Genomic DNA, 140,637 nt, shown 5'->3' on the forward strand with positions numbered 1-140,637 from the left:
AGATCTTCCATAAAGTAAAAAAAAAGTTGTTGATAGATAAGAGTTTCTTTTGGGATAAATGGATCAAGTCTGATAGTCATATTCTTGAAGATGTGATGGAAGACGCTGCATTCAGATCCTTTGACGATATTAAAACTAAATGTAATCTTTGAAATTCAGAATTCTGGACATTTTTAAAAATCAGACATTACATTCTCTCAAATAAAGAACATTCAGCACAGTATAACTGAAATTCAGGAAATCCGTCATGAAGTAGAAGATAAAAATAGAGGAGCAACAAAATTTTGGGAATTCATTAAAAGTGCCAAAACTGGATGTCTAATAGTGTGTTGGGACGGGGATCTGGATCAGGAGATTCCAGAAAAATAACCGAACAAAGCTACACACTTCATGGTACTGTTACTCATGTGAAAAACAAATAATTTATTACAAGATAGGAAATAGATCCTACTGGATACATTGTAAATTGACAAGACTGAAAATCAAAAACAGTGATAAATGTCACGACAATCTGGCTGCAGACCTCCACTCTCAGGACCCTCCCTTGCAGACAGCTCACCTCCACTCTCAGGACCGGAAGTTGATACGAAGCATTAAAAAAATGGAAAAGAGAACACCGGAAGCACGTATTTCTCATTGTGTGGAGACGGAAAGGTGAGTAAATATCAAGCGACACCTTTTCGTTATACAAAAACAAAAATTGCCTTTATTCAGTAGAACGTGACGTTGCACACTGTACATTGCCCCGTGAACTTATAGAGTTTCCACTTTACCGTGATTTGTAGCGTAATGGTAGTTAGGCTAACGGTGGCTAGCGCTGACCACGGTAATTTTATTAGCCTCTGAAAGCACAAAAGCACTGTGTATATTATTTATATTTGTCTATGTGATTATCTTTACATCAGAAGGCTTTCACTGCCGTTTGCAAATAGCATTTGGATAGAAATTATTCTGTCCGGGGCATATTAATAACATGTCGAAGTTGTCTTGTGTACGTGGTAGTGCTCACTTAATCATACAGTTTTCCTGCTAGAAAGCCAAGAAAACTGAGTCACCATATATTTTTATTAAATTTTGTTTTACTGATCACGACATAATTTCTCTTACAGATGCATATTTCAGTTATCAGAGTGGACTCAGAAATCGAACGCTGCAGGACATGCTGCAAGCAGTTTCACTCTCCACTGTGCCTAAAGTTCAAACCTGAAAGTGTTCAAGTTGCAGAACCACATAGAATCACATAAAAAAGGTGGCATTTCATTTAAAGGTAAGCATACTATATTTTTCAGTGTGTTTACACACTGTTCACCTGCTTATTCAGAAAAGTAATCTAATTGATTGTTTGATTTATATGGAATAATATGTCTGAATTTTTTTGTAGGCAAACAAGCGAACCCTGTGAAAATGGTGGTGTGTCATGCTCATGGAACACTTTGATCTTGGAAGGTAGGATGTCATAATATGATTGAACTGATATGATTGATGATTTGCACATTGAAATGTCGTCATCTGTCCTGCTGTCTTCCCATTCTCTTACTTATTGCCAGAATTGACTAATTTCAGGGCAGCACGTGTAATTTTAATTGTTTTACCTACTGTTATAGCCATGGCAAGATGTTTGCTCATTTTCCATTCAAGTCGAAATCCCTTCTGGCAGGTGAGGTGCCACCAGTTTTTCGCCTGAAGGGAAAATTGGATGACATTGCAGAGGTTAGTCTGCATTCCTTTTGTCTCAATATTTATTTGTTGCTTTTAGTCAATGTTATGTCAGGTTTCCCATCCCTGGACATGATTCATTAACTGATTTTGTGAGCTATGCTTTTATTTAATGCAGTACAGCCTTTTAAGGCTGAAGAGAGGAAGAAAAGTTGTCAACAAACAGCTGCTCCAGTTGTGCAGGGGACGGAGACAACTGAAGAAGAGGTGGGCCTGACCTCCACTTCCATGTTGTTACATTTTGTGAGTTGACCTTTCATGTCTTGACAAAAACTTGACGCTTCTAATTTTCTTTAGACCAGTGTGGTGGCCCGAGTTGTGGAGCACTGCAAGAAAGCAGCAGAATGGGTGGAGATGAACCCACAGCTGTCAGCAGCCAGGGTGGAGGTGCCTGACGGTTTGAGCATGGACGACACATCATGCACTGAGGAGGCTGTGCAACAGCTGGAAAACCTCTTTCACGCCACCCTGGATTTTGGTGAAGAGGAAAGAGAAGTGATTCTGGAGCTTTTTAAGTTTTTGTTATACAACATTGGAGATATGTGTGTCTTTTGTGAAAAGATCATGGACAAAGGAGGGTACATAGCATACTGCGAGCGCAAAGAAAAATAAAACAACTTGGAAGTTTGTTTTGTGTCTGTTTTCTCCTGAACAGGGATTATAGGCAATCTAGATCATGCAACTAGATATTCAGTAATCCATTGAATTGAATACACAACTTAATCAGGCCTCACATCCTCCAGTGGCAAATCCATGTGGTCCAACAACACAAGGTAAAAACAGCACAAACAATATGGAGGACTTATTAGATGAATTATGAGGTATAAGAATTGTAAACGCTATACAAAATATATATACGTATAAACATATGCCTATATGAAATTAGTTGAATTAAAACAATGTTAAAAGCTGCAACACTGCAGGAATCTGTACATTTACAATAATGCTATTGAAGCAAAGACAACTCAAACAGGTTTCAGTGTAGAAGAGTTTTTTTTCATTTACACAGATGTATTGTTTCAAAAAGTATGTAATGCAGTCTAACAGCTGTCCATATAGTCAATTACATCAAAATACTAAATGCAGTAAACTAATGCAGCAAAGAACAATACTGTTTTAAGGGGATCATGACAGTACTCATGATCATAGTCATGCCTTTTCATATTTCTATTAACTTTCGGTCCTGAGAGTGGAGGTGAGATGTTTGCAGGGAAGGGTCCTGAGAATGGAGGTCTGCAACCAGACTGTTTTGGCATATTCTTTTTTAAAATCATACTTACATTACATACATAAAATTAAAGCCACCAAAAATAAACCGTAATCTCATGGGGAATGAAAAACACGCGATTCCGATATTCTCGCTTTTTTTCTTTTTTTTTGAAAGATTTTCTATCAACTTCCGGTCCTAAGAGTGGAGGTGAGCTGTCTGCGGAGAAGGGTCCTGAGAGTGGAGGTCTGCAACCAAACTGTTAGTTTACTTGCTTTTAAATCATATTTACATTACAAACATAAAAATAAAATCACAAGAAATAAACAGTATTTTCATGGGGAAGTACGAATACACGATTCCGATATTCTCGCTTTTATTTTGAAAGGCTTCGCATCAACTTCCGGTCCTGAGAGTGGAGGTGAGCTGTCTGCAGGGAAGGGTCCTGAGAGTGGAGCTCCGGGTCCTGAGAGTGGAGGTCTGCAGCTGGACCCCTCTCATAAATCAATCAATCAATCAATCAATTTATTTTTGTATAGCCCAGTATCACAACAACAGTTGCCTCAGAGGGCTTCAAGATGTTACATTTGTCAGTAAAAGTAAAAACAGTGAATAAGCATAATGGTAATATGTCAATATTTACAGTAACGAGACAGAACGAAGCAACCACCGCCTTTAAATGTTGGAGTAGAAATAGAAAGGTGGGAACCCTGGTCCACATGTTAGTGGAACAAAACAATCAACATGCGGAAGACAGTATTTCTGTTCTTATGAAATGAAAAATAAAATGTTGTGCACATACTTGATCAATGTCAAAGCACAGAAAACTATGGCGTCATTTAGCTCAAAGGAGAGCAACGAGTGGACCATCTACAGAGAGGGAGGAAGGGAAGATATATTTGATGAAGTATGGAGCCAATTCCTAGCTCAGTATTTGAATATGAAAAAGTGGAGGATCCACTTCAATGAAAGATAGGTACACCTGTCAAAAGGTAATGAAGGTGTCCTAAAGTGAGCTCAGGGAGGACAGAAACCTCCCGTAGAGCAGAAGGGCAAAAGCTTGCTTGATCTTGGTTTTCAGTACGAGTACAGACTGTGAAAGTGGGGCCTCACGATGCTTCTGACTTTTTGGGTTTTAACCAGGAGGTGTCAGAAAAGTTACCACACGGATAAGTGGCCTTTGGCGGCCAAACGTTCATAGCGACGTCGCTTTTTGATCCTTCGATGTCGGCTCTTCCCATCATTGTGAAGCAGAATTCACCAAGCGTTGGATTGTTCACCCACTAATAGGGAAGGTGAGCTGGGATTACACTGTCGTGACACAGGTTAGTTTTACCCTACTGATGATGTGTTGTTTGCAGCCTTTGAAATATACTGTAACATCTGTGCCGTTATGTTACTGTTGTTTAATGTTTATGATGTTCTGTTGTTTCCTACCCGTTATGGTGACCTGTTGGCACCTTTACAGGGAGAGAGGAGGTGATTGGCTGAGAGGGAGCAGAGGGCGGGAACAGGAAGTGAGGAGTCGACGTTGGAGAAATGAAGGAGCAGATCCGTTGATACACAGACACATCACATGACGTGCTGGGATCCGCCATTGGTTCATAAAAAACAAAAGCTAAAGTCATTCCATTTAACATTTTAGTTTCTTTTAGTTGGTTTAATAAAAAAACTTTTTTTTAATAAAGCCAAGTTTTTTTTAGTTAACTAAAATGTTTTATTTTTAGTTTGTTTTTATTCCATTAGTTTTAGTCACTTATCTTTCATTGCAAAGTATTCTACAAATCAAATCAAATCAGATTTTATTTATATAGCACTTTTCATATTAATAAAAACAACGCAAAGTGCTGAACATTAAAAACAGTCATAAAAACAAAAAGAATAAAAACCGCGCCATCAAACAGTATGCACCACACACACACTCACCCAACTAAAACAACTACATTATGTTCATTTTCTCATCAATAGAATATAAAATCAGCCTGCCATGTACTTTTATTATTCATTTGAGATCATGCATTTCAAGCATATAATTAGCATTTAATTGCTTGAAATAAATACATTTTGTTGTCATTAAGCAGTCATTCATTATCCACTGAAGTATGATACATTACTGCACTCAACTGGAGCTCCACTGTCGCCCACCTTCAATAAAGGTGTATCAGCAGCAGAATTAACTCAAGTCAACAACAAAGAAGTACATCATCATTTGTCCACCCCCCCCCCCCCCCCGCCCCCCCCCATAAACACCATAAATATCCATCTGGTATGCTGAAAAGTATTAAGCTTTGCTCACACCAAGTGAAAAAATGTATATATACGATATGACTGTGGTCTGACCTGCACTCTGTCAGAGATTTGCACAAGGGCACAAAGCATTCATTTGCCAAAATAGGTTTTCTCCTTCGATATACTGAGAACCTTCTGCTTCAGGTACTTTTGCTTATACATTTTTAGAAAAATAAAGTTAAGAGCCAAAAAGAATCAGAGCAAATCTATATGCCCTAAAACAATAAGTGTGCAATTATGCTTTATTATTTTTTTCAGCTGGTCCCAAAAAAACTACAAATACAAAATGCAAAAAAAATGCAATTAAATAACAGTTTTAGGCTAACTTTAAAACTTCTAGCAAGAACTTCCACAAGAGTACACTTCAACCTGTGTAAGTTTTGAATTACAGATCACAAATCAAAATACCTTGACAAGGTTTTATAAGTTAAATCAGTTTCAACTCAAATCGGAAGTAGGCTGTCTACACTTCTCACTAATAATTATTGATAACAGGCACTGTAATTAGTGAACATTTTCTGGTTTGAATTGTAATGTTAAAGTGAATGTCCAAACAAAAAATCTCTCTCTCTCTCTCTCAAAACAATATGTAAAGCCTGTGTTTTCACGACTCACCTCCGCAAAGCCTCAGTGTGAACAATAGGTGCGCACAGCATCTATCTACACACTATGAACTGCAGGCCCAAGGAACGAGCTTGCTGTGTGCCATGTGCACACACACACTCCAACATGCTATTAAGAGTGTTTCAGTCAGGCTTTCATCATGTGTAGCACGTGGCTTCACTGGTTTCTGAACACCAGAACTCTGCAGTATTTAGCATGTATCACAGTTCTGAGCTACTGGATCCATGGAGCAGTTAAACATCGGGCTAACTCTGCTAGTCTAAGCATCAGCGGTGATTAAGTTGCTGGCCTTGTGCCTCCTCTTAGTATTTTGGAAGAACATAAATTAGAACCCATCTTACTTTTGTCATTCTCATTTTTATAAAAGAATCTCCAAACCATTGACATTACTCGTGCTTTCTTCTGTATGATACACATAACAATCACCGGGTTGTATCGAGGATATTTTTAGAAGTACTCCATGTAGTATCAAACCCAATGTTGGTATCGGTGCATCACTAATTGAGGGAGGGTGGGCAGAATGATAGATGCACAAATATATTTAGGCATCTTTATAATGTTTTTTCCCCCAGTATTGTAGACATAATAGATCTGCTGAAATGAAGCCAAAAGCTGAAGTACTGACAATATAATGGAAGCTCAGCTGTGAAGTAGATCCATATCAGAATTTTTCATGGTTCTCTGAGAGGAGGCAAAAAAATAAAGAATCATAATAAAAATGAAATCATTAATACAAGAAGCCATTCAGTCAGGTGGGTTTTTCTGAGAAAAGGAACACTAATGATGAAAGTATTATGCCAATATTTGGAACAACTACATAGGGCCCTGAGGAGGAAGAATTTGTGCAGATAGCATATGGTGGATGATTCAAAGTCTTGACAATGAAAAAACAAATGAGACAGGGACGGCATCTGTCAAGACATAACTATGCATCATAGCCTTCTCACTGCCTCGATGGGCTTTCACAGCTTATCAGAGTCCCTCTCTATGGCAAATGCAGCGCAGTCACAAAGTGAATTGCTGATTCTCTGTAAACTTTTGACAAGGCCTATTACACAGATGGATAGCTGTTTTCAGTGAGAAAAGAGAGGCCAGCCACACTGAGCCGTGTTTCCTGTCAAGTGTCCCCCCCGCCAGCAAGCCCCTGGTAAAGACACTTCACAACTGGCATCTGATGAGGTTCTGATTGTCAACAGGCATCGCCACGTCAGAGTGCCGTTACCTAATTACAGCAGTAATGACCTATAATGTATAACAATAAGCGGTATCACTGTCATCATCTCACTGCAGATAGAAAGCTAAGATCAAACACTAACAGCTTTTCACAGCTGCTGATATGTTCAATAATCAGCATAACTGTGACCTAAAACATCAGTAAATTGCCCTCCAGCGCATGAAATGGTAATAAATCTTTGCTTGAAATGAGAACATTAGAATACATCAAGGTTAAAACTGGAGTGTTTTTCCCCATTTCACTCTATGACGAACAGGTGTTTGTACTTCAGATGTCTTTCAGACACGAATTTTCAATAGTCTAATCTATTCCCCGACATAGAATTTTCCTCACAATACTGCGACACAAGCCCTGCTGACACTCTGCCAGACTGGTGAGCTCCAAGCTGCTGTGTAAGACGACCGTCCGCAGATGAACAGCTGACACGCCAAAAAAGTGAAGACAGAAGCAGAAACATATCCAGATACATCCAAGACTCAACTCAAACAACCAATCCATATCTGAGTCCGCCGGCTCAGACGGAGAGAAATCTGGAGGCAGGAAATACTGTGGCATCATCAGGCAGCGGCCTAATCAAAGATTGATATCTTCCTATACACGTCTAAGTTCATCTTCACTGCGGGGTGGGTGAAGGCAAGGTGGGGGAGATTAAGTGAATCCTCTTCATAAATCACTGAAGTGTGAGGAAACAATCAGTCCAGTACTGAACGGAGTGACTGAGCATAAGTACATGGGTACATTATCAGGAGGGATAAATTTAGCATTATCTTCAGGCAAACTCCTTAAGCTATTAAAAATTAATCGTACCTCATTATATAGTGCAAAGTTGGTATCTGGAGCAATAGAACTGTGCTGTTATATCCTTGGTAATATAATAATCATCAGCTTAGTTAATGGACTTGTGCCAATGTGCAATAAATGCGGCAAAACCGTGGAGTGGAAAATGACACAAATCATAAGCTGAATTACGATTTCCCATTCAATCCTGCTTTCTAAATACAATTACCACTCTTTCCAATACTGTAATGGTTTTACTGCTCCAAATCTCTGCTGATGACATTGCACTCACACACAAAAACTAAATCCTCAAGCCTATGCTAAATCTGATTACAGTTAGCTTTGGTGAAAAAGAGAGAGCAAGGGGAGAGAGGCTTCTGAATCACTCACTTTTTTTCCTCCTCTGGCCCACTGCCAGGAAGTAGGATCCACAGTATAACGTCACAGACAGGACCCGGCCAGGGAGGTGAGGCCCCGTGGCTGCTGAGTGATCGAGAGGAGGGAAGGAGAGGGCTGATGTGATCTGGGAAAAAAAAAAAAAAAAAACGAAAACCAAATCAGAAGACACGCTTCATTCATCACACACGGTACCATTTTCATAACAAGGCTGCCGTGTTGAGTTCCCAAAATTTAAGCAATAGTCCACAAATAACTCAACTTCAGCCTCTTTCTAAGCTTCAAATAGAATCAAACGCCCACTGATAAACAATCCCTATCCCTTTGTTTATGGTGCTAAACCACTCGTGTGCTTTTTTTTTTATTGCACCTATCCACCTCTCTAAATTGAACCTTAAAGCTTTGAGAAGGTAAGTGTCAAGAGGATATTGCTGGATGGCTGGCTTAAGAGTTGGACAAGGAGGAGAAATTGATTTTGTCTGGACAGAAAGAAAACCGGAATAGTGTACCTGGAAACAGCGAGCGCTGACGCTGTGTAGGGGGCTGCTTTAGATTCAGTCCTGCATGGGCTCACCCTTAATGTGATTAGAGGTCTGAAACAGAGAGCAACGAGGAAAAGCTGGAGAGGTGGTGAGACAAAAGGAAAGCCGACAGATAGACGGCGTGCAGACGAGATGAGAAGTTGAGTGGGCAGGCTGAGGGTTAAGAGAATGACAGTCCGGCTGGCAGGACGGCGAGATGAGATAGTGCGACAGATGTGGCAAACAGGACTCGGGACGGCTCGACACGGCCTGCCAGGAAATACTGTAATGAGATGCATTTGATTGGAAGTAAATCCAAGAATGAAGATGCTTATTCATAGAGACAGGTGAGGTTCATGAAGTTCAAGCAGCTGTCGAACAGAAATATTGACAGCATTTAAAGTGGAACCAACATAAAGGCCACCTGAAACATTCATCCAAGAGGCACAGCATGCACACACATCATGAATTCACATGCTGATATTGAGTGTTCAATCATAGCAAAACTACAACACTTAAGGTTGAGTCATCATGCATATCAACTTCAATGAAATGCTTATGCCACATTTAACAAAGGCATCGCTACCTGTACCAGAGATTTGAAACTTGTTTGAGTTTAAAAACCACAAAGATGTTAAGTGGAACAGAACAGTAACACCATTCCGGTCTATGTTCAGCAATTCATTGCAATTCGCATTACAGGCAACCAGGATTCAAACCAGTGTCCGGTTACACATCAGTACTGCTGAAAGCCACTGAAAAAAGCAGCTTTAGGTGAAACCTTTCTGAAAAGCTGTGACTGTGCATGCACACCACAGCCACAGTAAATAGTTCTGCACATGTGCAGTAAATCTACAATTAAGTGCTGTGTTAATGTTTATAGCATTTTGTTGATTGTGTGTAGCACCCATTAGGGGTCAATTGGGATAGTTACAGAATTTTTAGGTTTTTTCCATACTGAAAACGTGCAAAAAATCATTTTCTGAAACAAAAACAATGCATTTTCACTTGAAATGTAAACTTCTGCTTTCAAACAAACGAGGTTTTAACCCATGCACTCACATTTGTCCTTTGCTATGGTGAAGAGAGATAAAAAGCACATTTAAAAACAATTATTCATTAACTATGTACACCATTATTCCTTCATATTTTCCCGTTTTTTTTTTTTTTTTTGTTGTTGTTGGCTAAGTAATATGCTACTAATATTAGGCCTACTGGACTTTTTCTCTGAAAATCTGACAAATTCAACTTCAGTATTTATTTCCTGGTTAAAGTTTGTATTTATGATGTGGAGGCCTGTGGCTTTTACACTTTCAGCTTTATACTTTTGTTGTCATTTCACAGTTTTCAGTGGCATTCTGTAAGCTAAGTCACACCCACCAGACGGCCAGTTCTAAGCCCCCGGGCCACATATTTGACACCCCAAGTTTAAAAACTACCACACCACAACAGCTGAGACGACACCTGTGCTAATATTCAGAACAACACGACCTCCAGGATGATATTGCTTTCCTACAAGAGTTACACGGGCGACATTTACCGGCTGACAGGCGGCGGCATAAATAACGCCATCATCACTTCCCTCGTGCATACAAACAGGGCAGCCGCAACGCCACAAGTTAAACACGGCAATGCATAAATAACTGTGCTAATATATTACCTTCATCTCCGCTCCTCTGAATAATGTTCATCTATTGTTGCATTTATCCTTCTTGTGCGGATTAAGAAGAAAAAAAAAAAGCAACGAAGCGTTCAGCTGAGGTTGATTGGATAATTAGCGTCACCTGCGCAGCAGCGGAGGGATACCGACTGTGGAACTCACCTGTGAGGCGGAGGAATACATACATCAGAGTTCTGCTATGTGCAGTTGGTAGTTTATCTCAGTTTTTTTTTTTTTTTATTGCAGACTTCTCATTGTCATTAGTTCGTTAATTCTTATTTTTTTCCCCCAAACAACATTATTTTGTTGATATAAAAAATCCACGTGACTAAAAACAGCCCAAATAAGAGGAAAAAAATAGAAGTAATGCAACTTACTTTTTCAAGCGATAAGTTGCTTTGTATTTGACAACTGAAGTAACTAATCACATAGGGATATTTACAAAACTAAGTAGAAAAAAGGTTTATAATTAAAATGAACCAATGAAAATATCACATTACTGTGAATTCATTGGCAGAATTGACACTTCCATCATTTATGGAAGTGTCAATTCTGCCAAAGTAAACCTGGCACACAATAAGCAAATGGAGCTGTTTGAAAAATGGCTCACTTTAGTTGTTTGATTGCACTGAATGCAGCCAAAGTCCCAGAAAGGAACCAAAGACAGAGTGTGACATGCATTCGAGCTGTTTTCTCTCTGCATCAGATGTTCTTCACCTTGTTTTGACTCAATCATATAGCTTTCAAGATCTTGGAGAGTACTCAGCCGGCGAAAATATCAACAAAATCATCTCCTGTGTGTTTTTAATCATTCAGTGCTGTGGTGAAAACTGTCAGGACATGCATCCAGCATACCTGTAGTTTTCTCTGATCGTTCATGGTTAAAATTGCCATAAAAAACAAAACTTCCTCCCACAATGTAGGTACATGCTTGTTAGATGATTTGATGTCTCTCGATGTCCTGTAGCTGTGTATGTGTGTGTGAGAGGCTGTCTGCGATGGCACTATGATGGAATGCTGATTTGTCCGGGTTGTACCCTGCCCTTCTTTATGTATTAACTCAGTGACCTGAAGTTGCATAAAGTCAGCACGGAATATAGATGTTAGATTGTCTCTCACAGGGAAGCAAACTAAATATACAGTCTTGAAGATCATTACCCATGTAGGTTCCATTATTTCTTGTACCCTGCAGAAGACACATACGCAGCCTCCTCTACCCCGTCAATTAATCCTGCTGCCAGCTCAGAAATGGCTACTAGGTCAAACATGCCTCTTGAGGAATGTTAGTTTTCAATACTTGTGCTGTGTTCCCCATTAATATGACACGCATCTGCATAATTTACCCAAGTTATAGTGCTGACTTTTCACTCATACTAATGGTGTTAATTAACCACACATGTTGTTTAGACTGTGTTGACAAGAGTACAGCGGAAACATCTCATTAAGCTCCCCTCCTTTTACAGCATGTTCATGCTGATCTTCTCCACGGCTTGTCCCCATCTACATGTATCCCTCTGTAAGCAGGCCCATCACGCAGCGCTTTAAGCCACCTGAGAGAAAGTTCCCGTCGGTCCAGGCAGAGGTCCAAGAGGACAAGCTTGACCCAATAAGGCTCACCGGCTTCCCACTGCCCAGAAACAGCCTCTCAGCTCCCCTCATAATTATTCTGCTGGCCCCGTTAAGACGCCGAGAGACTCTCTCCCTGCCCCATTACTCACACAGTGCCAAGGATACTGCATCCAGGCTCCCCAGGCTGCCGCAGGTTCCACGCAGCTACGGCAGTGTAGAGGTAGAGGCGTACATGTAAACAAACAGAGCTGACTGGAGTTGTATTCTAGCGTCAGACGATCCCTCCTTATGGCACCCAGAGTGATTAAAGATGCCTTTTCTCACAAATGAGCAGCTTGACACTTTAAAGTGAATAAAAGGACAAAGTGCTTGATGCAATTTCAGATGAATCACATCTGCATCTGTTTAACAGGAACTAAATACAAAAGCTGCCACGGCTTTAATGGCACATCATTTCTTCAAGATCCACTTATTAATGCTGACAAGAAGGGCGGCTTCATTATGAGTTTGCATTTGTGAATGATAATTCAGTCGTCTAATATCTTTTATGAAGTTGTGACTCCACACAAAGAGGAAAGAGAGAAGAAATGACAGAAAGACAATTGTTTCTTTAAGATTAATTGCGGACTTGTTGGATTTCTTGTAAAATGTTAGAGATGGATAGAGTGGGGTATCGTCAGGTCCTTGTGAATGAGTCTAAGGTGAAAAGGCAGGATGACGACATTTTCAGTAATAAAGCTCTCACACATTAGGAATGCAAAAGGCAGCCCCTCACATGAAATCCCCATTTCAAACAGAACAACAGTCCAAAGCTGTCAAACAGTGTGTGTTATCCTGTCATTCTATCAGACACATCTCGACAGGACATGGGCAACCTCGAAATTCCACTTGGGCAAAGCTCGAAGCCACTTTACCACAAAAAGTTTACAATCTGTCACGTCGGACAGCATCAAATGTAAAATCATCCTGGTCTGAGCATGACATTTGCTTTATTTGGGATAATTGCACAGTCATTAAATGTTAAATACAACCAGTGTGATGAAGGACAGATGCATCGGAGATAGAGTGTATCACACAAATTGTAAGCCTTCAGATTTATGGGATTAGATGTGACTATGAAGCCAATTAGTCCATATGCTGGATTTCAATAAACCGGGGCCCTGTGTTCCATCCATAAATCTGTGATGATTAGCCAACAGAGGGAGTTATAAGTCAGTCCTGCTACAAATCTCATTAAGTAGCAACAGAAAATAAACACACATCATCAGTATCAAAGATAAAATGGGACTGATGTTGCGGAAAATATGAGAACACAGGCGTCAGTTCTGCAGGAAGGAGTTTCTTATCTTCAACATTTACTTTATCATTCCTTAAGTTATGGTCACGACTGTGTTGTTGACTTAGTGAACTGCTTTGATTATAAAAATCTGCTGTACACGTCTCAACAAAGAGAATGATATGTGAAATCCACTCAGGAATATCTGATGATCTCTGGACGCTACAATGAGAACAAATGCTTCAAAGGCTTTAAACTCCCTTTTATTTCTATGAAAGACTGCAGCACATAGTTTGCAGGCAGATCTTAATTTTTTTTTTTTTTCATGGAAAAAAAAATCTTAAAACATAAGGGCTATGAGGTTTAGTTAGTAAACATAAAAATTATAGTAATTACTTGAACGAAAACAAAGCCTTTGTGCAGACCTCTGGAATAAGCCCAAGGGTGAACTGGCCCATTAGGTGCTGTATATTAGGAAAACAACAGAGCAATTTCTCACTGAATTCCACAAATGAACATCTTAGCTTGAAAACGAATTACAAACTTATGGATTTCAGGCTCCTAACAAGCCCGTGCAGCACCCTGGGATGCAGCGCCTCGGCCCCTGAAGTTGGTGGTAAAGAAATGGCAAATGTGTAATTTTGGCTGCCAAAGCACTGCAGAGTCTGAAATAGGAGGATGAGAGGAACAGAGGCTGCATGGAGGGGGTGTGGAGTCGGTCCTTCAAACAACACCTCCATCTGCTGGTCAGCTCAAGCATAATTTAAACCAAGAGCTCAACTTTCAACAGGATTTCTGCAAATATTGTGACATTTTTTTGCTCTGGGTACTGGATTTCAAATGAAACGATGAAGATGTGCTTTAAGTGCAGACTATCAGCTTTAATTTGGGGACATTTCCATCCAATTTAGGTGAACGACATGGAAATTACAAAGCCAAGTGCCCTCTACACCTTTCTAGAGAATCAAAAGCAATTGGACGGGTATAATCATAAATCAAGTTGTCACCTTTAATAGTTAGGTGCAATTCTTTTTTTTTTTTTTTCCCAGTCAATGACAGCCTGACGTCTTGAACCCATAGACAGTCACCCATCGCTGCGTTTTGCCTGGTGATGCTCTACCAGGCTGTCTTCACACAGCACATCATGATTGGTCCATATCAGATCCATGAATTTGTAAAAAAAAAAAAAAAACTTCAATACTTCGGGACTTTTTTCCCCAGAATGTGAATGATTACTGATCTGGTCCAAATACTTCTCACCGAGCAATTGATTGGACACAAAACCTCCAACAACACCTTATTTTTTGACTTCAGGAGTCACAGTAAAAGACCACAACAGTTGCATAAGAGGCTGGATTTTATTTAGTCCACTTTTAAAATTTACATTTTCTGTTGTGATTCATTAAAAAAGATAAAGCATCATCAGATTTGCAGTCCGTATCACAAAGAAACTGCCACGAGAAAAGAAGAATGAAGATGACTTAGTAGGCACATCCTTTCAAAAGATACATGTTAATGTAATCGATGGCGACGTATGTACAGCGATGATTTTACCTGGCGGGAGCACATGCTTTGGGATTCCTGAAGGAGAGCTGACAGGTTAGAGAAGCAGATCTATTCAACCATGTTTTGTTTGTCTAGAAAATATGCATCAAGTTGACTACATGGGGGCAGTCAATTTCCCAAAACTGTATGCCAGTTCAATTTAAAATAAATTACCCCTAAGAGGAGAGAGAGAAATGGGGAAGAGAGGGGGGAGAAATGAACTCACGAAACTAATTGACCAGCGCTTGTCAAACTAAGCATTTTAACAGACTCGTAGCCAATGTTCCTCCATATGAATCAAGAATACTGAGCTAAAAATGGACTTGACATCCACCTGATGAAATAAATTGTGAAATAAATTAGAAATGGAAAGTTGTATTAGTATAAAGAGTACCTGATTTTCTCTCTCTAGCCTAAGTGTTGATACCTTTGCATAACTTATAGAAAAGCTGTCACGTTCTTTTAAAAACTCACAGTAATTCATTCATTAATCACAAATCCTGATACCATCTAAGACAGGTACGGGATTCTACCCTGCAGAATCCATATACCTTCGAGTCAAACACACTGGATATTCCATACAAATAAAGGACACTTTTCCTGTTTATATACATAACACTTTTGTACAGTCTTTGCACTTCCATTATAACAGATTGAAGCATCTTCACTTACAAATGGAAATCAGCTCATGTTCAGTGGATTAAATCTATGGTGAGTTCAAGGTTTGATTTTTTAGCACTTGGATATATTTCAAACGAACGAGTTCAACTGCCTATGGTATCATCAGAAGTAAAGTGGAAATCTGGAGGAAACTAATTCGTACTGGGTTTTCGGAATGAAGCTTCCCAGCTGACACAGATTCGGCTTCGATAAACACCTGTGAAACTGTCCACTGAAACTTCACCTCGGAAAAGAAACAGAAGAAAATGGAAAGAACAACACCGTCGGCCTGTTGTGCTAACCACTAGTGTTGTCGACAAAGTTCTGTGATCATGTTATCAAGTAAATTTCACCGACACTCCAACAGTAAAACATCAAAGAGCATTACGATTTAAGGAAATGTTAACTCTGGGTCAGCCAATGGGCAACTGAAAGGTGAGCAAAAAAAAAAAAAAAAAAATCTCATCGACATGGGAGGCAGTGAACGTTCAAAGTTTGCAAGTCTGTTTAAGTCAAACGAGACTAGTCCTATCATTCCACCTGCTTCCATAGTGTATACAGCTTATTCCTGGCCCACACCCCTTTCTACATCTGTACACACAGTGCACTCCTTGGCCCGACAGCAGTGTAAACTAAAGACCATCGAGCGACTGTGACGCCCTGCTGCGGTGGACACACAGTCGGACCATCTCGTAGCACAACCCAGAGCCCACACTAGTGCTAAAGGCTCGGCGGTCCGGGGGTGGGGGTGGGGGTTCAGAGGGTGGTTTGGCGGTGGCGTAGACAGGGTCACTTGGGTCCTTTGGAAGGAGTATCTGTCTCTGTGGACTGGCGGCCGTCGCTCCAGGCCTCCCGGGTGCTCTTGAGGGCCTGCGTCCTTTGCTGGTCCACAACCACGTAGTCGACTCGCTCGTCCGATGCGGTGATACCAGTCCCGTTGCTTTTCATCTGCACGGAGGCAAAAATGCCCTCAGTTTTTCTTCAGAGAGAAAGTAAAGTGGTGCAAAGTGAAGCCGAGTGGTCGAAGTCCTACCTTTCTAGGTGGGGTAGACTTGCCGGATTCGAGATCCAAATCCAAGTACTCGACCTGCTTGTCTCCCTTTGGCTTCACCATCGGGCTACTCCCACCATCCGCAGTCATGGGTGCAGCGAGCTTCATGATCTGAGCGAGCCGAAAAGGAATATAATTTTATCTGAATGCAGAGCGATGATGAAAAACAGGCAAGATTTTGTTACAGAAATATGTTGTCACAATAACCAAAAATTATTTGAGGAAAAATATTTGACATTTATACAAAGTCATCTGAGACTGTTTTATAGATGAATATCAATTTTAGTGGCAGGAAGACACCAATACTTTCAGATCTCACAATAAAATGTTGATGTTTTTTGCATAATTAAATTTGATTTGAACTAAATTAAGCAGTAGCTAAAAAGAAAAAGCTGTCATTTCCCTTAATTTGATCATGAGGTTTGAATATGAAATCTCGACACGGATTAAACACTTTTAGATATCGTGACAACACACACAGAGGCCCTGCACGTCTTGTTAATAGTAAACTACAAGTGAGGTGAGGTTATTTTGTCTAGGATGGTGACACAGCTAGGTAAACCCTAAGGGAGGTGATGGTAAATCACATGTAAAAAAAAAAAAAAAAATCACAGCATCCTGTGTATCCAAGCTTCTAGATGATACTTCATATCAGCACAGCAAAAGTGCTCCACATCCTCTCTGCAACCACCTGACTTGACAGGCCATGCAAGTCTAAGCTGGCTCCCCCTGCTCACCTCCTCTATGGTGTCAAGTTCCTCCACCTCCCTCTTTACAGGGGTGATGGGGACTGTGCAGTAGAAAGACTCCTCTCTACACAGAGCAAGAAGGGAGTGGTTTCAAAAGGACAAAAAAAAAAAAAAAAAAGAGAGAGAGAGAACAGCAGATAAGAACAAAATGCAGGAAAAAAGGAACAAGGTGAAGCCAAAGAAATGAGAAACAAGGAGGAACAGAATTGATGTGAGCAATGGGGGAAAAAAAAGGAGGAAGTCAGCAGACAATATCAAAGCAAATGTTGAGGAGAAATAACTGTTAACAGCAAGAAAATAAGAAAATGGTGAAATCAGAAGCCATACTGCAAGAGAAAGCACCCCTGCTGGTGGAGACGCCGTCCTTCACTTTCTGGCTGATTTATCAAGCATGAAGATATGCTGTGGCTGTTTCAGGAATCTTTTCTAAAGAGACTCTTTTTGGACAATACTGAAATAAAGGAAGACCATGCCTGGAAAAGCAAAATGAACAAAGACAGACAATATTGAAAGCAGAGCAGCGGGAAGAGAGGAAACTGCAAAGAAAGGAAGTGAAGAGGCGAGGAGTCCATCTGCAGCAACCAATAACCTGTCCACACTAATGTGCGGCGTAGGAAGGGGAGCAAGGCTGGAAATGGGATTTCTTAATAGTTTCTGGGAGATAAAAATTCGAAGTGGCATATAATGTTGGATCCTCATTACTTTATGTACCTCATCCTAAATCATCTCTCATATTTATTGTGCATTTGTTGAGTGAAACGGCCTCTGTAGACTTCATGTAAATGAAAGAGGAACAACATAAATCACAAAAACAAAATTCAACATTTATCTGTTTGTTTGTTTTTTTCATGGCTTTGATTATATGCATTTTGAAGAGTTAAAGAAAAAAAAGGTAATCATGCGACTTCTTAAATCAGAGGATAGTTGTGTGTTACATACTGGTTCATCTGTGGACATATTAGAGACCATGGCTACATAATTCTCAGCAGAGTCCTCGGAGTCAGTGCTGGAGGCCGTGCTATGCACTGACGGGGATCTCGTTGGCATTGGAAACCTAGAGAGACTGAGCAGCATTCACAATGTTTACACACCGACTTCCAAGCAATTACAGTCTCTGGTGAGCACAAAATATAATACAGACATAACAGCAGCAGCTATGAAGCACTGCAGCAAGAACAGTCCCTGCAGCATTAAGCTGAGAAATAGACCTCATCTCGAGTAAGCCTTGAGCATAATGCCGCTCTCAGGCAGATCCCACACCTGTGTGTACGAGCAGCTTCGGTCACAATGTGAATACAGTAATGCATGAGGTGTTAGTGCCTACTTCTCCAGTTAATTATATCCACTATGAAAGGGCATGCTCACACACGTGCTCACGCACGCACACACCTGAGACCTATTCCTAAACTTAAACAGTATTTTATGGCCGTAACACAAAGAGCAAGGCAGAATAATGCACCTCGTTTTCACTGTGCTTAAGCTGGCACACTTTAGTGGATTGAACTTCCTAAATTTTGCTTTTCTTGATAAAAACTGAGACACAAAGCATCACGTGAAATAGTAACTCTTCAGTCTGAATGGGATTTTAAGAAAAGGCTCAGACAGAGCAGAGCAGTGTGAGCATGCCCTCAGCTGTTTATATAATGTAAAACTACAACAAATAAGCCAATAGATAAAATCGAGAACAACTTTTGGGATACTTACTCCCGAGCGAACGACCGCGTAACAGGCGAGCGGACGGGTGTGCAGGGCTCCTCCCATTCGGGCAGTGGTTTGATCTCCAGTGGAGCAGGTTTTCCTAAAGCACAGTACACACACCCGTCAGTCACTGCTAAATACCAGCTTATCAGCTGGGACCAAAGCCAAGGCTTGAAATATGACTTAAAAAAAAACATGTGGGAATGAAAGACTTTAAAAATGTCAAAAAAAAAAAAAAAAAAAAAAAAAAAACAATTAGTTGAGAGGGAAGAAGTTTCCTCCTGTATGAGTTGAAATTTTTGTAATTAATGCAGACAGGGGATGCATTTTCCAACCTATGACCCTGGTAAGATAATTTAAGAGTTTTTTTTTTTTTTAATGACATTGCGGCAGCAAACAAAATAGAGCCACTTAAAAAAACTGAATCCTGTAGTGATTTGCTGTAAAAACAAACATTAGGTAATCATTAACACAGTGTTTCTCAGTTATTGTTGCAAATCGCATCCTTTCTTCATACTGCGATACCATCTGGTGCAATTCAAATGACACTGCATGCCTGATGACTTCTGCTCCATCAGACTGTTGCTGGATTTGTGTTCGGGACTGCCATGGAAACATTTTACCTGAATGATAAATTAATATTCTGTGGCCCATTCACCTTCTCGGTTTCTTTTATACTTTCTAAACTGAATTTTGTTTACATGCACCTTACTGAAGTGAGTTATTTCAACATACAGAGGCTGCAGAATCCATGGAATGGGAAGCCATTCTGCCTCTTTTAGAGAAAAAAATAAAACGCCAAAGAAATAATTAAATTTTTATGTGTAGCGACAGAGGCCTGTGACTGAAACTTTCTCCAGATGTTTGGTAGTTTGGTTTGATAGATTACTAACAGTTGTCGCTCAGGAAGCTGGATGACAAGCTTTTAGCAGAAATATATACATATATGCACAAACACAAGGAGTGTGGGTCTGGTTATGTAATGTTTTGTATAATACTATTCTATTTACTCCAAAAGAGCCATCTGCCAATCTCCAAAGACATAACATTGTTTCAGCTACAATGGCTGTTGCTTAGCCGTGTGTGTTTCAGAAACACAATATGTTGAACTGTAAATCAAACAATAGAAAGACGTGCTCAGGAAAAGAAAAGTTAGTGTGTTATCGTTTGACTGCTCTGATTGAATCACATTAAAGTGAGGGGAAATGTAAGTAGTGAGGGAGTGACAGTTTATTTTTGAAAGGCGCGTTTATGAGATTTAAAACTGTAACAAATGCGACCCACCGTGCACACTCATTCGTCTCCCGGTGGGAATTAGAACGGTAAGACTGGATTATTGTAGCAGCTGTGAGATCCAGTTCATATTTTTAGAAGTCACAGCTTTGGAAAACCGATAGGAGTCCTACAGTATTTTACTCACAGCATGCAAAGAGTCGAGCAGAGTGTGGAGAGGTGGTGCAGCAGAAAAGTTTTCAGATACACAGGAGCATTCAGTGCGGTGTACCTACCCTTGCGTCGTCCTCTCGGGAATTCACCTACGGTTTGAGAGTCGGTTCGCTCTAAACCGACACCTTTTGCCCTTATTATTTTAGGACTCTGACCTGATTGGTGAAAGAAGACTTTGCTTATTATATATAGTAAAAAAAAAATAAAAAATTGGGGTGATCACAACAGTTCAGCCCTACTGTGATGTCGGCTCTGCCATGCAAAGCGAAAGACGAGACTTGACTTTAACAGATGAACTACACCCTCACATACATCCAATCACCTTTTTTGTGCAGCACACTCGGAGAGGATGATTGTCATGACAACGGCGGACCCATACTGCCCAACATGCACCTCGCTCCATGCACCGCGGCTTCCCACACAAAGACTGACATCACAGCTGTGCATGCACCATGAGCTGTGTATAAGCGCCGACGAGTACACGGAGAAATCAAGTGGTGTGGAGACGAGCACATACCAGAAGAGCAGAAAGGAGATGAGACACAAAGCTCCCTTTACAATCGCTCACTGATCGCAGCTACACTCTGAAGCGGAAACTTTCATGTGCCACAATTTCAAGTTGAAAAGTTTTATTTCAAAGAAATCACAGTAGGCGTTAAAAGAAATGCCGCTTGTCGACGACGCACGTCAGAGGGTTCACCACAAACGGCCGAGACGACCAAAGTGAAGAGAAAAGCACACAGAGGAGGATTAAAGCTCATAGAGATTCAGATTGTTTGTGAGAAAAGAAGAAATTTGCATGGCTCATGGTGAATAAAGGAGTGAATTACATCCTGGGACCATCCTCTATCATGCTCAACCACCTTCCAGACTGCTGCCCCACTTGATATACATGATTATACTTCACATGCTGCAACATTAACCTGAATATTGTCTGACAATAGTGTTGAAATGACAGCACAGGATGGTGCATCGTTTCGTATAACATGCCGACACCACTGTCAGAAATAGCACAAATAACACTGAAGTGCCACAGTAGTGATTCCAGATACACTTTCGATCGCGGAGTTAATCCATAATCTCGCTTTAAAAGGCAATTTTCAAAAGACAAGAGCTAAATAACCTGCTCGCCACTGATGAGAACACTTCTCTGAAAATAACACTTCAATTAACCAGGGACGTGTACCAAAATTACTTCTGTCCACACTCTGAGCCTACTCGGCTTTCTGCTCGTCACTGCATCATTATTTTTAATCCCAGATGGAAGCTTCAGTCCATGACCCAAGTGGAGGAAAACGTCTTCCAGCCACAAGTAGAAAGTGTAGCATCTACACTCTGATTATATCTAAACGGTGCGTCGCTTTACAGAAAATCTCAATAACAACCCGCCGTAATACATGATGCTCTTATTATTTGCTCCAAAAGATGAGAGAGCTTGAACAAGGAGGAGGAGCAAATGTCGAAAGACACTTATATAAGACGCTGTGATGAATGGTTTCACTTGTATATTTTCAAGGTAATAGAAAATGGGTAACAGTGAATTATTATGTGCATAATTATCTCAAAGTAACAGAAAACAGGCTTTATTTATGTTCAAATATGTAATTGTTGAAGAATAGGAAGCATACGTTTAAAAGACATCGTGCCACATGTTTTACTAATAACTTTGTTTATTACAGTTTGGGTTATTAGAAATTACTTGGACTGCGCACACCAACTGAGTTTCCAGTTTTAACCGTTATCTTCCCAGAAAACCCACAAACTACAAGTCTAATGTGCCAAATTATTCAAGAGACAAATTGAATTTCTCCCAGAGAAAATATTGTGAGGTCCCAAAAGATGCCGGTCTGCAACACAGCAGCCAAATGCTTTGAAGTAATAAAAGCATTTTGTTTAACTTTTTGACATGGTAAGGCCACGACTGAATGACAGGAAAACTCTACGTGACCCATTTTCTACAGCGGTAATAGCAGCCCATCCTTTCTGGTTTGTTTACATGATGATTCGCTTCCCTTCTTCTCCTCTCTTTCACTCTCTCTGCCCATTACTTAGTCTTTCAATCTGTCCAGATTGCAAATCCTCTTGCAATTAGGTCTTTTAATCAAAGGCTTCCATTCAGATGATGGAACAAAGGGGATGGAGGTGACCACTCCGGGCTTCGGTCACTCCATGGCACAGCGAGCGGCCCCCTCCAAAACAGTCAACAGAGGCTCACAGGAGCTTGAGGCGAACGAGCTTTTGACAAGGGACTGACTGTGCTGGCCGTAAGAGGATGTAGCAGGCAGTAAACTAATTCATCAGGAGGTGAAATAAGCAGGTCAAGGACAAGGTGGTGATTAATACACCACACAAACCGAGGAAGACAAACCGAGAGGAGCATTTTTCCACGATAATAGTGAAGTGAAGTGCAATGAAACGTGGCACTAGACGTCTTTCTGACCATGAGGCAGCACTGTGGGAATAGCAGCTGAATGTGAGACGAAAGCACGGTGAGTTGTTGCATTAGTGAATGCGGAGCATACTGAACAATGTTAGGAGCAACCGTTTAGTCCAGCACACCGACCACGAAGCAAGACTTCCACAAACATATTTGTTACTTGTGGACCAGCAGTCGCACATGCATTTGTACCGGTCGTCCTCTCACCTTTGCGGTCAGGTTTTAGATTCCGGTCCACGGGCGGGGGCTGACAGTCGCTGATCATCGGCCTGCGAGGAGGGGTCTTCGGGCTCGACCGGAACCCCATGTGGGCGGGCGGGGGAACTTGTTTACCTAGTGAAGAGAACTCCATTGTGCTTGGGGTCATGGGCACGTAATTGGGTTCGTGCATTGGCTCTGATAAACTGCCCGAATGGTGATGCGATGGAGAATTAGCACTCATGGGCACGTAGTTCTGATCGACCTCTTCCGTCGACTGGCTGCCCACTGGCATCATTCCTTTGTTCTTCTGTGGGGGGGAAAGCAGAAAGTCAGGTAACTTAAGTCACAGTGTAACATAATATTTAAGCTCATGCTTAAAAAATGGTCAGTGGCTTCTACGCCATTAACAGAATAACTAGAAAACACTCCACAGTACACAGCATGCTGTATGAGGGTTTAAGGCTCGAGCAACATACAAAGGAAATTCCCAAACTATACAGTGACACCTCATTCCTTGAAGCAATATTTTTCTATCTGTGAATATTAGTTGAAATATGCTTCTCAAGTCTCACAAATATGCTTTACAAATCTGATAAATGTCAATTATTTTGATGTACGTAGCTGTTAGCAAGTTCACCTCACAGCAAAATTAACCCCAGTTTAGGTCTGGTTTGAGAACTTTCTCCAGGGAGTTTGTTTTATAGGTGCTCTTGTCTCTCCCACTGTTCAAAAACATGAGTTTGAGGTTAATGGGTTACTCTGGAATGCCTGGAGATGTGAATGTGTGTTACGGTGTGTCTGTCGTTGCACCCTGCCTTCACCAAAAGTCAGATGGGTTTCGCTCAAGCCCCCAATGAAAATGAACTGAATAACACTGTATATACTAGACTATGGACACACTCCTGTTTATACAGGAAGTTTCAGGTCCATGTGGACACGACTGACCCAGCTGAGGTTACAGTCGCTTGTATTGCAGCTCTGAGCGGGAGTATCTTCCCCTGCTGTACGTGCAGCATGCACGGTGTCATCCATGCAGGATTAAACGTTTGACGGAACATCATTGTTCATACCGGCTGATGTACATTCAATGAATTAGAAAGTAGATTATTGAGGACTTTAGAGAACAGTTCAGCATATATAAAAGGACTTTGGCTTTCTGTTGAGACTGTAGTGGGTGTTTTTTTTCGAAAACCAATTGAGATTCTGAGGTCCTTCCTGATCCTTTGTGAAAGTGTAAAGCAAACAGAGCTTAGAGGAATAATCGTGTTTTTTGAAGTTTCAAAGTTTGTCTGGCAGTGAGGCTGCAGCACCAGCTCTTTTCTCAAAAGGATGTGCTCAAGTTTTTTTAGGTATTTATTTTCAGGGAATGAAGTGCTGATTCAGGACAAAAAAAAAAGTCAAAATGAATAATTTCCCAGTATGGTCAGAAACATGCATAAACAAAATTCAAATACAACAGTTATATAAAGACAATATTGTCAGCTACTGTCAGATTTTTTCCTTATGCAAACCCCATACCCTGAATTAAATCACAAAAACAAATTGTCGTTGATACTTCTGAGAGAACACTGGAATATTGAGGTAAATCTCAGTCTCCTAGTCTGGGCGTCCCTGGAAAGCCACGTCTCCAACACTGGTTGTACAAACACCAGCAGCATATCACCGCTGTTCGCCCCTCTGCTCCAAGCCAACCCAGCTTGTTGTACATATTATAGCCCTGTGATTTCTGAAATAACACTTACAAAGTAGCTGTTGAGACTTTCATTGAAGTCGAAGGAGCAGCTTTTGTCGGAGGGGAATGATCTGGGAATGTCGTAGCAGTCCTGGGATCCAAAGTCTGCAAGAAACAAGCACAAAGCCGCAGCACATGTTTACTGTACCTGTGTAGACTTGTGTGTTTGACTCGAGGTACTTTCATTTTCTCACTAGACTGTGTCCACTGCACACAGCCTTCACCTTTGCTTACTATCGCATACTGTATTTCAAGCCCATCATCACCGTAGCACAATAGAGGCCTAATTAAAACATGTTTTCATGACTGTGCAGATTTAGTTGTTGAACACGGTGCAGCTCAGCAACTCTGTGCAGGACCTCCGCTGTGTCCCATATAATCACTGTTATTGTACTGTCATTAGATGCTGATGTTGCTAATGCGTTTCACTTACGACCACAAGAACCACAACAGAGCTAGGACAAGCCTGGAAGACAAATGAGAGTGTGAGGAGGGGAAAACTAAGTGGAGGCAATATTTACAATAAACACTGTCATAGCTGTAATACTGCAACTACAGCACAAATAAAAAAATATAATTATATCTGAGCGGGGTCAGACAAGCAGTATTTTCTTGATTACTGCACATTTTAGTTCACTTGAGATTTTGTTCCTCGGTTCTTTGTAGGTACGTTTTCTTTATGTTTTCCTTTTCATCTTTAGATGGAATAGCCTCATGATGAGACAAATATTCACAACATTTGTTTCTGGTTTCAACCTGGGCAAACACACATGCTTGTTCACGAGCAAAAAAAAAAAAAAAAATGTGGCACTCACTTTTTTGCAATGACGTCTGTCACCACAAGAGGGAGGAGTAAGTGGAGGAATTACTGAGTTCATCCCCAAAACAACTTCTTGCCCCATTTTAAATCTTAATTTAAAAAAAATAAAAATCCATGAATTGAAAGACTCGAGTAAAATAAAAACAAAAAACATCTTGTCTTTGAGTGGGAGCTGGACTGATTATATGCAAACAGGAAACTCAAAGATTAGAAATTAATGTTATTGAATTGAAATGTCTCTTTCATTATTTCCACCTGAAAATGCATTTAGTTTTACACTATTTAAGGAATTATTGATTATTGTGTTTGTTAATGGGTTTAAATGCAGTAGTAGCTGTAGGCAGATTCAGGGTTGCAGGCTGCCAGTTACCATGTGTGTTCTTCATTTTTGATGAGCTGAGTCTCATGAGCTCAGACAGCTTGAAATGTTTAAGATAAAGTTGTAATAAAAGAATGAAAACTGAAAATGAAGCTTGAAAGTGGAATAAAGCAGTCATTAAAATAAAACTCAGAATATGCAAAAGACTTGATAAAAACTGTGTCTCAGACCAACCTTTGCGGAGGCGTGAACTGTCAACAGTGCCAATAGTGTTGCTGCGTAAAGCTTTACTCCCAGCACTTGTAGGCACACAGTAGTTTCCATCCGTCTCCGAGGCCGAGCGAGGCACGCAGTAGGTGTCCGTAGGTGAGCGCTCAGCAGGGGGTGGAGGGAGTCCTGAGGTGGAGCTGAGCAAAGGCTTGGGTGGTCTAGGTGGAGGCACTACATCCCCCCCGCCCTCCGAACCTCCCACCACCGTCGATGACGACAGCGTGCGGGGCACTTGGTAGGTGCAGTTTGCACCCGGTGTGGGCGGGATGTCGTAACTGATAGAAAAGTTGCGCAGTTGCGTCTCCATCGAGGGCTTCCGCGACGGCGTGTTAAAAACGTAAAGGTCAGAGGCGTCCCCGCTGTCTGGAGGAGCCGGAGGGGAGGAGGCCGACTTGGGAAGCAGCACAGTGTCCTGGGAGTAGCTGCGAGGGAGGTGATAAAGGCCGCCGTCAGTGGAGAGCGAGGCACCGCGTGATGGAGGCGAGTCGTAGATGGAAGGAGCAGAGGCAGGCGTCTGGTGCTGCGGGAAGAAGCCGTTGTGCGATGTGTGCTTCGCTGAAGAAGTTGAGGATGTAGGCGTGCGGTGAGACGGGAGGTTGTCATTCAGGTCTGTCTCTGAAGAGGTAGACTTGGAACACTCAGCATGTGTTCTGGAAATGGAACACAGATGCATCCAAAAATGAGTAGCCATAATAAAACATGATGCTTTGAAGGAGTGTTTAAAAAAAAACAAAAAAAAAACAATGCACATGGTCACAAACTTCACACCACTGTCTGCAAGATGCAGTTAGTACCATCAGAATTCTCTAGCATTGCCTGCTATACTGGCATTTACGCACAGATCAAGGAGAAAACTGTCAAGCATGGCCGACGTTGGGTCGTCTGTAAACATGCGGGTGCTAACAACCGTAGATCAAAGCTGTGTTAATATGAAGACGAGGGGTGCATCAAGTGTTTGTCTTTTGGGCTGTCGATGGCACACATGTTGCACTCCACACAAGCGGGCAGTCCTGGCTGGACAGCCGGACACTCACACACTAGTCTGTGGAGGGAAATTCTTGCTCTCACACTCCTCCAGGAGCAAATACTCCTGGTCCCCCTCCTTTGGAGAGTGATGTTCCACTGAGCTACAGGCAGCACACAGCAGAGACAAGAGCAAGAGTGGCAGCGCAGATGAGATGCACAGAAGGAATCATATGGCCTGTAAACTGTACGGACAGAAGCTGGCTTCACAGTGAGGAGAACGTGGAACCAGAGCGAGCACACATGAACACTAACAAGCGCACCTGTTTGGTTCGGGCTTTTTGCTCTCGCAGTTGGCCAGCCACAGGTAATCCTGCGGCTCCTCTGAACTGGACTGAGAGTCGAGGTGTCGCACGCTGACCGGCTGGTACGGAGGAGGCACGCTGGGAAGCACTGTTGGTGTCGGGCCAACGATATTAACCAGACCTGGATGGGGGTCCACCACCAGCTCTTCGGCGGCAGACTGGTGAGCAGCTTTGGCAGCTTCTGGAGGAGGAACAGGAGAACACTGAATAACTATGGTTTGTCCTAATTGGTGTGTGAAATTTGATTTTTGCAGAGCCAAGCTGCATTAATATATAAGACAAAGACAAAGCTTTAATGTCTGAGTGAAAAAATACACAGGGTGATGGGAAAACATCATGACAGTGATGAAAATGATCAAAATCGCAGCAAAAACAAAAATGCTATAACTGTACGGTCATTTTATGAGGATAAATAAAAGATTCAAAGATCATTTAACAATTTTGATGTTTTAGCTCTACTTCACATACAGTCTACGCCTTTCTATTATATTAGTTCAGTAAAGTTCATTTCAAAGTGTTTTTCTAATTTGGGATGGCATAAAAAAAATTGACTTTCACTAATATCAAGGCTGTTACAGGCTTGTGACCTGCTTATAGGTACCGTACAACAGTACCTACGTTTTGCGATTTCATTGACTTCAGAGTTACTACAACAACTTCAGTATGCAAAATAATAATGTTATCGTCTGTGTCATTGTCATACAGTGCCGGCGGCTTCAAAGAGAATAAATTAGGAACCAAGAATCTTAAAGTTGTTCTTGGATGAGCAATGTTTGGTGAAGACACAGAAGCGAAACACAATCATCATGTCATTTATCAGAAGCTCTTAGTCGGTCTTTGGCTGATAACTTCTCGGTGTTTTGCAATCTTTACTTCACTTTCTGACTCTTCACACTCATTTCAATACAGTTTTATTTTTTGGTTTAAATTAAAAAGTGGACGAAGCCTTAATGTTTTCACTTTGTGAGTTTTTTCTAAGCCTGCTTTGAATGTCTGATTGTGCTTTCATGTTATTCTTCTGTTTGTTCTTCTCGCTCTCTTTATCCTAATCCTGTAGTTGTCATTACGCTCGCACTTGTTGCGAATAAGCACATTAAGTTGCAGGCGCGTCCAGGTGACGTTGGTGACTGATGATATTCGGCACAAAGTAAAACAATAAGCGGCGTCTGTTAACGTCAACTCCAACAGAGTACACTTGGACGCGAGCTGTTTCCTAGCAACACACCTCCAATGTTACACTCCAATGTGTTCTGAGGCAGAATTTTGATCGACATCACATCAACTATACATCTCAATAAGGTCTGAACAGACACGGCTGATGAGTGAGGGTTCGCTCTGATGGAGGACACGCGCTAAACTCCACCACAGATGGAAGGTGTTGCTTGGAGTTGAAACACCCTTCTTTAGGGATCCAACAAGCCACAGCCTCACTATTTTCCCCAGGAAAGGTCCTGTGGGCAAACATTTTCTTTTTTAAACAGAGTTTACTGCGGTGAGGAACTCCAGCGCAAACAGCTGTTATCAAACTAAAGTGTGCCGCAGCCACTGCTGAAAATTCATTATAGAAAAGAGTGACCATTATGATTCTCTCGTCTATGTTCAACACGTATCTGAAAATGAACTGAGAGCTGCTTTTGTCCATGAGCCGAGAGAAGACAGACCTTCTTTTTACACATCTTATTAGATATAACATATTCAAGGTCTCCGCTTTGTCACGTTGCAAATAAGCAAATATCCAAGTCCTTTTCAGCTCCTTCTGTTGAGCGGATTGTTGTGTGCTGCTGAGAGCCAAGATGGCTGATACTGGGTAAAATATATATGTTTTTCATTCCACACTGCTCTACTTTTTTCCATCCTTCTTCACAGCTTTCCTCCCACTCCCTTCTATAACTGATTTGGTGTTATCTCATGCAAGGTCCTCGAGTTCTCTTCTTTTAAAAGTCAGCGTCTCTCTCTCTCTCTCTAAATTGAATCATTTGCCCCGTCTTCTCCTCTGCAGGCTCCTTCTTGTTTTGCCATTTGTTTGTCAAAGCTGTAAGTGCTGATTCGTACAGGAAAGGGAAAATCCCCCCTTTGTGTACTAATCTATACCTCCTTTCACTGTCTCACATTCATCCCCCCAGTCCCCCCACCAATGTTCCTCCATCTAATATCTGTCCTGCTATGAAACACTCCAGCCACACACGACAGAGGAGTGGGAGATATGTGAGCAAGCGTAATACATAGAGCCAAGGATACTCTTTTCTAATGAGAACTGCTCAGAAGGCTGTCCGTCTTTATGTCTCACCTCCCCTTGAACAGTCTGTTGGTTTGTACAACAGGGTTTGAAAAGCAAGTTCCAATAATTCTGTTCAAGTGCTGCCATGAATGTTGTTATCAGGGTTACCCTGCAACACTAACAAGAGCTAGAGACAGTCACAATACTGTGGCGAGGATGACCTTGGAGAAGCATAACCCGTGAGTCAGTTCCCAGGTTTGAAGTGTTCCTTCTTCCACTGAAAGATTCTCTGTGGTGTGGCACGCCAAACAGCAGCGGTACCAAGTTCTCATCACAGAAACACACTCACGGAATAAGTTAATGAGGGTCCGAAACTATTGAGGATTGACTATAAAGTAGCAAAAGTCTTAATTAGTCTCAAAGACCGAATGGGAAATAGGAGTATGCAAACGAGAGGGAATGAAAACCAGATAAGAGGGGAAGAATGAGAGAAGGGCAGTGAGGCCAACAGGCACACAATGCTGCGATTATCCAGTACTGGGAACAAGGGTAATGTGAACTTCAATCCAACACATGGATCAACACATGGATCATTAGACCTTGGCTGGGAACTATGCTGAATAGAAGCATTCTGGATAATTCATCTGGTTTTCTGAACTCCTTCAAAGAGACGGATGAACACATTTGAAAGACTCAACAGACTGAAGTGAGATAAAAGACAAAGCAAAGTGGAACAAGCCTATCGGCTAAATCACAGTGCTAAATTCTGCCAACATCTTTTGTTAGGTGGAGTTATTAATAGTCTTTGAAATAGAAATTAAGCAGCATTCAGTTCATACAGTTGATGCATGCACCTTCTGCCCTTTAATACAAAGTATTTAAATATTTTTAGGCCAGCTTACAAACCATGTGCAGGAAAGAAATGTTGAATCAAACATGATTTGAACCTTTATGAACCATTCTGAACAGATATTCGCAAAAAAATTGTGATTGAATGTTACATTTTGTGGTTGAACGAACGGTCTGATAAAATTCATGAGCTGCAAACCAAGCATGGCTGGCTGTGAACTTTAACTTGTGTATGGGGAGACTATGGGACTGGAAAGTCCTCTATGTACATGTTAAATGCAGTTAATTATGAATTTTCAATGATAGTTTTTGAGTTATGGTTAAAAGGAAAGTTAAAATGATATTGCTGGTTGCAACTGTGTTGCAGTCCCTACACTGCAGTCCACTCATATGTTCTTTAGATAAATTTCATTTTCTGTTTTCAAGAGAATCAGATGAGACGATGATGACACAGCATATTCAGGTGTAAAAATACTATCATTGTCACGTCCACTTTGTTTTTGTGTGCAATTGTTCTTGGTGAAGTCACATGTTTATGTTCACTGTCAACACCGCTGTGCGCTCTCACCTTCATCTGTTGGGTTGAAACCACAAATGTCGCAGATGTGGCGAACCCACTTGTTCATCTCGTCTTCGGTGTCAGCCACCAGATAGAAGACGCGGTCGATGGTCTTGATGTCAAATATGAAGCTGTGCTCCAAGTCTTTTTTGCTGAATGTGAGCCCAGCATCCACCTGACAGGAGCAATAAAAAAAAAATAAGGCTCAAGCTTAATAACACATCAGGCAGAGCACTACAAAGTCTTTACAGTCGGTCAAGCACAAAATTAGCAATTTCATGCATTGAAAATAGAGTGCAATAATAATTTGTTAAGAAGTTCTTGAATGAATTAACCCCAATAGTGCTCATTTGTTCATTATTATAATCATGGTGAACAAAATGCAATTTTATCTTAATGTTAGGTATTAGTGAGGGCTCTCGAAATGCTTGGACTTAAGTGTCAGAATAATCTGCTAAAATGTACTGGGTTTTTTTCCCCTCATAGTATTTGTTTTTAGTTGATGTGAAAACAAATAAATGCAAAGGCCACAGATCTGTTAGATAACGGGTGAAACACAAACATTTTCCCTTCAAAACAGTACGTACATTGAAACTAGTCATGCTTGACAAATGATTTCTATTTATTGTGACGATCTGAGTGGCTGTAAATCAGTCTGAAATATCATATGTGAAACCAAGCACTGCAAATGCAAGAATGAATGTGACATGTGGGACAGACAGTGTGGTTATTTAAAACTGGACTTTGGAATATTTGGACAAACACATGAACTTGAGACTTTAATGAGCGGGATGTGTGTGAGGGGAAACCTTACCTGCTCGCACAGGTTGAGATCAATCACACGGATGGGCTTCTTTGTATGGTCATTCTTGTAGTACTCCAACACGTCTGGGTCGCCTGTCAGACGGCCACTGCGCAGAACAAACCACCGCTTCTTCCATGCCTGCAGGGCGAGCACAGAAACGAGGCCAAAGGTTTTAGTGTGTGTTCTTACAATGACTGCTCCAATCCCAGATGACCACAGGCTGGCCAAATGCTTCAGTTTCCCAGTTTAGCCGATGTGTCCTAGCATAGCTTGTGTCTGTGTGTGCACTCTCCGCCAGCTGCACCGGCCTCGCTGAAGAATGGTGAGGGCCACAGGGAAGAGGCCCGCGACCAGAAATATGTGTCTGGGATAACCAGAACAAAAGCCACATAGTTTGGTCTAGCACCCCGACTGGAGTGACGAACCGATTCTATAAAGAGAAACAGGCAATTAGCTCTTTTCTTTCAAATACAATTTGTTGTCTGTGTGGAAAAGGCAGACAACGAAGCTCAAACTCACACACACGCACAACAGATGTGAAGGGGGGGGGGGGGGGTTAAGAGCTGATAAAATCCGACTTTAGCCTGAGCACATAACAGTTTATGAAAACAATCCTTATAATCAAATGCATTCAGAAGTGTGATAATAGACAATAACAGACCACTTGTGCCTCTTGTTATCCAGCATAATTAAATGTATTAGCAATTGATGATTATTGGGGTCATGCTGACATCAACATGATCAAACCCCCCCGGTGCCACTTTAATTAGATCATTATTATTCATCATCATCATTCAAACACACTGCTCCAGAACTCGTTTACATATCAAAGGTGCGTAACACAAAGGAGGGATCAGAGCTGGTTTTGGCACTGCAACGACTCCTGTTTATATTTTCTTTTTGAAAACATATCCAGCAGGAATCACTTGAACGTAGACACAAAGGGGCCGTGAACTCTAGATTCTGCTGAGTCATGGCAGTTGGACTGAAGACTTCTGTTGTTGTCGTGCTCAAAATAAGATCGCCACAATATACAAGCATGAGCTGTCTGCCAGGGAAGAGAGAAGTGTGTCATAAGATTTAGGGGATTTAACTGTTTCACTTCCTTCTAGCTGCTGATACCAGGACATGTATTTACAGAAACAAGAATCATTAAATGGGAGGTTTTGTGAGACGGGGATCACTACGACACGATGGGCGGTAGAAAACCAGATTATCACAGAGTGTTGTTTGAAACGAGAGACAACCACCACCGAGATCAGAAAGATCAGGAAGCACAGCGGCAATGTGTGAGGAATGCAAACTGAAGATGTATTGTTGTTGTTTTGGGGTGAGATTCTGACCGTATTAACAATGCTCTGGGCTTGGCTTTTTTCATCCTTCAGCTGTTTTTTCATCCACAGGGTGTCCTTTGTTTGCGGGCCAAGCCTCACCCTGAGACAGCATGAAGACCACCAAACCTTTTCCTTCACAAACAGGATGAAGAAAGAGTAAACTTGCTAAGCTCCTGGATTTCAGGCTGCAAGCACTGCACAGTGCAGCACACTCCTTGTTGGAACCGCATAGACAAAAACACAACAAACACTTAAAGAATCAGGCAAAGCTTCATATCTCGCCCTGACAAAATCCAACTGTGAATACTGCACAGTTTAACACACTGACAAAGGTCTAGCTTACTTAACCAGAAACACACTCACAACATCCATTCAAAGCTTATAAACCTCTATAACTTCCTCATTTTGAAGACGGCCTTCTTGAAGGCTTGATTTACCAGTAAAAGCTAAAGTGAAGCAGAGCCGCTCTGATGTGAATGTGTTGTGGTGGCTGGACAAAGACAGAGGGTGTGGAGAGAGAACCTCTCTCACTCTTGCATGTGACAAAGCGATCTTGGGTCAAGTTACCCTGTGGGGAACAGAAGGACCAGGAGCTTGGGTTACAGCGAGGCCAAGCCCGCCCAGGGTGAGATTGTGGACAACTGGGCAAGTCGTGCGTGTTCAAGACAGGACTGCTCCACAAAACGGCTTAACCGTCACGTTCTGTATGCAATTACCTTTAAGACACTTGCATTTTAAATAGAACAATTTATGTCAATTCTACAGGTTCATGACAATAAAAAAAATTTTAAAGAAGAAAGAAAACAAATGTACAATAAGATTTTCAACCCAAACTACTTCAATTAAACTATACAGATTAATGTGTGTAGGTCCACCATAGGGCTGGTCAATATATCAAAATCTCCTAAAATTCAATATTGTAAAATCACAACATTGTTTATATTGATATAGCTTAGAGTCCCCATGTTTCCCGATTTGTCAACCGCCTGCAGCCTCTCTCGCTAGGAGCCAGCTTCTCCACAGACATCCTCCTCCCTGCACGCTCAACCCACTTACGTCTCAAGTTTGTGGACAGACGCAACATAGTGACGTACAAAAATGACGTAAAATTCGAAGAGGAGAACGCTGAGCAGAAAAAAAAGAAAGAACGTAAAAATATTTTGACAAGAAATCAGAGCACGACAAATTGATTCCAGGACCTCCGGAGCTGTGCAACTTGAAGTCTGTAATGTTTTCTGTCATTGTGGTCAGCGCCAACTCAGAAAAACACTTTGAATGATCAGGGAGATATATGGACACACAATGGGGGAAAAGCAAACACAGGGAGTGCTTTAATATTACATAAACATATTTTAATAGGAGCAAATTCTCACTTATAAGCTCAAACTGGCTTCTCACTGATTTTTATGACACGCAGTGCAGTAAAGTTTAATCTGACTCAGTGACCTTTAAATACAGTGAATGACTCAGGTAATGTCAGATGAGTCTAACACTGTGTTAAACATACGGTCTCTGGGCCAAAACCAGGACGCCAGGAGGTCCAGCCCAGCCAGTGAAATGACTGAAAGATGATTGAAAGAGCCATTTCATTGTATTTTGCACCAGGATGTTAAGTTTTTTTCCACTATTTTTCTGTAGAGCTCACATGTTTATTTTGTGCAGATGCTGCTTAATAAAAGTGCCTGTGTTGCAGTTTGCTCGTGGCTTTTGCCCAGAATCATATTTTTGGTAAAAACTGAGGAAAAAAATTGAGTTCATCATGTATATCGCCAGTGTTAGAAAAAATATGGAGACATGAATGGGGTCATCTTGCTCAGCCGTAGTTTATCATATTCACCAGTGACCATGCTCGAGGGTCATATCCATTTGATCAGCAATTTCAGAGAGCTACCCCGTCTATAAGGAAGTTCTTTTTCGGACTTCAGACTTATGACGTAATTCTGGCATCATGACAATGTGACAAAAAGTTACCTGCTGCTGAATCAATCCAGATGAAAGTCATGTCATTATGGAGATTTAAATTAGACTTGGATTCAACAACTCACCCAATAAATGTGGCTTCAAAAGTAACAAAATTTTAAAGTTCCACCAACTTGAACTTATCTTCAAGTTTTGCTTTATTTTAATTGAATATGTCAGAACTTCCATACATGGTTCTCTTACCTCAAAACATCAAAACACAATTACATAGAAAAACCTAAGGCGGGAGGACACTTGGACTATTGATCCAGCTCATCCAAGGTTGACTTGGAGGGTTGAAGCTTATCCCATCTAACATTAACCAGACTAGCAGTCTAGTACTAGTAGTACCCTTGGATGTACCCTTGGATGTGTCTCCAGTTTATCACTTACAAAGAGACAGCCAGCTGTACTCAAAATCACACTTATCATCGAATCAAAGTCACCAATTAACAAACAAGCACAAACAGGAAAGAAAGCCAAACTATCAGGAGAAAACCCCCACAATGACGCACAAGGTAATACAGAGGGGAAAAAAAAGATAAAATAATCAAAAAGACTGACCAAAAATTCAGTATCACAGATTTTACTAAAAATGAAAATGCAAGATCAATTGGATCTAAAGACTTTACGTGTTTGTGATGGCTGTCGTTTTCCCGTCACAATGAGGATTCAAACCTGGGTCCCTCACACCTCGCTTGAAGCGCCACAGCAGCACATGTAATTAAAAGCCTAAGTTCAATAAGCCACATTTCATATTCAATAATCCTATTTGAAGACAAGATGTTAATTATCCATAACTGAAGAGGAAAGTCTCACAGAAACTTCTGATTAAAAAAGTCAATTCTCATCCCGTCCATTTGCAAGAGGAGCTGAAGGTGAATATTTATCAGTTACAAGTTTGTATAGCTGTTTCACAAATCAAACACTGGTGCTGTAAAAGCCTGCCGTAAAGGCCATTTGCCAATATCCTTAAATATTTTTTAAAAAACAACATGCATCTCCAAATTTTGGAATTTTTGGATTTTTTTTAAATAATCTCCACCCCAGAGCTTCTGCCACCGGCTGCAACATGCCTACAGACTGTAGTGGCTCGAGGACGACAAGCTGTGTGATAGCTGGAGCGTCTCTCCTCCATCTGTGGGCTTTCACACAGATTTTGTGATGCACAATTATACATACTTGATACTTGTGCTTTTCCACCACCTATTTCACACTAGATGTGAACAAACAGCACAAACACATACAATGATGCACAGAGGAAAATATGGACTGCAAGCAGGAATCCAAAACAGGCAATGGAAGTTGTGCATTTTACCAATAAGGGTGTTAGTGTGTGTTTATACGCAGGAAGAAAAAAAGACACCAAAGGAAAGTGGAAGGAATGAGATTGAGGCAGGAAACTGGACAATCCATTTGCATGCGATACAATAACCCAGTTAACATCGAGTAGTGGTTGGTAATCTGATTTCTCTAAATTTTAATACCAATCCATGGAGATTTACATGCATTCAAGATGTAAACATCAGTCTGAAGTGCACCTTTTCTCATTGTATATTGTTGAATTTAGACTGAAAGGATTCAGACCACACAGCTTTTGAGTGAATTTATTTGAAAAATCTATCTCTTGATTGAGAAAACTGATGTACATCACAGTGACCACAGATTAATTTTGTTACAGTTGTGGCTGCACTTTTCTGTCGGTTGAAATGGCTCAACAATGCACGACTGCAAAAGCCGTCATGATCTGTATCTGAAACTGTTTTTGGAACTGTCAGAAAAAACGGTTACATGCTCTGAGACACCGGTGGTCAGAAATCAGATTTACCTCCTGCCAGTGTTTGAGGAAAATTTTTTTGTGCATTGAATAAACTCGGTCACTTGCTGACATTATCAAGCCCAGCGTCAGTGAAAATGAAAAGACTCAAAGTCAAATAAAAGCTCTACACAAAACAAAATGAGAGAATTCAAACCACTGAACAGCGCTTTGAACATAACATGACACAAATCCACAGTGGAAGATTTTTTTAGCCACACACTGAGTAGCTGTTTGCCATTACATACCTCATGTCAGTGCTCATAATTTATATGATGAGGAGACCAGTCCTGCTTTTTGTGTTGTACATTCCATAGTAGTCAGTGTTGCATTCAATCGATTCCAGAGTGGTCTGAGACAGATTTCAGTGGTCTGTGACTGCAGGACACGCACATATCTATTCTAGTCTTCCTTCATTCACCGACCGATTCCGACCTTTTCTATCACAGAGCCCACTTCAGCTTGTTGAAGTCCAGCGTTCGCAGCCCCGGGGCTGGGAATGGGACAGCATGGGACGATACTGGACTGGGATGGGGAGGGCTGCCCCAGCATGGCAGCTGTGCCTAGCAGTCCCTCTTTATCCACCACCCCCCTTTTTCTCTAGAAGTATGTCCTCTGATAGGATGAAACACAGGAAGTCACCCTCTGTTTGCCCTCCCAGATCTTATAGCCTATGAAGAGGAGGTGGCAGACAGAGGGGACATTGAGGGGCTTGATAAGATGATGACAGAGGAAGGGGAGGGTGGGATTGTGAAGATGCCAAATGAGTAGAGTCACACTGTCATCAGATGCCTCCTAACACAGCATCACTGGAGAATGAGAACGGCAACAGTGGCGGGAGAGACGCTCACAGAAACAAAGGCCCCACATAGCATCGAACGCAAGCAAAAATAAACAGATTGATCAAGTCACGAGATCCAGACTGGTGTCAAGAGAGTGAGCTATTTAGTGTCAGTTGCCATTTGCCAAAAAACAAACAAACATATTACTATCACAACACATAACAATGACAGTTACAATGCAGCCGTCTGAAAATCAGAACCTTTTAAGTATCTTTAATGTCTATAATGAAACTGAGAATAACTGTTCAGCAGCACCCACAGACCCTGCTGATGAGCTTGAAAGACTCGAAAAGGATGGAAAAATAAACTACGATTTACTAACTACAATAGCTTGATTAGATAGCTGGTGACTCAACTCACTGAATAGATGGCTAAACATACATATGATATCAAACTGAAATGTTGTTGATTTGCCAAGCAGTTTGTACTCAGCATCTACGTTTTTCCAAAAACCAAGGGGAAACCCCACACCTGACCTCCAATGTCAAACTACAGTCAGCAGCCTGCCAAGAAAAAAATCCTGCAAACAATATTTAGCTGACAGCCATTCCTATCCAACGTTGCAGAATCAATTTATTCTTCGTTTCAGCCAAGAAAAAAAAAAAAGCAAAATGCTGTGAGGACTGGCAGACTGGAATCAATTCAATGCTACAACTCTCCACTCTGAGTTTTTGACTGAGTAACATTCCAGTCTTTAAATGTTTTGCAAAGCACAAAAAGCTTGGGTACTTGCTCATTGCCCACCCAAAAAATGCCAACGTCCATAACAGCGGGAATAAAAAATGACACCGCAGTGCACTGATTAAAGACTTAACGGTACTTGAACTGACGTCTGTGTTTTACCCTGCAGCACCTAAAAGGAGGCAGTGTGGCCAAATCAGCCTCCGACTACAAGGGTTTGATCTCGTTTAGAAGTCTAAATGAGTGAATGTAGCTGCCAGTGAGCCACCCTGCCAACGCCACTCAACTTCCTCCAACTACACTTTTACTGCACTGAGAAAGCTAATTGCGTCTCACGGTTTAGAAAGCTTAAAGCAGTCTAAAAGGCTTTAAAGTGGACTAATTGCGAAGGGACCATCATTCTCAGGCTGTTAAACGACATACTTGTATTCATCTTCCACATCTCCAGTGGTAAAGCAATAGCCAGCCAGGCCGGTGTTTCCGTGTTTTTGCAGGAATGGAGTCATTACATAAGACTGCCGCTTCAAGACACAAATATGACATCTATAAACCACATCTAGAAGACACTGTGTGAAAGGCACAGTCATTGTTAACTACTGGTCATGAAGTGTAGACACAACCAGTGCCTACTTGGCACAATAAGTCCAAATGAAAAGACAATAATGAGGTAACACAACATGTGATGGTATTGATTACTTGTTATTTTGTGAGATTACTCCAAACAAAATGAGCACAATTTCACCAAATGAAACAATTTATGTGGTACATCAGCTTCAAATTGGAAAAAAGATTAAAAAAAATAAAGCACAGGGTGTAAACCAGCCTATTTCTCTTTCAGAAGCAGAGAAAGCAGCAGGACCTTGAGCCAGAAGCTACATTTAGTCTCATACATGTTTCAGTTCATGAAATTTTCTGGACCAAAAAAAAAAAAAAAGAACATGGCTTATTGAACTAGGCAATAATTTCACTACTTTTTTTTTTTTGTGAAGTTTCTATTTGACTACTTGCTCCCAACACAAAGTTATCACAAGTCATAACCACCAACTTGTTTCAATGCCCATTTCCTGTTGCAATTAGGATTCATCCCCCACATTAGAGGTCCAGACTAACGTACCACCACTGGGTACTATTATAGCATCCATGCACAATATACAGTATACATAAAGCACCTGGATGGCTTATGAACAGTGCTGTATTAGCAATATTTACTTCACTGAGCATGAAATGCATAACTGACAATTCTTACTATGGTGGCTGAGACGCTGGCCCCACATTGAGGACATACAGCAGACTCAAATAAGCCTAATCATCAGTGAAAATCTAATATACTGCAAACCAAAGCTTGAACTTCTTCGATGAGGACAAGCAGCAATCTTGTGATGCTTTTGAAATCATTGGCAAAACCACAAGCGCAGCCAAGTATATAAACAAACAAGGAAGAAAACTATCACAGGATGAAATCTTTCTAGACACCATACAAGCATTTGTGTTCAGCAACATCCCAGTATCACCATTATTATTTTGGTTTCAATATTAAAAGGGATCTATTCAAAAATATTTAATAAATAAATAAAAACACAGTCTTTACACAATCCACTGCAGCTGTATTGATGCCTTTTAAACACTAATGTTCTTTCACCTCTAGTATATGATTGACATATATCATCGTCTGTACTGTTGATTCTCGGCAATTAAGTTTGTCATGCTCAGTATACAGTGTGGGAAACTGTGATAAATGGGGTGTGATCAGAAATAATCATTTCTATCAGCTTGATCTTATTCTAAAATGTCACTGAAACAAGGCAAACAAATGCCTACTCACCAAACCTCAGTAGAAGAGGTCAAACCTCCAAGTGTTTTCATTGTTTGTAAAGCCCACTGATCTGACGTATGTTTTTCACAATTCCACCCTGAGATTACTCACTTTACCACAGTTTTTTGATCAGCTGAACTCTTTCCCCTTCAAGCGGCACGTGTTAGCATTAGCTTCGCACTGGATGCACAGTTAACACATAGCAGCATGCGAGTGGCTGAGCCATCTGTCCCATCTGAGTGGGCTGTGGGTAAATGACCTGCACCCCAGCTGCACTGACTCATCCTGACTAGGACAAGCTTGTCTGTTTGTTCCTCAGAAAAAAAAAGAAAGAAGAAAGTGCAAGAGGAAAGAGGGAGCGGAGTGACGGGGCGCAGTACGGGCGCAGGGTGAAGCTGAGGGAGAGAAGGTCAAGATTTTAGAGATTATGACTGAAAACAGTACGCGCTACTGTTTATTCCACATCAGGCTTCATATACCGGCTACACGGAAAATACGCATTTTACGGTCAGCTCCAAACACCTCGCTTGTATTGGGTCACATATTTTCCCAGCAGGAAATTAAAAATACAGCTGTAACCAGTTTGTCAGTATTGATCTCAGAACTCTTTGGAGCATTCTCATTTCAAGAAAAAAAAAGAGGGAAGATGCATAAGGTGCTGTTATCTTTGTCTGTGTTCTGTCTGAATTCATATGAAATTTACTACACACACGATATTAGCAGCCATTTATATTGTTCAATAGGTTTATATGAATCTTATTCACAATTTGAAAACGTCTGGTTGTGTACCTAGCGAGTAGTTCTCCTGATGTCAATATGCAGAAGAGATCTACAAATGTCACAAGGATTAAGGATGAGTCAGAGAAAGGTCAAACAAGAGCTATTCCAAGCAGAAATACTCCTATTTGTCTCTCTCTTTGTGCTGTCAAATGCTAAAAACTTTCATTTTTTGGGTCATGAGCGCAAAAAAAAAAAAGAGCAATTGGAAAATGAATTTCAGACGTTGTTTGTGACATTTTCAACTATGTGTGGTAAATTTCTGAATATCAAATAAGTGCTGATGAAGAAATGTAAAAAAAAAAAAATAATAATAATAAAAGATAGAAAATATTCCCATGACATCTCCAACTCAAGCACGGTAACCAAATATGCATTTTTGGAGACCGCCGTAGTTCCCTTAGCCTCCCTATCAGGTCCCTATGACTGTGCTGAACAAAGACTGTTTTAAGAGAAGGGTGTCAAGAGCGTCAGAGATTTTGGCACTCATGGCCACGGTGACGAGGTCTGTAGAAGGAGAAGGAGGGGAGGGACAAAAGCCCCTCTATCCTTAGTGTTGCAACTTGTATAAATCAGTCTTTGTTTCCCAGAGATGACTGGGATTCTTGCTAAACAGCTATTTTTACATCTTTGAACGCAAGGGAGGGCAGTTAACGAGCAAGTAAGAGTGCATGGCCTTTGGCTAAGTGCGGCTTCTGGGGCCAACGTCATCAGCTCCTCCACCTGCTGGAGAGGGAACGAACTTTCATTAAAAAATTTGCATGCCTGAAGTTCACCGTCAGTAGACTGGACAGCGTTAGTGGTCAGTCCATGGTCCCATCAGTCTCTGACTGACGTTTCTGTCAACAGCTGTGTATTATCAAGTCTTATTAAATAAATCCTGTGCATGCTCCATCTGGTGCCTCGGTGGACACTTAAGGCAGGGAGTGCAATGAACACAGTGAATAAAGTAAAGCTGTCTCGATGCTTTGTCTGTTTAGTGGCACCTGTGGCTGTGACTTTACTTTCCAGAAATCAAAACACCACGCAAGTATGTACCCACAAAGGTAAGCTGTAACTGGAACATTTTTTGTCAGCAGCAGCAGGATTCTGTTTTTACTTAGCCTTTTTGGTTGCCAAGTTATGTTAATAAAGACAAGTGTTAGAACTCTAAAGTACATATGTTCAAATCCAATATATGGGCCATATTTTAGAATTTACAGGGAGACAATTAGTAATGGAAGAACGGCCTTAGACGACTCGACTGAAAAGAAATCTTCATTTGCTCCAACTTTCTTCGTTAGAAAAGACACCGTTAACTTAGAACTACCTATCAATTTGTTATGAACATTTATTTTTGTAATCACATCACACTCAGAATATAACAATTCCAGGGGATGATTATCGATATTGCATTATGCTGCAATCTCCGATCTGTTAGTGAACTGTGAACTGTGTCCAAAATAAATCAGTTTTGTTTTGTTTTGATGCTGCTTCATTGAGGGAAGAGGTTTTAAATTTTCAGTTCAAAACAATTTCCAAACTGTAAAATGATTTCTTGCAAAGCACTTAGATGATAATGGGAATATCAATGGCTGTGCATGAGTGACTACAAAAGATTTCTTTCTCTGTACAAGTTTCACAAAGAATTGTGGAGACGTTTTAATATGTTAGTCACTTCAGATCTGACCTACAGTAAAAGATCAATACAGTCTTTCAGACTATCATTCACAAAATACTTCCATTATTGTATACAAGAGGTTGTTAAGAGATATACTAACCTGTTTTTTTTTTTGTTTTTTTTTTAAGTAGATCGATAGCACAACTACATTCATAACTTACAAAGCTCAAAATTACCTTCAATGAAAAACTTCCACAATCCTGCACAGCAGCTATATGAAAAGTGAAGGGTTAAAGATTTTTTGTCACTTTATGCAACCAGGCATGGGAAGCATTGATGACCTCGACAGTCATCAATAAAACTCAGAATACTTAAAAAGAAAAAAAATCCTCATAATATTAAGCTCACGACAACAGACCTTTATAAAGCAGAAGTGAGGAATCGCGCGCCTACCTCACAAACTGAGCATCCACAACAGCCGTTTGGACTTTGTCTCTGGGGTATTTGGGCCCTTCAAAGTGAGGAGGCAAGTGTGGTGTTGTTTTTGTTGTTGTTTTGCGCCTTCTGACTTTATCATGTGCTGCAGAGTGTAAGCGTGTGCATGTGTGGGGGTGCTGTGACCCCTCCCTCTTTTGACTTCCTGTTTTATGTAATCAGGTTGTGCCAGACCCTCTTAACCGCCAATCAGAAGGGGGTGGAACATGTGGCGTCAATGGCTTGACAAAGTTTTGAAAAGGATAGTTTATCAATGAAGGCAGGGTTATTTAGTGTGCAGAGAAGTTTATTCTTCTGTGTTTTGCAGGAATGCTGGGAAAACTTAAGTTCAAAATAAAACTATGGGTCCTAATCACATATAATTTTTTGGTAAAAAATCATGTTTTCTACAGTGCATCACAACCAATGTCAGACTTGAAAGCGAAACCTCGCATTGAGGAGGTAGTAATGTGTGCAGCACCAGTCTGCAGATTACAGTGGTGAAATATTAAATTCCTTGTCAATTGGGAATCGAACACCTATGCATGGCCCATTCTTATAGAGAAATCTCATTTCACTTTCGAGTCCAAATCAAAGGCTCCATCCTCCTCCCTGGGTCTGAGCCTTTCACAGCATCCTGTTGAGACTTTATGATTATGTTTCCCATCTGCACTCTCAATAAAAAGAGGTCAGAGCGTGGACAGCTTCCTCTGCTCGCCGCCTTGACAAAACCTCTCTCTTGGCACATTGCTGACCCCAAACACATACCAAGTCCATGATTGGACGCATTTTTGAGTCAAAAGCTAACAAAGAGAAATGAAGTGTGTTAAAGTGTAAGAAAAGCTCTCATGGTGCAGTCTGAGGAGAAATTGGCTTCCTTTTCATTTTGTATGTGGAACGGGGCAAAGCACATTGGCTGCAGGTCCTGAATTGACCCACCTCTCTTACGAGCACATTTCAGTCCGAACTCTGAAACAGAAAATTTGGCAAGGCTCTCCAATGTCCAAATGGTTGGAGACAGGAGGGTTTGGCCTTTCTTTCAGGTAATGTTGACCGTTTGTATTTGTGTTTTCTTAATGTGCTGTGAAAGCATCCAGGCTGCCAGCATGGAAGAAGCTCGCTTGGCAGCAGTGAGAGTGAGGAGAGTGGTAGAAGTTAACAACAGTACAGTGTTTGATAAAACACTTTCTAATTTACAGCTTCAAGCTGCTGTTAGTAACTCCTGGTAGTGATTTGCAACTTCACTGATTTCCAGCGTAGTATACGAATTTCACCTTTAACACAGTTTAGACTGGGAGTTTGAGGTAAAGCTGTGCTGTTCATTGTGTTATGCAGTAATAGCTTTTTGCAGCAAGTGACGTCAATGGGTTGCCCTAAAGAAACCAAGCCATGCATGAAGCACACACAAGTAAATCAAAGTACTCTTTAAAGCCTCGCCAGTGCAGTCTGACCACTTCTGAGACAGAAGCAGATGGGGAATTCAGACCTGCTTTCAATATCTTTTTCAACATAATAGGTTTATTTCTCAAATGTGATTCTTTAGTGATGTTTTGCTCCATCTGACAGGAAAATAGAAATGCAAAAAAAATAATTGGAAAAAAAAATGTCAATGAGCCATGACTGTGACAGGAAAGTTCATTCAAACTTTTTGTTTAACCTTTTGAAAGTGATAAACTGTTATCATGCAACCAAGCACAGACCGTTTGTCCATGACGCAGCAGTCACGACCAAAGTTCAAACTGGCATTTTTAAAACTGCACCTAAAGATGTAAACAAATGTCACGTCTGACAGCTGCTACGACGTGTGTTCAGTGACATAACATCCACAACAAGGCTGTGCGCTGCACTGAACGTCACGCAGTGCATTATGGATTATTTCAGCCGGATTTTCACAAAATGCAAAAACAGCTGCAGGAATTCCTGTTATGCACATCAATTACGATAAACCACGAGGGCACGCCATTTCAAAAATTCTGTCACATCTTTCATTTGGTCCTCTGACAGTTTTTTTTAGTTCAAGCTGCTTTCAGAGTTCAGTTGAATTTCAAGTGAAATGTTCCTGAGGTTTATTTGTAAATGAACCAAATCCTGCTTTTCCAACAAGCTCTGTCCTCTGGTTTAGTACCAAAGTTTGCACTGGACCATGTTTGTGAACACACAAGGGTCCAATGTGTTCAAAAATAAAAAATAAAAAACAAAACACTGATATCAATTCTCTGTGAGAAAATATAAAAAGATAAAACAAATCACCACAAAATACAAAGATAGGACCACCCAGGCAAACAAGCTGAATTAACTACAACACAAGCTCATGTGTGCCTGTGTGTGTGTGTGTGTCCTACTGAACCCTTCCTTGTCCATCTCAGTAACACCCACAACAACCATCACAACTCCCAACTGGTTGCAAGTTGTCAATTATGATCGGTGTCCACAGCACTGCTCCCATCTCAGAGCCAGCCTCTTCATTTCTCTCCTCTCCAAGAGAAAACAAGAACAAATCTTTGTTAAACTGAAACATTGCATCGTTCCTTTGTATGCAAGCGCCCCGTCTTCCCACACAGGTCACAAACGCAACAGTGAGAATCTCAAGTCTCAAATCTTCCAGAACAACCAAAGCTCAGATGAAGAATCCCTCTGAAAAAAAAAAAATACATATCTACTAATAATGGATGAAAAATGCACCTAAACCCAATGACTTTAAGTTCACAGTGTGTTCTTAATCATATGGTAGATTGTGTACTAACATAAAGCATATCATGTAACATGATATAAAACAACAAATCCCAACACATCCTGACACAAAGATTAACATAACATTCAAATTGACATGATCATCCAGTGATGTATAATGAAATAACACACATTGTGGTGTAGAAGAGGTTGGTTCGATTCTGCATCTTGCCCTGACCGTATATCAGTGTCCTCAAGCAAGACAGTAAACTCCAAAACGCTCCAAATGGTGTGCGCTTTGAGCACCCATCACCTTTGGAATGCAAGTGTCTGTATAAATGGATGAATGTGACGGATCATGTAAGATATGTGGAGATTGCACAGGTGGTAAAATCTGCTATATGAGTAACGTTCATTTACAGCACAACTCAACACATAATTTAACATAACGTGAAATAAAATAGCATAACTCAATGTAAAATCAGGCAGTGTAAAATATCTGTCAATCAAATCACTGTGTAATGAACATTATATCATATATTAAGACACACGGCCCAATGTAACACAACATCATGGAACATAAACATTATGGCAGTGCAGACCTTAAATAAAAGATGTAATGAATGAATGAATATAAGCTAAATTATTACAGCTGTCACTTTCACAGTCATTGTCACTGATGGCTTTGTGTGCTTAAACACACACACACGCACGCACGCACGCACACACAAAAGGACTTGCAGGAACAGACTGTGTGTTCTACTTGCTATTATCCATTCATCCACAGTAACTGCGGATCCTGATGTTTGTAAGCGAGTTTTTCCTCAGAAATACAGTTTTCAGAATTACTTTTGTGACAGTTCATTATGACCCAACCAAATAGCAAGTGGATGGTGTTGTGTGCAGAATTCTTCAGCACTATTCTTTCAGTTGTGCAGGCTATCAGGCCCAACAACATGGCTCTATACGACTCTCTGAGACAGTTGTTTGATGCGGCTGGGCATGCTATCGAAGTAACATTTGTGCATTCCTTCTTCGCCAGAAATAAACTGGTTCTGACATCTGCTGTGTAATGTAAAGACTGAGTGAGTGTGTGTGTGTGTGTGTGTGTGTGTGCCCAAATCTACACACTGAAGTTACTCAATGTTTCAAAGCCAGAGGGCGAACCTTTCCAAATACACAACTTAGCAGCTGTGTTTATACAAAGCGCTCCTCCTGAGAGTGGATGATGCATCACTCACAACCCATCTTCTCACACGAACCTCAACAGCATATTGATCCACGAGGAGCTTCTACTGTACCATCAAAAACAGGCCAGTTTGCCTCCATCATCAGCTGAACAATCCGTCATTCCCTCCTTCAATCTGCCATCCCAAGGTCGCTCTGCTTTCATGTGCAGCTGTGAAATTCTCACCCAGCCAGGCGCCATCTGACCCCAGCCCCAACAATCTACAGTAACTGTCCAAGGAACACACACCCGGGTCGTCACACTGCTATCTTTGCAAACAGCACTCACAAAGACCAACATGAAAAACTGTCTGGAGGACTACCAGCTGTTCTTCATTTCATAGGCTTTCACAACTTAACCCGAAACAACGGTTTGGGATATAAACTGAACTGAGAAGTGAAACCACAATCACCTTCATTAAAGCTCTAATACACCAACACACACACAAAATAAAACTGACCAAAAAAATTCATGTTTACAATGGACAACAAAGCAAAGCTTACCCAAGCAGCAAGTTATTCTATTTTCTGTAGCTTTGTGAAGGAGGTCCTCTCAACCCACTGTGTCCCCCTGGTCCTTCCAGACCAGGACCACCGCACCGCTGTTACTCCATCAGCTTGGAAAGACAACTGTAAGAAAGCTGTCGCTGTTGCACTAAATCTCTCTTGCAGGGCGGGGACAGGAACACTCAGTCAAATAATCATTCCACTTCATTTATTAAGCTGTCCACAGACAGGGAGGACGCAGCGGATCGAAAGCGGTGAAGAACTGATCAGGAGTGCAGAAGCCGCCTCAGTCTCACTGAGCAGCTCCCAGGCTGGCTCAGACTTAAACAGTACGCACAAGGTAAAGCATTAACTGCAATAGGGCAGGTTTAAACATTAACAAAGCCTCACATCATGTATGACTGAGGGAGCACAGAAGCAGTTACCTATAAATGTTGGAAAGTCTTACAGTGTCGGCGGTTTCATCAAAACTCAACCAACTACCTCTTACTGAGTCTTTTTCAGGAAGCACGGGGCTTTGTGAAACAGGGAAAAAAAAGAGAGAAAAAACACACACAAAGCAAAATAACATCCCTTAGTGGAAGTTTCCACTTTGTTAGCGCTTTTTATCTTCCTGGTCATCTGTTCCCAACACACACACTGAGCAAAAAGATTTCCTGTTTTCTCTCCTTTTGTCACTGTGGTTGTGTTTGGGGAGCTGGCCGGTGCTAACTTTAGAACTTCTACTATATTTGCATTTACCTGCACTTACCCAAGTTAACATCAACAAACCATGCAGCTAAACAATGAGGTTTGTTTCACTCTGTGGAAGTAAATGACAAGGAAAAGCCCACATCCAAAACTGGAAGTGAGGAAAGCAGAAATCTGGAGTTTATTTTTCTTTCTTCACTTCTTTCAAAGTATCTGATTCAATTCCAAGGAATCACTCTTGCTTGAAGTTTTTTTTTTTTGTTTTTTTTTTACATAACGTGCAACATTTTACTCAAAACTAACTTGTATCAAGCATCTGTAAAACGCAGGAGATTATGTCTTGCTAGCCTCGCCAGTACACTGTTGAACATGCATAAAGTCACCCAACACATGAACTGTCACCACACCAGCTGGAGTTAGCCTGATCCCATTGTCCATTTTCTTCATAGAGATGAGATCCCCCCACAAAAATGGGATCAGTTTTAGCATGGTACATTATGCCTGTGAATACATGCTTTTCACAGGGATGCACTGCAGGTACATTGTTTTGACAGGTTTGTTCATATGATTTAAAAAAAAAAATTGCAGCTTATTTACAGATAGGTAATGGAACGGTTTGGATTGTGATGACACATGAAAACTGCTCTTAAAAACCAGATCACCTCCAAGAAGGTGGCATCATTGGGTACAATAACCCATTCACAACTCATGAAACTTTGACCAGGTCCTTGACATTGACAGTTTGATATATGAAGCCACTTGCTTGGGATAACATCAATGTCTGATTTTGCTGGCTAAATAGTTAAGAGTTCCACAGTTGTCCATATTTATCTCAATGAGATCAGCATCACAGTTCTGAAAAAAAGTCCTGAATGACATGCCACCAAGTTAACAAGATGCATTCAGTGCCTCTTTACCTGATTCTGAGGAGTCCAGGCTTAGCTTGGATTAAAACTTTACAGACGAAGTGTAGTAAGCGAGCTGCTGACCAGCCACTGTTGTCGAGTGAGTCTGGCCACTTTCCTGCCGTTACTGCTGACTTCCCTCCCCTCCTCTTTACTCCATGAAGTCTGCAACACCCTGCTCCAATAACCCCTGACCCACAGGAAGTAGACACAATGGACTGAAAATAACACATCACCTCCCCTGGCAACAACTGCCCACCGCAACACCACCGCTCGCCACCCATACGCTACAGAACACCTACAATAGGCCTGCTCGACACAGGTAAGTAGAACCAAAAATAAAATACCAGCTGCTACTCAACACCTTGTGCCCACATGCCAGGACAGTGCAAGCTTTTAATTCACTGCTGCACATACTCAAGTTAGTGAGAGGAGATTCACCAAATACCACGGACATTGTGGGGTATTTTTACATTTGTTGTAGAGGCTCTGAAGTCTTCAGTGAAACAGTTTCACACTACAGCAGGCAGTGGGTTGAGCGGCAGACTCATGGTGGTCCCACTGCTTTCTTCAGGAGGACCACTGCCTGGTGAGATGGATGACTTCTACACAGTCAGGCCCAAAAAGCATCTGTGGGTGAGCGTGTGGGTGTGATGTGTATTAGTGTGAGTGAATGTTTGGACTATTTGGCTCTCTTGTGCAGTGCATCACAAGAAGGGCAAAGAAAGCACATTTATGTATCAAGGTTTTCTGTTCAATTACAAATAGATATTGGAAAAAGGGCTGGATAACAGGTACTTTGTTAATAGTGTGTTAGTTCACTGCATGTGTTCACCTCACCCAGTCCTTATCCATGCACTGAGCAGCAGCAGTCTAATCCAATCAGTCCAATGAAAATGATTCCAAATCACATTTAGTGGCCAGTGAGAGGTTTCCTCAGCCATGATCTAATTAGCTGCTCTCTTGCTAGAGTGTGTCCACTAGGAAATGGCTTGAGATTCAGCACACTGATATAAGGAAATGGACTCTGATATGTGCCTGTGTGTGGCGTTTGGGGTTGCATTTAAAAAGAGTCTGGTTACTCAGCAGAAATCAGGATGAAACAAGTCCAAGGAATCACTCAGTCTTTGTCTCTGTGCAAATATAAAAACATTTTCTCAACAGAGAACTCAAAGAGTGGAAAGTCAGTGAGTGTCGCAGTAAAATCACACATCGGTGAAAATGATATTTCAATCAGCTACATGATAGTTTAGAACTACAGCATGCTGAGTTGCTGCACTCGCCATGTTTGGTGTCGTGTTTAATGGGCTGAGCTCACGAGCATGCCCAGGCTTGTTTCTGAGCCAACTTAAAGACACACCTCCTCCTTCAGCCAGTCCCCTGAAACTGCTACACACCTCCACTCTCTGCTGTCACGTTCAGATGATACTGCTTCACTTTTCGCTGAAAGCGAATGTGTGTGGCGTGAATGCATACCTCAGAGGTCGTGCACTGCGTGTGCGTTTGCGGGTTTCCTGAATGCTGATTCGCATTTAGCAAAGAATGTGTGGAATTTCTCTTGCACATGGAAGGTGAAGGCAGCAATGCCAGATATTCCTCCAACTCAATGATTATGCAAATGTCAGTAAACATGTCACAGTTTTCAAAAGACAAAAAAAATAAATTCTGCTTCTGTGAGTGTGTGCATGCAGGCATGTAGACATGGTCAGAGTTTGCACTCATTGATATTGAGCTCATTCCAAACACCACTTGTGAACAGTTATTCCGACTCATACACAAATGCATACAACTAATGCATGTGACCTGCAAAAAGGCTCAGACGGGAGAGATGAGTTATGATTACGTCACAATTATTCCTCTGCTACCGAGATCTGTCAGCTTTAAAGTAAACCATTCTGACCTGTGTAGTCACTTTTTCACGTTTATGTATCCCTGACAAAAGACTTTATGTTTTTATATGAAAAACAAACTGTCCATGAATATTTACTCAGAGATGACCCCTCAAAACAAGTTGCAGAGCGATATTAAACTGTTCACATAATGATGATGATGATAAAATGGTCAAAAAAAGCTAACACTCAACCGAATTATTCATATTTTCTCAGTGAATAGGAAAAAAAAAAATCACAAACAGTAACAGAAGCTGTTGTCTTCAACCCATTCCAATAAATCCACATGCGACAATCGCAGAGTGATTTATTTAAATGATATGAAATAAAGCTCAACCTGATAATATAAAACGACAATGCTCAGACGAGATGTGCTGCTGAGAGATTTTGCAGAAAACAAAGAGAGACGGGGACCATTCCTGCGGTAACATTGTGAATTCTTCTGGAGGATTCTGAGAAAAACACATCTGGAGATCAAAAAGCCAAAACAGCAGTCTCATTTTAAAATCAATAAAGTGACCACACATCAGAACAAAGACAATTACCACCACTAGAAATTACACTTTGCATGTTTGGACTCCTCAAGAATCCTACATTTCTACTAAATATCTCGGTATTACATGCACATAGTACATCTTATAATGCCTCCTCTTCAAATGCAATCATTTATAGCATTAAACCCACATGAAAGAAGATCACTGCAGCATATATTAGTCCCACTTTCCTCTAATACTTAAGGATCCTTCTAGCTTTCTTATAATTCATAGCATTGCTCCTCCAGCCTTGTAAAATACACTCACATTGGTTTGTGGTGGCAAGGGCAAAATCCAGGTCACCAATCAATATCTATTACTCCACTGAGTAGGAAACTACATTAAACTTAGAACACAGGGAAATAGAGGTTATACATCCATTATGGTCCAGTGTGAGTGTGTGTATCAATTTTGTAACCACATGAATGACAGTAAAGGAGAGCTTTCTGTTCCGTAATCAGTTTTCTGATAGCTGTTTTCTTCTTACAAACTCTACAGTCAAACCAAAGACCATCAGACTGATGCCTGAAAAAGACAAAATCAGTTACAATGTTTGTAACTGCGATAAGAAGACAAATCAGTAAAAACATCTGAGTGTTGTTTTATTTGTTTGATGTTCCAAAATGCAATACTCCTTCTTTTCTACATTAGTGCCACAGTTAGGCCCATCCTTTTGTCCAAGCAGTGGGAGTCACTGCGAAAGCTGATTCCCAGACTTAATGTGCTTAATTGCCCTTGTTCATACACTGCCCCATTCAATCTGCATACTCTGAGGATGGTTTGTGAGTGCAGATGGCATTCTACCCTCAGCCATGAGAACTGAAGCTGCACCAAAGATAAAGACGAGCTCATCTGACTTCAGCATACAAGCTTTTCATTCCCACAGTAGCTCCTTGTTGAATGGTTCCTTGTTTTGTTTTTTTTATATCAATTTTCCAGATAAACCAAAGGTTAAAGTTATGCATGATCTCCTACTGCACAACCCCGACACTTTAATCTGGTGTACACTCTTTTTCCCCCCTTGTTTTCTCCCTCTCTGCTTCTGTTTTCATCCTATCTGCTTTTGCTTCTCCAAACTTAGCCAATCTCAGCTCTAGTGCAGAGTCACATGCACTTGTCAAAGCTTCGTCGTTAGCATTCAACACATTCCTTTGGCATGGCAGACTTGGTTCACATGATCACGCTGTTCCTTGACCACTGAGGAGAGGGGCTCAAACAATTCTCCTTTCAGGCTTTAGTGGCATGAGAACAAACACTACAGTCCAGCCAAATGTGTCTCATTAAATTAGCGGGGAGAAAAAAAAAAGCTTACAGTGGTTCATATATTTTGGCACATACGTACATCATTTATAAAAGCCAACAAGCACAATCATTGATTTTTAAATTTCTCAGAAACTCTAAGACTTGTTGCAGAAACATTTCTTTTCAACAAACATTCCAACCGCACCACAGAGCAGTTCAGACAACTTGCAATAATTTGTCATAATCGGCAACACAGATGCTGAGGAACCTTGAATTGTCAGGAAGAGCTGCCCTGTAAATCCCATGAGGTGTAATTGTGCCATTTACATCTAGAAAGCAGACTGCTCATCATAAAAGATACAACTCAGAAAATCCCTTTAACAACAAGCTTTAGAAATTTTGATTTTCAGCAGTTTAACATTGTTGTGATGTTCATAAATTTCACTAGTTTTCTTTATGCTTTCTGTCAAAAAATGGGCAAGGAAATTTAGATTTTATTGATATCTAAAAGAGAGAAATAGAAAATGTTACCAACCGTGAATTTTGAATACTACTGTGTTCTCCAACTTGCAATAGTTAAAAAGTCTAAGTATTCCATAGTATTCTGATAAACACGAACAAAAAGCATGAGAAAAAAATGGAGCATGCCAAACAAAATTCCGAGAAATGCCTGCAAAGAACACAGGGGGGGAGCGGGTTCTCTGGCCTCTCAGCTTCCAATCGGTCCAGAAATGAATTCTCACTGAGAGAGGGGGTCTCTGCTGCATCTATCTCTCACTTAGTGTGCACGCAACCGTGTGTGTGTGTGTGTGTGTGTGTGTGTGTGTGTGTGTGTGTGTGTGTGTGGGTACATGGGTGAGAGTTTAGCCACGTCCTTTGGCTTGAGGCCAGGCCAAAGATATCAGGCAGGACCATAGTAACTCTAATGCAATCAGGGACGGAGGCCAAAACAGGACCAGTGGTGGACAGCAAAAGTGCTTTCTATTTGTTTCGTTTTTTTAATTTTCAAGAGAAAGCTGACTATAATGCACACAGAGACAAACACACACACCTCCAACTATGTTCATTAGATGGAGATCAGATTCATTTTGTGGAAGGCCTGTCTGAGTCACAGCAACCTGGGAAATTACACAAGTCTGTAGCACTATTTCACATCTAGTGTCAAGGTTGACACCCCAACACCCCCTTGTCTAGCTTGGCCCTTTTACAGACTGGGACAAACACGCACACATATTGGTGCTCAAAGCACGACTACAGCACGGGAAGAGAGGGAAAAAAATATGACAGCAGTGGGCTATATTAAGGGGCTGCAGACACAGCGGCTAGGGTAAGATCACACAGCACCAAATACCTAAAGTGCCAGCTGTGTGTGTGTGTGTGTGTGTGTGTGTAAAATGACAGGTGAACTGTAAAATGTGAACAGATACAGTCACACATTTCTACCTTCAAAGGCGACCCTTAGACCTCATCACTCACATTGACTGGTGCTTTCACACACTCATTTTCATCCTATGATTCAAACTGATTGAATGAAATGCGCCCGACAAAAAAAAAAAAAAACACACACACATATACACACACACACACACACAAATACAACACACTGCCTATTACAACCTGAATAATCTCAGAATTATCAAATGCTTTGTTTGAGCACCAGCGTTTCATGTCAGTGTTTCATTCTTGGGTGTAGGACTTCATGCTTTTACATACCAGCAATACAGAAATTTTGGTATTAAAATAAAAAAGGTTCTGTTTGAAATTAAACCACACCTCAAAAAGAAACTTGTTTTGCTGACGGCTCCTGTCACAGGATATTTGGAAGCAACTACTATTTTCGTCATGCTTACTTAATCGCAAACGTCACTATAACAGAATTTGTTCTGTTTGTGAACCCTCCAGCAAGGACCAACAGAAAATACTGAGTAAAATTAGCACTGGAAATGTCAAGTTTCAGCATTGATTTGAAGTTACAAGAAATCAAAAAAGACAATTGATTTACTACAATCTGTCATTCCCCTCAAAAGAAGAAATTTAAAATAACACTGGTTATTTCATGACAATAAAGTAATTTAATTTAAGACAACTAAATGATTGATCAAGTAGAAGTTCAAGATGTTTTGGTCTTTGGTTTTGGCCATCGGCTCTGTTGCAAACTGCTGGTCAAACAGAAAACATGGCTCCTCGCTGGACTCCAAGAACTTGTGATCAGCATTGTAATGGAGGTGATTTTTATGGGCTATGAAATGTCATTTAACTTTCATCATCATTTCAGATAAGTTTAATTTTTCTTAATCATGCACAGAAAGAGCATATACTCTGAAAAGTTGATCCTGTTGCATCTTCCGTTGATTCTTCACAACTGTGTTTACAGCGGTTGTGTGTTTCCTGGTTCGGGTCTAAGCAGAGAAAGAAATCAATCACCTTCCACTCTGTATCAGTTCGGTTTAGTATAAAAAGCAAATATGTAACTCACTCTCGGGTTGCTTTCACACCAGCACTGTTTGACTTGGACCAGAGTCCATTTCAGGGATAGACTGGTTCGTTTGGGCAAGTGTGAAACATAGCCTTGTTTATTACCCAAAATGCACTGCGCTAACAGTGTGAATGCAAAGATGCAAACACACGGCATGAAGAAAAAGTTCGACACTGTCTCATGGTCAGACGTGTAGTAGTGAGGAAACACCGGTGTGGCGCTCATTGATGCATGGTCAGAAGACTATATATCGCTGTTGTTTGTGGCTACTCATTAGCCGCTAAAGGGGAGGGATTTCTGCTTTCTGCCAATCAATGAGCCGGGTTTCTATTTTTCCCCATGTCTTTTATCCTATCTGAGTGCCTGTTTTAGGGGATAGCGCCCCTACCAAGCAGCTGCTGGAATTGCATGACACTGTCTGGGCAGTTTGGTCTGCTTTGTGAAATCAAGCCAAACCAAAGGAGGAAAAATACATTTCCTGCTTCATTCTGTCCTTTCAGACAGTCTACTATTCATTTTTATGCATTTTTATTATGTCATGAATTATGGTAACATACGGTTGATTATGAGTGACCCAAAAAAGAAAAGACATTACATTTCAATAATGCAACGGATCTTTTGTTACTTCCATACAATGATGTGTGCTCCTGCTTCATTAGTGTGTGCAGACGTCAGTGGTGAGTGCATTCACAGTAAAAGTAGCACTTAATGCTAAAATGCAGTCTCAAAGAGGGTCTGCATCAGTAAAAGGCTTTTAAAGTATACTACTCTTCAGTGAGTCACCAATCACAAGTGAGTCACGGCGACATCTTCCATGTCTCAGAATATGTATCACTTAAGAGATACTCAAAATTGTCTGGATGCCAGCAAAAGCAGATTCACAATCATTTCATTTTCCAGTGTCCTCTATTGGAACAGTAATTCTGCACTGGAATTAAATAAGCAATGAAAAAAAAGTTTAGTAAAAACCATGCCAAAGATGCAAAAAAAACAATAAGAATATGAACTCAGGATAAAGAGAGAAAAAGAGAGAGTACAGGACCCCTCCTCCCCTCTTCTCCCGCCATCTGGTAGCCATCAGCGCCTCACACAGGAAGGGGCGGCCATGCCTTGCTGGGGCGCCAGGGAGCGGCTCCTCTTCCCTCTTGGTGCTGGAGGAACAACAATCGGCCAGTGCGTTGCATTGCAAAATAGTGCAGCACAGTGCAGCCTGGCCCATCTCATGCCGAAGTGAGCGGCCAGCAGCGGAGAGGGACCCGGCGCTCACACCCCAGCAGACCAGCAGAGAGGAGCACAGAGCAGCCTCACATTCCTGCTGTCTGAGCCTGCCAAGAAGCGCTGGGAACGGAAAGAGAGAGAGACAGAACAGAGAGCTGCACTCACTGGCTGCCTAATGGTGCTGCTTTGAGAAGCACTTCAATTTTTTTCATTCTGACTGCTCTCTCGGTGCTCTCCCTCAACAATGACAAAATTATTGATTGCCTCTCTGGTGTATCCCGGCTTAGTCTTCACTACATACATATGTACACTCCTTTAAGATTACTCCTTATGAAGTTTCCCTTGCTTTTCAAACATTCAGGGAATGCACATTATCATAAATTTGGCCCAACTATTGGTAGTTATTCCTCCCCCCACAACAATCTAATGGGAACAGGGACTCCTGCTGCCCCTTTGTCTGCTTAGTTTGCACCATGTTTGGCCATCTGCACTCTCCTGCTAGCCCTGGTCTATGTCCACATCGGACTACAACTACACCCTGGAAATAGACAGCAGCCTTATGACATGCACTATTTTTACAGCCTGGTGCCATTAGCTGACAAGTTGAAACTTGAAACAATGCAAACCCAGCATGAGAGTTCAGTTCTCAGACAACACTTTCTTTAAATTCAATTGTTGCTGCGTACTTGAGAACTATCCCGATTGCATAAACAACCTTTGAAGGTGTGTGCAATTAGCTTTGCAGCGTGCTTGTGAGGGTTCTGTCATCTGCATTTAATAATAGCTCCACTTGAAACTGGTCGACTTGGCCCAGTGACAAATAGCACAAAAGGATCGTTTTACAACTGCACTGAAACCATTTCCAAAAGGAACACACAACTCAGAGTCTGTTTTCAAGTATCAGACGGTATAAACCGAGGTTGCCTGAGAACCATGGATCTCTAGTCGCTGCTCTGTGGACTTGGCACTCACAACAGTAAACAGCTGCAGCAGGCAAAATAGAGCCTCGTCTGTTTACAAAATGCTCGGTGCTGCCCTTTACTACACAATTCAATCAACAGTGTCAAAGCTCCAGGAGGGTTGCAAATTTCATTTTAGCAAAGGGTGCAAGAGCATAACCTAAACATACACACGGGTTCTCAATTTTCAAGTATGCATAAACTATATGCTATCTCACCTGTGAGACATACTGTGTCCCAGTACATTGTAGACTGGAGTAGCCAGTTTTTTGCTCTCTAGTGTTGCATTAAAACACTATTTAACCACCTGGAAATGTTATTAACAATGTATCAGCTTCTCTCACTGTAAATCAAGCAAATTTCGCTTATACATATGTACAAAAACAGATGTGTGCGCTTTAAACGGTACAAATATCAGTTTTGTGCATCTATCTCGATGGAATGAGTTCGTCAATCCACCAGAGGGCGCTGTTCTGAATTAACATACTGGACAAATACAAAGAAGAAGAGTAAAGATTTATTTTTTTAATGAGAGAAGAACAAAGTCAACTATAGTGATGGCAGAAGACAGCAGTAATGTAGATATTAAGAAAGAGGTCCATTCGGAGGGGCAGTGTTACAGGTGGTGGCAGCATGTGACGACTCCAAATGCATCAACGCTGCAGTTCCAACACGTCTACCATTTCTTATCCACTTCTAATCTGCCCCCATGGCGACTGGTGACACTGCTACGTTTTCCAAGAAGCTGAAGGAAATATGGAAGCAATGACGACACAGTCCTGAGCAAAGGTTTTGAGCCTTTCTGTAACAAACTTCAAGCAAGAATAAGCCTCACCACAAAAACAGATTTGTTGAGGATTCATCACACAAAGATACTTTTTTTTTTTTTTTTTTTTGATGATTTCCCTGTCATAATGTTGTGAATCACCATTCAGTCGGAAAAAAACATCTAAAAATATCCCAAACTTTTGCAATATTTAAACGCCAAAGCTTCTGACAAAGAAGGAGACAAGACTGGGACGAGACAAGCATCCTGAAGTTCAGCTTCATTCTGAAACTGCGCACAGTAGTTTTCTGGCATAAACAATGATTTACAGTGCTTGGGAAAGAAGAACTATTTCTCAAGAATCAGCATGAAAGCTTTTAAATGTCAATATCCAGACCATCATCTGCGGTGAGTTAAAGCCTGTACATGAGCAAACTTTAAGACAAGTGCTTGAATTGACAGGCGGTTAAAACAAAAACGCTTTTGCTCTTGTCAAACTGTCTACACTGCTCTGATGCCGATGATAGACCTGCAACATGAAGATATTAGAATCGATAGATACTATTTCACAGACTTGCAAACACCAAGGCAGCAGCTGCAACCAAGAAACCAAGAGACAATGTCACAGGAAGCTGAAAAAAGCCCTTGATTTGTTGGAATTAAATGCAGTCTTGAAAACTTCCAGATCTAATCCCACCTGAAGCACACACTTGCAACTGCTAATGACATATACAACAACACATCCTGTGCTGTCAGATAGCTCAGGTTCAGCTGAGTGTGTTGCTTTCTTGATCGTGTTTTAGTCTGCAAGGCGTAGTCTTCAGGCTTCCTACACTCTTTAAATAGCCAGAGGATAATGGAGACGCACCACAGTCACCTCTACTCCTTTTGTTTTTCCAAAAGTAGAATGAAAAAAAAATCAGTGAAAGACTCAAAGAATCTCACTCTCTGAAAAAAGATGGAGGTCATTGTTCAAGTACCAGTTCCAGTTTAGCTGTGCAGATTGATTGAGAAAGATTAAAACAAAACACACACACACAGACTGATGTTTCTTCTAGGAAAAAGTAACTCCTGTCCCTAATTTGTCCACTCTGAGCCCAGAAGAGCAATTACAAAGTCTGTGGAGATGAGCTTGTGAAAACAATGCAGATTAAAGAGAGATTATACTGTTCTGATATAGGAGGTACTGTAAGAGGAACTGTAAACATTGTTGCATTTTGTGTAACAAATAAAAACCTTATCAGAATGTACACTCTGTTTTTGCACTACCAGTAAGGGAACATTTTTGTAGTTGTCAATATTTGTTTCATTTTATAGGTTAGGCAAAGTGATAACAGGTTGTTTGGGACTTCTGTACTAAAATGAGCTTGATGTACGTGACATACACTAAAATATCATTTAATCACACTGTAGACAGACATCTTTGTCATTGTAACAAATACATCAAAATTTAAAAGTGTCAACAGATCTGTACGTCATGTGAACTGCTGCCTCTTTTATAAACTTGGGTCTATATAGCCTAGATTTCTGAGTTACCAGTTCAGCAACAATGAAACTGATCCGTCCATGTAAAACACAAGGCCCAAAGCATGTGTCAATGAACGTGGACCAGTGAGGATAACTATTGTAGTAGCTCAAATGTTAATATTTAATGGGCTTTTTTTGTTTGTAATGGACATTAAATAATTAATGGCATATGCAATCCATTTTCAAGCTGTGGCAGATCACACAACACTGGTCTAGCTGCTCCAAATGGAGGGCTGTGCTGCTGCTGCTGCTGCTGCGGACACGGTCCAGTAATTTCTCTTTGTTAGCCTGAGATGCTAATACTGCACAAGTGCCCCTCTGTTGCATCCCGTTTGGGTTACTTGTTTGTTTGTTGTTCAAGCATGTGGGAGGGGCAGTTTGAACAGAAAGTGAGCGCTTGTTCTCTGTTCCACTTGCTAAGCAGATTTAATGAATCCTCTACTTAATCAAAGAGTTGCGCCTTTGTTTTTGTTGGACCACACTATGACAGTCGAATTGCATTTTTCTCTTCCACTGTCAGTAAACGACAACTGATCCAGTCGACCAGTGACAGCTAGCAGTAGTTTTGGAGTGCACTGTAAAAGCACCCTCTTCAATCCACGAGGCCTCAAGACCAGCATGGAGCATGTCCTCAGTCTCCCTGCACTGCCATCAGAGGAGGACCTTCATGGTTCAGTATTTTCCTTCATCCGGTCTGCCCCATAACCTTATGCTGCAGCACTGAGGCCCTTTTAAGGGCTGGACAAAGTGTACAATTAAATCTTAATCTGTTTTGCATGGCTGCATGCCAATAAACGACAAGGATTACCACAGTCCAAGGTAGCTTTGGTAGTGCAAGGAAAATGTGTGAAATTATATAGATGGAAAAAAAAAATCATTACCAAGCTATGTTCAAGTATGATTAAAACGATGAATATGAGGGAATCAATGCGACAAACTAGAGCAGGATTCTGTAACCTGAACAACCAGACATTTTTCCTTTCACCAAATAAATAGCTTGTTGTTGCAACAAAACATGTTTAACCTTAAAAACTGAAAAACAAAACACACACACACACAATCTTACATGCTCACATGAATAGTTTTGCAATACATTTTAAAATAGTTTTGCATTTTACCTGCTCAGCTCATTTAATGCTACTTTTCGTTTGATCTCCACATACAAAAGAGTCCCAGCATCAATGACAGTGAAAGCAAATGAGTCCTTCCACGTTGAATTAAACTTCATTTTCATGTGTGACATTTTATCTTACGGGTTTAAGCTGTACATGGTTAGTTTACCAACAGGCATGTTTGGAAACTCAGCTGCGGTGGAAGTAGCAGAGGCAGAGAGGGATCTGGTTTTGGTTGAGGAATAATATGAAGATAAATATCAAACGTTGTTCAGTTATGTGTCACATTTCTAACATCCAGAAGCCGCAAAAGACCAGACAAAAATGAGAAAAGAGAGACCATAGGTGACTTCCAGGATCCAGATTAGACATTAGACAGCATAAGATGCAGATAAAGCAGTCCCTGGTCTCCTGGTTGGGGTTTGGGCAGCAAATTGATTCCCTGATCCCATTAAACTTAATATCAAGATCGAAACTTCTTAAATTAGCCAATAATTTTGCACATTTGATTGTAATACAGGTTTGTTCTTAGTACTCAATAAAATAAGGACAGATGCAGACTGGTTTTTGACAGTTCTGCTACAAAAGCAACCTTGGAAACTCCTTCGGTCCTTGTGAAAACACACCACATCTCTGATGAAGCCAGCCATTGTCACACTTTTTTTTTCTTCCCCCCAACAAGTGGATGTTGATACATACGAATCTGAAGTTACGGGAAACAAAGGAGCAAAATGAGAACTAAATGGAAGATGCAAGGTCAATGAAAAAGGGAAACCACAGAGGAGTTATGACAAAAACAACTGTGGTCTGAGACATTCATGCTGTCCTTGAACGAGACATGAAATGTTGCAGTCTTTCACGAACAATTCTGAAATAGTCCAACAATGTGGATGTGCTGTAGGGTTTGCATAGTTTGGGTTTCATGATGACACGCCATGGGAAGAGCAGATAGCTGGAGTAAAAGCTGGTGGGCAGGAGATTGGTGCGAGAAAGATGCTGAGGAAACTTTGGACAGTTTGAGGCAGAATGAAACCAGGAAACACCACAGAAGATTGGCAAAGCTGCATTATGAAGACTAAACTGATCACCTCATACAGTTTTCATCTAAATGGAAAAAAAATGGATCTCTCAATCAGAAAAAAAAAAAAAAAACCAACCAATCCCACTGACATTGTCAGGAGACCGTAGAAATTAAGCTAATGAGAGACAACTGACATTTTGGCAAACCAGGAGTTGCTTAATGATGTTCCTGAAAGGACCCACATGCTTTTAACGTGTCCCAGCTCCAGCACTCCTGATTGTAATGAGTAGCTTCTAATTAGGCTCTCTGCAGAACATAATAATGACACATTTATTAGGTTCAAGTGTGTTACAGAAAGACATGACAACAGTGCTTTTGGACCAGGGTGTAACACCTCTGGGTCCTTTACTTCAGATTTATGAACTATTTATCATAATATCAAAAACAAAAATATATTTTCTAATAAAAAATCTAAAAAAAAAAAAAAAAAAAAAAAAAAAAAAAGTCAGCTCAACAAAAATATGAAACCTTCCTTTACTGAGCTCAAGAAGCCATAAGTAGCACCTTGTAGTATCTGAAAAGGTGATTGTTTTTTGTAATAGAAAATGCTCCCTTGGAAGAACAACAGCAAACATATCACGTTTGTCCTGCCAATACCCATCCAAGGGCAGGCCAAGAGGGGGTGACATGCTGACCATATAACCGGTATAATGTGACTTTATAGGTTCGGACTGCAAAGTGAAACAAAGGTCTCCTCGAGTCAGATTGTTTTTTTCTTTCAAATAAAACTTGGCCAATAGGGGGAAACTCATTTCACCATGATGCTAACATGTATTTTGTTTGATCTTGTGCAACATCCATGTAAAATCCCCTGCACTGGCCTCAAATGAGGAAAAAAGAAACCGCTGTGGATCATCACCAGATGATGCACGTAATCAAAAGAAACTCATTATCACAGATATGCATGAAACCAGACACGTCTTCAACGTCCTCACAGGGTTTTCAGCTCCAAAGCGGATGACTGGCTGGAAATTATCAAACACTTTCATAAGGTGGAACAACTTCATTTTTCTAAAGTTGAGAAATAATTTATGTATGTATGAGAGACAGAATGAAACGTAATCTGTGGCTTGATGTTGTGTAGCTCAGCATCCTTGGATCATAAAATCCTGCTTGCCATCCATTTGCTCTATATTATGTCATACATAAAGATTTCCTGTCTGTAACTCCATTAGCCCAGATATGACTCTGTAAATATGGATGTTGTGGGTGTCTATGACTGGATGTTGCTGGTTTGTATCACTGTGGAAAGACAGAAAAAAAAAATGTGCGATAATTTTCAAATATCAGTAAAAAGATGTAAAATCTGAAGATACCAGGTTGAGTACAGCTGACAAACTGAAGGGACAGGAGAAGCTGTATCGTCCAGTTGTTCATGTTCCTGTCTGCTTTATCCAACTAAGGTTTCAAGGTTCACACTCTGTACAGGAAAACCGTCCATCGCAAACAGAGAAACAATAACACACACACACACACAGAGTCACACCATCCTTCAACAGAAAAGCCTGGAACACTCCAGCCTCCGTCGGGCATTATTCACTGGTCATTCAATTTCATCGGCAGACCTCGTGATATGATCACTACCAAAAACATAGCACACACACACATATACACACACAGCTAATACATTGACTGGAAATAACAAAAAACATACTTTTGATAGGATACTCAAGTTAAACCTTTAAAGAGTGCCATTTTTAAAAATCTGTACTTTCTCTGTTGCTAACACTGCAGGATAAGCTACGATGCCAGCGACTGGGAGCAATTCACAATGTAGACGTGAACGATCTAGACCACTGTGTTAATGACACATACTGCAGTGTCACTCAGTAAAGTGTATCTTCAGAAACAGTTTGAGGAATGTAAAGGTAATGAAGGCAAATATGAGTGCATGACCAATGTGTGGAACAAGTCAAAGATTTCTATGCTTCCGATAATACTTAAAACTGCCCATGGATCCTATATTCCAGCATATTCTGAACAAAATGTCAAAACAGCTTGTTTTTAAATATTTGCTATGTATGTGTTAAGGTTAAAGTGAAAATACTCCATCTATAACAAAACGGGGGAAAACGCTCTGACTCCATCTCCATGTAGACTGTACAAAATGCAACTTTTCAGCATGTACAGTAGCGGAAGCGACTGCACATGCATACCACGGCTGTAGCAAATACCTCTTCGCCACATTAACAACTAGACAATAACAACAATGGCAGCTTCCAAAGTGTCATGACTCCTGGTTCATATTCTCCTGCAACTCGGTATTTTTTTCAGTCGTGGATCACACGTAATAGCAATCCAACTTCGTCCTCCATCCACACGAATGTCTGTGTGTACAGACCATGTTTAATGTTTGTAGCATTTTGCATATGCATGCATGTGTGTGTGGTTTCATTACAAAACCAACCAACATTGCCAACCCAAGGCCTGGCATGCTCACATGCAATGCCCTGGTAGGTTTTATTTGTATTCCAGCCACTCCACTCTCGATTCCCTTGACTGTGCAGAATCAGAGTTGAGACACCACTATCCACCTTCAACAAGTTGAAAAGTGGTTCAACTTTTGTTGTTACTGCAAGTAAATGTTGAGCATAAACGAAAACCAAAAATGTTCTCCACAATTAAGACAAACAAATATTAAACGGAGCACAGTTGTTTAAAGCAAATATCATTGAGTAGTTGTAAACAACTGAAATTATAGTTCATATATTCAGAGAGAAAGTTGCCTGAGGGGTCTAAAAATATTCAAGTGAGTCCTGAAAACTCATTAAAAAAAAAAAAAAAAACACTGTAGCTTCTTGCTCCTATATCCTCTTGAGGACAATTAAATAACATGCTCAGCTGAGTACTTAGTGCTTCATGAGAAACAGCAAGTTTGTTGTAATGATCCACAAAGTTGCCATGTTATTTATTTGAGTTTCTGTTCCCATTAACACAAAACTGATCTGATACTGCTGAAAAAAAGAAAAAAAAGGGAACTCCTTTTTTAATGATGAAAAATAATTGCTGGCCAATACTGTGAAATCATCAGTGATTACTTATCTCGAAAAAAAAATTTTTTTTAAAGAAAATAGTCAAAACACTCAGATGTCATACGTTTAATAACTGAAGAAACACAACCAAGAAAGACTAGTTTTAATATAAAATCTGTTATATAAAATTATATATATATATATATATATATATATACACACACACACATAAAAGTGCTCCCTTTTTTAAGAGAGCAGGAGAACAGAGAAAACGTTCTCCATTATATCTGTTGCTTTGAGAAAACCTCTCTGCACTCAAGTTTCAACCCCCATATAAATGAAATATCAATAATAGAGATATCCACTAATTTACACAAAAATCACATCGATAGTTGGAATACTAAGATGACCTGCTCACGCTATTTGTTTATAACCAGCTGTAAAAAACAACTTTACATAATATGTTATGCATATTATGCACAAGAGGAGGAACTGCAGTGTAAACAGTCTACTGAAGATCATGCACACACCACAAACTAGTGGCACTACAAGGTAAATTGCTCAATGATCCATGCAGGCAACACTGTACTGAAGTCTTCACAAGTTTTTTCTGCAGTCATAATGCTTCCTCTAGATATTTGGTAAATCATTTAACCCTTGGCATAGTCGTGGACCACCTTTGGTACGAGCAGATTGTAACTGCATAGGCATTTCTTCCAAAGATAATCAATGCATCCGAGACATTCGCCGCTCTCAGTGGCAATACTGTGACACTACAGCTCCAAAACAACACGCATGTGGCCCTGCCGAGGAGCCACAGAGCAAATCAAGGCCTTCCCACCTTGCTGAACTGAAGCACAGGAGAGGGGAAAACAAAGTCTGACAATAGCCGACTGTTGGAAGTGGCCACAAGATGAGGCCTACACGCTGCAATCTGCAGGGGAAAGGCTGGACACGCCACAGGCGAACAGGTTACTTTATTACAACGCAACAAAGAGGATATGAAGTGCACTTACGTAACGTCTCAACTTTTTTTCAGGAGGAGACTTTCTGAGCCAGCCAGCACACACCACCTCCCCCCCACTCATATCTGCTCCTCTCCCCGGAGTTTCGTTTGTTTCTGGGAGTGTCTTCGTCCTGTAGTACCTGAAACAAACAAACAAAAACTGCTCAGGCTCGAGCGGGGCGACGCAGACTGGAATAAAAAGTTAAAAAAGAAAAAAAAAAGCGTAGGGATATTCGGTGTCTGTGACAGCGCCAGTCCTCCGAAAGTCGACTCACCGACGGACAGGCGGCTCTCTGAAATGCAAGCACCAGATTTGCACCAGTTGTAGACAAATAAGCGAAGAATATCCCGAGTCAACGCCGACCTCCGCGGCTCCACCTATTCAACAAACACCACCGACGACTTTATGTTCGGTCCAAACTGGGTGGCTGCGTGGGGGGAACGACAGAAGAAGAGGGAAAACGAAGAAAGAGGCGCAGGCAACGTAAAGTTTTTTTTTCTCTCTCTTGTTGTTGTTATATGCGCCGCCTCGTGAGAATTCCCGTTAAAGTGGAGCGATTCCCAGTTGGAGAAGTCGGCTGTGAGCGTCCCGCTCCGTACCGGCGCATAGTTAGCTCGTCTGTCCGCAAACTGGAGCCAGCTCGGCCGTAAACACAGTGGTTTCGCTGAGCTTTCCTACCAGTTTACTCCCATGGTTCCTTAATTGTGATTGACAGGGTGGCTCCGTCTTTCCCTGAACTCACCCTCCTCTGGAGCGCGTGAGTGAAGCGCACCGCAGCGGCGGCGGACAAACCGGAAGTCAAGAGCAGCGCTTCAAACACAAAGAACCTCGGAAAATCCTCATTGTACTATTAAAAAAAAGCTTCTCTCGAAAGCCAATTAAAAAAATAAGAAAAAATAATTTCAAGTAGTAATTTAAATGAGGTCAAAACGCTTGTTTTTATTGAGTATGAGTTCGAATGGCAATTTTATAAGGTGGACTCTTTTCCAACAATGATAGTGAAATCTTTTGCAACAGTAGTGGGTGATTTAATTGATTTGTGATTGATTTGGGGACATTTGACATGACACAGGAGTTCCCATAGGAAATCCTCACACACTTGGAGAGAACATGCAAACTCCAAGGTCCAGCCAATTTCTGATTAGACTTCCAGCTTTATCATTGAGCCTTTTGAGAAAAAAAAAAAAAAAAAAAAAAAACCAGCCGAACAATAGGCCTTTGAATATCTATCTTATAAGATAAATATTTTATGATAATAATTATTTTCATTATTACTATATAAAATCAAAACTACAAATGTATTCATTTAACAATTGATGGCAAATGTCAGGACTCAACAAGATTTATATTCTTATAAAGCTGCAAGCGCATAACCTTTTTTTAATCATATTTAAAAAAAATAACAAAACTATACATTTATCTATCTTTTTGGTGTAATTTCCCAAACTGATTTTTTTCAGACATTGAGGTTGAGAATTCTATCCACAGCTTTTGAAGGTTGCAGCCGGATGCGGAGCTCTTTGTGTTTCCGGAACTTGATGAAGTGTGTCGGGGACTGACTGGGGAGGCGGCGGCGTGCTGGGAAAGCCGCGGAGCTCCTACCCTGGGACATGTAGTCCAGAAAATCCCAATAAACACGTTGAAACGCTGCACGTCGGGTCGATAAACCAACCACGGATCAGTGGGTGTAAAGCTCCTTTGGGTGACCTGGAAAAGTGTCTTTAAACAGCCGAAGAAAAGACAAAGAAAGGAGGAGCCTCAGCGGCAAACCTCTGAAGTCTTCACAAATCATTGTACGAGACTACACTGTCCACCATGCGCTTGGCATCTCCCCCAGAGACAAACTCCATAGAAGCATGCTGAGAAGAGAGTGTACTCAGTGACCGACAGGAGCAACACCAATGTGCTCATGGGAAAATTAGAGCAGTCTCTCCCCCCCAAAAAACTCTTTTAAATTCAACTCTTACACTACAAAATTGTAATTAAGTATTAACAAAACCACATTTCCCAGTGGTATTGCACATCCCAAGGCGCTCACGTGAGCCAAGTATTCTTGTAGGTGTGATATAGATCTAGAACCCTAAACACTGGCCAATGTCTCTGGTATCAAACGACCATCTCAACCTGCCCACTGAATCCAGGGGCGGGTACTGTTCTGGTATCTGAGGAACAGAGGCGTCGCTACGGGGTAGGCAACACAGGCATTTGTCTAGGGCCCCGAGCTGAAGGGGGCCCCGAGGGATGGCTGACATCAGTCAATTTCAAAGACAAATTTAAGACGCTACACTTAACGCTGCAACGACAGTGTGTCGAAAATCCCCCGGGCCCTTTCCCGAGTACTCACCGGTTAGTTGCTAGTAGGGGAACCCGACAGATGGCTGATATCAGCAACACAACTTGAACTACAACCCCCCCCCCCCCCCCCCCCCCCCCCCCCGATACATTACAATGATACGTCGGGAACCAACCTAATGGGGCCCCGCTACTACCCTGCTTGCATCGGGATTAGGGCTGCACGATATTGGAAAAAACTGACATTGCGATTTTTTGGGGGCTTGCGATATATTGCGATATATATTGCGATATTAAAACTAGAAGAATTTTCTCCAGATGACCTAATTAGCTCTATTTGGGGAGATGGCCACTTGAGAGAAATACGTGGTGTTTCATACCGCTTGTCAAGCGTGCGGATCATTTTTTTAAATCTCTCTTTAACGATTCCACGGTGTTCAATGGCACCATGTCTTTCGCTAGGTAAAAAGTTATTGCATCCGTGATTTGTTGATGCTGTTTGGAGTTCCTATCATACGGTGTTATGCCGGCAAAAGCCTCTGTAATTGTTTTTTGAGAAGATGAAGTTTCCCCTGGGGTCTTGTGATGGCGTTTCAAATGGTCCAACAGGTTTGACGTATTACCTCGTGTTGAGGCAACCACGACGAGGCACTGTCGGCAGAGAAGGTTTTTTTGTTCGGAATCGTCGTTTTTTTATGGCCAAAATACATCCAAATTTCACATGTTTACCTTCTTTTGGGGACTAAATCCTTTGTCGCTTCCTCCTGCATGTCGCCTGTGTTCAGAGTGTAGTTCCCCCCCCCCCCCCCCCCCCCCCCGGCTGTGGAGGAGGGAGGGGGGCCGGTGAGTGCCAAGCAGGAGGGAGGGAGAGAGTGGCTATGCGGAGCATGGAGCAGCTTGCTGCTTTTATGAAGCAAAACAAAAGTTAAAAATAATAATAATAATAATAAAAATATTGCACCTCCTGCGATGTGACTATTGCACATGAACACATTGCGATGGCGATGTTCAAACAATATATTGTGCAGGCCTAATCGGGATACAGTTAAGTCGGCCCTAACCAACTCGGCCCCAAGCTAAGTCAGCCTATAGCAAAGTCGGCCCCATGCCTCAAGTCTCACACATTGAGCCTTTACAGTCACGCATTTTGGTCTTTTGCCACGCACTCACGCCACACATTGTGTTTTTCACGCTGAAAAAAATACCAATAAATTTGTCTGGTGCGCTGCTGCTATGGCACTGTCATTCACTGCTTTCAGCCTGGTTTTTCCTCCTGCGAAGTCCACCTGAGATGACATGAAGTTTGTGCAAAGAAAGAAGGAACCTTATTGATTCTGAATTTAAATGAATGGTGAGTTGTGCTATACATATTACAATGTCAAAATGATTTAAATGAAAATGCATATTGTAAAATGTTAATATTTACATTAAATGATTCAATTAAATATGATGCACTTTATTGTGTTTTGAAAAAAACAAAAGACCTTTAAAACTGACACATTGTTGCCAACTCCTCACTCAGTAACGTTCTGTAATCTTGTTATTTGTATCAAGGCTCATTTGCATATCTAGGTCGAATTAGATCATGACGTCATTTAAAACGATACATTGTTGCAAACTCCTCAGTCAGGAAAGTTCTAAATGACATTTTCATTCAGAAAGAAGGAGTAAAGTGAGTAACGTGAAGTGACAGAGCTACAGCCATAGAGTCCTGACTCCTGATCATTCAAAGGCAGCTTTTAAATGAAAGTGCAGATATCTATTGTCATACATCTATTGTGTTTCATTATTCTTTTGTAAATGTAGAAATGCTATCTACAGTTAGAAATCGAATTTGATTGGTGCCTTGTCCCATGTTATCACACAGTGACATTTGAATAATTTAGATTGATTTGAATTGATTGAAAGTCCTTTTTTTTTGTCCCACAGGGGGAAAATGCAGTGTTCCAGCAGCACAGAGAAAAGAAATATAAATGGAATAGAAATGTGAAATGTGAAATTTACAAAGCCCAACCATAAATAAAAAAAAAAAATATATAATTCAAATATAAATTTAGGATAGATATAATTAAATAACAGATGTAAGCTAACTGACAGAATTAAATATAATTTAAATAGAAATTTAAGACAGATATAATTAAATAACAGATACAAACTAACAGATATAAATTAATAATTTACAGATACATCTAAGACAGATATAATTAAATAAATAACAGATATACAGTAACAGATATAAATTAAATATAATTTAAACATACAGTTAAGACAGGCACATATGTACAATATAACTGAGAAATGTAAGAAACACAAAAAATATACACAGGAGTTTCACAGAGCTGACTGGATGATGGATGATAATGAATGATTACACCCCCCCCCCCCCCCCCCCCCTCCTTTTTTGATTGACAGGTAAGTCAGAGGCTTGCAGATGTGTTTGAGTCCTCCCAGTTCCATAGCAGCGGTGCACCAGACAAATTTACCGGTATTTTTCTTTTTTCAGCGTGAGAAATACAATGTGTGGCATGAGTGCATGACAAAAGACCGAAATGCGTGACTGTCACGCTCAGTGCGTGAGACTTGAGAGCCCTGCCAGTTTGCATGGGGCTTGTGGCCGACATGACTGTAAGCCCTTGCATCAACGTGCAGTCAGTGTTGTCAAACACAAAATGAAGCGGACATATCCCTCAGGGCACGCTAAGAGAAGAAAAATCAATCAGAGGATGAAAAGAAAAAAACATGATAGTGGTAAGTGAGAATGTGTAAGCTCTGTGTGTTACATTATAAAAAAGTTAGTCCCAGTTAGTCCAAGGGACTTTGTCCCAAACTCCCAGTCATCCACCACCAAGCACCAGAAAAGTAAGCTGAGTCCATACAAAGTGATTTCAACCATTTTCTTCAAAACACATTAATAAAGTCTGTATATAATCATTCACATTATTTGACGGCGTAATTAACAACACACTTCTGTGGTATGATGAACTTAGAGCACATATTTACCTCTGCCAGCGGAGGTAATGTAATCGTCATGGTTTGTCTGTCTGTCCTTCTGTCTGTCTGTCTGTTGACAACATAACTTCCAAACTATGGCACGGATTATGACCAAATTTTCACCGTTATTAATCAAAGTATTTCTTTGCTGATCCTTCGTCCTGGACTTCATTCATCATGATTCTAGGCCTGAGAGGCCCCATAGTCCCTCTTACCTAGGGCCCCCAGGGGATTTAGAAACACCCCTGCTGAGGAATCTGATCGGAATGCCATTGTAATGGTGAACGCTTCCCCCTCAGGATGTTCCTGCTTATTCCATGATTAATGACTTGGTCGTTGTACAGACACATATACCTCTGAGCAGCTGCAGTATTGATGAAGAAACCGGGAGCAATTAAAGCCTGTAGACACATTATACTGCTCACAGTTAATGAAGTCTTTTCATACTATGCAGAGTACTATTCGAGCCTTGTTGGAAAATAGTTTGTCACAAAGGGTTTCAAAGTGTCAGAGGATGACAAGAGCTGGACTGCCTGGAGAAAATGAACACATGGGAAGACCATGCAAACTCTACACAGAGGTCCCCACAAACTTGAGCTGAACCGGAGATATCCTTGCTGTGAGGTAAAATATTAAGTTTTAAAGCAGTTTTCTGAGACAAACAAGAACGTTGGTTTACGGTAAGGTTGTAAATGTAAAACTGAAATTCTATCTATTTGTCCAGACTCCATGACTCTCCTGTGATTCCCATGCTTCTCAAAAGCTGCCATTTCAATAATAATAAAACACAAGGAGAGGAAAAATGCAATGGTTCTTGCTGATTAGTGATTGAGCATATTTGATTTCCCCGCATTCCATTTGAGCTGCAGCAGTTTTTACTAGGAGTCTCAAATTATTTTTTAAAACAGCCTTAACAAAAAAAAAAAAAAAAAAAAAAAAAACGCTCTTGAGGCAATAAAACTGTCTAGTGCCTGTGGGAGGTGTAATTGGTGTGTGTGTGATTTCCTGTAGTTGCTCTTTTCAGCCAAGGGTTTACGTACAGTCATTTCCGTTTGTACCAAAGTATTTTGCAATCGAAGCAAAAAAAAAAAAAAAAAAAAAAAAAATTATCAAACATTTATCTAGATCTAAGAAAAAAATTACAGCTTCAACTTCATTTTATCACACTTGACTTTAGCTCCAAGAAGAAAACTAGCAGCATGGTCTGCATATATAAATACATTGTGTACAGTGATTGACATTTGGTATCCAATTAAAAAAAAACAAAAAAAAAAACAAAAGACATGGCACCACAGATGGCTCCTGGTGGTCTGTTTCAGCTGTCGCACAGATGCTGAACAATGAGTAGCTGACAAGAGAGATATCACAGACTTAGAGGTGCGTTGACATTAAAGGGCTCTTTGGTGACTGGCTCTTATCCAAAGAATTCATTTCAGGTTTCCAGGAACAATCTGCTGCTTTATCTTCTTTATTAACATTTTTATATCTTACGCTTGTCCTGTCAGGTTTTACTGTCACATTTATAGATTAGTTCACGAACATCTGCTTGCATCCTCGCCAACGAACCACTGTAAATACTTCGAGTCTACCTGAAGCGACTTACCTGCTGAAGTGAGGCCACAGCAGACTCTGTCAGGAGTGGGTGGGGGTCATTATGGTTATTGATACAGGACTGCTGGGGTATTAATTCAAACAATCTTGTTCGTAAAAATGCATTAATTATAAAAAAAGCACACAAAACTCAACCTGCAATATTATATACAATATTATAGTCCGTTAAAACAGAGAGGTCACAGTCTAGTTGTGTATCGATGAAGCCAGCTAACAATGCAAGAGCCGACAGCTTCACATGTAGAGAATACGTTCGTGTGGGAAATGTGCCATGTACATAAACAGGATTTCAAATTATCCAGAAACATCATTTCACATCATATGTACATTTATTGCATGTGATAGTAAAACTAGAAAACAAAGCACACGTCAAAAGTATTCAAACATTTTAGAAAATTCCAATCCCTCAGCCCATGAAGAAACTGTTCATGCAAATCAGAAAAAAACAAAGCTTGTACACTATTTTTTCAGAAATATGATGAATCAGAAGAATCAGCCCATCTTAAAAATCAGCTTTTTCATATGGTGAACAGCACATTCTGCAGGTGCGTGTGCCAGTTTGTCCAGTATTACTCAAACCATATATATGGGAATGTCCTTGACTATATTCTGTAACACATACAGCTCGTCTTGAGCTGAAGAATATGTTTTTAAATTAACTGTAGATTTTTTTTTGTTATACTGACATATTCCTGAATTCATGTGTTTCTCAGACTTCTCTGGTAAATTAGCCGTGATGTAACAGATGATGTTTTACCCTCTTGGTATATCAAGTAATATATCAAATATTTATATTTGGTTTTTTTGGGGGGAAAAACCTGAAAAAAAAAAAACGACTTTGGCTATTGTTTAAGAGGGTGATGATATTTATTTTCTTTAAGAAAGAAAAACTTGCAACAATAAAGTGTTATCCACCTCACATATTTAGATGTGAAGTAATACTAGATCACAATGCTGAGATCAGCAGAAAATAACTGAAAAAAAAAACCCCACATCATATGGCAAAACTCTTTTCATCAAAACTTATAAGACTTGTAAGGAAAGTCCAATATGGGGTCAGGATCAGTGCTGATGCTCTGTGTGAGTTCTCATGTCATTTCAGTGCTATATACACGGCGCAAGAGACCAGTTTGCAGTACGATCAGGTCAGGACTTCTAATGCCAGTTCGTCTGGATTTCCTGCAGCATGTCTCTCCCTCTCAGAACACCAGTCTGCTAATGGTATTGAAGCCTCCGCCTCCTCCTCCTCCGCCTCCACCAGACGGACCGCAGCTCCCCGGTGGGTTATTGTCATCTGAACCGTTGGGCCTGAATGAGCAGGAGGACGACGGGGCCTGAAGGGCCTGGGTCCGAGCGTTGAGCTCCTGTTCCTATTGGGCACAGAGAGAAGAAGAAAATACTTTCAAAATGTAAGCAGGCACTCAGACATGAAGTATTCGTCTTCGAGGGGCTGATTTAGAGGCGTTCTTGTTGCAAATGATTGGCAGTGCATCAGAGCCATCACCTAACATTATTACAGCACCCTCTAGAGGAGACTGGCTTCAGTTACTCATGTGAAAGCAGCGGAATGTCGACTCAACACTGCACAGTTCAATGACTCGTGAAATTACACCTCATGTCTTATAACGGGAGAGTTAAGATCTGGCTTCAAAGGCAGTGGGGAAAAAAATGGAATAGACTGCAGCTTTTAGTTAACTGAAAAATTCTGTTTTCCCTCCGCTACTTTTCACCTGAGGACATTTTTGACTTTCATAATTACTCACATACCAGAGTTATTTGTAGTTATGTTTCAAGTCACATGTGACTGAAGCATGAAAAATCAGGACACTGTTTCCCCATTGATAAGCGAACCATTTTAAACCACAGATCAAATTTGACTGAATCGTTTCATTTATATTTGCGATGGCACAGCCTTCAATTTTAACGTGCACACGTGAGGGAGCATAATGTTCATTGTGTTCAGTTTCACTTGCCTGTAAATACAGCTTATTGTCCTTGATAATAGCGTCCAGTAGTTCCTTTTGCAGGGGAGGCTCAGCGCTCAGCCTCATTCCATTAGCCATCACTCCTCCATTCACATCCTGGCCTGGCAGCTCCTGTCTTCTGTACATGAGCACATACGCCGTGTCCTTGGGGAAACGGTTAGTAATGTTTTGCACTGACTGGAAAGATGTGAATGTCACTCTGCTGTCATTGAACAGCAGCCAGTCCTTGGCCGCGGGGCCACTAGCAGCTACGGTGGCACCTTGTTCAGAGGGAATGGAGAGGGCAGAGCAGGCGTATTCGGCCGGGTTGCTCCCTGGGTCCTCTTTGATGGCCAAGTGATTGGCGGAATGCTGTGCTCCATCTGCCCCGCTGATGTTACGACCGTAAGAGTAATAGTGGCCACTTTCGGACGATATACCTGAATGCATCACCACTGAACTGAGCACGTAGGGCACAGACTGGACAGACATCTCTCCCGTGCTACTGATCTCTTCTATATCTATCCTCGCCCTCTCCTCTTCCTCCTCATCTCTTTGTGATGGTTTGAGTTTTTTGGCTAGATTCTCACTGCTCTCAGGTGAGTCCACTTGCAGGGGAGAGGAGGTACAAGAGGAGCAGTGTTGAGGCATGCAAGAGGCATGTACAGGCAGCCCCATGAAGGATGGGATGGTGACGTTATCCAGGATCTTCCTGCGGATATGGCATTTGGCATCGTACGAGAAGCGCAGAAGCGTCAGGATTAAGTACTCGGGTGCAGACACCACCTTCATGGTCCTCTCCGCTCGCTGCAGGGAGCTACACTTCTCACAGAAATAGGCGTTGTCTTCATCAAGGATCTCGGGAGCCAGGAAGTAGTTCACCAGATCAGGCACAGAGAGAGGAGGCTCATTTGTCACTGGCACAAAGTGGGGATTGCTCGCTGTGGTGCTGGCCGACGCAGGCTCAGGAACTTCGCTGCCGCCGTTGACGGATCCCTGGCAAAGAACCTTGGGCTCCTCTGAGGGGCCTTGGATATGAGGGCCGCCCTGAGAAGTGGCGGAGGGACAAAAGGCCAAAGAAAGGTCTGTGAAAGGCTCCTCTTTCTCGGAGATAAAGTTGCACTGCATGCAGCGGATGCCTGTGACCAGCTTCCCGCCGAACGTTCTTTCGATCAAAGTCTGCCCGTTGTTCTCAGATTTAGTTTCTGCTGGTGTCAAATGCGACTCCTCCTGCTCCTCGGCAGATGTCACGCTAGTCGGTTCTCTGCTGCTTGTGTCAGTGATAGGCTTGGCTGATTCCAGGACTTGAAGCGTTTTCTCCTCTTCGTGTAACCTTGCAATCAGGAAACACAATCAGCATGAGAAGAAACTACAAGCAACATATTTTTCTATCAAAAAATATCACATAAAACATCACGTAAATAGTTTTCACTGAAACAGAGTCTTTACAGCTTCAGCTGTAAGTGGAGTCTACTGTACCTGTCCAGAAGAAATCTGAGGTACTCGGAACAGTCCTGTTGAGAGCCAGCATTAAACCAGGGAGGTCGAGAGGCTTCCAAGAAGTTCCTGGGAGCATATGCTGCCCTCTGTAGGACACAGAAACACATTCAACACACTGCCATAAGCTGTACACAGCAACCACAAATCACAGTCACACCACTCTCCAAAACAGTACAACACTAACCTGAGTATGTGCCAGGAAGGCAAAAAGGAGCTGAAGTTTTTTCATTAGTGTGTTGGAACCATTTAGCTGTAATGATAAAACATGTCTCCTGAAACTGAAGAGAAAGGAGTTAGTTTGATTCTTATGTTCAACAGAAACATATTGTGGGTGCTGCATGTGTATGTAGTCTAAACAACTCACTCTGTGGCCATGAAAAGCGTCTGGATGATGCTGTTCATGTAGCAGGTGTTCCCCAGGTTGACCAGGCCTGTCTTGCCTGTCTCCGACTTCCCAGCTTGCCTCAGTAGACCAGACGCAAATGAGTTGGATTGAGATGTCCAGGCACTTTGATTCAACACCAGCTTGATTTTATCCTCCACAGGTTTTGGGAGATCCTGAAGAGAGATAAAGAGTCAACAAAGAAACAAATAAAAATGTTAAAGATCTGAATTTATCTTAATAAATGAAGCTTGCTACAATTCACAATTAAAACTTCCTTTATGATGTCGACATGCAGCTACAGTAAGAAGTAGTTCCTTCCGTTTTACCTTGATGGCTTCAAGTATGTGATCATAGAGGTCAGGGAAACCAGAGTACTGGTACATCATACAGTGTATTAGCTCCGTGAACTGCAGCAAGAACACTTTACTGGTGGGGAGGCCATCTGTTCTTAGGGATTGCACTAGATGCACAACATGTGGAACAACCTGGGACACAAGAAGAAAAGACAGAAGACCACACTTAAATGCAGAAAAACGGTGGAGAGCACAGCTAATATTATTCATACAAATCCACAGCATGGTCAGCCGGAGGGGAAGCTGCACAACAGGAACCCCACAGAGGGTTTGGTCTCATTTGCTGAGCATTTTTGAAAGTATTCATGTTTTCAGATACTAATGATATTGGCCAACTCAAGGGCCATTGCTTGGCATTTAAGTGCTTCACACATCATTAGCGAAAAAGCGCTGCCGCGCCTTGGGTTCTGGGGAAAAGAAGGCTATGCAGCTTTGAAGTAATTTAAACCAGAAGAGACGAAAATGAGAAAACCAATAAAGTGGCCATATGAGAGGGAAATGGGCTGTGAGGAGGCAGGATATCCCTCACCAAATGGAAGGCCTCGGGAGAATGCTGGAAACTCAGCAGCATGTGGGAGAGCACAGCTAGCGCCCCCTGCCGCACAATAGGGTACCACAGACGACTGAAAACCTGAGAGAAAAGGGGGAAAAAATTAGTACAAAGACATGCATACATAGATCTGTTATGCAACTTTTTCTGTGATGTGAAATAAACTGAAACGTTCGCATGACAAACCAGTTCGATTTTAAGCAGAGTAACATCAATGAGGATGGTGAACTTCTGAACAGCAGCCAGTCCTTTCAGGAGAGCGATGACCCACGTGTCAACATGTTGAGCCAAAGGCCAAGAGAGCCAGTCAATCATCCTAGAAAAGCAAAAGAAAAAGCATGTGCTAAAGTGAAAGGTCTTTCAATAACTTTTACATGAGTAAAACCCGCAGCCCTGTTTCAGAACATCATGAGTTGACGTGCATTCTGGAAAAAATAATTCAGTTAGTTTTCTTCTTTTTTTTATGTAAGATACAAGCAGGAGACAGCAGCACATTATCATTATCAAGTATTGTGCTCATTCATTCAAAACAGTTGTGTACAGCCATTTCCCAAAAGATCCAGTGAGTAAAATAACCTGCAGAGTGCTTTAGTCATGCTTGCATCCTTCACATTCTGGTCTGTGGTGAGACTTTTGATGAGCACTGTGATCATCTGAACAGGGATGTGCTGGACCAGGCTGGCAAGTGCAATGGATGGGTCAAAGGCAGGATCTGCAAAAATATTCAACAAAAAACACAGAACTGTACATTTTTTCATTGTAATTTTACACTGTGGAAAATAGCAAACCTCTCAGCCCATAAACTTGATACTTTCTCTGAGAGTATGAAGTGAAATTAATTATTTACATGGTGAAGGAGAACAGAACCATATCCCAATTTCTTCCAATTGTTTGCTGTAATATTTTTACACTGATAAACAGTGTTTTTTATTGTATCTGTAAAAAGAACAGGGTCTTGGCAGCATCTTTCCCAGCATGAACTCAAGTTTAACAGAAGCTCTGTTTATTAAAACAACATCACAAAAAAGAGACTTGCATAGTGACCTTTTAACACAGGCTGTCAATGAGTGCTGACCTTTAAAACAGCTGCCAGCTATTTGATTATTTTGTTCTGTTTTGGTTTTATCACTTCTAACATGGTGACAAAGAATGGAGCATTAAACAACTCAATAGACCTTTGTAAATTTTGCTAAAAACAAGGTCATTTAAAAAAAACAAACCCAAATCAATACAATCATTATACCAATAACCCAAAACAAGGTTCAACTGACTTTGAGTTGGGTAAAAACATGGGCTTAACTATCAGTAGTGTACATGTCCACCACTGACATCGCATTAAGCAACACTCCTGTCTTTGGCTGAACAACTCATAAATCTCTCCTTCTGTGATGCTGTTTCACTCTTTCTTAAAAGGTTCATGTACTGCATAGGCAGATATTTAGCCAAAGCCATGCATGACACACCAAAAATAAGTTTAACAATATCCAGAGTGTCTCAGGCCATCTGACATTATTTCATCTGAACAAATCCAAGGACTGTCTATGGTCACACATCTCAGTGTAGTCTTTTGGCACCACAGTAGTCTGACCAGCAGATTAAGTGATTACAACTATACACAAAAAGTCTGGATATTTGTGTTTGGTACAATTTACTTTCTTTGTTACATCAACTCTTTTTGACAACAAAATGTATGCCATTGGAAAAATTTAATGGTGAAACATCTATAGAGAAAATGCATTTCAGGAAAATTTGTGACTCCAAATTAACCATAGATGTGGATGTAACTGTATTTCTAATTGTCTGGTTTGGCTCCACCTCTCCTGACCCTGATCCGGTTTATATTTGTATATTTCAGGCATTTAATATATGAGTTTCAAGGCTTACCAAGGCAACAAAACAAAACTCAGACTAAGCTCAGGTTGGGAACATTCAGCATTAGTTTCTCAAATAGGACTCTGTCTCACCTGTTGAAGAGATGATGGCAAACACTTCCTGCAGCGAGGGCAACAATGTGGCGGGGTCAGCCTTCCAGATGTTCTGCAGCAGTGTGCTCACTTTCGTCACCTGGCCTACATACTCTCTCAACTCTCGCTCTTGGCTGGCAAAGCAGTGGAAATAACTGATGGTCCTCACCAGCTGCTGGCAGAACAAAACGCCTGACTTTTCCCTGGGGATGCACTGCACAAAGTCAGACAGCAAAGTGCTCAGGCGGGCACAAAGGGAGGGCTCCGGCCGTTCACACACCATCCTCAAGACCTCCACCTGGATCACTGCAAAGATCTCCAGCACTGAGGGACAGCTGATGAGCAGCCGCAGGCAGCAGTGAATGTAGTCAATGACAGCTGGATCTTTGCGGTCCAGCTGCCCGTAGCCCTGCTGGAGCAGACTGAGCACAAAGTCTTTAGTGAAGAAGTGCTCAAACTCTGGGCGGTGGTAGCGAGCATAAGCCTCAAGAACCTGAGAGCCGGTTTGCTTTTGAAAGGCATCTTCACCAAGCAGGATGAGGCGCGTGGTGAGCGTAAACAGAGCACGACACTGCTCTTCAGTCACCTCCTTCTCTGCCGCTTCCACTACCTTCTTCACAATGGCTCTCTTCACTGGAATAGAGTGATTGGAGCTGACAAGCCCCTCCAAAATCTTGTCCATGATGCTGGCCTATGGATGACAATAAAATTAGTCAGTACACATTAAGAAGACAGTTTTTAACATCATACTAAACACTACAATAAATAAACAGGTTGTGCTCACTATCAAATAGTCGACTTTAGTTGTTATTAAGAACTGCCATGCTGCTACAGCTGTAACTGGGCAGAATTTGTTGTGAAAAAATAGTAAATTGGTGTATTTTCTCACTCTATGGCCATTTATAGTAGTTTGCATTTGATGAGGCCCACAGTGTCAGTAATCAGATGTAAACCACATACAGTATACTTATCTTTACTGTGTCTGCTTTTTTATAAGTAACTTGCTGTGATGTTAATTATTCCATTATTTTTGTTTTACAATGAAAACATAAATGTTAATTTGGCTCACAATGGATAATTTGTAAAAACAATTTCAGACAATTGAGCGTGTGTATGTATGCATTTACGCAAACACTGAAGAGCACGGAAATAATTCCGAGGGTTAACACAATCAGCAATGATGAAACTTTTTCGGTCAAACAAATACTTAATTTTTAAGGAAAATAATCAATAAATAATTTTAAAAAACTAAAACAAGTCAAAGAAATAGTAAAGCAAAGCAGAAAGGGTTTCTGAAGCCGCGATCACTTTAAGGATACCATCAAAGTCGTCAATTGACATCAGGCCGCCGTATGTTGTTGACCATGAGATGAACTTAGCGGGTCTGTTTCAAAAGCAGCATTTCAGCTACTTATATCAAATCTGCCACCGACATGATTTTCTATCCATTTTATTACATTAACTCGTTAAATCTAAGTATTTTCCAGAATCGTGTTATTTCACATGTATTTTTCCAGCATTTGTTGTGTCTATGAGGGGACGCTGATGAGCCGCTTTCTGTTATCCTCTGTGGATACAAGCGGCTAACTGGCTAGCGCTATCTGTAAAAGCTAAGGTTACTCAAAGTTTCCTGGCGTCCACCTGTTGAAACGTGTCTGACTATAAAATAAATGCACATCTCTGGAAAATAGGTGGATCGACAGTGTCTAATAAGTCGTCACTGCGGCAGATACTGAACAAAGCGGCCAAACAGGCCTAATGTCAGCCTCTAACGGCAGCTACCACTGACTTAGCAGAAATACAAGCAGCTACTTACGCCTTTAACCTGCTCTAATAAGTGCGCTTACCCAAACAGAGCATGTCAACACAGTCCGAGCTGGATCCCCCTGGCTGTCAGTGGGATTTAAGTGGGTTTTAACGGAGAAAAAACGATATTTTGGTTCATTTGATCCGAATCAGCTGATTAACCCTCCAGCGACGTCATCCCCGTGCGTAGGACCCTTTGGTAAGAAGTAGTTGTCTAAACAGTGCCTGTGTCGTTTCAAGCAAAAATGTTTGCAATTTCGTGGAGGGTTTAGAGAGGAAATCAATAAATGTTGTCATTTCGTAATTAATATTGTTACGCTTCACCTGAAGCGTCTTGTTTTTTCGATGATGGATATAGGATGTGGGATGGCTGTTGCATTCTCGCTCTACGTTCATTTTGTTTATCTAACCAAACTCAACACCTAAACTCATAAATGTGAGAACCGTGTTTTCTCAGTCAAGTTTGCATAGTTGTGCTTTATTCATCTATCATTTTTCAATTTTTATTTTTTTTCTTTATTTCTCCTAAAGCAATAATTCTTCCTCGCTTTAATGACATTCAAATACTCATTTTGCTTCTAATCACACTAAAGTAAATATTACATTACCTACTGCTACCCCTGGTGCTTTGAAAAACGTGTAATGTGCCAAAATTTTACTAAAATTGCAGCCATTATATTGATTAATAAATTAAAAAACAAACAACAAAACAGTGATTTCCGACAGTCCCTGAAGTTAGCATCATCAAATCTCGCGATAGAACACGATACCGGCTACGCGGGTACTATACGCGAGAAGAATCTTGCTAGCGCGAACGTGCTGCGTGTTTCCGACCGGCGAGTCTTTCATTAAGAACAACAGGATAGTTTCTGTTTCCCGGGAAAAAGTTCTATCGTCTCCGGCGGATCTTGTACAGCACCAAACGGGGAACCTAAATCCGGACTATACTCCTGAATCGAAAGGGAAAATAAAGGAAAATGTCCGAAAGTGGCAACTGCGCGGAACAGCGGGAAGAGCAGCCTGAACTTGAGGAAACCGGAGGAGTGGAGGTAACGTACAAACTGGGCTTTGTCTGCTCTCGGCGGGGAGTTTATATCTCACAAACCAGCCACTCGGGGCCGTGACTCAGTAGCCAACAGTCCTACTCTGTCATGTGGCTTGAATCCACCTGTGTTAAACTTTCTATGTGGACAGGCGTGTGTGATGAGTGAGCCAGTTAGCCTGTTGTTAGCTAGCGGTGGTTCTGTCCCTCTATGCAGGGACGTTACAGTTCTGTTTCATAAGCACTAGCTTAGCCCTGCTAGCTCCGCGCCGATCGCTACTGGAAAACTTCCCGCTACTCTTTGTTTACGCTCAAGCTACAGTCTCTCAGACGCTTTAGCATCCCTTCGCTGGCTCGTCCGCTTTGATGACAAAAGGATAGTACCGATAGCTGTTGTTGTTGGTGAGAGATACAGCATGGCTTCGGCTGCGCTTTGTCTCCAGTTCCGATCAAACACGAAGAAACCCGAATGACTTTCAGGCAGGATGGCACAAGCCTTACACACCAAAACTAAGTTGAAATGCTGCATTACTAGGAAATATACTTCAAACGCAGGCAATGGGAATAACGGTAAACGTAGAAGGTGTAACACAATCCAGTACAAATCTCAGATTATATCACACAGAACTTTAATAAAACACCTTTTGAGGTATATGAAATCAATTGTACTTGTTTCAGCTCTCTGTTCGGCTCCCACTTGCCTCTAAAGGAAGTACGGTTGTTTACAAACCTTCAGTAGACAAAAGTGTCTGTCTTGCTTTTACCACAGTAGTTCTGATACATTTCTATTATGAAAAGCAGTTATTAAGTTCCACTAAACTTACTTTACTTTGTGCGACAGCGTAGATTGTACGATTTGCAGCACCTGGGCGTATTGAGTTAAAAACAGTTGTAATAATAACAGAAAGCCTTCAGCCTCAAGACTACTCAACAAACTCTGGAATGAAAGAGATGGTCTTATATGTAACATTTCATAGCCTAGTTTTGTCATCACCACTGTATCTTCTTGAGGCTTAAGGTTTCATTCATTCATTCGTTCATTCTGCTATTGTTGGAGCTATAAACTAAACACGACTTTGTTTTGTTTTGTCTTTGCTTTGTCTCAGGAGAAATCTGACTCCTCCGATGCTGGAAAAGAGTCTTCTTCAGATGCCGGTCCTGATAGTCAGGATGCATCGTCCCCCTCCTCATCCAAAGCTAAAGATGCTACTCCAGGTTATGAGGAGAAAGTGGTGAGTACACACTCTCTGTGAGTTATTCAAGTGGCTCACCACTTTATTATCATAACTGAGTTAAAAGCCCTTTTCTTTCTGCAGCAAACAGACCGGACAAACAGATTTGAGTATCTGTTGAAGCAAACCGAGTTGTTTGCTCATTTCATCCAACCGGCTGCCCAGAAGACTCCCACCTCTCCTCTGAAGATGAAACCAGGACGTCCTCGTATCAAGAAAGATGAGAAACAGAACCTGCTCTCTGCCGGAGAGTGAGTGCAAGCATTTTGGAAGTTTATTTTAACTTTGGAATTTTACTCCCAATTATTTAACAGTTTTGTCTTTTGGGGGGTTTATTAGCAACCGGCATCGTCGCACAGAGCAGGAGGAAGATGAGGAGCTTTTGAACGAGAGCACGAAAACCACCAACGTGTGCACTCGCTTTGACGAGTCTCCCTCCTGTAAGCAACCATTTGTTTTATGTAGCATCGAATGGCATAATGAAACAATAACAAAGCTAAAGACCAATACTGACCGTTTGTTTTTCTGTCTCTTCTGCAGATGTAAAAACAGGGAAAATGAGGGACTATCAGGTCCGTGGTTTGAACTGGCTCATTTCTTTGTATGAGAACGGAATCAACGGCATCCTTGCTGATGAGATGGTGCGTAATTTCTCTGTTTTAGCTGTTGTTTTTGTAATTCTGAATCTGGATTTGATTTCCTGTTGGTTTGTTTATTTGTTTGTTTCTACATGCTGCCTCACAAAATAATTTTCCTCTGCAGGGACTGGGGAAAACTCTTCAGACAATTGCCCTGCTGGGTTACATGAAGCACTACAGAAACATCCCTGGCCCTCACATGGTTCTGGTGCCGAAGTCCACCCTCTACAACTGGATGAATGAGTTCAAGCGATGGGTGCCTTCGCTTCGCGCCGTCTGCCTGATCGGAGACAGAGACGAGAGGGTAGGCAGGGTCACCGTGTTGTGATGTGATGTTTTAATTTCAGTCAGATTTCTTGAATGGTTTTGCCTGTGTTGCAGTGGATATGAAAATTTGACATATTGTTGTAATTGTTGATGCTTAATGTATTTGTGACCGCTAGACTAGTCACTTGTGTTGCAGTGCATTTAAGATGGGTTTTATTGGTCTCCCTGCATGTCTAGAAACACAATTTCTGTTTGAAATCTGTCAGTTCTGTATTCCTTGTTAAAGAGATCAGATGTCTTTGCTTCGTTCAGACCGCCCTGATCAGAGATGTGCTGCTGCCGGGAGAGTGGGACGTGTGCGTCACATCCTACGAGATGCTCATCATCGAAAAGGCCGTGTTCAAGAAGTTCAACTGGAGATACCTGGTCATCGATGAAGCTCACAGGATCAAGAACGAGAAGTCAAAGGTCAGGGGAGTCACCAAACTTATCTATACACTGTTTTACACACTTCGATCCAGAGTTTTCACTTCAGTGTAGTCAGTTTATTAAAGAAAAAAAACTGTCTTTGCTTCCCTGCAGCTCTCAGAAATTGTGCGTGAATTCAAGACCACTAATCGTCTGTTACTGACTGGAACGCCGCTGCAAAACAACCTCCACGAGCTGTGGGCTCTGCTGAACTTCCTGCTTCCAGATGTTTTCAACTCAGCAGAGGTAAGAGCTGGAGACGAGGCAAAGTATAGGAGAAGAAATCAGTGGTTTGACTTGATGAATAATTTTGTTTTTGCTCTCAGGATTTTGATTCCTGGTTTGACACAAACAACTGTTTGGGTGATCAGAAGCTGGTTGAACGTCTTCACACTGTATGTATCGACTCCTACTTAGCAAATGTCCGTACATTCAAATGAATGTTGTTCTCATTTTCATTAAGGGACTGAATGAAATGGCTTCTTTTTTTCCCCCTTCCTCAGGTTCTACGTCCTTTCCTGCTCCGTCGTATCAAAGCAGATGTAGAAAAAACTCTGCTCCCCAAAAAAGAAATCAAGATGTATGTGGGGCTGAGTAAAATGCAGCGAGAGTGGTCAGTATCTTCATTTGTGCTCCACATCTTGACCATGTCAAAGTTCAAATGACCCCGGAGGCTGAAAGTAGTTTGTTGCACCTCATCAGGTACACAAAGATCCTCATGAAGGACATCGACATCCTGAATTCAGCAGGCAAAATGGACAAGATGCGTCTGCTGAACGTCCTCATGCAGCTGAGGAAATGCTGCAACCACCCGTACCTGTTTGACGGAGCCGAGCCGGGTCCCCCCTACACTACTGACCTCCACCTGGTGGTCAACAGCGGCAAGATGGTGGTGCTGGACAAGCTGCTGCCCAAGATGAAGGAGCAAGGTGTGAGGATTGTCCAGAGGATCATTGCACAAGATCACACACGATCGTCATTAGATATTTTCTTGAGATCAGTTCAATAGCACGGTTCAATGTGTGCATTAACTAACATCCATCTCTCTTTCTTAGGTTCACGTGTGCTCATCTTCAGTCAGATGACCAGGGTGCTGGACATCTTGGAGGACTACTGCATGTGGAGGAACTACGGCTACTGCCGCCTGGATGGCCAGACGCCACACGAGGAGAGACAGGTGAGTCCCGGTTGCTTCAGCTGACGGGTGGCAGATGAGTCGTTCGATAGGAATCGAGCACAAACTGTCTTATCTCACATCAACAGATTTCCATCAATGCATACAATGAGCCCAACAGCTCGAAGTTCATCTTCATGCTGAGCACCAGAGCTGGTGGCCTGGGGATCAACCTGGCTACAGCTGATGTGGTCATCCTCTACGACTCGGACTGGAACCCACAGGTGGACCTGCAGGCCATGGTGAGTCCTTTCCACTGTGTGGAGAGCAGAACAGCTTAGGCTAAATCTACCTAAATAAGGAACACTATTCCAGGAAACATTGTTATTTTTTAATAAACCGCTTGTGTATTTTTCAGACATTACTTTCACTCCATCATCTGATTCTCTTAACAGTAGAAGCGGACACTACGATTCTGTTCAGAGGGACGATGCTTAAACTCTTGTTGTTTCACGTCAGGATCGAGCTCACAGGATCGGTCAGCAGAAGCAGGTCCGTGTTTTCCGTTTCATCACTGAGAACACAGTGGAGGAGAGGATCGTGGAGAGGGCAGAGATGAAACTGCGCCTGGACTCCATTGTTATCCAACAAGGTAAGCTGTGGCTTACAGTCAGCCCGGTGGTAGAAACTTCTTCTTCTATTGTCCTCTTGTCGGCTTCTTGGTTATTTTCGTAACAAGAAGTTTTGCAGTGACTGGAGCGAAGCTTTTTCACAGCAAGGTGCTTTTAAGAAGTAATCAAAATACAAATAAGTAAATGTTGGGTACATGTCTTCCTGCACTTTAAGAATTGCCGCTTACATCTCTATTTCTTCTCCATCAGGACGACTTGTGGATCCGAGTGCCAACAAGCTGGGGAAGGATGAGATGCTGTCCATCATCCGTCACGGTGCCACACACGTATTTGCATCCAAAGAGAGCGAGATCACAGACGACGACATCGACGCCATCCTGGAGCGAGGGGAGCGAAAGGTGACTTTAGATCACGGCAGCAATGCTGGATAACAACTGCTGCTACTGTTTATTAATGGTTTTGTAATGTTGTGTACAAGACGATGGAGATGAAGGAGAAGCTGTCATCGCTGGGGGAGAGCTCGCTCAGGAACTTCACGATGGACACAGAGAACAGTGTGTACAATTTTGAGGGCGAAGACTACAGAGAGAAGAAAAAGGTAACAAGACGAGCCAACATCAGTATTTGACTTGGAACAGCTCTTTGTTTCTTCCCAAGAAGGTTGTGTCTTTACTTTTCTTTCCGCTCCCTCTCATCACTCAGGTCATTACCAACTGGATTGAGCCACCCAAGAGAGAAAGGAAAGCCAACTACGCTGTGGACGCCTATTTCAGAGAAGCTCTGCGAGTCAGTGAGCCCAAAGCACCAAAGGTAGGACCAGATCACTCTACAAACACTGAAGATGTAAAGAATGAAAAACGTATAGTTAGAATATCGTTCTGATGGTTTCCTTTTCCCAGGCTCCTCGTCCTCCCAAGCAGCCGAACGTCCAGGACTTCCAGTTCTTCCCTCCACGTCTTTTCGAGCTTCTCGAGAAGGAAATCCTGTTTTACAGAAAGACCATAGGATACAAGGTACGGACCGGAGCTCTGTCACTGACAGAATATAACTGTCAATGTTGATAGATGAGCGTTAATCCCTGGCTGCTTCTGTTCAGGTTCCCCGCAATCCAGACATGCCCAACTCGGCTCAGGTTCAGAAGGAGGAGCAGGCCAAGATCGATGAGGCCGAGGCGCTCTCTGAGGAGGAGCTGGAGGAGAAGGAGAACCTTCTCCAACAGGTATACATCATTTTCACACAGTGCAGCCAGTTTACAATGAAGTAACAGACAATGAGCAGCTTTGAATATTGACCAGCTTCACTCTGTTTGCAGGGATTTACGATCTGGAACAAACGCGACTTTAACCAGTTCATCAAAGCCAATGAGAAGTGGGGGCGAGATGACATTGAAAACATTGCACGAGAAGTGGAGGGAAAAACTCCAGAGGAAGTTATGGAATATTCCGGTGATTAAACTCTTCATTTCTTAACAAATCCACAAACGCTGAGCATTTTATTTCCCATGTTTTGTGACTTTAACGTTTGTCTCTCTTTTGCCAGCTGTGTTCTGGGAGCGCTGCAATGAACTGCAGGATATTGAAAAGATCATGGCCCAGATAGAAAGAGGAGAAGCCAGGATTCAGAGGCGGATCAGCATCAAGAAAGCTCTGGATTCAAAGGTACCGGGCCTGCAGCCATTTTGGCTTTCCACCTGTTTAAATGTGTATGATCTCACCACTGCGTCATCAACTCTTACTCAATGCATTTCTCATCTCCGCATCCAGATCGGTCGCTACAAGGCTCCTTTCCATCAGCTCCGCATCTCATATGGAACCAACAAAGGCAAGAACTACACAGAGGAGGAGGACCGTTTCCTCATCTGTATGCTCCACAAGCTGGGCTTCGATAAGGAGAGCGTGTACGACGAGCTCCGCCAGTGCATCCGCAACTCACCTCAGTTCCGCTTCGACTGGTTCCTCAAATCCAGGACTGCCATGGTGAGTACTGTCTGCATGCGCTGACTTTTCCACTTTGATGCTTTCATTCATACGTTGATGTGTTTTTGGTTTTTTTCTTCTTCAATCTGTATGTTTTTGTTTGTTGTGTAGGAGCTCCAGAGGCGATGCAACACTCTGATCACACTGATAGAGCGAGAGAACATGGAGCTGGAGGAGAGGGAGAAGGCTGAGAAGAAGAAACGTGGCCCAAAGACCGGTTCAGTAAGTCACAATTCCATCAGCGTTTACTGGAGTAAAACTATGGTTTCTAAAGTTTTAGTGGCTTAATGCATTTCCAAATGAAAGCAAGCCTTCTGTTACTCTTCAAAGAGATCGAATAAAACTGGTGACATTTTCTAATAACTTTTCTGTTTATAGGCCCAGAAACGGAAGTCGGAGGGAACCGCAGACGGCCGGGGACGCAGAAAAAAGCTCAAGTTGTGAATCTGTTGACATCCTGCAGTGTCAGCATTTGAGAGCGGCGGCCAGCTCCGGTGTCTTTAGTCCTGGTGTCTGTGACAATGTACTGTGTAAAAAAGAAAAAAAAGAAAAAAATTCCCTGATGGACCGACCTGGTTGTATTAGGTGTTAGAAAGTACTCCTTTTTACAAGCCTGCCTTGTTGTCACTTACCTAAACACTGCAGCTGTGCTGGTTTAGTTTTTGGTTGCTAGATTTTTTTTTTTTTTTTTTTTTGTACTAGTACTTAATTGGATTACATGTATTTATGCCTGTTGGTTGTACCACATTCCATTGCTTGAAACAATATGTACCCTCTTTATTTTTAAGAATTCATTTGTTCTTATGTGGAGTAGAAAATGTCATTGTTGAGCTTTTCAAATAAACCACCATTTTTTTTTAATAAAAAGGCCACGTGCACTCTGTAAATCAGACACTGATTCAAAAAAAAAAAAGACATTTATATTTGGCAGTTTCAGTGTACATACATCCAAACGCTTAAAATCCTCACAATATGAATAGGTCAAAACAGTGGGCACATTGTTTTATATGATCTGTCACCTGTAGAGGAAATGTTTATTCTGCACTTATTTTTTTCTGTACTTGATCAACAAAGATTTTAGAGTTCTTAATTTTTTTTTTTTTCAAGTTTCACCAGGGTGTAGTAATACCTTTTCTCATAGTCCTATATTGATATGTACACAGATAGCTTTGCATTTGATTTCAGCCACAAAATGTATAAAAATGAAATTCTGCATTCTCAAGACTAAAATAACATTTACAATCCCTTTGAGTGACTCCGTCGTGGTACTATTATCAGCAGTGGTCACACAGACTGCGAAAATTCATCAGTCACATTATCATTCAATTGGATCAGTTTCATCTAACATTCAAGCCATTTCGCTTTACTCTTCATACAACAAAATGATGATTTTGGAGAAATTACAGTAATAATAAAAAAAAAATAAAATTTAAGTGTGAATGTAGAAAAAATGGTTTCCGTTCATGAAATCCAGGCAAAGTTGTCATTTACTCACTAATTCATTTCACTGACTACATTGCATGCATCTGCGAACACTCCACAAAGAGCAATATTTTACAACTTGGCATACTGAAACAGGAGAGAATCATTGATAGGGGCTTTTACATACAGCATGTTTTTGCATAGACTGCACCTAACCTGCAGTACAGTGAAAATCTAAAACTTATCAGAGATCAGTAAGCCTCAAAGCTGTTACATTCTCTGTGTGTGGGCCCTAAGCACCAACATCCTTTCTCTGTCCGCAGGCCTTACTGGGCTCCATTCAGTGCTACACAAGTTGGGCATCGAAGGCACAGTGGTGGGGAAGACTATCAAAGTCTTTTGAAGGGGAAGACAGATTTTACACCTCAGAGCTGTCTGAGCTGCTCCACATATTCGCTGGGCTGCGACTGTAGCCGCTGTAGGCGGATGAAGTGGAAGTGGCATAAGGGGGGAACTGGCTCTTCTTTTCACGCTTCTTGCGCCACAGCAGCAGGACGATGATGGTGACAATGATGCAGATGAGGAGGATCAGACCTGCAATTCCCACCAGCATGGGCACGGTGGTGGAGTCAGCAGGCTCTCTCCCCGAACTCTCCAGCAGGGGGCGCTCCAGGAGAGAGTCGCGGTTCGGGGACCAGGGCTGGCGCTGGCTGACCACCACACGGTCAGCTCGGTCCAAAGCTATGTGCTGGATGTTGGTGCCCCGGTTGTTGTCGACACCGATGTCCTGGGCCAGAGCGGGACCGGAGAAGGACGAAGCGGCCCGACGGTGGCGAGAGACTGCACTGGAGGTGTCCGGTTGCTCGAACGTGGAGATACTGTGATGCAGGTACTCCAGGCTACGTTTACCAATGTTGCGGTTGGCATTTTCTCTGGAGCGGACAGTGTAGATGGCATGGATGAACCATTCTCGACCAGCAGCCACCTGAAGGATAGAATACCTTAATTCTTTTTTTCTCTTTGTATGAAATGAACCTGATGCAGGGAGAGAAATATACTATACCTGGAAAAGTGGAGAGGAAGACAGGGTGAAGCCATCTGACCCTGGCTGTCTGATCAGGGACAGAGCTCCAGGTGTGTCCAAGGCGAGCGTGGCTTTGAAAGATACGTCTCCAAATGCAACAGCTTGAGTCTCCGGCTGGGCTTTATCCTGCAAGACAACAAACGTATTCAGCCACTACCTTCACACTCATTTGCCTTCTACATCTCCCGTGGGTTGTGAATATTTTTCCCCAATGTCAGCTGCGGTCTGCCCTATGCTGTAGTGGAACCAGAGTGGGGGCAAGGGGGCGGTCACCCCAGGGCCCACAAGGGCATTGGGCCCCGTTTCATGTGAAGTGTTCACATTTACTCGTAAATAAATTCTTATAATAAAATGTGCAGTGTGTGCGAGAAGGTATACGCCTATGATTGTGGGCTCCAATTTGCCAATTCTTACATTACGACTGTCCATGAATGCATCAGAGCTGTAAGCCAGCGCTGATTAGCTGTGCGGCATGAACGAGTTTTTTTCTTTGCACTTGATCTGAACTCTTTGGAGGGAAGTTAAACAGTATGCTAAACACTATGCTAACAGCTAGCGGTACTACCCAAAACCTAACATCGGAGCCACTGGTGAGTCAGTGAAACCTTCAAAAATATTATCTTTATCAGAATGCTGTGGCCTTAAACACCCTATTTGAATGTGCCTTGTGTTGCCCTCAACTATAAGAGACCGCCGAGTCTATTTATTTTTTTCTAATATACGTGAATTCCAAAAGATATAGATAGCTGTGTCTATATCTATCTGAATAGATTGTGTAATTTTAGACCAGCTGTGTTCATTTTATATTTAAGCTGTATCAAAGATGGTACAGATTTAGCCCGTGAGTTTTTAATCTCAGTTTTCAGCACCATGGACAGCGGACGCTCTGAGATTGACACTTGTATTAATTTTACCATTCAAACAATACCTCATGCTACCATCAAACGACACACTGGGCGCGTCGAGAATGCTCCGCCCCCTCTGTACTGAGACCCACGCTCCGCCTCTGGCCCTATGTTGGGTGAAGTGTGTGTATCGGTGGTGGATGAGTCAATGGATGTGAGACATCTTACCAGAATCTTGAACCTGTACAGCAGAGATGGGGCATCTGCCAGGCAGCCATACTCCTTGTTTGTAGGGTTGTACTTGGGAACGTAGCCATCAGCTCCAGTGCAAAGGAAAACCTTCTCAATGCTGCAAGAGAAGGACTCGCCCAGGTTCTGGACAGGATCCACCATCACACGGCCATATATCATGGAGCCTGGAAAAAAAGAGGGGAGAAGAATTAGGAGACTCTTTTGAGTGTCTGATTGTAACTGTGATGTTACTGTTCGCCACTAGATGGCAGAAGTACACTACCTTCTGAAAAAGCAGCGTCAGTCCCTTCCCCAAAACCCATGGAGCCGTCAGACAACCACAGCTCCCTCTTGGACAGCAGGAACATCTGAGTGTTGAGGCTGAACTCTGCTGCTACAGGGTCACTCACCTTCACAGAAAAAATGTGCACAGAGCAGATGATAGTTTGAGCAACATGCAGGATTACAATGAATTCAGTCATTCAGTCGAGCGACTCTAACCTGCTGGAAACGGATGTCCATATCAAACGTAAGAGGCTCTCGTGGGTGGCAGACAGGTGGGATACTGAACTCCCCATTAGGAGACGCAATACAGGGGGTCAGTTTGACCGTGTAGGTCCCAGAGTAGTCTCGCACCTACAAGTAACACACATGCACACACACACACACACACACACACACACATACACACAAAGGAATAACTTTAAAACTGCTCATTTTCTTACTGCCTTCACTTCTTTCTTATAAGATAAAAAAATAAATAAAAAAATGTCTCACTGCAAAATCAGAGACAAAACTCCACTGCTGCATTGGCTGGTTGTATGTGGGCTCAGTCCTGACTAGGGCGAGCGTGAACGTCAGCCCAGGGTGGTCAGCACACATCACCATGGATGACACGCTGGTCCCTAAAAACAAACATGTATACAGTCATATATCTTCACAGGCGCATTTTGTGCGACCTACACCAGTGACAGTGTCAACCACATTATTTATAGAGTGACCTCTCACATTGTTCTGAGCCGCTTGCAGCCTAACTGTACATGCTGCAGGGTCATTCTGACATTTGCTGAAATGACCCCCAGCACTTTCACACAGGAAGACCCCAGAGGTGCAACTCCAGAAATAGATGAAGAGGGGATGTGGACCACAGGGTAATCTAATAGGAGGCTGCTTGTATAGAATGACCCCACAGGATGAGATTGGTGTGTGTGATGTCTGTGCGGGTGTCACTCTCATACCTGGATGAGACATAACAAACTGGCCCCTGAAGCGTGCCTCGGTCTTGAAGTTGACGACAAGTCGTCCCTCCTCGTTTATGCGCATGCTGGTAGGATACATGGCTCCTGTGGGGACATAATAATAACAGATTGATATTTCTGTCTTTTTCCCCATCTGTGAAGATGTACAGCAAACGATATCAGTGAAAGCATACCTTGCAGTTCTGCCTCAGGTGGACTGCCAATGCCGTCCTGCCACAGAATCGCCGTGTCGTACACAAACGTGAGTTTGAGCTCTGACTGCAGGTCAAAGTGCTGCCAGCCTCCGACGGCCACCGGAGAGTGGAAGACATAGGACACAAACAGAGGGACGCGCAGAGTCACGTAGGACTGGACCAGGTTAAGTACCTAGACAAGGGGCAAAAATGGAGACAACTGCATCACGAGGTACTTCGTCTCCTTCGTTAACCAGATGCACGTTGCCGTTAGATCATATACATGTTTTTGTCACCTCCTAATTTCAATTAGGTGTGACCAATCTGATCAGAAAGAGGTGTTTACATGATGCCTTGTTAACTGGATCTTAAAACTTTAAAACCTGTATTTATTTCCTACCTGTCCGTCAGTGCCGATGGAGCCCCCACAGTCATTGAGCAGCTCGGACATGTCGTAGTAGCTGGTGAACTCCCACAGACATGCCTCTAAGTTGAGGTTCCTGTAGAAGCGCAGGGAGTTTGTTGAACGCATGATGGGACTGTACTGATAGGGCGAAGTTTCCCCGATGATTTCAGGGTTCTTTGTCGCATCTGTGATGAAGCCATAGCCGGTCTGGATTTCATTGAAATCCAGCAGGTTGGAGCAGCGGTGGTTGCCCACACGTGTGCCGTCTGGACTCAGGGTGAGCTCGAAGTTGGATAGAGGTCTCGTGGAGATGACGGGCAACATGCCTGTTAGGGGAGTAAGGTTTGGTCTTGTTACACTGGATATTTTGTGCTGAAGTAGATGAAAATAAGAGGTGGACAAGAGGTGCTGCTCACCATCCATGTGAGGCATGTTGACAGTGAGTTTGATGAGATTGGGGAAGTCTGGATCATCTGGGCCTGTGTAGCGAATCTTTGCAGAGAAAGGTTCAGCACCAACTGTACCTTGTATCCGAGGCTGACACATACCTGCACAGAATTACAGCCACATTAACAAGTTATCCAACATACAGTATATGTCTTCATCTCCTCAAAATGATGTCTAACTTCCACTTGCCTTCCTCTTTACTGATGATAAAAATGGGACTGGACAGTTCGAGGCCTGCATCTCCATTGGCATTGAAGGCTCTGGCAGCACACTGAACCCTGGAGCCAGCCTGGAAGTAGATTGAATCCAAAGTGATGGACTTTGTGTTGGTGAAGAAGGTGTTGGTGTCCACCTCCCGCATGGGGCTGGTCACTCCGTCGGATCCGGTGGGGGCACTGATCAGCCAGCGGTACTGCGTGAGAGTGTCGTTGATGTTCTCCGCAGCGCAAATGGAGCCCGTCTTATCGAAGTCGTGGTACTTGGGGTTGCAAGCCTGTAAAGAGGATAAATATGAGAACAATGTCAATTTAATGGCAAAAAATTATCTGAAAAAATTATTACAACTTAGACTTATAAAGTGCTGGTAGAGTTCAGAAGTGCACCGACTTACCGTCACACACACAACCGGGTATCCATTGGGTGGATTAGGCCTGTCTTTGGTTTTAGCAGTGTCGTCATACATGAGCAGGGAAACCACATGGGGAACCGCAGGGAACGTGACATCTGCTACACTGTCCATCTCTTCGATGTAAACAATGGCCTTGTTCATCTATCAACAGGAGAGAATTCATTTTCAGGTTGACGACTTTGAAAAGGAACACTGAATCAGATATGAGGCACACGAGGCAATTATATCTATTCTGTTAGACCTGTTGAATACTTTCAGGATGAAAGTTAAACCACATTACTACCAGATGTCAATGGTGAATATCAAATAAAAAATGTAATTCTAAGTTCACTTTAAGAAATAAAATGATTATGACACACACATTGATGAAATGAACAAAGACACCTTTACAGAGACAGAGAGATACTTTACATTGAATGAGTTTAACTCCTCTTCTAGAGAGGATTGCAATTTTTGTGGCCACATTTGAGGAAGCAAACTTGAGCACTTTTTATGGCTTCTGAGTATTTGTTAAGCACGATAACATTTTAAAAATGGCTCTTGTGGCCTTTGGTTGTCTCTGGGTACCTGGCCTATGAATTGTGGGGGAAACTAGAGCCTGTGAAGCATGTGACCTATCCTTCAGGGTCAGAAATCATGATGTTTAGATATCAGCACTGTCAGCAATGCAAACCTCAAGTGTCTACTCTCCTTTAAAGGCCAAATTCCTGATGTGCTTTGCAAATTTCAAGTTGTTTATTTAATATATTTTACACCTCCAAGTTAAGGTCATGCAGGTTTGAAGCTATCTCACAGAAAGTGGGTGAAAGTCAGGATCGACTCTGGAGAGTCGAGTGAGAGGAAGCAAACATAACATAAGCAATGCAAGCACAGGGAGAATATGCAAACTCTCTCAATGTAGCTTTTCTGTTCTTGGGTCCTGTCCAGTTCTTGACATATATGAGAAAACGTAATGACTTTTCAAATTTTAAAGTGACACAGACAAGTTATTATCAAGAATAATGACACTTGGAATATTTTCAAATTCCCCACCTTTGATTCAATATTGTCCAAAGCAAATCTATTCACTATGCCATTGTTTTGATAAGCATATTTGGATGAAGATACAGCTAGAGAGACTAAAGTAGTTGGAAGCAGTGGACTCATAGTTCCACAGTTCAATCCCAGTATTTTAAGCAGCAAACAGTTTGGGAGGAGATAACTAATTTCTGTCACGTGATCAGTGCATGCCTGAAGTGGAGTATATGGGTAGAATGTCACAGTTCTGTTTATAGGTTTGTCTTCTCTTTGGTCCGACTGGGACATTCCCCTCTGCATCTCACTCCAGAGGGAAAAGCTTTTTATAAGACGGTGGTCCAGGCGTGCTGACAGCATTGCCAGCTGCCGCCTGCCTATTTTAACGCTGGATGACATGACAGGGCGCATGTTCATGTGTGTTCATCTGCAGACTCACTGCTGATTTACTGTATATTTGTTTATGACCATCTGCTCGTGTGTGTGCCAGGCAGCTCTCACCTGTATTTCAGCCACCATATTGTCATCAGGCTTCATATGTACAGTAAAGGCCTCTCTCATCTCCCTCTGGCCGTCATACAGGATCTCGATCTCCACAAAGTGCTCCTTGTCGCCCTCCTTGAACTCCACATCTTAGACACAGACGAGTGAAAGAGCAGCTTCTCACATCAGGTTTCGGTTACATTTACCCTTTGAATCCCCTGAAACAAGTTCTCACCCTCTGACAAAGGATTGTAGTCCTCTCCAGAGTTTGCAGAGCCATCCTTCGTGTGCACTCTCACCACTGAGAGCTTTGAGGTGTCTCCAAAACGCAGAATAGGAATCTTCACCGTGGCCACGTCACCTTTCACCTGTGGCTCACGCACACTGTACTTGATCTCAGAGAAACGGATGATGGGCTCTAAAACAGGTAAGAAATTGAAAATATTTTCAGTGGTAGTGATCTGAACTCAAAAGACAACAGAAAAAACAAACAGATATGTTTAACTCAACAGCATAGAGAAAGGTGTAACTACATTTGTTGCTTTAACAACACATTCTTGTCATTATTCAGACTTTTGGACTCAATGGCTCTTTCACAGTTTCTCATCTATTAAATTCACGTACTGTCTTTCTCGTCCGTCACCGTGATCAGAGCCTCCTTCTGTTCGCCGATCGCGGCTCCATATGGAGACTTGCTCTTGGGGGTCCCCAGCACCAGGCGGAACTCCTCATCGTCTTCATGGATAGAGTCGTCCATCAGGCTCACTACACACGGTTTCTCTGTCTCACCTGGGAAGTAAATGTATATGTTTAATGTGATCTTCCAACACAGCAGAGATACCATGAATTATCCGCACTGGAAAAAGTAAACATATCAGCTTTTAAATAAAAGTGAAGTAGTTGCATTGTACGACAACACCTACAATAACTTTGATTTCACTCAGAATTTCTCAGGGACCACTCCAAACCAGAATCCAGCAACATAATTGACAGTGCAAACAAAAAGAAGAAAGAAAGATGTCTCGCCTGGCAGAAAGGTGATAACTGAAGCGTCAGTGTTTGGCCTCTCGCTGTAGTCCATCATGACCTGAGCGGATGCTTGACGGGTATAACAGCGCACTGTGGACCTGAGGCTGATGTCTCCACTGCGGTACACGATGGCTTTTACCTCTCCGTCAGACTCATCCACCTTGTAGCTTCCCTCTTTAAACTGAACCTTTGGCACTGAAAAGACAATAAGGGAGGATGATGAGAATGTGTAAACTTTTGTCTGTAAACTTTAATTGAATCAGTCACACACTATGCTGTTACTGATTTAAGAACATTTTCACTCAATCACATGAAGAATCAACCACTGACACAGCGATATTTGATGATAATGATTTTACAGTTTATAACCCCATACTACAATCTGTCATGTTTGTGTTTAATAAACTAAAAAAATTACACAATTTACACATAAAAGTGATTTTTAAGTAAAATGTCAACTTGGGTGTAGAGTATTATCAAATGGAAGCAGTGTGCTTCAAATTGTTAAACTATGAAACAAAGTTAACACTTTACATTCAACACTCACAGTCAGTGGTGGTATCGTTGATGGTAATGGTGGCCTTGCTTGGTTCTCCCAACACAGCATTCATTGGCATCCTGAGCACCAGGTCAAAGGTCTCGGGCCCCTCGAGCTCGGGTTGACCCAGGTCATCCAGGATGGTCACTCTGAATGTCTGCATCGTCACTCCGGGAGCAAAGTCCAGGTTGCGGCTGATACCAACATAGTCCAGTCCAGCTGGCACACAGGGAAGGCACAGTTTTAGTTTCACTGTGATTGTCATACAGTAGTCAGCTAAAGTGTTCACGCTACCTTCTGCAGAAAGAGGCTCGCTCTTCCTGGAGCGAACAGTGACAGTAGCCGTCTTGGACAGGTCGGTACCTGTCCTCCAGACTTTCACCTCAACATAACCCGAGCTCTCCTCCACGACGTACTCAGGCTCCCCAAAGTACAGCGCCGGTTCTGTTGGAGTTCAAAATAAGGGGAAAAGCAAACAAGTAAATGATAACATACAAATTCCATCCTGTGTCATTTTAAAAGAAAAATGCTTACTGAGCTAATTTGATTCAAGTTTTCTTTCAAAGCTGAAAGGCTGCTTTTGTTTTCCAGGAATATATTTAAGCTACACATTAGCTAACTTTGCAATCAGGAAGACATTGGCATAAATAGCTGAGCAAATGCCCTCTCATCTTTGTCTCAGCACAGGAAGAGAGCTGTCATCCATCTCATCCTGTCCTCCCACAGTCCTCTTCCCCCACTTATCTAAATCCAGACAGCTCCGTCTGAACTTTACGCCAAAAGATTGAGCATACGCCTGAAGGATAAGGCCGGTGCTTGTACCTGCACCCGGAATAATGCATAAGTGAGGGTATGTTCCCAGTTTGTGATGATAGAGGAGCTGATAAGACTCTTGGTCAGCGGGGTCGGACGGCAGTGACAAAGAGGCAAGCGCCCACTTTGCAAAGGCAAGAGGGCAAGAATTCAGAGAGATGGAGCACATTGTCAATTTATCTGTCCTCACTTGTGAATTAAGCAGGTTTTCATCACTCAGTCAGTTCTCTTACTGATCAACTGATAAGATTCTGGCTTTTGGCTTCTTGGTAAAAAAAAAAACAAAAAAAAAAACAAGCTTGTGAAAGTGTGAATAAATTGTGAACCAAAGTTTGAGGTGTTTATTTTACTGCTTGATTGGTAGGCATCGAAGCTGACTGGTGCTAATTCATATTTAACCTATCTATATATTAACTGCTGGTCTGTCCAGGGTGTGTGCCCTGCCCTCACCCATAGTTAGCTGGGATTGTTGTGCCCAGTTTGGGTATTTTGTTTATTCACAAACAATATCCAGGTTGACTAGAAAATGCAGTGACCACAACAGAATTTTGTTTTCATCAGTGTGCCTGATATTTTTGTAGAAAACTGGAGCTTATTTGGTCAAATACTAAAAGTTTGACTCAAAAATGTCAGAGAGATCAGACTGAGACACGTTATCTTTCTTAATGAAGAAGTTCCTGATCTCTGATATTTTAGAAGAAATGTCACATCACGTCTCAGATTCACTCAGATGTCGATGCTGTGATGGACAGCTGATGGCGAGGGAGGGATTTCTGGCACGCTTTCAGGGCTTTCAGCTAAGACAGCTATTTAGTACGCCGAGGGGCGGGGAGACGAGGGAGGGGTGAGAAGTGAGTGCCAACATGGCAACCTTAAGATCAGTGGAAGGAAGAATCAGACAAATACAGTAACAATGGAGGCCCGATGCTGGCCTGAGTCCAAACCACAAGTTTACTCAGGCAGACAGATGGGTTTACTACACACACACACATACACACACACGCACACACACAAGATACAGACACTGAACCAGATTTATGGGGTGTTGTTACTTCGAGACCCACCAAGAAGAAGACCCTCAATAGTTGCATGTTTGGGAATGGAGGCTGCTTATTTATGCATAAAATTGTGTTTGTACCGTGAAAGGATGGCAAATAGCACGATCAAATGATGCTAAAGGTCCTAAAACAAAAACAGGAAGAGTAAGAATTTCCATCTATTAATCTGTTTGCTGTGCTTAAAAAAAAAAAACTTTGTTCCCACTTAAGTTGAGATGCTGCAGTCTGTGTCGTCTACCAGAGAAGAAAAACATGCCACTCATTTGGATTTCCACCACAATAGGCCCTGTCTCTCCACCACCTGCCTTTTAGTCCCTGCAGACAAAAGGATGCCCTCTGTTTCCCCCTGAGCTCCCCTGAATGCCAATGAAGACTGGGGGTTGCTGCCGGAGGAGCACAAGTCCTTTCATCTGTCAGATAACATCCACAGAGGTTGCCATTTTTCCACTCAGCACCTGTCCATTGTTACCTCGTATGTAACGTCCAGAATGGACGGAGCCGGGTGGATAAGTGAACGGATCATGTAAGCGGAGCTGATGGACTCAGTAAAGACAATAAATCTGAAAATAATGTCGAGCCACTGGGGCCAGCGCAGCATCCAGGGCTTTTGTTTGGGTGACTGCGGTGAACATGCTGCTGTCTGTGCAACTCTGGAGGATTAATGGCACATGGATACCCACATGGAAAGGCAGTGCATCAAAGAGACCTGAATCAACAAGATCACACACACACCTGCCACCTTCTGAAGCGCCATAACCATCACATACAGTGCTACTCTTGTTAAACTTGTATTTATATCTGTATGCATAAATCCTCGTCAAAGCTCAGAGACAAAACCAGCTTTAGGAAGAACAGGAGTTCACTGGTCTCGCAAAAGTGTGGCAAAAATAACAGGACAATAAGTCATTTGAGTCCCAAACATAAGGTTAGGGTTAGGAGCCCGCTCTGCACTACTGAGTTACTGTATCATCAAATCTTCAAATATAACACTCCAGTAAGATCACTGTTATTATTAGATGGTAAATCATCTCAATTTTCTTGTTCACTCCTTAAAGCTCATGTGTAATGTGATAGTATGCACCCCCTTCACTTGTTGATTGGTAAATTGTTATTTGGAATAAACAATTAAAACATGTTTTAAACTAATATTAAATTTTCCCACCAACTATCACTTAAAGTGGCCCCTTCATTAGTCAACTTGTCTTTTCACTTTATCATTGGACTTTTCAGCTTGTCCATCCGTCTGAATGCAAATCTTGTGGCCACTCTAGCAGGACACAGTCAGATCATTTCACACTGCAGGTAATTTTGGTTCACAGGTGCATAGTCGCTCACCATCATCGCTGTCTGCCAATATGGTGACTTTGGCCGATGGGAAGTTGGCGCCCACCTGGCCTCCCATGGGCATACTGAGGCTGACGTTGAAGCTCTCCTCCTCCTCGTACAGCGAGTCATCGATAATGATGATGCGGCAGAGTTTTTCTCTCTCGTCCTTGTCGAAGTGCAGCACGCTGTTGTGGTCCTCCGGCCGGGTAATGTAGTCGGAATAGGACAGCACAGTGCTGGGTATGGTGCCAGTGGCCGAGGCTGAGGAGTAGCGCGATCAGAGGGAGGAGGGCATTTAACTCCTATTCATTCAGAAACTTTTGTTTTCGTTCCTGCTCTGTTTGCCACGTTATACAACGTTTCAGCACAGACTCGTCTCACCTTGCTGAGTGTAACACACCACCATGAGTTCCTGACTGGCATCTCCGGAACGGCGAACCGGCACCAGCAGCTCTCCAATGTCCTCCTCTATCTTATATTCTGCTTGAGGAATGAAGACAGTCGATTCTATATCAGAGAAACAAAACAAAACACTGATTAATTCCCCTTTGAACAACTTTTGGAAAATCAAAGCAACTTTTCATTGGAAGACCTTTTCCAAAAGATTCAAACTACCCAATTCCTACCATCTCCAGGATCCACAATCTCCACTGTCGCTGTGTCGGGAAACTCCAGCACCGCCATGACGGGGTCTGACAGTTGTATCTCGAAGGTTTCTGAAGTCTCAAACTCCTGGTCTGTGAAGATTTTCACCTTCCAGGTGGCTGTGGTCTGGCCCGGGTTAAATTGGACCTGTTTCTGTGATTTGCCACGGAAGTCCTTTTCTGTTTCGGCTGTGCCGTCCTTGGTTGCAATGCCTGAGTGAAAAGGAAGGCAAGAGGATTGAGCTTTAGGTGTGTGGTGTGTGTGTTATATGTGTGTGCAGGTTAGCTGAACCTTAGCTTGTGTTACACAACAGTGTTGCTTAAGTTTGCCAAATTAGTTTATATTTACTAATTGACTCTCAAGTGCTCCTGCTTTAGTTAACCTTGGTGAATAAGGTTTTTTTCTTCTATATTTTAGACCATGTCTTCTTTTCTCGTGTGTTATGGCATGTAAGCCAACCATAAAAATTTAAATCAGCAGCATTAAAGCAGAGGCTCATTCAAGTCATGCTGCTGAACTGTGGATCCAGCTAAAGTCAAGTATTTATGATTATGAAGTCTATGGAACTTTAGCATTCGCATTCCTCTTGCACGTTCATTAGTGCGGATAGTGACAGATGCAGTTATAAATCGTTTGCATGCAAGTGTGTGATGCAGCCAAACAGGCAAGCATGCTGACATTTCATCATGACCTTTCCATGGAAAGGTCGTAAGTGCTGTCAATTGAACCACTTTGAGAGACAACAGGGAAAATGTAGTAGCGGACGTAACGAGACGGCAGGAAGATTTGCACCTTCAGGGACAGGCTGAATTGTTAGTGTGGTGTTTGACTGTGGGGGTAAACCTGAGGCCATCCCGCAACCTCTAACGGAAACATGAATGAATTTCAAATATGAGGGCATGTTCATGTTTTATTGCAGGTCTGGCCTTTAAAATGACAGATAAATAACGCAATAAAGAGCAACGAGACAGACCCAGGCGCCAATGTTTCATTGTTAAAATGTCAGTTTAAGGGTAATGCTATCATGCTTCATATCAGGTTATGAGAGGCAGGCAAAAGTATTCTGAAGGTAGTTTGTTATAAACATCAACGGGTGGAGAAAAAACAAAAAACCAAACTGCAAATATATTATATCCATAAGCCAGACGTTTTGTGGGTGAACACTTACTGACGAAGGACGTTTCTCCCAGGTAGCCCCTGCGTTTCAGCGTCACCTCCAGGAACTTTGCGTCCTCGTCCACTAAGTAGTACTCCCTCTCCAAAGAGATCCAGGCCCAGTTCAGCCTGAATGGCTGAGGCTTCAGTTTATTTCCACCTAAAAGAGAGAGCAAAGAAGAAACATGACATGCCAGCCGATTCATTTGAAACTCTTTAGTGCACAATAATCTATTTTGTTCATATTAAGACTCAGTGAGGCATATAAACTGCAATCCGCTAGAGGCTCAAGGATAAGAGAATCAAAGGGGCTTTTTAATTTTGGACTGGAAACATGATAACTTAATACCAGGGCTTCCCTAAACCCCACTTCACCGTGCCTGCAGGAGAACTGCCTTCCTTTTATTTTTCTTTTGATTCCCATTCGCCACTTTTTTCTATTCAGTTTCATTTGTATTGTACGTATTACAACACCTCACAGCATTTTGCAAGAAGAAAAAACTATAACACTCCCCACTCATTCTCAACAACCCACCATGATCAAACAAAAGTGAAAATGTAAAGAGAAACTGCCTGTTCTTGTGCTGTCTCAGTTCCAATGATCAGCAGTGTGTGATAATGAATGTAAAGCTACATATATGCTCATTAAAAAAAAGTCTTATGAATTGGCCTCAATTAATCACATGTGAGCCTCGTTGTTTTGTCTGTAAATAGGTTGCAGGGTGTTTTGAAGCTGTCAGATTTTGTTCACTGAACTACTGCAAAGTGCGACACACATTCAAAACCAACCCTTTCTAAATTTAACTCAAGCAATCAAAAGATGATCCTGGTATCAAAGGGATTTTAATAAATTGGGTTTATACCATCTATCATCTTTTTTTTCTTTTTAAAGGGACATGAACTACAACTGTGGAAAAAAAAAAAGCCTGGTAAATTGAACTTTTTGACTCGAAGTATTTGAAGTCGTCCAGCTCTGATCCACCAGAATTGACCCAATTCCTGATCCATACTATCTCATGACTCGCATAATCCCCCTGACTGTCACTTCGATTTCTGATCAGAGGCTGATACTCGCCACTTCAGAGACATTTAAGATGCCGGACTCTGTGCCATAATCTGAATATTTTTTCAACGGCCTAGTGTCGCTTCCTTCAGTGTGATGAGCCTGGTGACCTGTGACTTATGATGTGAAATGGGTCAGGCTGGCTGGATTCTGTGGATCAGCAGAGGCTACCGAGGGGCCGGCTCCCTTCAGTTTTGCACGGCTGGTCACACTGATAGTGGCCATAATGAGCTGACTCTGAGATGACTTGTAAGACGGAGGGAACTTGATAGAAGGTAGGAAGTTATTAATTTAACAGAACGAAAGGCTGTTGCTGTTTGTCTCAAAGACGATGAAATATAAACTTGAGCACATTACACGGTGCACAGAGACAAAAGGAACCTCTGCTTGTCTTCACAATAAACCGGCGTTGAGCTGAGATTTGCCTCAGTGAAAAAGAAAGTCTTTATGCCTTGTGACTGAGGAGAATGAAAACACTGGGGGGGCTGAGTGTGGGTATTCAGGGGGGAACGGGGCCCACTTCCTCAGACCCACATGTCAACAACGAAGCCAAACTGAGCCGGTGACAAACCACGCTCCGCCGACAGGCAAGGGGCATGTTGAGATGGAGCTGATAGCAAGACATGAATCTTCTGGAATAATGTTGTACTGCATGTCTGATGGAATCAGTTACCTGTAGATTATCATGAAAAAGGTTGGAGACATGTCCAACAAATTGGAGGGCTTCTTATTTCTCATCTACAATGAACAGACGGACTCATGAATTCAGCCACTCCTACTGCGAAGTCGGTCAAGCCCAGTGAGCAAAGTCAGCCTCAGACGTGCTCCTTGCTCAGGTTTCCCACAGTCATGGCTAAAAATATAGGAAACATGCATCATGTCTGTTTCTGTTCGCCCCGCATTTCTCAAGTGTAAATGCAGAGGCTAAAAGGGTTTGGAAAACCCACAGGTTTGTTCTATTCTGTGACATTAAACTACTGAATGAATGTACCTGCAAGGATTGATAATCTTGTTTTCAATTTGCACTAAAGGAATCGAGGCTGTGCTGGTCCTGCAAAATGCCTTCATTCCAGCATCATGTACAGTTACAGAGAAAAATGAGCTTTGACAAACTTCAATTATCAGATCGTTTCTGCGCTGGAGAAAGTGTGTCCTGGCAGCCGGCCCCATTTGAAGCTGATATGAGGAGAAGCTTAGTCAGTGGCTATCATCAAGGATTATCAAATGAACACGGCCAAGACAAAAAGCTGCTTCTGTTTTGGCATCGAGCAATCAGGCAGCTTTATAATAATAATAATAATAATAATGCATTGGTTTTATATAGCACTTTTCAGGACACTCAAAGACGCTTTACATTGCATTATTCATTCACACCATACTCGGTGGTGGTAAGCTACTACTGTAGCCACAGCTGCCCTGGGGTAGACTGACGGAAGCGAGGCTGCCAATCTGCGCCATCGGCCCCTCCGACCACCACCAACCATTCACTCTCACAACTTTCATACTAGGCAAGGTGGGTGAAGTGTTTTGCCCAAGGACACAACGACAGTTTTACGCCTGCGGGAGCGGGGATCGAACCGCCAACCTTCCGGTTATAAGACGACCTGCTCTACCATCTGAGCTACTGTCGCCCCAGCTTTAGGTTTCTATCCTCCAGCAAGGAGACAATGTGGTTATTATGAATGGGACATGAACACAGAGGCTGCTGCAAAATACAGCACTGTATCACCTGCACTTTTCTGAAAAAAGGATGGCAGGATTTTCAGATTGCTAAATTAAATGTATGCAACCTTTTAAAAGGCCAAAATGGAGTGTGAGAGAGTGGCTTCTGTTTGCTCAGTGGGGATTTTACACTGTGTGGTCAACAGGTGATCTTCCTTTGCCGTACAAACAGTACATGTGACTTCTTTGGTCTACTGTCCCTGTTTGAAATGCTTCGTTCATATTGTTTTCCCAGTTCATGCACAGCCTCCCCCGTGCAGCTTTCCAGCATGAATAATATCAGTCACAATTTCAGCCTCTCCAAGAGACAGTCTCAAGAGGGGGAAAAACCAGCAGAGCTGTTTTTTTCTAACATCAAAGATTTCGCTCAGTCTTTGTACCGTTGCCCCAAAAAACTCCCTTCCCGCCAGATTATGTGGAGTAGAGTGACAGCTGTACTGCACAAACCTCCTCCCCCTCCTCGCTCCCCGTCCTCCCTGCGTCGGCATTGTTCGTTCAGGGGAAGAACAACTGAGAGGGACAGCAGGCCGCAGTCTGGGTGGGCCAGATCTGCCACCACGGCCTGCCTCCCTGCCTGCCTCTGCATTGTTCACAACAGTGTAAGAGTTAGTAATCTTGCTTCTCTGACTGCTTTTTGTACGTGTTGTCAGACACTGAGGTCGGAGACGATATGGGTTTCAGTAAATAAGAACCAGTCAGGAGGATGGACTTTACACTGTAGCATCGATATGGGATCCTAGAGGAAGATGAAAAAGGGTTCAACTTTACTTAAAACAGAAAACAAACAAAGAAACCCAAAAAAAAAAAAAAAAAAAGACCCTGGAAAAAATTGATGGAGAAGTTATCTGACATGATTTAAATTTGACTGATGGCAAACTTTATGACAATTTTTATGACTTTCATACTATATCAGGCTGACGATCAGTCTAATCTGAGCTGCAACTGCCTGGCTCAGCTCACATTTCCTGAAACTTTTCAAACTGACAATCATCGTAATTTCTGCTGGGATGAAAAGCTTTATAGGGCACATATATTTCTAAATGACCCTGTTAGCAGCTGTTTAATAAATTAGTTTAAGTATGATTAATGCTGACTGCTGACACTGGAGCGAAAAGAGTATTAAAGAAGTATGATAATGTTTTCCTGCCTCAGTTCTGACTGAGACCTGCACATAATTCAACTTAAAATCTATTCACAACAGTGTGAACACAGAGTGCAGTGACGAAGGGATGGGGATTCAAAAGAATCAACAAAGTAAAGAAACATGCAAGAGATTATAGCGTCAGATTTTATCCAGCACAAGCGTCCTTTGACAGCACATTCTTCACAAGCTTTCATTTACACAGCGGCGCTGCCGGCACCATACATAGATGCAGCAGGATAGTGGGTCAGTCCGGAGATATCGCTGGTGAGGAAGGTCGATATGAGACTTTGACGTCCGTGCACATGATGCAAGGAAGAGCAACTATCTAAGAATATCCTCATCAAGTGACAAGCATCACCATTATTGTGTTTCCTCATCAATCATCCTGTTCATATTAATACTGTGGAGGTTCCAGGCAGCTATGCTCACAATTTAAATACCACTGATATCAACTCTGGTCAATAACTTACATACAAACTAAATGTTTTTTGAAGTTCAAACATATTAACATTAAACATTAAAGCTGACTTTTTTTCCTGTAATTGCTTATGAACTGATTAGCCTAGTTTCCTCTCATGGTTTCCAGGAATTCTTTTGGTCAGGAATGCTGCACGATGTGATGTATTAATATCTGTAATAATTCCTTTCAGACATTTGCGGCACGTGTTTCACATCGCTGCTTCATTTCAGGACACTGAGACAATCTTCACGGGATGTTACAAATAATCTCCATCCAGGAGTTACATCCTCTTACTTGCAACACTTGGCTTGGCGACACACATGCTTGCAACATTTAAGGAAATCCAATAGCATAACAAATGTGACAGGTGAAAAATATTACATTTCACCACAACATATGCAGGATTAATGACACAAGAAGGGCAGGTGTGACAAAAAAATGACAGACTATCACGCAAACGTCCCAAAGTCTGCCCAAAATTTAAAAAAACTGAAATGAGTATTGTTTTTGGGTACTTTTGTTTTAACCAGTTGCACAGTTTTACAATTTCTTATGTACATTTTTATAATTTCATCACCGTAGAAAGGCAATGAAAACAATTCTATTCTATTCTATTCTATTCTATTCTATTCTATACTATTCTTTGTGTGATTGTAAGTGTTTATGTGTTTGTTTGACTCTCTGTGTTTGCCTGAGATGGACCGGTGCCCTGTTCCGGGTGTACCCTGCATTGACCCATCATTCGCTGCGATCAGATCCGATCCTGAACTAGGAATAGCGCTATAGAAGGATGGACGGACAGCATGACTTCACTTTTCATCAAAAATTCAAACACTGCATATTTGGACAACATGAGTGTCTCTTTAAACCCTAATGCTATTCTAATCAAATGTATTGGAGATATTTCACTGCGGATCAAAGCCAACAAACCAACATTTCCATTCTTGCAGTGACGTCACTAGTGTGGCTAAAAAAAAGGACAAGGAACGAAGCACAAGTAACTCAATGACAGCTTGGCTAGTGGCAGCAACAGCTTTGCCATATGAGAGCAGATAATAATAACCGCTGTGGTCGTACATCATAGGTCCCCACCCTTTAAACCCTCAGACCACATAAATCAAAGTTGAGGAAAAAAGAAGAAAGGACTTTATTTAGTTTTTTTGTTTGTTTTTTTTTACTGCTTGTGTGTAGTTCATCAAAAAGGAGAAAGAGAAAAATGTAAAAGAAGTTGAACATACTGATGAAGAAGAATAGCAATAACCCGAAGGGTTTATGGATGAAGGAAAGTGAGAACCGGGGTGGAGGAGGGCCGAGGGGCCCCACCAGCAGCCCAGCAGTGGCACCATGAGTCACTAAATCTTCTGGTGACTGTTGACACGAGTGACATGTAGGATCCCAAAACACACTTAGGAAGTCGGGGTGTAGAGCGGTGGAGTCGGCTCGCATGCAGCTCTACTGTACGAGCACACACACTGTATTGAAGAAAACATGATGAAATCTACGAACTGTTCATATGATTTTATCGATTTGATGCTGTTTTTCCTTCATTGCCCCTCTTGCCTTCTCGTCCAGTATCATTGCCCCCTCTGGGGGGATGCCCCTCCAGACCCGGCACCCCCGGTCTGGAAGTCTTTGGGTTATCGGGCTATCTGGGATTGGGTTGGATTTCTGCAGGGCAGGGAGTGGGGTGGCCACGGGCTTTGAAAGGGGATCCCCCCGGAGCCTTCGCTCTCACGTACACACCTGTCTGCGTGGGATACCGCTTCACTTCCAGGCCCTGCTCTGTCTGTGGAGTCAGGAGTCTCTGAGGAAGTGCATTCCTCGCTCCGACTCTCAATGATCACATAACACTAAACCCACCGGGGTCCGTGATCCTGCTGCAGATCTTTACGGTTATACTGCTGCTGGAAAAGTTAAAGTGAACACATCAGCTTATCTGAAAGGGAGAGCCTTTTTTCATGATAGTTTGATGAATCGTGCAGTTTAAATAAAAAAAGCTTTTTCACTGAAGACCAGTAAACTCCAAAGTTTACGATCTTAAATGTTCACAATTCACTTCTCTTAAGACTAGAACTGTAAGTATGGATCTCTGCCTCTAGTTTCCTGGACCTGTGCTGGATGGACAATAATATATGGGAGCTGAGTGTCCACTTGTATAAGCAAGTATTTATTGCTTCAGTATGTCTCCCTGAATGGCTTTAGGCAGTTTCTAACCTGGTCACTTGTGCTCATGGTAATGTATCTCCTCTAGAAATTCCCTGCAGAGACAAAAAAAAAAATGACCCAACATGAACCAAAGTTCACATCTGAGGTCACCGCTGCTTCGTTACTGGAGGGTTAAGAGTGGACCTTCAGCTGCACTGCGAGAACGTGTCAGTGAGTCGCATTAATAAAGCAGACGGCCACACTTTAGATCTCCCAGATCTCCTATACAGAATATAATGCAACTGTCTTTCTACTCCATAAAAGTTTCTGTTATTTTGCTGTTCTGTTTTACAGAAATCGGCACAAGAAGCCATTGCAAAGTTCATTTGTCTTGTTTTCATGCTACATCCTTCGTAATGTAAATTGATTTCCTGCACTCAAAGTCCAGATTGGACTCAATGTGAAAGAAAATTTTATTCTATTTTGATGGAAACTAGTACTTTTGTAAAGTCATCTAGTTCTGTCTTCCTGCAGCTCGGTCCACCTTTAAAAGTTCTTTCAGCTCTGCTAATTTATGATGACTTGTTGTGATGTTTCCTTCAAAAATACCTGGCTTATAGTGAAACTGAGATACATTATTCCTAAACCTACGACTATGTCTACAAATGATCAAAAAAAAAAAAAAAACAGACAGAATTAATTTATATCACAAATCTCTCAAAAATATATCCTAAAAAAATTGATTTAAATGTGCTGCTCTAGTTTCAGTAAATGGTTGTTTCTGCAGTACCTATTCTAGGAATAATTTGTGCAAATAATAAAATTACTGCTGACTTGACAGTCAGATATAAGACATATAGGATTCACACTGGTTTTCTCCACCAGCTGGAAATGCTTCACAAAAGTTCCCAGAACAAATCATATTCCTGGTAAATGGACTCAAATGTGTCAGAAAAATGTACTGAAGCAGTAAAGATGAGCTGCAAACAGGAGAACATTATCAAGCAAAGCTTGGAAGTTTAGAAATATTGAAAAAAGTTTCAATGTTTTTGTTTATTTGTGGTAAATCTAATCATCATAAAAGTTTGTCAGACTTAATTATTATTTTCACAAATTTCTGAGATACACGCCTAGACTTATGAAGCTTTCATCTTATTCACAACAGATGGAGTTTCTATATTGCAGCTTCAGCCCCGATACTAACTCTCTTCTCACAGTTTGGACTCAAACACAAGACAGCAGGTCCGTTAAACGTCCACTCCAAACCTCTGGACACAGCTGTTGCTCTCTTATAGCAGCCACCCCGAGCGGTCAAGCATCCTGTGTCCAACATCCCATCCCCCAGCCCACCATCACCCACTCATCCACACCGACACCATTCTTGTGGAACTTCTGGATAAGGATCTTGATGCAGCGTATATCCGGATACTTGTTCATGTATGCTGGCAAAATTTGAGTCTATCAGGGCTGCAAAAGTATGCCAAACTGCCACACTTCTTCATGAAGATGTGTTAATGGTTCAGATGTGTATTCATGACCTACTTGTGAAGACGTATCCTTGCAGTGGCATGTAGTGGCAGGTATCTTTTAGGGGCTGCTAAGACCCCTTGAGCAGCTTCCTATTTTAGTGCATCCGCGGAGAAACTCGGAGTGGACCGACGCTCTGTCATAAGGGTGGATCGCAAAGTACTCTTATAAAGTTTGGAAGTAATTTTTACAATGACAATATTCTTAGTGGATATAGTTTTTTATGCCAATATTGTTCAAAATGTGAATATTGATGGAAAAATAAGGATTTTGTTCTGTTTGGAAACAACAAATTTACAAAACACTCAAAGTAGCCGTGGCTTTGAATTTCTGAATTTCTCTTTCATTTGTAATCATACTGTACTCTTGAAGCTAATTTTCAATTCAATTTTTAATAAAAAAAAAAAAAAAAAATTCTCTGAGATCATTGAAGAGTTCAATGAAAACAGTTTACTTTACTAGAGGTAATCTGAAGTAGATCACCTTCAGTGCAAATCTCTACTGACCAGAGTAGTGTTTCTCACACCCAGAGATTTATTAGCAGATAGTCTGACCATCAGCATGCTCTCCACTCACATGCCCCTACATGTCCAGGATAATGCCTCCTCCTCCCCCAGGAGTCTCCCCTTCAACACTTTGGATCAGTGATTCTTTGACTTGCTCGTCTGTCTCTTTATCTGCTACCAGTTTGATCGTCTCCCAGTGGTTGTATTTATGTCCTGTGGTGAGTCTCCAGTGAGTGTAGCAGTTACATACATTAATACACTGACTGTACTAAAGTTATGAGTTGAGTAGGAAAACCTGGTGTCTTTTTCTTGAGTGAACCATGGTCATGCAGAAACTTGGTTCTGTTTTAGGTCCCAGCATGCACGGCTGCACCTGGCTCAGCTGGGATGCCTGGGAGCTTAAATGAAGTTGTTAAGCAAACAGAAGGAAGACCAGTGAGCTAATTGAAGCTCTTCTGTTGCCTTCCTGCACAACAAAGCACACCAGGCGGGAAAAAATACTTTGCTATTGGACAACTCATTAAATTCCAAATATGAGAAATATTATTCTAAATATTGCTATAATGTCATAAAGGAATTTTTTTTCATCTGATGTGAACGTACTTGTTGAAAATAAATTACCATCTGCTTCACTTACAGTCTGGCAAAAAGTAATAATTACAGACATTCAGTCAGTTTCTGTCTAAGGCCTCACTTAGCTGGAAAAAACTATATAATTTGGCCAAACTCACATTGTTCTGCTGCTGCCTTCTAAATGGACCTGGTGGTGGTATTATCACCACTGCATCCTCTCGATGCAGCATAATAATAGACTGAGCTTCCCCTGCAGCATTGATTACATTACCAAATCTTGTTTTGCATTTTATAGCCAACGTTTAAATAGCATCGGCCAACCTGCTCACATTTTATTGCTTCGCTTTAGCTATATTTGTAACACTGGTGAGTATTTGAAGGACTTATTAGAAATGTCAAACCAAAGAGTTTACATTTTAAAAGTTGTGTCATTAAAATCTTTGTGGTGTACTTGAATATATTTTTTTTTTTTGTTGAATTTAGATGTAAGTCTATGTATTTTATGACCAAAGTCTAACTATAATAATTATTAAGGGTCAGTGGATCTGCTCTGCAGGAAATATCCCAACTGATCAAAGTCAACTTAGACCATTTTTGTGGTGTCCCAAGTTAAACAGATGAAAGAAAGAATCACTGCTCTCACTGGCATCTAAATATAAGGGTTGTCTTCCACAACAAATTAGAAACTTTTCTGTGAGGCTGAAGCCATCACATGTGATTAAAACATCATCTTTATCTTTATATCAAAAAGCTTAGTAAACCAGGTCTCTTTTCACTTCTCACACACTGGAAGCCAATGAGCTTCAAGCCAACAGGAAACACATTTTTGAGGCTGATTGCAGGAACTGAATATGTTTTTGTCCACATCTATACACATTTTACAGCATCACTCCAAGCAGATGATGAAATGTGACAATAAAAAGGTCTGAAGAGGACCCTGAGGGAAAGGACCCTATTGTTCGTCAACAATGAAGATTAGAGCATATGGTAGTCTTTCACTTTTACTGAAGCACAGGGAGTATTTGGCTTTGGTCCCCTTTGACCCCTGTTCTTTAAACCCTGCAACCTCTTCCAGTGGGGCGAAAGAGATGGAGCCTCTGAACCGGGTGTCAGTCATGGCCAACTGCCTTAAGTCTTTGTGATGCAAACACTCGGGTGATTGACAGAGAGCAGGAAGTTTAAACTTTAAGCAGCCATTAAATAGCAGAGAAACCTTCAGGCCAGGGTTTCATCCTTCTGAATGAGTCTCACTCTTGTGCCACTGTGTACAAGTATTGAAATATTAAAAAGTTCCTACCGTTGTCTTCAACCGTGAAGTAGAAGATATCACTGGTGGCGTTGCTCCCGTCCAAAAGCACGTAACAGATCTTCATGTCATCAATATCAGCTGTTGGTATGACGGATATAGAAAGACTGTGTTAGCTGAATTAACTGTGGCTGAACCGTTTTTACAAGGTTTGAGTTACAACCCTGAGGCTGCAAATAAAGTGACAGGAGCTACGGAACATGTTTTGAAATATTTAAGACCGAATATTCAAAAATCAAAAACATTTGCAACATTCACATACAAAAAAAAAAAAAAAAAAAAAAATTAAATTCCAGTTAAATATCACTGCTCTTTGCATTACGAATACTGTTTCATAAAAATAGTTTTTTCATCATCTCAATAAGCTTAGCCACCGGTTTACACATAGAACATCAGGTCCTTTGAAATCCTAGCTCTTCTTTGTCTACCAAGTTTGGATATACTAACAGATGTTTTGGGCAATGAATATTCTTTACTGTTCATCAAGTATAAGTGAATATGAGTTTGCTGTTTGGAGATGAAAAATCTATGGTGAGAGTGAACCAAACCAGGAATTTTGAGAGCCATGCATCAAAAACAATAAAACGTTGTATTGAACTGAAGGCAAATTGTGGTAACCAAGAACATTTTTGCAGCTCTGCATAAAATAATTTAGGGTTGTAGTATCGTAATATCTTTGATTTCAGGTTTTTTTTTTTCAAGCTTAAACAAATCAATAGTGTGTTTTTAGCTCACCTTGAGAGAATGTCTTGATGCTGTCATTTCCCTGTGCAGAGTTCATTAGGAAGCCATGAAGAGGAGCTTCAGACACAGAGTACTTCAGGACCTTTTGGGGACTGTCTCGATCCTCTGATCGAAGCACCTTGCTGGTGATGAGGAAGCCCAGGTGCCCCGTTTGAAGGACTTTCAACGAGGCTGCTGCTTTGTTAACCACAATCTGTGGCACACCGTTGTCCACTGTGTTGATGTGTATGGTCATCATCTGGGGCTTTCGAGTTTCATACAGAGTATCCGGATAGACGTAAAAATCGGTATGGGTGCCATCTGTGACTGTGAAGGAGAAGCTGTCTTCCTGGCTCTCAGTGCCATCGTGTTTATAACTGATTAGGTTCTCATTAAGGTCCTGCTTGGTGAAAGCTGTTATCGGCTGGGTATTGTTGAAAAGGAGCTGGCCATGCACTGGTACCTGGGTGATGATGAAGCGCAGTAAGTGGTCCGGGGTGTCTCTGTCCTCAGCTGTCAATTCGAATGGTGTGATGAGCTTGGTTTCCCCCTCCTCTACAAAGAGTTTGCTTATAGTCAAAACAGGTTTCTTGTTGTCTACATCGGTGATGGACACTCTGAAGGTTCTGAAGACAGGATTGTAACCATCTGTCACTTCAAACTCAAAGCTGTCCATTTTCATCTCATCGTCAGATGTGTGGATGTAATAGATCTTGTTGCCAGCAAGCTGCAGTTGAGTGAAGGTGGAAATGGGAACTCCTGGATAGTCAGTACACTCTAAGTGGCCTCTGCTAGGTGCCCTGGTGATGCTAAAGCTGAGGTACTCATCAGGGCTGTTGATGTCGGAGGTGCTGAGGAGGTCCGTGGTGAGAGTGACTTTTCCCCCTTCTTTGAGTGTGACGCCTTTGTTGACAACATCAGGAAAAACCATATCAATGCTTCCAATGGTGATGTAAAAGTAGCGGTCTATCAATGGGTTGATGCCATCAGTGACGTCAAATTTCAGCAAATCGCGGATCCCCTCTTGGCCTGTGTGTACATACTGGATGAGCTGTTTGTCAATTTCGTTCTGTGTAAAATTCATTCCCAGGGTGATATTTTCTAAAACGTCGCCATATTTGCTGATGCGCTGAAGGTAACCCTGACCAGGGCCGTATCGCACAACATAGGTCAGTTCTTTGTCTTCAGAGTCAAGATCTGTTGCCTTCAAAACGCTGTTGCTGATGACTTTCGTCTCTCCAATCTCAACATCAAGACCATCATTTATTGCCATTCTTGGTGTCTCGTCATCAACAGGAATGACAATGATGGGAATTGTTTTATCCACTTTGTGTTTTCCATCAGATAGTCTCACCTCAAAGCTGTCCTCTTTTGTTTCTGAGTCGTCATGCTCATAGACAATGTTAGACGCTTCTTTAATCTGCTCCAAGTTGAACCTCTCTACAGGGATGGTGCCAGTGCTGAGCTGCTGGAGTATTGTACCATGCTTGGGGTTTTTAATGATCTCAAAGTGCAGCTCATCTCCAGGGATGTCAGCATCAGCAGCATTTAGAATCGGTGTGTCAATGACCAGACTCATGCCCTCCATCACCATGAACTCACGAATATAAATCTCAGGCTTCTCATCATTGGTTGGAATGATGATAATGGGGAAGAAGTGGCGTTCAGAGAAGTTGATACCATCAGAGCAGCGAAAGGTGAATCGATCTTCCACAGGTTCAACTCCTTTGTGGATGCTTTGGACATAGTAGATGTGACCGAGGGCAATGTCTTTGATAGTGAACGCAGTGATAGCTGTCCCAGCTCTGGATTTCTCAGAACCAGTGGATGGAGAGATGTTTTCCACATAACCAGATGTTGGTTGGACAATGATGGTGCACAGAATTTCGTCATTGTTGGTGTCAACATCCTCAGCTTGAATGTGGCCGGGAGTAATGACATTTTTCTCGCCTTCCTGTACAACAAATTGCCCCGTAACACTGACAACAGGTGGAATACTATCAACAGGAAGGATTGTAACGTGAACCGTTACACCTTGGACCTTGTTGCCCCCAACGACCCACTGCTCTGACATATCAGAAAGAGTAAGGTTGAAAGAGTCGTGCTCTTTTATTGGGCCAATTTCACCGAATGTGTGAGCGTACACCACGACCCCGTTGATGATGTCCTCTTGGGTGAATCTCTCAGCGGGAGCACCGTTAACAAGAATTTCACCAAGCCGAGGAGGTTCCTCGACAATGAAAGTGAGCATGAGATCATCTGTGTCTTCATCGCGACCCTGAATAACATTGCTTGTAATCTCCGTCGCTCCATTTTCCAGCACATCGATAGAGGCTCCGAGCACACCAGCCGGGAGCATAATCGTTGGAACTTCATCATCAACGGGATCAATGGTGATCTTGATGCTAATGGGAACCTCATGGAAACCATCACTTACAGTAATTTTGATTAAATCATTGAGTGACTCCTCCCCTCCATGAATATAACTTAGACGTCCATTTGCAATGTCCTCAAGCACAAATGTTTGACCATTTGGCATGTCGATTCCCAAATACTGCAGCAGCCCATGCTGAGGGATCTGGGTCACTGTGAAAATTATATTTTCATCATCTGTATCTGTATCAGTGGCATGAAGCTCCTTCTTGGTAATAATATATGTACTTCTTTCCATCACACTGAAGCCTGTATTGGTGATGATAGGGGGTTTGTTGTCAACTGGCTGTAGGAAAATGGTGAAGAGTCCATCTGCTGTGTTTCCAGCTGTGTCCTCCACAATGAATGTGAACTGAGCCACTTTTGGAGTGATGCCCAGTTCCTGGTCCGGGGGCTTGTAAGCTACTTTGTGGTGATTAACCTGGGCTTGCGTAAACTCTGTAATTACAGTATCAGGGCTGTCAGTCAGTACAATTTCACCCAAGGGGACGGGATTGTTCTCATCAGTATCAGTTGGAGGCTTAGTGATTGTATATTTCAGGTCTCTGTCGTCTGAATCTAGATCCGTATAACACAAAAATTTCTTTCTGAAGTATGTGAGCTCATATTCCTGGACTGTCATGTGAAGAGTGGTGCCAGTTAAAAGCTCTGGCGGGAGATCATCGACGGGGTGGATTTTGATGGTGAACATGTGTTCTCCAGATTGATTAGGAGGGTCATTATCATCCTGGACCCGGAACACAAAATGATCAACCACAGTCGTGGTACTATGGGGCCCAGTGTGGCGATAGAAGAGCTTTCCATCCAGGATATCCTGCTGAAACCACTCAGTGACCACCTGCTCAAACATTTCATCTGTGTCGCTGAATTTCCAGAGAGATGGATCAGAGGGAGGCTCTACTTGTCTCAGCAGGAGTTCCCCTACAGTGGAGTATGGCGCTTCCATGACAAACTTAATAGTGGAATCTTCTGAATCGATATCTGTGGCGCTCAAGATGAACGGCGAGATCTGCATAATTTCATTCTTGAACAGAACCAGACCTGTGTTAGCGTTAATAATAGGAGGCTCATCATCAGTGGGAGCAATAGTGATGGGGAACAAAAATTCCACTTCATTACGACCGTCGGTCATTCTAAAAATAATGTTGTCGCTGTACGTGTCACTGCCGTCATGCTGGTACACAACAATGCCGGCGTCTAGATCTGCGGGTGTAAAGAATTTCCTGCGCGTGCCAAGCACAGTAAGCTGTCCGTGCTTCAAACCATCTACAACTGTGATTTTCACATCTTCCAGGTTATCCTCATCACTGATCTCCAAGTTCTGGGAGCTCGAGAGAGCCCGGGATTGCCCTTCAAACAATAGCTGCCCTGTATTTTTGGTTGCAACTGGAGCCAAGGTATTCATAGGCTTCACCACAATCATAAAAGCGAACGTATCCGACACTGAACCATCAGTATCTACAATTTCAAACTCCAGCTGGAAAATCCTCTCCTGCTCCGAGTCTTCAGCAGGTGGCTTATATGCTATTTTAAGATCTCTGATGTCTCTCTGATAAAAAGAAGTGATGGGCAGGTTTTGGTCATCTGTACTGATGAGATAGCCGTGCTGAGGGTTCAGCGGCGCTGTAATATTAAAAATTAAGTCATCTGGATCAGATTCAACATCTTCAGCAGCTAGCATATCACTTGTAATGGCTGTCATCACAAACTGATCAACCTCCATCATCATCATTGCCACAAAGCTGGGTTTTGGAGCGCTATTCTCTGCACCTTCCTTGATTCTGACCATCATCTGAAAGTGTTCCTGCATTATTGTGTTGCCGTCATTATCCTGCAGCTCAACCATCATTGGAACATAATCTCTGTTTGGTGACTTGGTTTCAGCAGTGTGTTTGTAGCGAATGCCTTGTTTCACAAACTCATCACAGTCAATCATTTGGCCATTGGAGGGGTTATTTAAAAGAGTGCCATACCTGGGGAGACCGCCAGCACCAACCAGAGTGGCAATCTTACATTGTGTGACGCCATCCTCATAAGAAAACTCCAGAGCCTTTTTGTCAATGGGGTTGCTGTCTCCATTGAGCTTTTCGACATTGAGAGGCATATTCCTGGTGAGGATCTCAAGCTGCTGGAAAACCACCTCCACCTCCAGCATGAAAGGCACTATGACTGTGTCTGTGTGGGAGTCGTACCGAAGTTGCAGCTTCACGCGGTCCTTGTTGGGGCTTCGAGATCCAAAATGAGTGTATTTCACTTCATCTGGTCCAAATGAACAGGGGAACTTTTTTGGGGTCAACATCCCAGGCTTCTGGGACAGTGGGTCATTGTCCAGAACCGTAATGTGGCAGCGGTCACCTGGCTGCACTTCTGTCACCAGATCATTAACAGGATCCAGAAACACAGACCTCCCAAATGGTACTCTGATCCCATTGTTGGCGATGATGATATCATCTTCATTAGGTCCAGACCTGTGGTAAAGCAGGTGAGCCGGGTCAAAAGGATCTGCATTGACTGAGGCTAAACAGAAGCTGAGAAAAAAAGTTGCAAGCAGGCATTTCAAAAATGCCAACTTCTTCAAAAATTGCAGACAACCAGCCATGTCCACTGCTAGTTGCCTTGCAAAAGTATTCAACAAGTCAGTTGTGGCAATCAGATCACTATCTCAATGAGGCAAAAATATTAATAAAAAAAAAAGAAACTTTTCTGTGATGAATGGGGCCTTGAATCTGTCCTCAGCGTCTCTGTGTTTCTGTGTGGCCACACAGACACAAGTGTGGTGAATGCTGCAGGGCTGCGCAGGTAATAATGAAACAGTAGACAGTGACAGGCACAGACTCCTCCCTCTGTCAGTGCAGGGAGGGAGCCTCCAGCCCCCATGGCTAATTTAAGAAAGGCCATTGGACAAGACTGAAAGTGCTGCCAACACTTACCCTGCTCCTCTACTTCACTGAAAAGTAGATAGAAGAGTCGGAAAGAACAACAGTGAAATGATCAATTAAGAGCCCTTGATTTGTTTTCCCTTTCTTTCTTTTCTTTTTTTTAACGTCTTCATGCCAAAACACTTAGTATACACTTTTTTCACATATGTATGTAGTCTTTTAACAATTCACTTTAATTTATCTATTTTATGACAAAGACTACTTAAAAATGTGTTCATTAATTTAAGGATGATAGAGGTATTTTCCAGGTATTTCCACAAACAATTTGAAATTCATTTTAAAGTCTGATGCATCCTTGGTGAGGTTGTGGTGTGTGATTATACATATTGGTTTAAACAGATGAAATATCCTTAAGGATGGGAACTGTCTGAATAAAGAAAGCAGTAGTGAGTTGCAGCACAATAACAGTCTGTGTCTAGGTCAAATTTTTCGTCTTTACACTCTATGGGGAAAATATACTGGAATGCAATCCATTTATTTAATTCCTTCTCAGTATTTGAACAAGTATTTGACAATAGAAAAACAAAACAAAAAAGCTCATTGTCACCATGAACAGCATAACCTTTGTGAAAGTATGAAGTGTGGAGGGCTTTGTGTTTTCTCTTCACGAGTCTGGGCGCCTCTGAGGTCGCGACACGACGGCACCGGACTGACCGTCAGTCCTGCAGTGAGAGATAACAACCTGGCATCAGCTGGCAGGACAGGTGTGTATGGTGTCACACACAAAGTAAACACTACACAGCTCACATAGCTTTTCAACACATTTTTCTTGCTCTCTCTCTCTCTCTCTCTCTCTCTCTCTCTCTCTCTCTCTCTCTCTCTCTCTCTCCTCTCTCTTTTCTTTTTAACAATTTCAATAAATTCAGCATATATATAAATACACATTAACACCAAAATGCAATCAAATGTATCCTCTAGCTTTGGAAACACTGTGTTTTGCTCTACAATTTATTTTTTTTTCCCATAAGGTTTGGAAGCACAGCAGTAGTTTGTAATGGTGACTGACAGCTGAGTGAAATTTATCCGGGAAACTCCCCTCATCTATTTTTTAACCGGGTGCAGATATTTGATGTAGGCAAACATTATTGTTTTCCAAAACTGACATATACATCATAACTGGAAGAAAAAAAAGTGCTTATACCAGTATGTGTTGCTCAAGTGCTTTCAAATTCAAATTCAGTGTTTGTTGTTTTTTTTTTTTTTTCTCACAGCAGTCCTGAAAAAGCTCAGCAGGGAGAGATCAAGCAGTCAGACTGGATGCAGTGAGAATGTGAGAATGTGTACTCAGTATGCTGCACAAGGTCATGTTAAGATAAAAATACCTAGTAGCCTTTTATGGATCATCTTTTGAGTTGAGCCTGACACACTTGACGAAGTGATACGTGCATATTGCCTGAACATTTTACCAGTATTTTGCCTCTGAACTTTTCATTTTGTTTTATTGGAACTGATATCACAGATAGTATTTAGCAAGAGCGGATTTGTTCTCATAGAGATGCCTAATTAATTAAGACGGTTTGATTCCTTGTTGTGCTTTTAGTCATTTAAATAATTTATTGTGTCAAAATGCCTCAGTTTATTGGGTTGGTAATGCTTTCAAGACAACACTGTGAACCTCTCAGCAACCTTCCTGTAAGCGTGGGCCAAATAGCAGAGATACCATATGCATCCAGGCATTCTGTATCACACTTTTCATTGCGTCCTCCAAATAAATCTTGACCTCGTCACTTGACCGGCCAAGAATAAAAATGGGGCACACACACCAACCAAAGGGTGTAACTATAGAAACAAACACAGTAAGCTTTTTATACCCTGTTACTCCTGGATTTTACACATTCATCCCATAGTGAAGGAGGACAGGAAGATACACTCATGTACTAAAACTGTAACTTATCAATCAGACTTATGAGAGAGATTCTGATTGGTGTTGACAGAATTTGACAAATTAAAGTCCCCATCCTCCTCCTCCTCCTCCTCCTCCTGCCTAACCTTTTGGAACCTTGCTTCTAAATGTGGCAGTTCTTCGAGCTTCAGCATAACGTCCATAAAGTCATTAACTTGCCTTTCTTGAACTTAGACATTAATGACATGACACGGCTTTAATGGGCGTCTAAGGTAAACACAGAAAGGAGCTGGGTGCAGGCCAGGCTCTGCTGCCCAGGATTATCTCTTCATCTGAGAGGAAGCCCACGCTGACAGCTGCCACTAATGGCCTCATGATGGATAGATAACAATGCCGGACTGGATCCCACTCCTCTAGTCGGAACACTTTAGCGTTCACAGGACGAGAACACTCGAACTTCTTTCTTTCAGCTAACGCAATGGTATTATTTTTGAAGGCACATTTTCCACTATGCTGCACATCGCCAGCGCTCCTTCCTTTACGCCATGTGTCAAACTCAAGGCCCGTGGGCCAACTCTGGGTCACATGTCATTTTATGTGGCCCTAGATAACATGAAATTCATAAACATGCAGAAGTAACAATAAACTGCATTTATTAAAATACATGCTGCTGACTCCACTGTGCACCACTGTTTCAAATGCTTGTGAAGATATTACTAGTTAGTGTCACCATTTGGTGTGCTGTCAAGAGTCCAGAAATAGAGTTTTTTTTTCCTTCTTTTTAAGAAAACAAGCACTCAGATTTTAGAGCATCCTCCCGGTTCACTTCAGATTCAGAGGATGTATTACTATTTGATTTCATAACATCACAAATAAATGAGAAACCCAACAATTAAGTTTCAATATTGGAGTATGGAATCCAGTTGTTGGAAAACAGGTCAAGGAAGCCTAAATCATTACATGTCCCGACTTAGCACAATGACAAGCACTCTTAACGGATGGCTGGCCTTTGTGAAAGCCCAAGTTTTGGTGATCATTCATCACGCTCTGTCCGTAGCGCTTATCACTCCAGAACATCTCAGCCTTTCACAGGACAGGTGAAAGGCTCATTCCAGCTGTGCAAGGCACTTGTTGATATGTCACTGTCAAACTATATGTGCGTACGTGTGTGTGTGCTTTAAAGAGCCGCAGAGGGTCAGATCACTGCTATTTCAGTGTTCCGGAAGCAAACAGCTGCTAAAACACGAAACGCAGGACACACAGTAGGAATAAACACATCTACAGAAACATCAGACACTGGAATGTCCCTACTAATTGTAACACACTGTCATGCAAACATCAAATTACTTGGTCCAGCATATATTGTGCATTTATGTTTGGAGAACAGTATTGGTACTGACATCCATGTTTAGATGAATTCTGTACAAAAATAGGATGAAATTGTCAGTTTAACCTTTTTGTTGTTAAATTAATGTAGATTATATTAGTTGTGGAGATATTGGTGACAGAGACCACGGCCTTGCAGGATTTGCCTATTAGGATCAACCACAAAGTGTGAGAAACTGCTTGATAAAGAACCTCTGACAGAGAACACATCAGAGAGGGTTCGCCCTGATAAACTCCTTGTCTCCTTGGAATAGTCCAAGAAAATTGCCTCTGCATTCTCTCTGCTCTCGCAGCACTCGCTAGCATCCTAATCATCCGGCCTGTTGTAAATATACACTGCGTATAAATAGAGGATACTGAGACCGGAGACATTTGGATCCAGTTCCGAAGAGGAAGAAGGTTTGTGTTCTGCTGCAGCGGGTGGTTTGGTGCAGGGTGTCCATGACTGCGGTCAGGTTTGAGGGGCGCACGTACAAATTTAGAACCGCTCCTGCCGTCACAGCCGCACGGCCGCTCAGTGCAGCATTTCATCTGCTTAATGGTGGATTAAAGCATCCTGTGGGCAGATTGATATAGGCTGATGCTATCACTTGTCAGTAAAGGGGAGCGGAAGCCCATGGAAACAGGCTGGATATAGCGTTTGGACCGGACCCAAACCACTGGGCAACTCGTCTCTGTACATGGAAATGACAAAAATGTTATAAGCCTCATTAAACAGGAAAACTACTGAATACAGTTTATAGAAGCTGGTTCTTCAGTGAAGCACTCAAAATAAACAGAGCTTATAATTATCCTTACTGGATGTTAAATTGTACACAACATAAACCTGGATGTGCAAAATAACTAAGGCCATTGTCTTTGTTGTAAACTGGAATAAATCTTTCACCAGTGGAACAACTGTTTATTGCCTTCTTGTAAGGAATATGCATTTGAGTAGAAAGAGAGATGTGGGTTGTTCAAAAAAAATAAAAATTACAGTTTTTCTTTGTGTGGTTTACATAATGGGTCCTTTATGTGGCTATATATAGAATACTGTTAATAATTATTAATAATTCCAGTTCCGGTATTATTGTTACCCAATCAGAAGTAACAGTTCTCGTCCCACACATCTATTCTAAAACAAGAGGCCAGAGGAAGAAAAGACTGATGCTTACCTTGATGTGTCTAGAGAATTTTTGGCTGCACTGATTTTGTACTTTCATGTAAAGCAAGTGAGGGATGACCCGGACAGAACTGAAAATGAATCCCAGGAGCACATCTGATTAACTTCAAATAAGTTTATTTGCATCGGGAACACATCAGGTTGATGGTGTGAAACCAAAACCTCCTGAATACACAATGCTGTTGGGACTCTGAAGGAGAGCAGCCAAAATGCAGAACAACAAAAGAAAAGCATCAAAAACCGTAAGGAAAGAAGGAAAATTCAAAATCTACAAAAATTACACAGCATCATCAGCACTAAACTGATGGGTTGAATATGTTTTCGCCTTATTTGTTCTTATTCTCTATAGCTATACACGTAATGTGGATGTGTTGAGGCAAGGGATATTTAAACAAAGACAATGGGCCTCCACAGAACAAGAGCAGAAGAATACAGCTGGAGGATAAAGGGTGGGGTTTGAAACCCATGTTAAAGGATCACAGGGGAAAGACAGTCCTGACATTTCTTGGATAAACACTTCTGCAGTATTATATTTACATTGCCACCTCATCATCAAAATGACACTAATAATATGAGCAAAAAATTCTCCTCAGCTGATACACAAACTTAAAAGAGCTCCTGTTACAAGCATTTTCCTCTGTATCACGGTGCTAGCGGGGAAGAGTATTTGAGAGCCTCCTTCTCCGCTGCCATCACTTTACTTTTACTGCTTCAGTCTGAAGAGAACGAGAAATAACAAATCAGAGAACAATGAAAATGACGTATCCTCTCACAGTCACGCGTCCTCCAATCACCTGCTTTTTCCTCTGGCAACTTCTGCTTTGTGCATGTTTATATGGCCTTTGCCATGACCTTTGACCTTTGTGGAGAAACATCTGTTTGAGGGAAAGGAAAACTGACATAATCCTACTCCACATCTATTGATGTGATTTACGCTTAACCAGGAAATGGCTAAAAGACACGGCACATGCCGTTTTCGGATCTATGAAAACATCTGGCAAAATTCACATAGAATTATGAATATTGCATAAAAACAAGGTCATTGTTCTCCAGCCACTTTCTGCTATTTTAGTTTTCACATTTCAATATTTGCTCCAATCAAATTTGTATTTGCTTGATTTCAGTTCAGAATTGTGACTTTCAAGTGTGGGTTGCAAGAGCGCCTTGAACAAAGATCTCAGATCTCAGCTGCTGAGTCTGAGTCGAGCTACAGGGACAGACGGAGGTCTGAGGACACCAGCCGGTCACTGCAGTGAGATCTTCCTGCTCAGGGTCCACTTGGACTCTTCTACTCATCTGAATCCTGTTAAAAGATGTTCCACTTTCTCAAAGAGATGATTCAACACACGGATTCCATCTAACGCAGAGATAGATCAGGACACTTTACAAAGTTGTGTTTTCTTGTCTAAGAAGTTTCACTAAATCCAATTTCATTGTACTTATAAATAGACTCAAAGCTTCTTATGCCTTGCAGCAAAACGCTTTATTCTTGCAATTAGTAGGCACTTCAGAAAATGGCCTGCTCTTGTTGTTTGTATTTTGTGAAGGTTTTATTGGGCGACTGACACGACAAGGGGGCGTGCTCACAAACAGAAGTCAGAACAAATGGAGCGATAAAATGCCTCACATCTGACAGATTGATGTCTTTGAGGTTAAGTTTCTTGGAAAAGGATGTTTTCTACTTGCAAGACCAAAAGACAGTTTCTGATTACGGTTGAAACAATGGGTAGATCAGTTCAAAGAACGTCAGCGAAAACGGTAGGACAAAATCCAAAATTTAAGAAAGTCAGGAACACTAATACTGACCGAAAGATTCAGGTCCTGTCCTAAAGACAAACAAGTGTCTCTTCACCTATCATTTCACAACTTATCACTGTCTCAATCAATCCTGTTTCAATCCTTTTAAAGGTTTTATTGTGCTCAATGTCACAATTACTCTGTCAAAGCAAGTTCCAGTTTCACTAGGACACTTCAGCGTACGAACAGAGACCAAACCATTTCCAACACTCTGCACTAACATGTACAGTTTAGTGGAACTGGTTGCAACTAACCGGGATAACTAGACCGTTGTCTTTGTTTTGGTTTACATTGTAGGGGGTTTAATTAAATTAATGCTAAAATCATGATGTTTTCACAACAACCAGTGGTGATATGAATTCTTAACTGGTCAGTTAATAAAGCTGATATAAAATATCGCAGCATGAAGCGTGTCTTTGTAGACATCCAGGAATAAAAATCTACTTTTCGTCATGTTTTCTAGAAATTGGCTTCTTTTTAAGCTCATGTTTACCTTTTGACCTGTTTAACTTCTGGATCAGGATTTGGAGGGTGTAACCACCTCCTTCAAAGCCTTGCTACTGTTATCAGAATACCAAAGCAATAAAATCTGAATGAAACTATCTTTTATGGCTTATTTTTCTTGCTCAATCAAAGAAACATCATCTTTTGAAGCCGTTTTGAAAATGAGGGGAGAAGAAACTTGTGAAGTTCGATCTGTTCTCGCAGACGTTTCAACAGTGGGTGTGTCCAAACAGGAACTCCCGTCACATGAAAGGAAAGAAAAAGTTGAACATCTTTAGGATCTGTCCTTCAGGATCATCTGAGACTCCGACTCGGGTCACTTTAAACTGTGTGGGAACGATGACAGACGGAGATGTAATAAAGCCGCGGTGCGACTCTGTCAGTTTGACACTGCCCGAGGAATGTGGAGCCGATGCCGGAGGCGATACCAGCAGGTGGATGAACGTCTGTCTGTCAGCAGACCTCCTGATCACAGCAGCTCTGCCAACTGCACAAAGCCAAGGCAGGAATGCTTGAACCGGCCCCGAGACGACAGCGGCCAAGGAAACCGTGGCTTGGAGTTAAAGACGTGAAAGTGTTGATATTTGCAGAGCGAGCTGACACTTTGGCACTTTTTATATTTTCAAAAGGGACACACTGAGGGATGATATTAGATTGCTATCTGACGTTGAAGTGTATCTGAAATAGGTTTCCAATGGTCATAGTTACAAGGATCTTTTCAAGAGGCAACAACAGCCAGAAACCGAAAGAAAACACTTTCCAAAGCTTTAGTTTAGAAACAACTGACAAAATGAAAGATTTCAGTAGAGTGGAACTGAATGCATCACTACGAAAGCTCTGGAACTTCACCGAATATTCAAAAAGATATCAATTTAAATTACTGGTCAGCTTTTTCAAATTCATTATCGTTTCTTAAAATTTATCCTGACTTTGGAATCAAGGTAAAGTAATCAAGTGCAGATCACATCTGTATATTTTTTTCTCCTCTGATTTCCATCATTCTGAAAACGGGTACCAAAAACTAGCCATTTTAACGTCATGATGAAGTTAACGTGCACTTGAACAATTTTAGTTTTTGCAATTAGGATAACATGACAAAATCATTGGCTGTGGAGTTCCAGGTACACACTGTCATTCTGCAAACACCGCCCTGAGCTTGTGCCACTGCTGTACATTAAATAGGGAATACGTGCAATCCCACAGAAGTTATTTTATTTCCAGTGGAAAATTGTGTAATATTTGTCTCTCCCACATAGCCGCATTAACGTAGTGTTACGGGTCTGACTCACTCTTTAATGTTGCCATAGTTACCTTGTTGGGTGGAATTCTTACTTTAAAATACTGAAGTAACAGAGACAGTGATTTGCAGTGTTTCATTTATCACAGGTTACGAATCATAAGCCAGCATGCAAGCATCTTGAAAACTATCCCTGTGTCATGATCCTTCTGACTTTTTGGGTTTTAAGCAGAAAGCGTCAGAAAAGTTTCCACAGGGATAACAGGCTTGAGCGTTCATATCGACATCGCTTTTTGATCCTTTGATGTCGGCTCTTCCTGTCCTTATGATGCAGAATTGTTAGTGGTAACCTGTCAGCAGCGCCAGTAAAACCCACAAGACCCGAATAAAAATATTTATGAATGTGAAACCGACGTCAATGTAAAAATACTCCTCTCCTGATGTATAAAGTCAAACTGTGATATTCCAGAGTTCCATGATGCACACAAAGCTCCCACACAGTAGCTGTGTTTAAGGCCTTAGTAACCAGGCAGAATACACACCGCCCAATCACAGATCACAAAATGTCAAAGGTATGATTGCTCACAAATAACCCACCCTGACCCCTCAGAGAGAGAATGGAGTAAATCTATTTCTGTGTTCTCTGCAAATTGTTGACGCTATGCTGAGCCCCTGAGCCCCCTTTCCTTTGTTGAAAGACAGTAGCGCAGTGTAAAGTAGTGAAACACACACGACTAAATTCAGCTCTGTAAATGTTTTGTGAGTCACCTGTCAGAGCACTAAGGAGGCATTTCGAAAATCTGACACGCTTGTTGTAAAAAGTGTGTAGTGTAAATAGTGAAGGTCAAAGCCTGGCACAGTCTGGCAGGTCTGAAATAAAAAAAACAAACATTTGAAAATGAGAAGAATTGTGTTTACAATAAAGAGAGACAACAAGTGACATTTAATCAATTTTCCTCTGCATGTTTCCCCAGATATTGTCTTGACTTTGTTCAGGTTCTTTCATGTGCGGTGGTCGCGGTTGAAATGTACCCTGGTGTGGACGCCACATCACAGCGGCCGCCGTGCGTCCTGCTTCTGCAGAGACTTGCTCAGTGACAGGAAAAGAATGCAAGGCGGCTGCCTCTGACATCGAGGCCACATTATTCTCCTGCAGTCACCGTGTACCCTTTAATTAGGAGTGTCTGACCTATGACCTTCGGGATGGACCTCAACTCAGAACCTGTGCAGGTCAGTGATGTGAAGCAGGAAGAGTGCAGACTCTCTGGTTCTGATCAAGATATATGACACACAATGTTAACATGAAGATACATCTCACAGTGAAGCTCAGCAGGTTGGCCTCATTGGTTCCTGTTTGATCCTTTTTACCTCACGATAAACCCACTTTCAGAACGGACTCATCAAAGCTGTTTGAAAAACAATCTGTAGGTTTTTCCTCTCTGTTTTGTCAAACGAGGGATTTTCTGGTTTTACAAGGTGTTAAAACAAATGGCATCCCTCAAAGTCAAAGGCCAAACAACACATATTTGACTGTCTTTAAATTTCATCAATGCCAGGAATGATCAGTAAATATCTCTACTTAAACACTAAACCTTTAAAGAGAGAATCCAAACACTGTTAAACTTGACCTCTGGCAGGAACTACCAACAGTGACCTTTCATTTACTGGATTCAACATAAATGTGATTTTTGTGGATGAAAAAAAGAAGACAAATTTGAATATCATTCAAAGGTTATTGTGTCATTAACACATAGGTATTATAAGTAAATTAAAAAGTTTTCAGGCAATTAAAATTTTTATTGGTATAATTATTGCTTAGAGTTGAATAAGGAGAGGAAAAAATCCTGATTTTATTGACCATCAATCATGATTCATGCATACCTGATACAGTTTCAATATACAAAAGACTTAGCGTCTCATTTATTTGCACAATCCAGATCAGTTTCCAGAGCTAGAGATGAGTCAAATCATGTCAAACTATAGCCACTGATTTATTGCTAACTCATAATTCTCCACCAAAACACTTAAACCTACACCTATCGATATAATGAGCTTCAGTGCAGAGGATGAAACTCATATACCGTAAATCAATCAAACTTTATATAGTATTTTTCATGCAGGATGGTACAATGATGGCAGATTCACATTACTACTTCAGCTATAAATTCAAGTCATTTAGATTTTAAAATATATTTATTTAACAACTCTTGATTAACTGAAAGTCATGGTGATTGATCGCCATTTGTCTGCGTTTGTTGACGAGAAATATCTCAGTAATATGAGACCCATTGTCCACCTCCCTAATGCTGAGTGACACCGACTGATCTGCCACTTTAATCCTGCACTGGTATCTTGCCATGAACCCATGTGCTCTCAACACCTACATGATGTATTATAGAGCTATCAAAGAGCCTCTCCTCGCTGTCAGCACCTTGGGAATTTGTTTTGTGTTGTTTTTTTTTTTGTTTTTTTTTGCTGTCACACTGAGAGTTGAGCATCTGTAAATTCATGCACTGGTAACGTGTGTGAAGGGGGAACTTAAAACCATTTAGTCAGACATTACAATCAAAATGTAGTGAGACACTGTTATTAGTCCCAGAACTAAGCACATGTGCAATTTATCAGTTAAACACAGTGTAATAACTCCAGTCTGACAGCTATTTCCATGACTGAACAATCACAAGATTTACTTTTTTTTGTCTCTCGGCCAAAATGTGCCGGTGTGTGGTGGGAAGCGTGGAAAGGAAAGAGGCAGAGCGGGCCTCCACCAGCTGTTTTCTCCTCCCGTCTGTGTTTCCCGGCCGCCCCTCCCTCCCGTCTGTCGGGCTGCCCAGGTGTAATGACCAACCTGCCAGTGTGAGCCACATCAAACCTCGCCAGCAGGAAGCTTCCCCTCACTGTTATTACCGAGATAAAGATCCCGCATTCAGCATATGCACCATTGTGATTTGGCCCACAATAAATTACAGCTTCTACACTTTAAATTAGACCTCCAACCTATCCAGGATGTCTGGAATGACAGTAGGATCCTGGGACGCTCGTCTGCATGAAGATGGTATGAAAAATGGACGGCCCCATCGTCTACATGGGAGAATGAGGGTAATCTCTAAAGATATTGAATATTTGTAATAGTATTTACTCTCTATGGTGCCAGCTTTGTTTCTAAAGCCACATGAGCCTGAATAGAGACCAGCCACATATCCTCAACTCCGCTCGTCCCCATGACCTGTCTCTGAACCAGTAATACACCAGTAAGAGTTCCTACTCAAAATCTGTCTGTGACCTGTTTCTCTGTGAAATATTCATTCCAGGCTGAGCAGACAGTTTCCTCCAACATTAACCATCAAACATGAAAGCTGTGCTCCAACTGGAAAATAACACAGTAAAGGCCCGGGTCTAATTATGCTGGTTTACTTTACGGCCTGTCAGCTCGTATCCATTACCTTCTGCAGCGCTCTTTCAACTCCAGCTTGCTCATCACTCCACAAACCAGGTGGGAATGAATAAAGTGCTCACTTTTTCTTTTTCCTGTCGTTTTTTTTTTTTTTTTTTTTTTGTAGTTTTTCCCCAGACGGACTAATTCCCGGTTTAACGCTTCATGTTCAAAATGTCCCTCTTACTCATATTCTGACTCATGTTCATGGGAGCCACACAATATTTTTACTATCTTCTGAGAAATCTTTGAAAGTCTCTTTGATCTTGGGCAGAGTTTTTTTTTTTTTTTAATAATAATAGCGCGAACCTTCAAACTCTTTGGATATGGACATTTTTTACAGGAAGCCTTCACTTATTGAAAGACTTGTGTGTGCTGATCAATTATCTTAAAAGAACAACCAACATTTACACCCAATGCATTTTCACTTCCAATAATGGAAACCTTATCTGATACATTATCAGTAGGTTTGGAACAACATCTGTTTAACATGAGGCAAAAGCTATGGATTTAAAAAAAAAAAAACAAAAAAAACAAAAACCATTAAATAAGGCTCTTTCAAAGAACAACAGCTAGAATCTAGCCTCGGCCATCATGATGTCCTAAATGTTTCTAGTGTTAAATTAGTTTTTCTACCACAAAACTGATGTTTAACAATAATGCAGCCTTCTGTACCTGCTCATGTTCAGTCAGGCCCAAAACAATATGGCATATTAAACACAACATGATCCACATTTACTTAAAAAAAGTCCCAACTACAAACATATCTCATTTATTTTAAACAGCCATACAGATTTTTTGTGGAGCAGCTACATTCTCTCCCATCATATTTGTCATGTCCAGCGGAGATTGAAGGGTTGAGAGCATTTCCTTTTCACAGCACAGCAATTTCATGAGCGCTGCGTCCCGCCCTGATGTGCTTCACCTGTCCCCGAGTGTGTGATTGGCTTCACCTGGTGGCTTTGGTGTATGTTAGGTGTCTTCTGTGTGTCTGGTTCTTGGTCCGTCTGTGTTTGTAGAGTCTCTTCATGTTCTTCCTGTGTTATTGTGGACTTCAGTTTCTAGACTTTTGGATTGTGGGGGGTTTTTATTCATGTGGAATAAACATGAGCTCCTGCTCATGGTGTCTGGTGCTTGCGCTCTATTGAGGAATAACTAACATATATTAGAAAATCTGTCATCATGCATGTCAGAGAGGAGATAATAAGCTTTACCATAGAATATTTTGAGATTTTACTGCATTAAAATGCCCCTGGGAAGAATGAAGAAATACTGTTTATAGTTAATATTTCTATATTTCATTGCTTACTGTGACTCTGGCTACAGATCTGAAATCCCTCACTGCTGAGTGTAGTTGAAGAATTACACCGGAAAGTGAAGAAATGACCTCGCTCTGACCATTTCTGAGCTGGAGATGCCAGGGATTTTTGGAGTTGCTGTTTTGGTGAGAATGGAGATGATCTGTGACTGTTAACAACACGGCTCCTGACCGGTGCTCCTCTCAGATGTGAGCTTATCATCAGCTGTTAAGAGCAGTTTGAATTCCTCGGGCCTCAGGCTGCAGCCCTGAGTGTTGCTGAGCTGATAGGGCGGGCGATGGCGCACAGGTGCAGATGTGGGACTTACATCCTGAAGCACATGATGATTAGACTGAGAGGGCCCGTGTTACTACTGTGGGAAGAATCTCATCCGTCAGTGGACAATAGAGCAGCAGGGATCAGGAGGATAAAGGAAGGGAGTCAGTGGTCAAATACAGAGCTTTTTCAGAGAAAAGAGAAGGTTTGGAATGTAAAGAAGCTACTTTTTTTCATGCTCTGCGTGTATTCAGATTTTATTTTTGAAAAACATGCTTGATTCAAAACAATGGATCATGATCAAACTGGAGTTTATTTGATGTTTGACCACAACTCTTGTTTTTAGTGTGTTTACTTTTTGGTATTGATTTTGAGATTAGATTTCACTGTGTGTGATAAATGTTCTTGTAATCAAGAGAAGCCTGTGGAAAGATTGAAGAAATAGATCTTGTCAGGACTGTATGCAATCAAACTATATTGCATTAAGGTTCCTGTTTGGATGCTGTTTCCACAGAGTGTATTTAAAAACCTCTGGGTGTCAAGGTGATTTACAAATTTGGAACAAGCACATTTTATAAATATAGATTTAATAGTTATGACCTCTCTATTTTCAATATGGGCAGGAAGTTGTAAAACAGCCGCTGGTCATTCCTGCCATGTTGACTGATGGAGAGTGTGTGAGTCGCCGTTACCGGGTTTTTCAGGAACAGCCTGCTTAAAGGGCGAGGATAATCTCACACAGGACACTTGAGAGGAACTTCCCAGACGATGTCCCTCATCTTTAGATCTGTTTACAAGGCAGACAGGCCGGACATTAACACTGCGGGGCGTGTTTGTGTGTGTGTGTGTGTGTGTGTGTGTGTGTGTGTGTGTGTGTCAAAAAGTCAACGACACTCACAGTTATTGTGCAACTCTGTTGTTGTTGTTAATTTCTATTATAGCAAATGCAAAGTTAGACAAAGCTGAAACAAGCTGCTGCCAGGGTGACGATTCATCCATCTTTTTTAGTCTGCCTGGAGCGGTGGAGGTCACATGGAGAGCAAAGAAGTTTGGACATTCCTCTCCTTTTTTAGCTTTTTCTAAATTCCTTGGTGCTATAACCTCTCCTCCAGGTCCTCTGTGTGTTGTGCACCTCCAATGGGAGAATACAGCCAACGGAAAAATGACGCCCAAACCACTTCACTTTTTAAGGCAGCAAAAAAATCAGAATTTTGTGAAACGACTTGGATTGTTCTAAAGTCTTCGGGGAATGATCATACAGTCAGTTGAGTTCACTTGCACTTTCCTAGTGATTTAAAAGCCCCTAAAGTGCTTTACAATGTTAGTAACATTCACACACCAACAGAGGTGGCTGCCATGCAAGGCGATTAGTCTATCCACTGGGAGCAGTTTGGCGTTCAGTGTCTTGCTCAAGGACATTTTGACATATAGGGGATCGAGCTGCAAGTTCAGATTGAGAGACAATGGAGCTATAGCCGCCTCTTGACTTCCTACAGTTTTTATCTAAATATCAGTACCTTTCCTTCTTTACGTTTTCAAAACAGGCCTGAGAAAATCTGAATGTGTTGTGTTATTGTGTGTCTTCCTAATACTTAGAGTTGGTTGGAACAGGACAGATAGAAAAGGGATTCCTTTGTGTATCAATGAGTACCTCATGTTCATGGCTTAACATTAATATTAAGACAAAAACTAGAGGTGAGAGAATCATCAGAGGGAGACACAAACAGGCACATAAAGAGGGAATCACAAAGAAAGGAAGAACTTGAGTATAACGAAGACAACTTAAGACCATAAGACCATGAGCCTTATTTCACTGAAAACTGGAGAAATTATGAGCAGAAATACTGTACATTCTCCATCCATGATCTTACTGAAGGCCTTAGTGATTGAAAGGACTCCTCAAAATGTCATTCTGCACTATAATTTTAAACTGTGGTTAAATTTCAGAGCTTATATTATTTAAATCGCTCAAGGAGTCAGAATCAGTGACTTTGGTAAAGGATGTGATCTCAGGTCTCAAATGTGTGGTTAAAATGACACAATCAGTCTCAGGATACAAGGAAGGGCAGTGAGACATGATTTAAAACCCACCTCTCCTCCGACTGGACTCAGCGCTGTTGCTGTTGTTCTCATTTGTCTCCTTCAGCGACTCCACAGAGGTCTTACTGGAGACGGCGCCTTCGTCGTCAGTTTTGTCCTCCATGTGGTCTCCACAGGTGCGGGGGGGCTCTCCTGCTGCTCGGCAGCGTCCGCTTTTGGTTCCTCCGGTGTGCCGTCTGGAAGCGGGGCCGCAGACTCAGCAGAGGGATCCACGACAGATTTATCAGACTCAGCTGTGAGGGGCACAAAAGCAAAACGGCAGCGCCGATTCTCAAAAACACGGATTCTTTTTCAGGTGTTAGTTTGTAGGAAAAAAAATCAAACGAGTCCCGATAACAGGAACTTGCAGCAGCAGCAGTTACATTCGATTGTGTAATAATGTTTCTCCATTTGTCACCTGTATGACTGTGACACTGTCGCTGATCTCAGTATCTGGCAGTGCGTCGTGCTTTCAGGTGCCACACTAACCACATCTCCGCTCGCGTCGCCTGAAGCGGTTTGTTCTCAGGCTGGGTTTCACCTGGCGAGGGCATTTCAGGGGGCCACCATGTTGGTAATGAGGCGGCTGATTACTGACCAGTTTCTAATGAGCCACAGCCGCGCAGCTGTTGGAGGCTGTGGGAAAGTAGGGCGGCCCCGTCATTATCTGACCCAGTTCCTTGGCGGGAGGGAAAGCGGAGATGAAGGGGAGAGGACGATGGCTGCTGTTGAGACGCAATCCTGCGGCGACTGAGATGACTCCTCAGGCATCATTCCGGTCTTCAGAGAAACGTCGTGTCTGCCACTTTTATGACAGATGACCGCACTCTGTGCCACAGGTGGACTCTTGACCTGGCTCTTAGCTAATTATTCTCACTTCGCATAATGACACAGGAAACTAGATCTGTTGTCCTGTTTCAGAGAACACCAAAAAACATTTCTCAAGACCAAAGACACAAATACTTCACTTCCTTTTTCCATCAGTTAAGTCAGTAGAGGGATGAAACTGTCACGCCCGTGCTTTACGTTGTCAGGTAAACCAATTTGCAACAAGAAGAACAATAAAGTCTGTCGAGCTCCTTTCAACATTACAGAGAAATCAGCTTCCTGGCACCTGAGGTGAAATAAATTCACTATTTTCATGATACATTTAGTTTTGATGCCTTTAGATAACTGAAATTTCCTGTTTTAATTGCACTTGAATCCAACTTGTCCAACCTCTTCAATTCTTTAGACAGTTCACAAGCTGCAGAACTAAAATAACACTCCATCACTTCACAGTGACTCCATGCAGCCTGGGGTCCTCTAGTAGATTTCTGTTAATGATTCCAAGAACAAAACACCTAAAGGCAACAGAGTCTTATTTGTCAAAGTCCAGAGGAAATGAGATCTTCTCTGCCCTCTTTTCTGGAGCTCCTAAAACACTCCAACAAATTAACTATGTTGTATTCTGTTCTAAGGTTGTATTTCTGTTGTTTTAATCTTGACACAAAATAAAAGGATTTCTTAAAAATATTTTCCACACATCAAATGTTTTGATCAAGAGGCAGGCTGTCTGGGGTTTACCCTGTGATATGGAATATTTTGGCTTCAAGATAGTTAAGTAGAGGTCAGACTGCTTTGACTTGAGTTGAGAGGAGTCATGAAGAACTTTCATCTGAGAAACAACAGATAACATTCTCCTGACTGTAGTTTATATAACTTGGGTTGACTGAAATTATGGCAGATTAAGCACGGCAGCCTTGCTCTAAACCGTCTGATTCGTGTCTGAATCCTTTGCAATCCTCAATAAATCCTCCTCATGCAGCGTCAACACCTTGACACCTCATCTTTCTATTTTCAATTTAACTTGAAATGCATGTTTCTGAACTGCACGAGGGAACGAGGGAGCCGGAATCCCCAGAAAATCTGCAGACAAAAAAGCCCTGTCCCCTTTAATAAAGTGCAGCCTGAAGCAGAATGGCATGTCCCCTCTCGACATGACGTTTTACCTTAAAACTCACTGATACCATGAAGTAAAACAGAAACAAATCATGCCTTTACGGGACAAATTAAAATCTTAAAAAAAAAATACAAAAAGTTATTAAGTATAGCCGCAAAAAAATAAAAAATCTATTTTAACACACACTGGTCTTTGTGCTTCCCAAACTTCTTCTTTAAAGCTTTAAAACATGCCTCTGGCTTACAGTATTGGCAGGTAAGTGCTTTCTTCCGACACAGCAACATGTTGAGCCTGCTCAAAGAAATATCAAGGGTAAGTTGTATCAGGACTAACTTGAAGTTCTCATTTGTTAACTTGGCTTTCATTCCCCTCAAGTGGGAAACATGAGTATTGCAGTTCATCTTACAATGATCTGTACACTTTAAATCCAACACACTTTAACAACTTTAATGAAAATTACTTACTTATTACACATAATTCAAGGATACGGGCTGCTGTAAAGAAAAGTCTGTGTTGAAGCCTACAGTGAATTACACCTTATTCTTTCTTCTGTGTTTTGTCACAATCACAACATCGCAGTGAGATGTATCGTATAGTGTCAGGAGCTCTAACACACTTTGCTTCCTTTAATTTAGTTTAACTGATGTGAAGAAACAGGAAGAAAGCAGCATGCAATTAAACCACAATGACTTCATCTGGTCCAAAGGAAACGGCCAGCCCTGTCTCTCTCTCTGGGCTCCACTGGAGCAGCACTAAACTCATCCATCGCAGGTTTTAGCTGTTACCTTTCGGCTCCTCAGGTGCTTCGGGTTTTTCTTCTGATTCCTGCTGCTCATTCGCAGGAGTTTCTTCAGTTTCAAATGTTTGCACGCCTGAAAAGTCCAAAGAGGAAACAGAAAAGTCCAAAAAAAAAAAAAAAAAAAAAACACTGGAAGATGTATTTATCAGACCTATATTTTGTGTTTGATAGTGAGATGATGGTGGACTGACCGTTGTAAGGCAGAGTATCAGCTGGCGCCTCAGGCTCTACGGCACTGAGAGGGATGTTGGTCTCATCGGGCCGAGAAGTGAAATCAACAGAGTAGCGCTGTGGAAATAAAACACTGTTATGATGATAAAACACAGATTTATTGGTGAGAAAACAAGCACAAACAGTACAATGATACATCAAACTGCCTTCTAGATACTAAGATATTTGTGTTACCCAGACATTGTGAAGCATCGAAGAAGGTGAAAGAGACATTCCAACTCACTCTGCCTCTCCTTCGTGCCAGGTAACAAGCACCTGCAAACACAGCAGCTACAAGGATGATGACGAGGATGATGATACCTGGCGGGGAAATAAATAATAACCATCCAACTGTTAAATCACTAACTTCATCAGAGATTTCAAGCTGTTAGAGGATTTGTCTGGAAAACAGAGAAAACTGTGATCACAGTGAGAAACAAACAAACAAAAAAAGGCAGAAAGGCATTACGGCCGAACTTGAGAGAGAGAAAAAAAAAATCACATATGGATTGTCAGACAGCGAGCCGCTTGCCCAGTCTAATCGGTGATGCAGTAACGTCTCCATGCATAGGTTATTGCCAAGGAAATGAAAATGAATAACTTGATTAGCAGCCCTTCTTTGTGCTTCTGCTCATGCAATACACATGAAACCCGTCAGAAACTACCAGCAGACTTCCAAGCCAAGGCCAGTTTCAATGCTTTATTTCACACAATGTGCCAACAGACGTATATAAACAGGGATAAGTTCCCCCAGACATTAAATATCCCTGGAAAAGTAAAGTATACTACATACCTGTCATCCTCCCTAGAGGTGAAGCTAAAATCATACAGTCCAGAAGATATTGCATTTCTATCAAACAGATGTAAATCTCACCCTCCTATCATGATCTAGTGTTGGTGGCTGGCAGTTGAATGTAAAAGTAGGTTTGTTGTAATGTAACTCACCAGTGCTGTCGCTTTCTGCAGGGTTTGGTTTAACGGTTGTCCCTGGAAAAACATGCAAAACAAGAACGTGTTCATTCATATTACAGGGTGGCATGGTGGAGTCGCAGTCAACACTGATGTCAGAATGTCAAATGTGTGTGTGTGTGTGTGTGTGTGTGTGTGTGTGTGTGTGTGTGTGGTGCGTGCGTGGTGCGTGCGCGTGCGTGCGTGTGTGTATATATAACATTTTAATGACTTAAACAGCTAAAAGCACAATTTGAATATATTGCAATAAGACATAATAACGGTTTCTGCGTTCAGAAGGGGATGCTTGCATGGGTGTGTGTCATAAATTCCTCTTCAAGTTGGTGAGGGTGTGCCTGGACCCTTTTGTCCACACTTAAAGCATTGAAGCCCCACAGTGCTGTCATGTGGTATCACACTGTTACATCAAGCAAACAGGATATTACACTTAACTTGCTACAGTTTATTTATAGAGCCACATGAGTTCATTTTTATACTCTGTGTTCATCTGCCAGGCCGCTTGCTTTTATGCTGAAAGCAGCTTCCTATCAGTTCAGTCTATCTTTAAATTCTTTTTCTGTAAACGCATCACACCTCGGCCTCTTGCTAATGCTATATGTCCAGTGATCCCCATCTACCCATGCACTGCTGTGACCTTCAGCAGGAACTTCATGGCTACAGCCAGAGAAGGCAATGCTACAGCACAGACATTGAAGAACGGTAAAAGACGAGGGCAAGGGATGAATAACATAAAGAGAGAGGAATGGAAGAACGAGAAAATGAGGGGGAGGTGTAACAGCAGGCAGAGCTGTCAGGATGTGGTGATGACAACATAATTCACAGATTCACACCTACAGGAAATTTTGAGTCACCACATCTTGTAAACGGCAGCGCCTTTACTTTATATTGTGCATTTTTACAACATGAGCAGTCTCAACGTGCTTTATGTGATCATACAAAATCATTCATGACACGATCCAAGCCCCTCATTGAGAGCAAAGGTTCATTGTTTTTTACAAGGACACTTTGAGCAAATCGATTCATGATTATAAGTTTGGCCATTGAGGTGCATCATCATGTCAGTGTATGTGTTCAACGAGGCCTCCGTGTTAAAATGTAAACCGTTCCAACTCACTCTTGTCGTCGTTCCTTCCTTCGGTGCCATTGGAAACGATGGGTTTAGGTGTGGTCATCTGCTTGCTGGTTGTCACCAACTCAGTTGCACCACTTTGGGTTGGCGTTTCAACATCTGAAGCAGAGGAGCAGCCACTTCACACACACAATCAGTGATGAGGCTCAATAAGGGTTATACAACTTTCCAATACATTTAGACCACAAAAGAAGTTAGGCAATAATCTAACCTGTCACGTTCATTGATGGCATGATGGTGCTGTTGCTGCTGGTGGCGTTCATGTCCCTGGAAGTTTTTGAGACGGTGACAGTGTTGCTGAAGGTGAATCCATTACCGCTGCTGGCTCGACTGGTACTTGAAGTTGAGTATTGAGGCGTAAGTCCTTCATCTGTGGTGGTCTGTCTTGTCCCAACACAGACGCTGCAAGCAAAGCTGCAAGAAAAGCTGCAAGAAAAGCAGAAGTTTTGAAGAATTTCAAGTGCGGCGTTTCATGACCAACCCTAAAATGACTCTTCTGGTGCATGTATGACACCCACGTATGAGCTGTAATACTAATTGGTCATTTTTGTAATTTAACAAAGCAGAACTCTGAAAATAAGCCAAAAAATCTAAACATGAAATCTTTAGTAATTGTAACTTTTTCTCAAATATCACATTATTTCTTTGTACAAACACA

General features: G+C 41.8%; 4 protein-coding genes and 2 long non-coding RNA genes across 10 annotated transcripts; 1 reads left to right on the plus strand and 5 right to left on the minus strand.

The window, feature by feature from the left end:
* Window positions 1-14,608: 14,608 nt before the first annotated feature.
* On the minus strand, window positions 14,609-66,795 carry LOC115389594 (GRB2-associated-binding protein 1-like). 5 transcript variants are annotated; one of them, XM_030093031.1, is made up of 13 exons: window positions 66,308-66,795; window positions 66,043-66,172; window positions 31,966-32,094; window positions 31,161-31,326; window positions 27,484-27,706; window positions 26,162-26,847; window positions 24,799-24,893; window positions 23,063-23,363; window positions 20,481-20,573; window positions 18,979-19,072; window positions 17,263-17,338; window positions 16,508-16,636; window positions 14,609-16,422 (listed from the first exon to the last, which is right to left on the minus strand). In XM_030093031.1, the coding sequence occupies exons 2-13, from the start codon at window positions 66,112-66,114 to the stop codon at window positions 16,264-16,266; spliced, it is 2,223 nt and encodes a 740-aa protein (XP_029948891.1). In that variant the 5' UTR covers window positions 66,115-66,172; window positions 66,308-66,795; the 3' UTR covers window positions 14,609-16,263. The 5 variants fall into 5 exon arrangements, with proteins under 5 accessions (XP_029948891.1, XP_029948890.1, XP_029948892.1 ...); XM_030093030.1 differs by lacking the exon at window positions 17,263-17,338 and adding an exon at window positions 18,214-18,337 and having other exon boundaries at window positions 66,308-66,794; XM_030093032.1 differs by lacking the exons at window positions 17,263-17,338; window positions 20,481-20,573 and adding an exon at window positions 18,214-18,337 and having other exon boundaries at window positions 16,248-16,422; window positions 66,308-66,794.
* A 6,317-nt stretch (window positions 66,796-73,112) lies between these two features.
* Window positions 73,113-81,622, minus strand: LOC115389593 (ubiquitin carboxyl-terminal hydrolase 38-like). The gene is made up of 11 exons (XM_030093029.1): window positions 81,491-81,622; window positions 79,644-80,334; window positions 78,256-78,391; window positions 77,866-77,995; window positions 77,659-77,760; window positions 77,103-77,261; window positions 76,756-76,949; window positions 76,576-76,669; window positions 76,371-76,477; window positions 74,901-76,224; window positions 73,113-74,297 (listed from the first exon to the last, which is right to left on the minus strand). Exons 2-11 carry the CDS (start codon window positions 80,323-80,325, stop codon window positions 74,127-74,129), a joined length of 3,099 nt encoding a protein of 1,032 aa, XP_029948889.1. The 5' UTR covers window positions 80,326-80,334; window positions 81,491-81,622; the 3' UTR covers window positions 73,113-74,126.
* A 622-nt stretch (window positions 81,623-82,244) lies between these two features.
* On the plus strand, window positions 82,245-89,679 carry LOC115390217 (SWI/SNF-related matrix-associated actin-dependent regulator of chromatin subfamily A member 5). Its single transcript, XM_030093989.1, has 24 exons — window positions 82,245-82,498; window positions 83,598-83,723; window positions 83,808-83,974; window positions 84,063-84,163; window positions 84,264-84,364; window positions 84,486-84,665; window positions 84,941-85,096; window positions 85,211-85,342; window positions 85,423-85,491; window positions 85,600-85,709; window positions 85,799-86,025; window positions 86,152-86,273; window positions 86,360-86,512; window positions 86,730-86,862; window positions 87,092-87,240; window positions 87,321-87,440; window positions 87,545-87,652; window positions 87,742-87,855; window positions 87,939-88,061; window positions 88,155-88,287; window positions 88,382-88,500; window positions 88,606-88,818; window positions 88,930-89,040; window positions 89,197-89,679. Exons 1-24 carry the CDS (start codon window positions 82,427-82,429, stop codon window positions 89,260-89,262), a joined length of 3,105 nt encoding a protein of 1,034 aa, XP_029949849.1. The 5' UTR covers window positions 82,245-82,426; the 3' UTR covers window positions 89,263-89,679.
* An 87-nt stretch (window positions 89,680-89,766) lies between these two features.
* On the minus strand, window positions 89,767-119,575 carry LOC115389777 (FRAS1-related extracellular matrix protein 2-like). Its single transcript, XM_030093353.1, has 24 exons — window positions 114,556-119,575; window positions 113,812-113,901; window positions 103,388-103,534; window positions 102,201-102,431; window positions 101,956-102,081; window positions 101,584-101,835; window positions 98,672-98,821; window positions 98,387-98,596; window positions 97,837-98,034; window positions 97,435-97,599; window positions 97,046-97,228; window positions 96,829-96,959; window positions 95,296-95,454; window positions 94,875-95,178; window positions 94,655-94,786; window positions 94,233-94,564; window positions 93,833-94,025; window positions 93,639-93,743; window positions 93,178-93,305; window positions 92,902-93,036; window positions 92,684-92,810; window positions 92,398-92,585; window positions 91,304-91,450; window positions 89,767-91,225 (listed from the first exon to the last, which is right to left on the minus strand). Exons 1-24 carry the CDS (start codon window positions 119,573-119,575, stop codon window positions 90,659-90,661), a joined length of 9,420 nt encoding a protein of 3,139 aa, XP_029949213.1. The 3' UTR covers window positions 89,767-90,658.
* Window positions 119,576-133,587: 14,012 nt separating this feature from the next.
* Window positions 133,588-138,187, minus strand: LOC115390537 (uncharacterized). Its single transcript, XR_003931687.1, has 5 exons — window positions 138,126-138,187; window positions 137,863-137,959; window positions 137,658-137,744; window positions 134,943-135,184; window positions 133,588-133,638 (listed from the first exon to the last, which is right to left on the minus strand). It is a non-coding gene; the product is annotated as an uncharacterized LOC115390537 (long non-coding RNA).
* On the minus strand, window positions 138,185-140,350 carry LOC115390538 (uncharacterized). The gene is made up of 4 exons (XR_003931688.1): window positions 140,191-140,350; window positions 139,965-140,078; window positions 138,827-138,868; window positions 138,185-138,202 (listed from the first exon to the last, which is right to left on the minus strand). It is a non-coding gene; the product is annotated as an uncharacterized LOC115390538 (long non-coding RNA).
* Between the last annotated feature and the right edge of the window lie 287 nt (window positions 140,351-140,637).

The sequence above is a fragment of the Salarias fasciatus genome, chromosome 6 (assembly GCF_902148845.1).
Source record: "Salarias fasciatus chromosome 6, fSalaFa1.1, whole genome shotgun sequence".
NCBI lineage: Eukaryota > Metazoa > Chordata > Actinopteri > Blenniiformes > Blenniidae > Salarias > Salarias fasciatus.

Bases quoted from the DNA above. Each gene is read 5' to 3' on its own strand.
- LOC115389594 (XM_030093030.1), bottom strand. From the start codon at position 66,114: ATGAGTGGGGGGGAGGTGGTGTGTGCTGGCTGGCTCAGAAAGTCTCCT. The intron at 32,095-66,042 runs GTAAGTGCACTT...CTCGCCCTGCAG, and splicing joins AAAAAAAGTTGAGACGTTAC to GCATGGAAGAAGCGGTGGTT. The intron at 16,423-16,507 runs GTAGGACTTCGA...GCCTCCGTGCAG, and splicing joins AGTCTACCCCACCTAGAAAG to ATGAAAAGCAACGGGACTGG.
- LOC115389593 (XM_030093029.1), bottom strand. From the start codon at position 80,325: ATGGACAAGATTTTGGAGGGGCTTGTCAGCTCCAATCACTCTATTCCA. The intron at 78,392-79,643 runs GTGAGACAGAGT...ATATTTTTGCAG, and splicing joins TGCCATCATCTCTTCAACAG to ATCCTGCCTTTGACCCATCC. The intron at 76,670-76,755 runs GTGAGTTGTTTA...CTTTCTCTTCAG, and splicing joins ACGCTTTTCATGGCCACAGA to TTTCAGGAGACATGTTTTAT.
- LOC115390217 (XM_030093989.1), top strand. From the start codon at position 82,427: ATGTCCGAAAGTGGCAACTGCGCGGAACAGCGGGAAGAGCAGCCTGAA. The intron at 85,492-85,599 runs GTATGTATCGAC...CCCCTTCCTCAG, and splicing joins TGGTTGAACGTCTTCACACT to GTTCTACGTCCTTTCCTGCT. The intron at 89,041-89,196 runs GTAAGTCACAAT...TTCTGTTTATAG, and splicing joins GTGGCCCAAAGACCGGTTCA to GCCCAGAAACGGAAGTCGGA.
- LOC115389777 (XM_030093353.1), bottom strand. From the start codon at position 119,575: ATGGCTGGTTGTCTGCAATTTTTGAAGAAGTTGGCATTTTTGAAATGC. The intron at 93,744-93,832 runs GTATGCTTTCAC...ATGTCCCCACAG, and splicing joins ACCTGAGGCAGAACTGCAAG to GAGCCATGTATCCTACCAGC. The intron at 92,811-92,901 runs GTTAGAGTCGCT...TTTTCTGTGAAG, and splicing joins TGGACATCCGTTTCCAGCAG to GTGAGTGACCCTGTAGCAGC.